Genomic DNA, 144,179 nt, shown 5'->3' with positions numbered 1-144,179 from the left:
TGCCACCTGTCAGCATCTAAGTGGGCATTCAGATTCTGCAGGCCTGGATACCAGATTTCTATTACACAAAAATAAGATTCAAAGTGCTGTAGGAATATGTTTAAGAAAGAGTTAAGTTTTCCATATAAGCTGTCTGATGTATAAATTTTCCTCCAGCGTTTTTCTTGCAATTTTTATCTAGAGACTGTGTTCAAGCCATTGTTTATGCTTCTGTGAATGAATACTATTCGTCTATGACACATACCAGAGAGGCTAGTAAATTTGATTGTTAACATTTGACCATCATGCTCAGATAAGTCGTGAGCTACTTTTATTACAGATTAATCACTTCAGGTTGTTGGATCTGAAAACCAATTGGCAATGTCCTTCACTTGAAACAGGGGATTTTGCTCTAGCAAATAATCCATTGTTGGACAACAACTCCTCCTATCTAACACAAAATCAACAAATATTCTCCAGTTAAACCTGCATAACCTTATCAAAACTCCTCTAGCTGTTTTATGAAACTTAAGACACTTCCTGCTGGTAATCTGTAAATTCTAACTACTGCAAGCTTTGTGTTTTCCAATGTACTATTGTGGAGCAGCATTCAAAGAGCTGTTCAAGGTGTTCATTAAATGGCAGGGCCTGAGACTGAACTCCACTTTTGGCATATACAGCCCCATTTCTTGTTCCATGTGCTACAGTGGTATGACATTAGCTTGTATCAATTAAGATGAATCCATACAATTCAGTGGTTTTCATATAATATTCTGATTTGCATATCAAATTTGATTTTACATCTATCCTTCCATTTTTTGAACACTGGGAAGAAAGATAAAAAAATCTATTCACCAAGCAGCAGTAGCAGAAGAATACACATATAAAAATATTTAAATTTGAAAGCTTTCAGAGCATGTGGCTCCTTCTGGTATAAGAGTTTTAGAAAGAAACAGTTGTGAAGGAAAAGGACTGGTGAGGTTTGGAAAACAAGGAGAGTTCAGAAAAGTCATCCAAAGCCCCAGGTCAGGGGAGACTTACTGGATCGCATGAGATGGAAGTCTGGTAAGTCTCCTCTGACCTGGCATTCTCGGTGACTTTTCCAAACTCTCCCCAGCCCTTTTCCTTCACTCTCTTTCTTCCCCTTCAGTCTCCTGCCAGAAGAATGAGCCTCTGGCTCTGACAGCTTGCAGATTTAAATACCTTTATATGTATATTCTTCTGCCAGATTTTTATCTTCCAATTACATTATAGTCTCAAAAACTGATTCTTTTTGTTGAAATATTATGAAAGGATGGATTACTAGCTACTTGTCACACACAGGAGGTGCTGAGTTGCTGAAAGGCTTGATAAAAAGATTGCTAAGCATTTAAGCTTTCAGACAAAAAGTTATTCTTCCAAAATATACTGAGTCAGGCCCCAGAACCCAGAGACAGTATACAAGGTGTAAAAAAGATGTACAGTGCAAATTGCAGGAGACATTCCTCACACATGGACAAAGAAATTAAGTTATACAAACATGGGTCTGTAAACGATTTGTTTCTGTGGTGAAGGTACTCATGACTCCAAAGTGTACCACACCACAATTGATAAGCCACATTTGAAACATCTTTAATGCAGCAGCTGTATGGGTTGGCAGTAGAAGCTATACTGAAGTCCGCCAGGAGCTGCAGCTGTCAACCCATGGGCATCACGCTCGTTAAAATACTGGAGCACTGAGCTATGGCGGACAGTTCTCTTCAGTGCATCGAGTAATATACAGTCTCCAGTTATCGCTGAGTCTACAAGCTACTGTGCTCTGTAGGCATCGTAGGCCAGCTCTGGCCTCTACGTAGGCATCACTCAGAGGTACAGAGACAGGACTTTAATATTTTGGGGGATTTGCAATAATTTCAAACATCTAACTGTGCTGGACATTTTGCAAGAAGCAGTATCATAAGTTGCATATTTCTTCATATTCAATAAATATCATTTTATTACTAATTGTTGGGAATATTTTGGACTGAAGTTAACCTACATCATCATCCTGCATTCCCAACAGCTCCCATGTTAAAACTCATTTTCTCCAACTCATTAATCATGAGAAACACAAACAAAGAGAGCACACCAGCGTACCACATGCAACTCTTTCTCACAGGAAATGTTCAATATGCCCTCCGCGGGCATTGATATAAGCATCAACCTGTCATCGTACTGAATACCGGATGCGCTGATGTATCCATGGAGTACTGCCTATGGTTTCACAGCCTACCATAATAATGGCACAGAGACTAACATCTTGTACTGGGGTTCCATACATAAGAGCTTTCAAATACCCCCACAAATAAAAGGTCAGTGGGTTTAGGTCCTCGGAGCATGGAGGGCAGGCAACTGGTCCATCTCTATCTAGCCACCTGTTACCTAATTGTTATTTGTAGAAGCCAATGGATATGAACACTAAAATGAGGAGGTGTTCCATAATGCATTAGTACATTTTGTCGAACAGCTAAAGGCACATCTGCAAATTGGTAGAGCATTATACATGAAATTATGATTACTTTGTCCATTGAGCCTGGGTGGAATTCTGGCACAAACATTGACTGCTAATCTTTGTTGTTGACTTGCTTCAACAGTTGCTTGTGGATTGACAGCTGCCCATACATCCCGTTTTTCGTTGAAATGATGCCTCATCTGTGGACAGCACTGTTGCACTAAAATTAGGCTTGACACTTTGTTGAATAAACCATTCACAGAAGAGTACCTGTGTGGGAAAATCAGTTGCTGATAGTGTCTGCTGATGCTTTAAATCGTACAGATACAGCTGGTCCTTGTGTAACACTTGCCAGACAGTTATGTCATCAACATTCAGTGTTGCAGCTACATGTTTTGTACTGAAACTAGGCTCAATGTCAACTGCATGAAGAATTGCCACTTCCCCTTGACAGTGTCCTTGTCCTTCTAGACCTTCCATTGTTGTGAGTATCAGGCTTCAATGCCCCATGTTCCCGAAGGCTACGATCAGTGGCTTCAGATGTTTTACTGCCAGGGACCTTCATCCTGGAAATCTCTCCTGGTGAAAATGTTGAGCATGAGTGCTACTGACGTCACCTAATACCTACATCAGATGGCCACCTGCCATCTCTGTATTTGGGTACACTGCCACTGCACAAGCCATGTCTGTGATTGACTGTATGTAGTGACCCGTGTGCTTGCAACAGTCATACTAATGACTGTAGCAGTTGATGTTACCTGTAAATGTTCAATGATGTATATTGCATGGCAACAGGGACATGAAAAACAAACACAAAACACAAAACACACACACACACACACACACACACACACACACACACACACACACACACACACTAAAAACAGGGCCAAGGGAACAAACAGGGGATAACTAGGATAGAATCGCTACTATGATGGTCAGACTGGACTCTTTGGCAATTAGTTGTGCAAATAGCTACTTGTCAGAAGCATCCAGATGTTAACCCTTCTATATGCTGTGAAAAGAATGGTGATGCACAGGTCAAATCAATGTGTGAACATCTCTGTCCTCTCGCTGATTTTTCAAGCTCTGTAGCATTAACACAATCCATAGAACACTTTGTCCAGGACCTGTCATACAGCTCAAAGCATGACACAATTTATACATTAGTGTGAAGTGCATTCTCAGCAAGTGCCTGATGTCCTCCTCAATTTTGTAATTCAGGTAGGTCACCTTACTTGCCCTTCCTTCCCCCACTACTATTATTATATAATTTTCTTTTTGAAGATCCTTCACCATAGAGTTTAAATCACATGTGATTTGCTGAGACATGCACTAGACCTAAAAATAATAGTTACCTAGTAAGCACTTCTTAAAGAGCTCTATTCTAGGTGTCTGTCATTGTCCTCCTGTCTCTCCTGTGCAGCAATAGGATCTTTCTGGTCTTTTTAAAACTTTTCTTAGCAGACTTAACTTATGCCTTGTCCCTTGTGTTGTCACACTGCTTCTGAACTTCTTGAAGGATCTACAGTCTCCAAATAACTGAAGCTATAGGAGACAGCCAGACAGAAGCTGTAAGACTTGTATTATCTCCTGAATCTTTTCACTGTTCTGGAATGCATGACTGCAATCTAATCATCTGGTCTAGCCCTAGCATTTTAACTGCAAACTGCAGCTCTCAAAGCTGTCAATTCTTTTTGCATTACATCCAAATTAGATCAAAGTTTAAACATTAGCTGGCAGTACTGCATGTGGCATAGTCAACCACTGCATCTCCAGGCAACATATCACTGAACTTAGTACCTTAGAGTGTGTGTGAGAGAGAGAGAGAGAGAGAGAGAGAGAGAGAGAGAGAAAGAGTGTGTGTGTGTGTGTGTGTGTGTGTGTGTGTTGATTTCACCTTATATAATTCTGATCGAGGACACCTAGAGTTCCTGATGTCTAGCTTTGGTTTGATCCCAGTAGTGATATTCCTAACTAGAATAGGATTACATGACGCAAAAGTGATTAATAATTTGTTTCTCAATCCATCTGTCTTTCATGAAATGATGTGGACCCCATAATAAATGACTTACCTGCCACTGATGGGGAATCGACAGCATTAAAGCATCTCCACCATTAAGGATCAGCTAAGAAGAGAATAGAATAATATAACAGAATTACAAATTCCAATTCAGTAACACAATAAGGATAGAATTTACTAGATTAACAACTGGAAGAAGTTTACCAACAGCACACAGTAGATGACAAATTTATTTTCTTCCTTAAACCAGGTCACTAAAAAAAAAGTAGCTCTTCAGGTTATGATAGTATTTCAATCAAGAACTAAAATCTTTTGATGACTTGTTAGCACATCCCTTGATTTATCTTAGCAATGAGTTCATGAGTCAAGATATATTTTCTGATAAGCTGAAGATTGCATTAGTAACACCTTTGTATAAAAGCAGAATCAAGAAAGTGACCTCTAATTATAGAGTAATTTTCCTATTTTCTAAGTTAAAAAAATTTTTCAAGTCAGTATTGTAGTTCACAAAAGAATACTGAACCACCTTTTTGAGAATTACCTTTTAACAACAGTTCTGTAAAGGCTTCCCTACTGAGAAACCAATTTACGATCTCATGATCACAGAGCTGGTAGAATTAAACAAGAAAAGTTACTGTATCTTGCCAAGCTTTTCAGCTGTAGATCAAAAAATTACACTAAGGAAACCAAAATGGTATGGCATTAAAGGTATCTTTCCATACAAATTGAGTCTTTTTCCTAGGAACAGTGAACTAAGGGTCACTTTAACAAATGACCTCATAGGAATATGACTATATTTTGAAAAAGAAAAAATTAAATATGATGTACTGCATGGCTCAGTGTTTAGCCAATATCTATTTTTGACATACATAAATGACTTACCCAGGTCACTGGAGGCATCTACAAAAAGGGTGACATCTGTTGATGATGCAAGTTTACTGATGTTGTTGTTGTTGTTGTTGTTGTTGTTGTGGTCTTCAGTCCTGAGACTGTTTTGATGCAGCTCTCCATGCTACTCTATCCTGTGCAAGCTTCTTCATCTCCCAGTACCTACTGCAACCTACATCCTTCTGAATCTGTGTAGTGTATTCATCTCTTGGTCTCCCTCTATGATTTTTACCCTCCACGCTGCCCTCCAATATTAAATTGGTGATCCCTTGATGCCTTAGAACATGTCCTACCAACCAATTCCTTCTTCCAGTCAAGTTGTGCTACAAGTTGCTCCTCTTCTCAATTCTATTCGGTACCTCCTCATTAGTTACACGATATACCCATATAATATTTAACATTCTTCTGTAGCACCACATTTCAAAAGCTTCCATTCTCTTCTTGTCTAAACTGTTTATCATGCGTGTTTCACTTCCATACATGGCTACACTCCATACAAATGCTTTCAGAAAAGACTTCCTGACACTTAAATCAATACTCGATGTTAACAAATTTCTCTTCTTCAGAAACGCTTTCCTTGCCATTGACAGTCTACATTTTATATCCTCTCTACTTTGACCATCATCAGTTATTTTGCTCCCCAAATAGCAAATCTCCTTTTTACTACTTTAAGTGTCTCATTTCCTAATCTAATTCCCTCAGCATCACCCGACTCAATTTGACTACATTCCATTATCCTCATTTTGCTTCTGTTGATGTTCATCTTGTATCCTCCTTTCAAGAGACTGTCCATTCCATTCAGCTGCTCTTCCAGGTCCTTTGCTGCCTCTGACAGAATTACAATGTCATAGGCGAACCTCAAAGTTTTTATTTCTTCTCCATGAATTGTAATTCCTAATTCGAATTTTTCTTTTGTTTCCTTTACTGCTTGTTCAATACTGTTTACTGATAAGAGGCCCAAATAGATAATAATACGTCATCATCACCATCATCATCATCGTCATTGTTGTTGTTGTTGTTTGTCCATAATAAGTTTACAATCTTGGACATTGACAGTGTTTGTACATTTACAAAGATATTATGCCATAGATATAATTAGTATATACAAGTAGCACATTATATACTGCTTTATAAATATTTACCACCATCAATGGTGTTGCAGAAGGTGTAATGAATATGGCCTAGACAAAGCACTACAGAAGAGCGACTGCTAAGTCAAAATTATTACTATGCTGTTAGAAGAGGTACACGCCTTGAAATACAAATATATCAATAACAATCAATGTGAGCATAAAACAAACAGTGCTCTTGTAATTGATCATGATACTAGAACCAGCAGTAACAAATATGTTACCAACTGTAAAAAATGCAGGAAAACCGCTAAAAGTGGTATAGCATGTGTAAAATGTGAAACAAAATTTCACTTTCGATGCGCAAAGGTGGACTGCTCATTGAAAGGAATTGAGAAATTTACAAAAACTTGGAAGGCCTAACAATATACTAAGAAGGGTCACAAATAGCCCTCTAACATATAGATTTGAAGTTCTCGATTTAGATAGTAACGATGATGCTCTTGAAGATCATACAGAACATTCTCAATCATCAAATGCTACAATAACTCTTCCTGAAAGCACTACCGCTTCTAAACTTCACCAAGGAGATCCAATTCCATGTGATACTGCTGTTCCTGTTCCGAAAACCATTAAATAAATTTCCCAAGAAGGGGTTAGCGACCTGTACACAGAACCAAGCAATCAATGTAGGCCAGTAGACCACCTACAAAGACAATGGCAGGCTGTTCCTGTCACAAAATGCGGTAGAGACACTGTAAACTTTCCAGCCTTGGAAAACAGATTTAGTGTCCTTGAGCATGCTGATGCTACAGGAAAAAACATTAAAGTAGACTCAAAAGTCAAGATGCTTAACACAAGTAAGGTTAATAAAAGTGAAGTGAGTAATAGGTGTAGCAACAATATTACATCAACTGTCAATAGAAGTGAAGTGAATAATGGCTGCAGTAAAAATATTATGTCAACTGTCAAAAGAAGTAATAAAACCAAAAACCCCAAGCAGCAAGCCACAATTGCAGACCTAGGCCTGTGAAAATACATTTATATGCAGACAGTCAAGGAAGGAAATTAAGATATATAGTTGAGAACAAGTCAAGCCACCATATCTCAGCCACAATAAAACCTAGAGCAAAAATTTAAAGATGTTGTAGCAGGTTCTTCATCAGCAGAAGCTATGGAACTGGCAGTTTTTCTGGCTGGATCAAATGATGTAGTGAGAAATGAAGGAAAAGACTTCTTGTTATCATTAAAGAAGAAACTGCAGGAACTACAAAATACGAAAATCCTCATCTTTTCAATACCATGTCAGCATGATCTTCCATCCTGGTCTTGTGTGACTGTTGAAGTGAGAAGAGTAAATGAAGAAATGAAGAAAATTTGTAAATACTTTAAAAATGTCTGTTTTGTAAACATAACTAATTTAGGTACAAGATTCCACACTGCTCATGGTCTCCATCTGAATCAACTCAGAAAGAAGTATGTGAGTAGTGAAATCATAAAAGTAGCCAATGAGTTATGCATAACAAAAATCGATAGTTCTGATTCAATACCACTTAGATTAAGGGAAAACTCTTTTGTAGAGGTAGCAAAGAAGGGCTGAGACTAACAGGTTTGCCCAGATTCACACTGAATGGCCAGATTAAAGATAAGAATAATATAATAAATGTTGGCAACATTAGAGAGAAATATAGAAGTAATGACGATTGCCCCATAAAAAAAAAAAAAAATTACTCACCAACTTTGTCTCTCAAGATAGGTTATCTCAATATTGAAACAGTAAGTGGAAAACACATACTTTTAAACGAATTTGCAAATGAGAACTTATTTGATGCATTATGCTTAAGTGAGCACTGGTGTAAAGGAAATGAAAAATCTTTTCATGTACTAGAGGATTTCCACTTAGCAAACAGCTTTTGCAGAGAGCAGCATATTCATGGTTCAAAATGGCTCTGAGCACTATGGGACTCAACTGCTGAGGTCATTAGTCCCCTAGAACTTAGAACTAGTTAAACCTAACTAACCTAAGGACATCACAAACATCCATGCCCGAGGCAGGATTCGAACCTGTGACCGTAGCGGTCTTGTGGTTCCAGACTGCAGAGCCTTTAACCGCACGGCCGATTCAGCCGGCCAGCATATTCATGGGGTGTATCAATTTACATTAAGAAAGAATTAATAAATTGTAGTAATGAACTAGATCTAGGATTTCTGTGCAGTGAGATATATTTTGAAGCCACAGGTGTATATCTGTATCATTTAAAAATTGCTGTTGTATCTCTTTATAGATCACCAGACGGAAGTCCACTAATATTTTTAGAAAAACTTGAGACTTTACTATATTTCTTTCTTAGTCCTCAGTGGAAGAAATACAGTATAGTGATTGGTGGTGACATCAATGCCACATTTGATGTAAACAAAGATGTGCACACCGTAAATGAATTTAAAAACCTGTTACGACAATTCAACTTCATTTTTACGAACTGCAAACCCACAAGACAGTCTGCTTGTCTCGACAACATACTTACAAATGTCAATAGAGTGTTACTGCCCTCAGATGTAGCTGTCTTCAATTTCTCAGACCATGACTCAATTTGGGTAAAGATAGGTACAGATAGGCCTAATATGGACTATAAGGAGTTTAAAGAACCTAAAATAGTCATCACAAGACCAATAACGCAAGAAAAATTGTGTAATTTCATGGTCTCACTCAGCAATTATGACTGGTCACAAATGTTTAACAATAATGCCCAGGGCTCTACCAATACTTTGTCCGATAGATTTTTTTCATTCTTTCTTAAATATATTTGAGACCAACTGCCCTCAATACAAATGTATAGTTAACCCTAAAAGTAACAGTAATAGACATAGGGATAAGAATCCATGGTATACCACTCAACTAGCCAATATGAAAAGGAGGTGGTTGTTGTATAGAGATTCTTACAGACTTCAGAAAACTGATGTGGCTAAACAAAGGTACTCAAGAGCACAAACCCGTGCAGGATTAGCCTAGCGGTCTAAGGCGCTACACTCACGGACTGTGCGGCTGGTCCTGGCGAAGGTTTGAGTCCTCCCTCAGGCATGGGTGTGTGTGTTAGTCCTTAGGATAATTTAGGTTAAGTAGTGTGTAAGCTTAGGGACTGATGACCTTATCAGTTAAGTCCCATAAGATTTCACACACACACAAGAGCACAAAAGGAATATAAGTATGCTTTAAATGAGGCCAAAAAACAACATAACCTAATAAGCATTGAGTCATCAAAAAATGAATGCAAAAAAGCACGGACTATAATAAATTCAGTGGCCAAAAGCAAGCAGAAAGCTGAGGTAGAAATTTCAGCAGATGAATTGAATAATTACGGTATAAAATCTGTTAACCAAATTAGGGAAAGCATAGGGAGGCAGCAAGAAACTGTAGCTGATCTCATTAAATATCATAATGTAGACTATTCCTTGAAAGATAAATTCCTTTTAACAGAGGTCACACCAGATGCTGTTTTAACTATTGTAAATAATTTTAGGCCCTCTGATAGTGAAGATATATATGGTATTTCTTGTAATATGTTAAAAAAGATAATTGGGCACCTAGTATATCCTTTTACTAAATGTATAAAGAGATATCTAATTGAAGGAGTATTCCCAGATGTATTAAAATTATCCAGGGTAGTGTCCATTTACAAGAAAGGAGAGAAAAATTGCCCATCTAGCTATCGCCCAATATCTCTGACACCTATTTTATCTAAAAATTTGAAATCCATCATCAACTTCCAGTTGTGTGATTATCTGACGTGTAATAACATTATTCCTGCTGTAAAATTTGGCTTTAGAAAGGGCAAATCCATAGCCCATGCCATTGACTCCCTGATTAAAAAAGTGCTTAATGCTTATGAAGGAAAAAATTTTGCTCAGGCTACCTTTTGTGATCTTACAAGGGAACTCCCCATCACACCCCCCTCAGATTTAGTTATAAGTTGGCACAGTGGATAAGCCTTGAAAAACTGAACACAGATCAATCGAGAAAACAGGAAGAAGTTGGTTGGAACTATGAAAAAAATAAGCAAAATATACAAACTGAGTAGTCCATGGGAAAGATAGGCAACATCAAGGACATCTTGAGCTCAGAAGCGCCGTGGTCCCGTAGTTAGCGTGAGCAGCTGCGAAACGAAAGGTCCTTGGTTCAAGTAGTCCCTCGAATGAAAAATTTACTTTCTGTATTTTCACAAAGTAATGATCTGTTCACTTTAATAAGTTCTGTGTCTGTGTTTTGCCACCACACCGCAAAACTGTGCGATTAGTAGATGAAAGGACATGCCTCTCCAATGGGAACCAAAAACATTTGATCACAAGGTCATAGGTCAACCGATTCCTCCACAGGAAAACACGTCTGATATATTATATACCACACTGGTGACGGCATGTGCGTCACATGACAAGAATATGTTGTCGACCCACCTAACTTATACACTTGGCGAATGGGTTAAAAGATTCTTCTACCTTGCCCGATGCAGGTTTTCTTGCGGATGTGACAATCACTCCCAAAAAAGTGATGAAAACATAAAAGTTTGCCACATAAACTGAAAATAAAAAAATAAACTTTTCACTAGAGGGAAGACTTGAACTAAGGACCTCTCGTTCCGCAGCCGCTCACGCTAACCACAGGACCACAGCTCTCCTGGGCTCTCATAGTCGCATATGTTGCGCATGGACTACTCAGTTTGTATATTTTGCTTATTTTTTCATAGTTTCACACAACTTGATCTGTGTTCAGTTTTTCAAGGCCTATCCACTGTGCCAACTTATAACTAAATCTGAGGGGGGTGTGATGGGGAGGTTCCCCTGTTAGCAAAGCCTTCGATTGTGTGGAGCATATTTCACTCCTCAAAAAACTAGTTTATTATGGAATCACAAACAGTGAAGTTGACAACATTTTCGAATCTTTCCTCAGCAAAGTAAACAAATTGTTTGTATTGGTAAACAGAGATCACAGCTAGCTGAAGTTAAGTGCAGTGTACCATAAGGCTCAGTATTAGGACCTCTGCTATCTATCCTAATGACAAACGATCTACCATCTTAGATAAATACTCGCTCCATTCTCTATGCAGATGATACCACTTTTTTCAGTGTCAGCTCAGACATGGATATGCTCCAACCTGTGGCAGATGACACAATATCACAAGCATCAGTCTGGTTTCGAGCTAATGGGTTCCTGCTTAATGAGAGTAAAACTCAAAAGATTGTATTTAGTTGAAGAGATCTGCCAGTAGCAGACTTCATGTATAGTGTTAAGTTCTTAGGTATTGTTATACATAGTAAATTGACTTGGGAGCCACATATTAAATACATTAGTGCAAGGCTGTCTAGAGAGGTGTATTTGTTAAGGAATTTAAAAAACCATGTACCTGTGGCCTATGTAAGATTGGCCTACTTTCCTTTTTTTCAGATCATTATATCTTATGGCCTTTTAATATGGGGCAATAGCTCACACCTTCAGGACATTTTGGTACTTCAGAAGAAAGTAATTCGAATTATCACAAACAGTGATAAACTGGCCCACTGCAAACCACTGTTTATCAACTTAAAAATATTAACTGTTATAAACATGTATATTTACACTGTATTACTGCATATAAAGAGAAACTTATCAGAATGCCAGCATAGAAGAGATGTACACTCTCATGGAACCAGAAATAGTAGCCACCTTGACATACCTTACTACAGATTATCCAAGTCACTGAACAGCCACAAAGTGGTGGGTATGAAGATGTTTATCAAACTGCCACTAGAATGGGTAGAAGCTCCATTTGATTTATTTAAAGACAAATTATTCAGTTGGTTAGCTGCAAATCCTTGCTACCCACTTCAGGAATTTTATGACTGTAAAATATCATAGTGGTATCGGTTTGGAGAGTACAGCATAATTTCTTTAACTGAGTAATTTATGATGCAATGTTTTCATATTATTTAATTTTAAATATTGTATTTTATGTAAAACCAATAGTAATATATTGATCTTCAACCCATGTATATATGCTGTATAACTTGTATATATGTAACTTGACTTTGTCAATTGCTGTAATAGCTAAATGATAATAAAATTTCATTCAATTATACTTGTTGATAATAGAGCTCAGAAATCTTTGAAGAGAATAAACATTTTTCAGTCATCAAATGGTTCAGTTTCCTTTAATAAGTTTTCCATGAAACTGCTTCTTATTATTTGGCAACTTATTACAGAACTGACTTCAGGCTTCAAGTGGATTGCAATCTATTAGTCAGTACCCTGTGATAATCACATCTGGATAGAAAAGATATCTGTATTGGCAATTGATCCTAAATAATGAAAAGTATGACGTCATCCACATGAGTGCTAAAAGCAATCTGTAAACTTCGGTTACACGATAAACCATAAATGCAACTAAATACATAGGAATTACAGTTATGAACAATTTAAACTGGAAAGAACATACACAAAATGTTGTGGGGAAGGTGAACAAAAGACCGAGTTTTACTGGCAGAATGCTTTGAAGATGCAACAGATCTACTAAAGAGACTGGCTACACTATGTTTGTCTGTCCTCTTTTGGAATACTGTGATGCGGTATGGGATGGTTACCAGATAGGATTAACAGAGTACATCAAGAAAGTGCAAAGAACAGCAGCACATTTTGTACTATCAAGAAATAGGGAAGAGATTGTCACTGCCACGATACAGGATTTGGAGTGCACATAATTAAAACAGGCATTTTTCACTGTGGCAGATTGTTCTCACCAAATTTCAATCACCAGCTTTCCCCTTCGAATCTGAAAACATTTTGTTGACACTAACCTACATAGGGAGAAATGATCATCATCATAAAATAAGGGAAATCAGAGCTCTGAAAGACATAGGTGTTAGTTTTTTCCGCACACTGTTCGAGATTGGAATAATAGACAATTATTGTGAAGGTGGTTCGATGAACCCTCTGCCAGGCACTTGGGTGTGATTTGCAGACTATCCATGTAGATGTATTGTAATTATGACTGCCTCATCATTATACTTAGTTCATCATTCTCTTTTACAAACATGAAAGTCTTTAAGGGCATACAGTGTACAGAGAGTTAGTAAATTATAATTTTTGAAGTAGTTCCTACAGGACTGGCATTTATTTATGTTGACAATTATCCTAACTGCTCTCTTCTGAAGCCTGAATATCCCATCCATGTAGACTATAGGGGGCTCATGCCAAACTTCAATCCCATTTTGCAAATGCATCTGAATTAACCCATAATAGACTTGTTTAAGAACACGAGAATTTATTAAACTTGAGTGACTTTTCGTTAAGTAAAGACTGCATCTAATCTTTTTACAGGTTTAGCTGATATGCTCTTTTCATGTAAGATGTTTGCCAATAACAATGCCTAAAAATTTATGTTTATCGGAGGTTTCAACTGCAGTCAGTCAGTCAGTCAGTCAGTATGAGACTGGTTAAAATTCGACAATAACTTCATTACAACAGCCTTGTCCTTATTCAGTGTAAGTTTATTCACTGTTAGATAATCTGTGATCAGTTCAGAGTTCTCTGTGTTGCTTTGTAATGTTAATTGGTCAGCATAGCGACAACTAATAAATGATGTATCATCATCATAGTTCAGTAGCTTTAAGTTTTGTGGCTGTGTTGTGTCATTAATATATTCAATAAATAAAAATGAACAAAGAACTCTAGGGTTGAGAGTTTTTTGCTGATCTTACTATAAACATTTTACTTTCATTCTTATAAAACACTTTAATACTCTGAACTCTATCTCAAATATAAGAACTCAAGATGTTAGTGCTTCTCCTCCAATTTTTCTAACAGTACTGCACAATTCACATAATCAGAGGCATAATAAGTTCCAGTACTTTGTTTCCTTTATCCATTTCACTTATCAGTTCATGTATAGGAGTTATTACTGCTACAACTGTTGATCTCCCTTCTTGGAACATATGCTGTGCGTTGTTCAATAGGTTGTATTTACAGAGAAAGATTCCAGTTGGTCTAGGACTATTCTTTCAAGCAACTTACCAAGTGTTGAAGTCAATCATATTAGCCCATAATTATTTACATCAGTGGTTACTCCCTTTTTATACAAAGATCGTACATCAGTGATTTGTAAGAGTACAGGAGAGGTTGACTTAACAGGTACCACATGTAGAGATCAAAGGGCTTATACTGGATGATACTCCTTAAATTCATGGTATCCAGATAGACAAAACATTGAAGTTATGTACAAACATAAGAGAAATGTACATTAGGAATAATCAAATGAAGTTAAGACACTGACCACAGATTCAGGAGGATGGAGGTGCATGCTCTGTCTAGCCCTGGCAATTTAGAAGAAGTAAAAGTAACTTCAACACTAATTACATACTCCTGTGTAGGTGTCAGAATGGAGTTTTATATTCTACTGCAAAAGCCTTTATCAGTTTACTGATAGCAATCGGACAGCAAATTAAAGATCTTCAGATATTGAAAAGCAAAGTACAAGAGTATCTTACTAGCTAATGTTACAATTTATCAGAATATTTGGACTTGAGGAATGTAAATTAAGTGAATTTAAATTAAGTGACACATTAATGGTCATACATTGAAGAGCCAAAGAAACACTTACACCTGCCTAATATTGTGTAGGGCCCCCACGAGCATGCAGAAGTTCTGCAACACAATGTGGGATATACTTGACTAATGTCTGAAGTAGTGCTGGAGCGAATTGACACCATGAATCCTGCAGGGCTGTTCATAAATCAGTAAGAGTATAAGGGGGTGGACATCCCTTCTGAATGGCACATTGCACGGCATCCCTGATATGATCAATAATGTTCATGGCTGGGGAGTTTGGTGGCCAGCAGAAGCATTTAAACTCAGAAGAGTGTTCCTGGAGCCACCCTGAAGCAATTCTGGACATGTGGGGTGTCATATTGTCTTGCTGAAATTGCCCAAGTCTGTCGGAATGCACAATGGACATGAATGAACGCAGGTGATCAGACATGATGCTTACTTACGTCACCTGTCAGAGTCTTATCTAGACGTCTCTGAGGTCCTGTATCAGTTCAACTGCACACACCCCACACCATTACAGAGCCTCCACCAGCTTGAACAGCCCCCTGCTGGCATGCAGGGTCTATGGATTCATGAGGTTGTCTCCATACCCTTTACACGTCCATCTGCTTGATACATTTCCGGTCATCAACAGTCCAATGTCAGTGTTGACAGGCTTGGGCGAGGTGTTATGCTTTGTGTTGTGTAGTACACAAGTGTGTCTTCAGCTCCAAAAGCACATATTGATGATGTTTCATTGAATGATTCACACACTGACACTTGTTGATGGCCTAGCATTGAAATCTGCAGCAATTTCCGGAAGGGTTGCACTTATGTCTCTTGAACGATTCTCTCCAGTCATCATCAGTCTCATTCTTGCAGGATCTTTTTCCACCCACAGTGATGTTGGAGATTTGATGTTTTACTGGACTGCTGATATTCACAGTACACTCATGAAATGGTCATACAGGAAAATCCCCACTTCATCACTATCTCGGAAGGGCTGTGTCCATTGCTCATGCACCAACTATAATAACACATTCAAATTCATTTAAATCTTGATAACCTGCCATTGTAGCAGCAGTAATTGATCTAACAACTCTGCCAGACATTTGCCTTATGTAAACGTTGCCAACCTCAGTGCCATATACTACTTGTTTACATATCACTGTACTTGAATGTGTGTGCCTGTACCACTTTCTTTGGCACTTCAGTGTTTGCAAATGTTTTTAACTTTTGACCACATATACAGCTGATTGAATACTCTGAAATCAGCTAAGTTATGTAAATGCTAAGTATGAAGTACTATATATAAATAGCAGACGAGTTGTCCAAGAGGAAGAGGTAGGTGCAGAGGACAATGGATGGTTGCAGTCCCCGTACTCAGCTGGTTAATGTTAATGTAATTTTAGTTCAGTGTGTACTTTCTGTTGGACAGGTTATAAGTGAGGTTTCTGTGTTACTTGCCATCTGAGAATTAGTCAAAGACATTTTAATGTCATGAGCATTTATTACAAATATCACAGTTGCAGTACATATATTCTAGCAACTAATTTCAAACTGACTGACTCCATTCTCAAGCCTGACCTACTGAGGCTACACTGAAGTGCCTGATCTTAATGACAATCATATAAAATTTGGAATATATGCACCACAAAGTGTGGGTAGATAAATGTAACAATATACATGTGCTCACTACATAAGTCAGAAACAAACTGATAGGGGTGGATGTTGGAAAGGGGGGAGAAGGTGAGTAGGCTGGGTAGGTGGTCACTTCCAACTGGATACAACACTTCTGCACTGACACATCCCAAGAGGTTAGGAGATGCTAGGATGATGTATGGGGCTGTATTACTTACATAATGAGAGTGTTATTGGTTCAGGTCTATATCACTTTGGGGGGGATTCCATCATAAGATCTACTGTGGACGTTTAGGTCAGCAAGAATCATGTAGATAGAAAAGGCACTGTTTATGTGGATGAGGAAGTCATAGGGAATGGTGTGGGATATATATGGTGGCTCGGCTAACAGTTAAGGGGCTCCGGAAAGGCTCAAAATCATGAAAAGTTCAATTTTTACTTTTTTGCGTTTTCTGAACCTGCAGACTATTACCTTTTAATAGATATATAATTTATTCAATTCTGAAGACTACAACTATTTTTAAATTTTTTTTGAAATGTGTTCTACATGGGCGTGACCCACTGTGGCGCTGTTAAACTGCTGTCAAATGGTGTTATTATTAACGTCCATGTTCATCAGGTACATTTTAGTGATGTGAGATAAAGTATGTGTTGTGGCTAACCTGTGATGGTTCAATATATATCGCTGGTGTGATTGTCGATTGTTTCATGTTTATTTACTCTGTCGTTATCTCGAAAATATTCGTAATTAATTCTGTTTCTTGAGTCTCTGTTTTGTTGAAGTATAATAATGAGTAAAAGTAAAGTTATTAGAAATCCTCTGAAGGCTTTTAAGAAAAGGAGAAATGTTGGAAAGCCAAAGGTATGTGTTATTACTGTAAACAATAAAGACGATAACCAAGTGAGTGAACCTAACCTCTCAAGTACACCTGCCTATAGCAGTCAAAGTGGGAAAGAAAATACTTCACAGAAGAAGCTTGGTTCAATGAGTGAAAACTATGAATGTTTTATGGGTGAATTGGATGTGAATGAAATATTTGATATGTCGGTTCTCAAAGGAATTTTTTCAAACTGTGTAAGATGTATTCATTGTAGTGAAGTTGGTCTGGAACTCTCCATAATAAAGCATGTAGGACTTGATAGTGAAATACAACTGAAATGTGATAAGTGTTCATACATGACCACCTTTTGGAACAGTGTTGCAGTAACTGCAACTGAAGAAAATGGTAGCAAAATCTACGAACACAACAACGAGCGATGCTTGCTTTAGACAAGGAATGCCTTCGGGCTGCAGACAGGGCTGTGAAGAGTCTAGAAATACAAGCAAGAGTAAACAGGAGGAGGAACAAGAGGAAGCTGGAGGAGGAGTTTGCAGAAGATGAAGATAATCCATCCTATGGACCTGGAATGCACTAAAAAGTTAATCCAATCTTTGTCACTCGATTCCCAAAACTTTTATTTTCTCATACTAATTACATGTTTTCTAAGGATCTTCCAAACATATTTGTTTCAAACTTTCAGTAAATGTTACACAGTACCTTCTGCATAATTTAACACAGCTTTTTTCCATAAAACTGTACATTTTTGAATATATAAATAAAAAATTGCAAAAAATGTTGTGAATTTTCATTACAATTGAAAAAAAATCATCTTTAATAACTGAACTAAAATTTTGTAAAATCCCTGTGTTAAGTTGTAGCCCATATTCCAATAAATAATCTGTAAAAAGTTCAACTTCCTACCTGAAATACTTTGTGAGGAAAGATGTAATTTATAAGCGTTATTTTAACATTGCAAGTATAGGGCGTTCCGGAGCCACTTAAAGTACTGAAGAAGAGGCAAGGCTAAGGTGTACAATGGAAGTATTGTACAAGGGCTGTACCTGAATGAGGATGTTCTTTTGGTGGCTGATTGTAACTCTGCGTTTTGCCAGGTAAAGGGGAGTATCTTTACAGGGAGATTTGGTGGTGTGATAGGGTTGGAGGAAGACTTCACTTCAAATGATGGTATGGACTTTGTTTTGGGCCTGATTATGCATAAATAGAGGTTTATTTGTTTGGACAGAAAGTATGTCACGGAACAGGACGCTGTATTACTGTCATACCATGGTAAGATTTTGGGAGTGGTCTGTGAGGGCAAGGACAAGAGAGGGTTTAAAGTAGTATGTCGAGGCAGTTAATGACAAAGTTGACTGGGTTGTGGGAATAGATGCGTTGGGTGCTTAAGTAGAGCATGGAATGAACAGTGATGGGGATTTGTTTGCGGTAGCGTGGTCATTGGACCAGATGGGTGTTTTGGAGTACAAGTGTCATGAACCTTATAATATCTTGAACAATGGGAGGTGGGTGGAGAGAGTTCTTGGGATGAATAGGATTATCGATGGGTCAGATTGGCGCAATTACTTTTGATCTGGTAGGAGGGAGTTTGCCTTATCATTTGGGGACCTGCAGTGTTATCCACTGACTATACAGAAATGAGAAAGACAGTGTGGCCACCACTGAGGAAAACAAGCTTCCTGAGCACCACTCTCATGTTACGGCATAAATGATAAAAATAAAACTACATAGTTAAAAGTTGTTTGCGTATGTACGCATACATTTTTATTTTCATGTCAGTTTTTAATGTAAGTGCCTGTTTTCTTTTCTTTTTTTTTAAAAAAAAAAAACAAGAAAAGCATTGCTTGTTTTAAATGTGCATTATTCAATATAACAGCCATCAGGGAACACACCATTTATTTGTCGACTGATGACTTCAGGTGCTAAGTCCCATAGTGCTCAGAGCCATTTGAACCATTTATTTGTCTATATACAAATACATACATACTTACATACAAACATTAATCCTTGTTCCATAGATCATGAATACGACATATCATAATGATTTGGAATGTGTCACTTTAACATAGGTTTCCTTTACACAAAAGAATATTTTTTTTTTTTCAGTTACTACTTTATATCTAAGAATTCATCCATTGAGTAGAATGAGTTGTTATTTAGAGATTCTTTTAATTTGCTTTTAAATGTTGGTTGGCTGTCAGTCAGACTTTTCATACTATTTGGCAAATGACCAAAGATTTTTGTGGCAGCATAATTCACCCCTATTTGTGCCAAACTGAGATTTAATCCAGAATAGTGAATATCATCCTTTCTTCTAGTGTTGTAGCTATGCACTTTGCTGTTATTTTTGAATTGGAATGGGTTATTAATGACAAATTTCATAAGTGAATATATGTATTGCGGTGGTACTGTGAATATCCCGAGTTCCTTAAATAAATGTCTGCAAGGTGATCTTAGGTGGGCTCCAGCTATTATTCTGATTACACACTTTTTTGCAATGAATACTTTCTCTCTTAATGGCGAATTGCCCCAAAATATGGTGCCATATGAAAGCAGTGAATGAAAATAGGCATAGTAGGCTAATTTACTGATATGTTAATCACCAAAATTTGCAATAACCCTAATAGCATAAGTAGCTGAACCTAACCATTTCAGCAGATCATCGATGTGTTTCTTCCATTTCAGTTTCTCATCAATGCACACACCCAGAAATTTTGAGTATTCTACCTTAGCAACAGACTTCCATTCACAGTCTATATTTATCGACAGTGTTGTGCCATTTACTGTACAGAATTGTATAAACTGTGTTTTCTCAAAATTTAGTGAGAGTCCATTTTCAGACAACCACTCAACAATTTTCTGAAAGACATTATTTGCAATTTCCTCAGCTGATGCTTGCTTCTTGGGTATGATTACTATACTTGTATCATCAGCAAAATGAACTAACTTTTCATCTTCATGAATACAGAGTGGCAAGTCATTAATATATATATTAAGAACAATAAGGTACCCAAGACTGAACCCTGTGAGACACCATTCTTGATGCCTCCCCAGTTAGAGGATTCTGCTGGCTTTTATAGACTATCTGTACTGTTAATTTCAACCTTTTGCATTCTTCCAGTTAAGTATGAATTAAACCATTTGTGCACTGTCCCACTCATACCACAATACTTAAGCTTATCTAGAAGAATTTCATGATTCACACAATCCAAAGCCTTTGAGAGATCACAAAATATCCCAGTGGGTGATTTTTTGTTATTCATTGTATTTAATATTTGATCAGTGAAAGCATATATAGCATTTTCTGTTGAAAAGCCTTTCTGAAAACCAAAATGACATTTTGTTAGTACTTCATTTTTACAAATGTGATGCTACTCTTGAATATATAAGAATTTTGGATAATGCTGTCACAAGTGAGGTTGGGCGGTAGTTGTTACCGTCAGATCTACCCCCTTTTTTATGCAATGGTTTAACAGTAACATATTTCAGTCTATCTGGAAAAATTCCCTGTTTCAGTGAGCTACTACATATGTGGCTGAGAATCCTACTTATTTGTTGGGGACAAGTTTTTAGTACTCTGTTGGAAATGCCATCAATTCCATGTGAGCTTTTACTTTTGAGTGAATTTATTGTTTTCCTAATTTCAGTAGGAGAGATGGGTTGAAATTCAGTTTTATCAAATTGCATAGGTACTGCCTCTTCCATATACTGCCCTACATTTTCTAATGAATAGCTGGAACCTATTTTCTCTACAACACTTAAAAATGATTATTAAAAATGTTTTATACTTCTGACTTCTTGTTAACAAACTTTTCATTGTGTTTGATAGAAATACGGTCTTCCTGTGATCTTGGTTGCCCTGTTTCCCTTTTCACAATATTCCAAATTGTTTTAATTTTATTATCAGATGTGCTAATCTCAGACATAATGCACTTCCTTCTGGACTTTTTAATAACTTTTCTTAACACAGTGGAGTAGTTTTTATAATGTTTCATTGTTTAGGGATCATTACTCCTCCTAGCTATAAGATACATTTCCCTTTTCTGTTTACAAGATATTTTTATCCCTTTAGTAAGCCATGGCTTTTTACATGGTTTCTTAGAATTATGTTTCACTGTCTTCTTAGGGAAACTGTTTTCAAATATACTCACAAAGGTATCATGAAATAGGTTAAATTTTAAAATAGCATCATATTCCCTGTGCACCTCATCCCAGTCTAACTGTTGCAAGCTTTCCCTAAAATTTTGAAGTGTTAAATCATTAATGGAATGCACTATTTTGGAGGACTGTTTTGCATTACTGTATGGAGCTATATCATATACTGTAACTTGCTGTGCATCGTGATCAGACAGACCATTCTTAACAGGAAAAGTTTTTACTTGATTGAATTTATCTTGGTCTATGAAAATGTTATCTAGCAGTGTGCTGCTTTCCTGTACCGCCCGAGTAGGAAAATCAATAACTGATGTCAATATAATAGAGGGAAACATTCCACACAGGAAAAATATATCTAAAAACAAAGATGATGTGACTTACCATACGAAAGCGCTGGCAGGTCGATAGACACACAAACAAACACAATCATACACACAAAATTCAAGCTTTCGCAACCAACGGTTGCTTCGTCAGGAAAGAGGGAAAGACGAAAGGATGTGGGTTTTAAGGGAGAGGGTAAGGAGCGGAAGGGGGAAGGGGAGGGGGTGGGAGTCATTCCAGTCCTGGGAGCGGGGGGGCTCGCCTGGGGGGGGGAGGGGGGGGGAGGGATGGGTATACGCTCGCACACACGCACACATGTCTGTCCGCACATGTACGGACACAAGAAGACATATTCTGTCTGCTTGTGTCTGTATATCTGTGTGTGTGTGTGCGTGTGTGTGTGTGTGTGTGTGTGTGTGTGTGTGTGTGTGTGTGTGTGTGTGTGTGGGGGGGGGGGGGGGGGGGGGGGGCGCGCGCGCGCGCGCGCGCGCGAGTGTATACCCATCCTTTTTTTCCCCCTAAGGTGAGTCTTTCCGCTCCCGGGATTGGAATGACTCCTTACCCTCTCCCTTAAAACCCACATCCTTTCGTCTTTCCCTCTTTCCTCACAAAGCAACCGTTGGTTGCGAAAGCTTGAATTTTGTGTGTATGATTGTGTTTGTTTGTGTGTCTATCGACCTGCCAGTGCTTTCGTATGGTAAGTCACATCATCTTTGTTTTTAGATATAATAACTGATGTCAAATTGAAAGAACCAAGTAATACTTCAAGGTCAAGCTTTCTATCTGACTGTTTCAGAAAATCTAAGTTGAAATCCCCACAAACAATAATTTGCTTTCATTTGTTAATTTGCTTTCCTTTGTCTGACAGGTAGCACAACAATGAATCCAAGTTTTTCAAAAATAGTTGAAAATATCCCAATGGGGACCTGTACACAGCTACTATTATAAAAGTGCCTTTATTTAGTTTAAGCTCACATGCACATGCTTCTATGTGTTGCTCTACGCAAAATTTTTTAGTTTCCAAATTTTTCACACTATGACTGATTTTAACATATATGGCAACTCCTCCTCTCTCCATAGAGTCTCTGCTTACATGTGCTGAAAGCTTATATCCACCTACATTTACCATTTCCACACATCTGCAGCACTTATAATTTGTGACATGGACATGTACAGAAAAACTTACAGCAAGATACATTTAGTATCAAGTAATGTGAAGAATTAGCATGTTTACACATATTTCCTATGTTATATGTGGAGGCTACAGAAATGCAAATTATTGTGTTTATTCAAGAGTGGCTGCTAACTGTAGTTTTTCTTTTGTATGTGCTGCAGCAGATCTGAAGATAGCTAACTCTGAAACTTCATAGTGATACAGTGCATATCTAATCAATTACTGCAAATAATTGTAGTGGAAGTGCCACCATGACAGCAGCCTCTCAATGTGACTTTATCTCTGAAACAGTTTTTGTTTATGACAAAACACATTTCGCAAGGAGTGTTAACACCACATACCACATATATATAGGATGGCCATTTTAGCCCAAGGAAAATTCTGCTGGTACCATCAGAGTTGCCCCACACTGTAACACTGTAGCTCACACTTGTGGGAGTAGATATTGTGCCCTACATAAGAAGTAGCAGTTTCCTACTAATGGTGGTCTTTAATTTTGTGTTAAGTACAACAAACGGGATAGTTCATTGCATACGTTATTTGTGCAAGTACTGTAGTTCAGATTGGTGACAAGGTGGAAATCAAATAATGTGTGACAGAATCTTTGCTCTGATAGTAATTATCTACTGCTTTTACGGTATTATACTTTCAGTAACATACCACTATTGCTGTTGTTTAATATTAACTCATTTCTCTGAAAAAGAGAAGATTCTTTCTCCATCGATTTCATTCTTTTGCTGCATAACCTCTGTCTCATTAAGGGAAGTAATAAATAATATACCAGTATGGTACTTTCAGAGTTACAAAAACGTTCAAAATATTATGTTTTCAAAGTGCAGAACAATACATAATTAATTGGGGGCCTATTTGAATCATCCACCACCACTACAATAAATACCAAACGCAATTTTAAACAGGCCATACATTAAAAGGGAAGGGGGAAATAATCTTAAATTTATATTAGTAGATTTTCTGAACTTGAACGGAGCTCAAATGCTGTTAATTTCCTTGGAATCTCAATTGATTCAAAATTATCCTCCTAGGGTAGCCATATAGAAAAAGTGGGAAGCAGCATTAGCAAATGAATATTTGCTCTAAGGAAGCTGCGTCTTTGTCTAAGCGTGCCGTACTTAAAGTGGTTTATTTTGCTTTAATACACAGTCACATTTCCTATGGTACAATACTGTGAGGACATCAAAGTAAGGCAGCTAATGTCTTCAAACTACAAAAGAAGGCAATAAGACTGGTATGTAGCTTGGCACCCAGAGCTCACTGTAGGCCAAGCTTTAAAAAATTACAGATTATGACCCTGCCGTCAATATTTATACTACAGTGTGTAATGCATATTAAGGAAAACTATCTGCGTTATCAACAGTATGGCATGTGACATAATTATAACACAAGAAATAAGCAGGACCTAGTTTCTTTCATATGTAACTATAAAAAAACACAAAAGTGCTTCTCATACAAGTCCATAAATTTTTTAATGCCATACCCCAACATATCAGGGATCTTCCAATTCAACAATCAAAAAAAAAAGTAAAAGAATTTCTTCTTGAGCTCAGCATTTATTAAACTGATGAATTTTTAAGGGAGGCAAAGAATATGGTATGACTACACTTTGTGATCAGTTTTTATATGCTTCTATATATGAGTAAGTCTGTAAATGGCTAAATTTACTATGCAATATCAATTTGTACCAGAAGTTTCCCTGTTTTGTTTTTGTGTGAAGGTACCATAATTATTTGTGTAATATTTATATTGTGTAATATTTATATTGTGTAATATTTATATTGTGTAATATTTATATTGTGTAATATTTATATTGTGTAATATTTATATTGTGTAATATTTATATTGTGTAATATTTATATTGTGTAATATTTTTCTTCAGCTGAAAGCAAGGGGAAACTACAGCCATAATTTTTCCCGAGGGCATGCAGCTTTACTGTATGGTTAAGTAATGATGGCGTCCTCTTGGGTAAAATATTCCGGAGGTAAAATAGTCCCCCATTCGGATCTCCGGGTGGGGACTACTCAAGAGGGTGTCATTATCAGGAGAAAGAAAACTGGCGTTCTACGGATCGGAGTGTGGAATGTCAGATCCCTTAATCGGGCAGGTAGGTTAGAAAATTTAAAAAGGGAAATGGATAGATTAAAGTTAGATATAGTGGGAATTAGTGAAGTTTGGTGGCAGGAGGAACAAGACTTTTGGTCAGGTGAATACAGGGTTATAAATACAAAATCAAATAGGGGTAATGCAGGAGTAGGTTTAATAATGAATAAATAAATAGGAGTGCGGGCAAGCTACTACAAACACCATAGTGAACGCATTATCGTGGCCAAGCCTACTACGGTAGTTCAAGTTTATATGCCAACTGGCTCTGCAGATGATGAAGAAATTGATTAAATGTATGATGAGATAAAAGAAATTATTCAGGTAATGAAGGGAGACGAAAATTTAATAGTCATGGGTGACTGGAATTTGAGAGTAGGAAAAGGGAGAGAAGGAAACGTAGTAGGTGAATATGGATTGGGGGAAAGAAATGAAAAAGGAAGAGCTGCCTGGTAGAATTTTGCACAGAGCACAACTTAATCATAGCTAACACTTGGTTCAAGAATCATAAAAGAAGGTTGTATACATGGAAGAAGCCTGGAGATACTGACAGGTTTCAGATAGATTACATAATGGTAAGACAGAGATTTAGGAACCAGGTTTTAAATTGTAAGACATTTCCAGGGGCAGATGTGAACTCCGACCATAATTTATTGGTTATGAACTGTAGATTTAAATTGAAGCAACTGCAAAAAGGTGGAAATTTAAGGGGATGGGACCTGGATAAACTGAAAGAACCAGAGATTGTACAGAGTTTCAAGGAGAGCATAAGGGAACAATTGACAGGAATGGGGGAAAGAAATACAGTAGAAGAAGAATGGGTAGCTTTGAGGGATGAAGTAGTGAAGGCAGCAGAGGATAAAGTAGGTAAAAACACGAGGGCTAGTAGAAATCCTTGGGGAACAGAAGAAATATTGAATTTAATTGATGAAAGGAGAAAATATAAAAACGCAGTAAATGAAGCAGGCAAAAAGAAATACAAACATCTCAAAAATGAGATCAATAGGAAGTGTAAAATGGCTAAGCAGGGATGGCTAGATGACAAATGTAAGGATGTCGAGGATTGTCTCACCAGGGGTAAGACAGATACTGCCTACAGGAAAATTAAAGAGACCTTTGGAGAAAAGAGAACCACTTGTATGAATATCAAGAGCCCAAATGTGGAAATCCAGTTCTAAGCAAAGAAGGGAAAGCAGAAAGGTGGAAGGAGTATATAGAGGGTCTATACAAGGGCAGTGTACTTGAGGACAATATTATGGAAATGGAAGAGGATGTAGATGAAGATGAAATGGGTGATCTGATACTGTGTGAAGAGTTCGACAGAGCACTGAAAGACCTGAGCCAAAACAAGGCCTCAGGAGTAGACAACATTCCATTAGAACTACTGACAGCCTTGGGAGAGCCAGTCCTGACAAAACTCTACCATCTGGTGAGCAAGATGTATGAGACAGGCGAAATACCCTCAGACTTCAAGAAGAATATAATAATTCCAATCCCAAAAAAAGCAGGTGTTGACAGTAACAGATGCAAAATACTAACGCGAATTCTTTACAGACGAATGGAAAAACTGGTAGAAGCCGACCTCGGGGAAGATCAGTTTGGATTCCGCAGAGATGTTGGAACACGTGAGGCAATACTGACCCTATGACTTATCTTCGAAAATAGATTAAGGTAAGGCAAACCTACGTTTCCAGCATTTGTAGACTTAGAGAAAGCTTTCGACAATGTTGACTGGAATACTCTCTTTCAAATTCTAAAGATGGCACGGGTAAAATACAGGGAGCGAAAGGCTATTTACAATTTGTACAGAAACCAGATGGCAGTTGTAAGAGTTGAGGGGCATGAAGGGGAAGCAGCGGTTGGGAAGGGAGTGAGACAGGATTGTAGCCTATCCCCGATGTTATTCAATCTGTATATTGAGCAAGCAGTAAAGGAAACAAAACAAAAGTTTGGAATAGGTATTAAAATCCATGGAGAAGAAATAAAAACATTGAGGTTCACCGATGACATTGTAATTCTGTCAGAGACAGCAAAGTACTTGGAAGGGCAGTTGAACAGAATGGACAGTGTCTTGAAAGGAGGATATAAGATGAACATCAACAAAAGCAAAACGAGGATAATGGAATGTAGTCGAATTAAGTCAGGTGATGCTGAGGGAATTAGATTAGGAAATGAGACCCATAAAGTAGTAAAGAAGTTTTGCTATTTGGGGAGCAAAATAACTGATGATGGTCGAAGTAGAGAGGATATAAAATGTAGACTAGCAATGGCAAGGAAAGTGTTTCTGAAGAAGAGAAATTTGTTAACATCGAGTATAGATTTAAGTGTCTGGAAGTCTTTCTGAAAGTATTTGTATGGAAGTGAAACATGGACGATAAATAGTTTGGACAAGAAGAGAATAAAAGCTTTCGAAATGTGGTGCTACAGAAGAATGCTGAAGATTAGATGGGTAGATCACATAACTAATGAGGAGGTATTGAACAGAATTGGGGAGAAGAGGAGTTTGTGGCACAACTTGACAAGAAGAAGGGACCGGTTGGTACGACATGTTCTGAGGCATCAAGGGATCACATATTAAGCATTGGAGGGCAGCGTGGAGGGTAAAAATCGTAGAAGGAGACCAAGAGATGAATACACTAAGCAGATTCAGAAGGATGTAGGTTGCAGTAAGTCCTGGGAGATGAAGAAGCTTGCACATGATGGAGAGAATGGAGAGCTGCATCAAACCAGTCTCAGGACTGAAAACAACAACAACAACAACATTTTTCTTGTCTTTGTAATTATTTGTGTAACATTTATACTATGTAATATTGACTTTTGTAATGCTGACTTTTGTAATGCCTCAGATGGTCTATGAGGTCTCTACAACAATAAAAATCAATCAATCAATCAATCAATCTTTCACTTAAAGTACCGCAGCATCTGTCTTGTCTTCATAATTTTCTGTGCGTATTTAACCACCTCAAGGATGTACGTCACAGCAATGACAGAATGGCAACAGTATTTTAAATACAGGTTTGTAAATGTTTTGTGCTATGAAGAAGCCAAGCTGCCCTAAAAATTTATCCAATAACGCAGAAGTGATTCTACTTGTGGACATAGCTTAATGCACATTTAAAATACCGATAATTCGTCCTGTGATTGGCGCAGTGACATCTTCCTAGGATGGGATATTTTAATTCAAATTTATTGCTTTACTTTTTTACTCGCATGTATCTGCTTTACTACGAATTACGAACATCGTTAGTTACCGTACAAGGCCCTATAAACAATACTGTACAACATACTTTATATCCCGATACCTCAGCCCACGTTTTTCTTCGCCATACGTCGAAAATAAATTGTACTAGCCTAATCACTTATTTGCTGGAAAATGTCACAAATGACGTTAAGCGCAAAGCACCTGCAGTTTATACAGCACATCTGCCGGTGCAGAAATGTAGGTGACCTCGTGTTACATTGTCATCCTCTAAAACTAATGCTACGTTACCGACAACTCCCCCCTTCTCTCCTCAGCCTTTGTTCCTTTTGCAATGCCACAGCCAGCAATTGTTTCAGTTTATGCATCAGTTTCCATGACGTCTATTGAGGGCAGTGTTTAACATTATTACTGTGCGTGATTACATCTCTAAAGGTACGCTAGGCCGTATACGATTCTTAATGTACATCCTTTTCACACGAAATGCCGTTTCAAGGAAGTGCATAAGCAAACACGCTGGATGTTTTCCGTGACAGCAAGTGTGGAGATGCCACATGTGACTGCAATACCTGAATTAAATGGATGATTACAACTGTATTGATTGCCGACTGTTCGCTGTGCAGTACCTGTTCTCGATATATCCTTATCGTTAATTCATGTCATCCTACGAGTGTGGTGTATTAAATGCTTCCCACCTATAACACAACCACATTTACACCTTCCACGATTCTTGTTCTCGTCTTTTACGTGGGCTGCTTCGCTGTCAACATGTTCAGCTGGCTGGTAAGTGGGCATTGCTCCGTGGTATTACGTCACGTGACTGTCAAGGACGTGCTCCTTAAGCACAAAGCAAGCACTGACGCACCGGTGTCGAGAGATCCGTCTGAGGGTACGAGAGGAAACAGCGAGTTTAGTTCTGGGCTCGCTGTCATTTGAGACGGCACTGAGGACGAAGAGGTAAGGCGCGCAGCTTCTTAGTCATTACAAATAGGAAAAGAATTTTTCAGTTACTTGGTTTAGTGTTTTTCACCCAAGACGTGTAGAGTTTTGAATCCTTTTAAAGCGTACCTTGCGTGCTGTATCTTTGTTTAAATTTATTTGCAGCAAATTCTTCGGTTGTAGAATGCAGTTATTTACCAAAGGGACAAAATGCTTAGTGCAGTCTTCAGATGTGTGATTACTTCGAACTGAAGCCGTGTGAGAAATAATGCTTTTGAAATGCTAACACCCATGTTATTCTCTTACGAAAAATAGAAATTAAGCAACGGGAAATACGTGAGCAACAAGCCTTTCCCAAATTATGTCCTGTCTTAAAACTTTGCAGATGTTTTAGACTGTATGAATAGAATGAAAGACTGTTAGACTCTTAACTTCTCGACAGGGTCGTTAAAGACGAAGTACAGTACTGGTCCATGAAAAGGATTACGACAAGGGATTAGTGTGACGTTTTCAAAGATTTATTCTGGCATTTACCAGAAGTAATTTAAATTTGCACTGTATTTGACAGGATGTGTAGGGATATGACATCCCCTCCTCCCGAATATGAGTATGGTGTCCTGCTGACTTCAGAGGTGGAAATCTAAGCGGTGTCTTATTTTTCGTGTCTTTTTTTTTTTTTTCCTCTTCCAACTGTTCTCTATACATAGCTTCAGTCTGCGGTCCAACGCCCTTCATGAGACAGCGAACGATGTTAGATCAAATCGCCATACGTTCGTGTCTATATCGTTTCTTGTGATTTGCCAAAATCGTATAAGGGATGCGTTTCATGTTGCAATCTGACTCGTGAGAGGCCGGAAGAGGTAAGATCTTCCCACGGTGAAAAATATCGCGTCATTCTTCGAATGCCTGCCAGCTCAGACTTTCGGCGTTTCAGTTAAGTTCTTCCGAACAGTCAAACAAGCATGTGACCATTCGCATTGCCCTTCTTCGTCTACGTTCGACGTTTACTGCTAACCCAGTCTGTTTCACACACCAGAGACGCATTGCACTATTGGCCGTAAAGGTCTTGAGGAAGCTATCCCCTTCGTAACGAAACTCCCGATTTCCATTTTCTACCATCTTCTTCTGTACTCCAGAAGCCACCTTAGGTGTACGGTGCTTCAGGCACCATTGTCACTGTCCCGTCCCAGACGTGAATGGTGCACGGGTATGACAACCATTGGTAAGCCTCCATAAGATCTCAGCTGTGTCTGATTTGACCTTCATGGTCATTACGCAAGATGAATTTTGAAAGAAGCAATATTGTTTGATTCTTTAAGGAGTATTAGCTCTCGTAATTTTAACAGTAAATCACAACCTGATGAATAATGCGTCTGTATAAAATTTCTCTATATTAAAGGCTATTTACCTGTCTTTTAACCACACTGAAGTATATGAAAGTCCTCCAGAATGGGATTTTCACTCTGCGGCGGAGTGTGCGCTAATATGAAACTTCCTGGCAGATTGTGTGCCGGACCGAGACTCGAACTCGAGACCTTTGCCTTTCGCGGGCAAGTGCTCTAGGAGGCGAGATACTGGCAGAAGTATTGCTGCGAGGATGGGGCGTGAGTCGTGCTTGGGTATCTCAGATGGTGCCAGCACGGTAGCTCAGCGTGTTCGGTCAGAGAGCTCTGGTTGGTCTCTGTAATAAAAAAACTGACTGAAAGGCTCAACAACGAACTTCAACGGATGTCATGTGATGTCCGCTACGACAAAATACAACGAACAAAACACAAAAAAAAGATGGTAGAGCGCGCGCAAGGCAAAGGTCCCGAGTTCGAGTCTCGGTCCGGCACACAGTTTTAATCTGCCAGGAAGTTTCGTGAAAGTACTGTCATCAAAGTTATGTTAATAAGATTAATAGTAAATGGTAGTATCACAATCCCTTGGTACACAGCAGCTATTAGTTGTGTGCCTGTAGGTAGCTCTACGTATCATAACGTGCTCTGCACTCTTACTCTCAACAAATTTTCAGTTGGATAATAACCGCATTTCCTAGGCTTGATCGCGAAATAGAATAAGAAGGCAAGAAAAAGATCAAAGTGAACTGCAGTAGACATACTGACAATCTGGAAACGGGTTAGCTTCATATAAATGGAGGTAACTCTGACACACATACAGAAATTCCCTACAAACGGCTTCGAGGAAGAATAGCAGATCCTGAAAGAAACAAAATCTAGAACTAGGCATACCGGTATTTCATTGTTCGTGAAAGAACTTAAGGGATTCGATCAATTCTGTGGATTGTGGCAGATGGCAAATAGACTAAAAACCGCTGCCCAAGTGGAACAAGCAGTTAGTACTGAAACATGAGTGGGAAACCAAGTCAAATGGTCACACACAAGATTATCGCTACGAGGTGCTGGGCAGACCGTGTCTGTTATTTTACGCTTCGGAAATCAGTAACCTATGTAAGTTTTAATTCACAAGTTTTACTATTGTTGTAATGACTGCGATAGTGTCGGTCAGTGAAATGAACATTCGCCGCCAGCTACTCGCTTTTGGGCCACACTATGCTTTTAGCTTTAGTACAATTCTGTTATTAATCGTTCTTTTAACTGAAATCATCTGTAAATTGCCAGCGTGCAAACATATTTAAACACACCTTATCAGTTATTAAATTGTCTTGTTGTTAATGACACATGGAACACGTGACTTAATAAACAAAACTAAAATATTCGTGACTTTCAGGCAATCGCGTGCATGATCTTGGCCTCGAACATAGAACAGGGTGTAGTGTTACCACAAGGTGAGTAGCTAAATGCTGGCGGCGAATGTGTACTTACTGACGGAAACTACTGCAGTCATTACACCGGCAACAATAATACGCCTAATGGACTGAAACTATACAGAGCTTCTCCCGAGGCCAAAATCATGCACACGCAAGTCTACAGGTCAGGAATATTTTCTTACCTTTTAATAAGCTACAGGCCCTTATTGCACGATACATCACAGTGATGGAGAAGGAGTCAGTTTACTTACTGGTTATTTCCGTATAAATGTGGTTGCGTGCTGACCATTTGTAGAAGAGTCACGTAACAGAAAAGAAAGTTTAGCTTAATAACAGAATTGTCAAACAAGCTAGAAGTTCAGGCAAATATTCTACTGTGAAATAGGAGTTGCACAGAAGGAATTATTCTAACTTATTTTCAGTTTAGCTCTGCTATTTGTCAGGCATTTAATATCCTAGGATAAGTCATCAAAGATGTTGGTAGCACTATGATTCGCCCGTTTCTGAGCCGAAGTTAGTTTTCATAAAGCGTAATATAAATTTTTGTATTGTAGTTAAGCACTTCCTTTTTCCTTCTGAACTCTACTATCTCATTTACAATAAATCTCACGGGAGAAAATATTTACTTTGACGTTGTAACTGAAACACCTAAATCCTTAAACATTTCTCTACTAGACGATCTATAGTAAACACCACATACTATTCTTGTAGCACGCTTTTTGCATTGAAATTCTTATTTCTAAAGCAAAGTTTGTACCAAAACACGATATCACATGGCATTACGGAATGACAATGAGCAAAGAATGTTAAACTGGTATATTTTTCTCCAACATTTGCAATGAGAGCAAGCGTAAAATTTGCTGAACTGGCTGCTTACGACGTTGTAGCATTGTATGATTTACCTTCTCCCAGTGTATTTGTTGACCGGACAGTCTACACATGAACTCTTAAGTGTTCAACAGGCACAATATTTCGGCTAGCAACCCTGTCGCCACCATCAGTCAGCGCTTCTTTTCTCCAATTTTCTCATAACTGTGCTGTACTGTTGCGATCGTCACTTGGACCTGCTTATCACAACACACACAACTTTACTCCATATGTAACCTATGGACTATTCCTTCTTTTAGTCAAGTTGTGCAACAAAAATACTTTTCTTTCTGCCCATTTAATCTTCAGCATTCTTCTGCAGTACGATATTTCAAAAGCTTATTTTCTTGTCGATGCCACTGAGCATCCACATTTCATTTACATGATAGTATAAACTCAAGACACTTTCTGAAAAGACTTCCGAACACTTCCGTTTTATTTCGATGGTATTTCTCCCCCCCCCCCCCCCCCCACCCTTTTTTCAGAAACACGTTTCTTTAAGGACTCGCTTCGAGTTGGGAAAAAATGGTAGTCATCTCATTTGTGTAGCATCTAACTTACTCAAAGTATGTTGTTATAAAATACAATTGGTTTTCGCTTTTGGGTCCAAAGAGGAATAGTATTGAGGTTGACCCACACGCGAACATAGGCCGCCTACTACATATAGTTTCTTGTACGAGGAACATGAATCTTTTAAATTCACTCTGCAGCATTGAAATGGTTTGCATTTTGATATATTGCTAATTACAGTGTACCTTAATCTTACTGGAAATTGCAGCCTTTTAAAGCTGAAGAGTAAGTTACTTGAACTGAGTAGAATTCGTGCCATGAACGCTCGCTTGCCTTTTAATTTTACGGTTAATATTTCCGCTTTTATTATATTTAGAAGCTCTCTTTCAAGATGACATACCGGGAACACTGTGCAAATTTAAGATCTGTTGGCAAGTTTATGCCTCCGTCTTGGTTCATAATAATGATAATGGATGTAAATATTTTTTTCTTGCTGTGGTATCGTATTCCGTATTAGCTAATATGCTTGTTGAACTGTCATGTCTTCTCTTAAGTTGTTGGCAACGAAACGTCAGGAGGAAGAATTTCTACTGTTCGATCACGGCCTCATAGACCCGAAGTTTTAATTAACGTCATGTTTTGTTGCTAAAATTTTTCGCACACGTAACAACTCTATTTATGCAGTCTCTCTCTATATCTACGTCTGTGGCCGGAATGTTCACTGAAAACTGCTCCCTTTCATGATCTAGTGGGGAATGACCTGTGGGAGGAACGATTATTAGTAAGCAGCCCTGTGAGCTTGAATTTCTCTAATTTTACCTTCAGTGTGTTTTCTTGAGATTTAGCCTGCCTAAGAGGAAGCAATATATTTGTTGACTATTCTAAGAACTTACCCCCTCGGAATGTTAACAGTGAACCACACAGTGACACAGAACGACTCTCTTGTAGCGTATGCTACTGGAATTGGCTGATTTTCAGGGATGCTTTCGTTCTTAGTAAACGCACCTGCAACGAAACGCGCTACTCTTCTTTGGATTTTCTCTTCTTTCTCTATCAGTTCTCTCTGATACGGATCTCAGAACGACGAGCAAATTTTAAGTATCTATCGAACGGGGTTTTTGTAAGTTATCTCCGTCGTTGGTAGAGTACACTTAACGAGAATTCTTCTAATGAATCTGTCTAGCGTCTGCCTTACCTACGATTAGTTTCATGTGGTTGCACGCATATTCATAGGCATTTTATGGATGTGGCTGCTTCCAGTGATTGTTCTGCAGTCTTGTAATCGTACAGTAATGGATCTTTCTTCCAATTTAAGCGCAATAAGTTATATTTGTTCATGCTGAAGCTCAGCTGCCGATCCCTGCGCTAGGCGCAGATTCTCTCCAGGTTTCCCTGCATTTCGCTACAGTTTGATAGCGCTATGATTTCTCTGGTCACACCACCACCAGGCATTATCACCGCCACGATCCCCACCATCTGCAGAAACATCGTGGTATATCTTAAGCTAACTACTAGGTTATTTATATGATTTGTGAAAGCTAATTCTCCTATAACATTTCCTTGAGGTAAACCCGAAGTTACTTTTACGTCTGAAGATACCTCTCCGTTAAAAGTGACTTGCTGTTCTGTTCGTTAGGAATTCTTCAACCCAATCACACAGTTCGGTTTGGTTTCCCGTATGCTCGTATATTAATAGGCGGCAGTGCGGAACTTTTATCGAACGCCGCGAGGAAGCTTCTACGTCTACATCATACTTCGCAAGACACTTAATGGTACATGGTGGAGGTACACTGATACCCCTTACCCTGTTCCACTCGCGGATGGCACTTAAGAATGATGATTGTCGGTAAGCCTCTGTATTGGCTATAATTTCTCGTCGTGGCCAATGCGCGAGATGTATCTGGGAGGACGTAATGTATGGTCAGATTTGTTGGATTCCCGTGACGAAACGCGCTGCTCTTCATTGGATCTTTTGTCAGTCCTACTAGACAAGGATCACGTACTGACGAACTATACTCAACGATTGGTCGACCAAACGCCCTGTAAGCCACAAAAATTTCCTTAAGATTTTTCGTCTGAATCTGTCTGGGATCTGCTTTCGCTACTACTTTCAACTTAAGGTTGCTCTGGATCTATTACGGTAGATACAGTTTACAGCAGTTTCTCATCAATAGTGTAGAGGAAGCCGCCTGGTAGAATTTTGCGCAGAGCATAACTTAATCATAGCTAATATTGACTGGAATACTCTCTTCGAAATTCTGAAGGTGGCAGGGGTAAAACACAGGGAGCGAAAGGCTATTCACAATTTGTACAGAAACCACATGGTAGTTATGAGTCGAGGGGCATGAAAGGGAAGCAATGGTTGGCAAGGGAGTTAGGCAGGGTTGTAGCCCCTCCCCGATGTTATTCAGTCTGTATATTGAGCAAGCAGTAAAGGAAACAAAAGAAAAATTCGGAGTAGGAATTAAAATCCATGGAGAAGAAATAAAAACTTTGAGGTTCGCCGATGATATTGTAATTCTGTCAGAGACAGCAAAGGACCTGGAAGAGCGGTTGAACGGAATGGACAGTGTCTTGAAAGGATGATATAAGATGAACATCAACAAAAGCAAAACGAGGGTAATGGAATGTAGTCGAATTCAATCGGGTGATGCTGAGGGAATTAAATTAGGAAATGAGACGCTTAAATTGGTAAAGGAGTTTTGCTATTTGGGGAGCAAAATAACTGATGATGGTCGAAGTAGAGGGGATATAAAATGTAGACTAGCAGTGGCAAGGAAAGCGTTTCTGAAGAAGAGAAATTTGTTAACATCGAGTATAGATTTAAGTGTCAGGAAGTTGTTTCTGAAAGCATTTGTATGGACTGTAGCCATGTGTGGAAGTGAAACATGGACGATAAATAGTTTGGACAAGAAGAGAACAGAAGATTTCGAAATGTGGTGCTACAGAAGAATGCTGAAGATTAGATGAGTATATCACGTAACTAATGAGGAGGTATTGAATAGAATTAGGGACAAGAGAAATCTGTGCCACACCTTGACTAGAAGAAGGGATGGGTTTGTACGACATGTTCTGAGGCATCAAGGGATCACCGATTTAGTATTGGAGGGTAGCGTGGAGGGTAAAAATCGTAGAGGGAGACCAAGAGATGATAAATACACCAAGCAGATTCAGAAGGATGTAGGTTGCAGTAGGAACTGGGAGATGAAGCAGGTTGCACAGGATAGAGTAGCATGGAGAGCTGCATCAAACCAGTCTCAGACTGAAGACAAAAACAACAACAGTGTAGTTGTACAGTGGTGACTTTCTTTTCCTGTGTGTGTGTGTGTGTGTGTGTGTGTGTGTGTGTGTGTGTGCAGTCTTACATACATTTACTTTCTGTTTCAATTGCCAGAGTCTGCACCATTCACCAATCCTCTGCAGGTCATTCTGCAAATCGGTATTGTCTTCTAGCATTGCTACTGTGTTATAGACAACCGTATTATCTGTGAACAGTCTTTAAGAGCTTCCGACGCTCTCTACTAGATTACTTATATACACTTTAAACAGTAGCGATCATATCACATTTCTTTGGGGTATTCCGCAAATTACCTTTACAACTGTTGATTTTGTTCCGTTAACGGCGACGTATTGAGTTCCATCAGCAACCAAGTCTTGAATCCACTCGCAAATCTGGTCCGATAATCGATAAGCACATTTGCTTCACTAAACGGCAGTGCGGGACAGTGTCAAATGCCTTCCTGAAGTCAAGGTGCACGGATGCTTGAGCGCCGTTTTCTGCAGCGCTATGGGTCTCATGGGGGAACAGAGCGAGCTGAGTTTCTCAAGATATCTGTTTGCGGAACCCATGTTCATTTTTATAGAGACGACTTTCTTCCTCTAAAAACGTAATAATTTTAGAGCATAAAACGTGTTCCATAATTCAACAGATCAACATCAACAATATCGGTCTAATCGTGTCCTGCGTTCCTTCTTGAAAAGGGGAATGACCTGCACATTTTTCCAGTCGCTAGGTACCCTTCGTTGCTCCAGCTGTCTACGATAAACTGCTGCTAGAAGGGGAGTAAGCTCTTTCGCTTAATCTTTGTAGAATCTGGTCTTGATACCTTTCCGCTACTAAGCGGTTATAGTTACTTTTCTGTTCTGCAATCGATTACCCCAGTATCTGCCATTTCCAAGTTCGTAGAACTTAGGCCTCGGTATGATTCCCAGAGAGATTAGTGAAGTGTCATTATACGCGAGCATAAAACGTGTTCCAAAATTCTAAAACATACTAATGTCAAGGTCTACAGTTTTGTGCGCCTGTTCGAAGATATTTCTCGACAACGTGACTATCCTGCACTTTTTTCCACTCTCTTGGACCGCTTCGCTCCTCTATCGATTTACGGTACACTACTGCTAGAAGAGTGGAAAGTTCTTTCGCGTACTCAATGTAGAATCGTATGGGTGTCTCACTAGATCCAGTAGCCTTTCCTCTGTGAAGTGATTCCAGTTGAATTTATGTCCTTTGGACACTTGTTTAGTTATGTCATTTTGACGTTCGTGCGACGATTTAAGAGAGGAACAGCTGTAATATCTTCCTTAGTGAAACAAGTTTTAGGAACAGAACTTTCGTACTTCTGCCTTCTGTCGTCCTCCGTTTTGGTGCCATCATGAACAGAGACGGACAGATGGCTTTGATCCGTTAACTGATACAACAAAGAGTAAAACTTCTTAGGGTTTTTGTCAGATCGCATACAGAATTTTACTTTCTAATTAGTTGAACGCATCATGCGTGGTCTCCTTACGCGTAATTTGGCTTAGTTTGGTTTTTGTCTAGGAAGCTTTTAGCTACACTGATATCTGTAGTGAAAATAATTTTGCCTTCGGGACAGATTTCCAACCCAGCTCTCGAACGACGTCGCGCCTTCCCAACCCCTCACAAAACTTGGCACGTACCTGTCTAAGGCGTATTGTACAATATTCATAAACTTGCGCATTTCCGCTCATCGTTTTTCCCTGGAGACGAACGTTTCATGTTGACCGCACAGGTAATTTGTAATATATTTGTTCCAGTTACTAACAAGAAATATCTACCTACATTTCTTTACATGCCTATTTAAGCCGTATTCAACCATGCTGTAAAGGCCTTATGATCAATGATTGGGTGCTATACGGTAACAGAGTCGAAAAGTTCGTGTCTGTCCGTGTGTAAGAGATCCAAGATGTTAGCTTTACGAAGTGGGTGTGTGATTAAGTGCTCGGGTAATTTTCAGAAAAGGCAATTGGAACACACACAGTTCCTTGTCCCTACTGCACGACCTATTCACTTGAGTTTCCCGACTGCGTTAGCAGGTTCAAATTCTGCACTATAACATGACTGCAAAATTCACGCGCGACCTTCTCCAAGTTTTTCCTCTGAAATGGTGTGCTCCTTCTCGTCCTGAGGCGGGGGTTTCATAAAAAACATCAGATAAACCTGTTTGATATTTATCCTCGCCCAAATTATTTCACATTCAGAATCCAGACAAACCTCACTTGATAACATCGTATTATTTACGACTATGAGTAAACTGTAAGTCGTTTTACAGGGTGACCGTTATTGAACTATATGAAATAAAATGGTCATACCTTCTGAACGGTTTGCGTTCGGACGTTCAGACTGCACGGTTGGCCGCGGGGCGTGATGGAAATTAGTAAGCACATGCGCCTTGTTGTCGGCCATTCGCATGTGAAAAGTTAACGGTACACTGTGCCTGAGCGTATAGCGTTTGTGATGTCCTACTATGCGAGCAATAACAGCCCAGCTGCGGCTCAAAGGAAGTTTGCGACTAAGTTCAAGCTGAAGACACCAGTCCAAGTGTGCTAACAATCAAGAATTTTATTCGTAAGTAGAATGGGTAGTGTTCGTGATGACATTGTTGGTAATGTCGGTCGTCCAAAAACGTCTGAAAACATCGAGAAGATACGTGGTGTGTTTAAAACTAGCAGACGGGCTGCACAAGCAGTGGGAATCAACGGGGAGACACTGTGACCAATTGTTGTTGAAGACTTGCACCTCTTCTCACAAAACCCATTAACTATTAAGCCCCAGTGCCATGGAACAGCGGTTGTTTCGCTAACACTGTTGTCTCTAGAACTGACGAACAGGGCTTTGTTATGAATCGGTTTGGTTGCGCATTTGGGGGACTGAGAATCAGCTTTTCGCGATCGAGGAATCCCATCGACCTCAACAGGCGACTGTGTACTGTGCAGTGTCCAGTCACGGAATAATCAGTGCGATATTCCTTGACGGCAAGGTGACTACTGAATGGTACATGAAGGTTTTGGAAGATTAATTCATCCCAGTTATCCAAAGTAACCCTGATTTCGACAGAATGTTGTTCATGCAAGACTGAGCTCGACCTCATCGAAACACGAGAGTATTTGTACTGGAGGAGCACTTTGGGGACGGCATTCTGGCTCTGGGGTACCCAGAGGCCAATAGCATGGGCCTCGATTGGCCCCCATATTCTCTGTATCCGAACATAAGCGACTCCTTTTAGTGCACTATATTAAAGACGATGTGTACAGCAAAACCATTGCTCAGCTATTCAGGAGGTGATAGACAGCATCGATGTTTCGACACTTCAGCGGGTCATGCAGAATTTCGCTAATCGTCTGCGCCACATCATCGCCAATGATGGCAGGCATACCGAACATGTCACAACCTAAATCCGAATATCTGTAGTGACGTTTACATGTTGAATAAGTGTGTGGACGCCGTAGAATGTAACTATTTTAGGTTTCTCTCGTATAGTTCAATAATTTGAGAGGCACCCACGTGCCTTGCTCGTACTGTGGCATCAAGCAGTCAGGCCTGCAAGATGAGTGGTCTGCCAAGCGAGTGGATTCATTCTTATTTATCGAGTAACATGAACTCTCCTACTCACAATTAAGTCACTAATCAACCTCCTGTATGAATAATACGCAACGGAAACGCACATCTATCAGTAATTTACAGAACTCTGACTGTTCACTACGCACTGGCAATACCACATTTTCTTTTTTCTTTTATTTAACGGCTTTTATCAACACGTGGCCACCGCACTGAATATGAATGGCGCACACATTATAAATTCGGGACATCATGACAACATACAATTCGAAGGAAAAGTCCACCAATCTTTTTCTTTTCACTATCTTATTTATTCAGATAAATTCTATAACCTAAACACACAAATTCTATAACCTACAACAATAACACATGAGAAATTCCGCCCAGTGGGCATGGCTTCACATTGGTGATTCTCTACCTTATGGTCTCGTAATTATTTAACGCTACAGTGCACTTTCTGGATAGGATGGTGGATCTTTTATTATACCTCACACTTCGACTCTCACAATCATCATCACGAAACTTTCCTCCAGACCGAGCGGTACCGAAGGAACAAGCATAACCCACTAATCTTTTGAAACTACCTTGCTACTCTCCCATGCAAACCACACATATCCAAATTACATGACATACACCACACTACAACATGGAATACAATACAATAAGTAGTCACAACACTATCACTTTCAGCTTTCCCACTTCAATTAGTATTTATCCCAGTTTCACACGACACTGCCCCACTTTGTAATTCTACTTTCCTACTATGAACTCTGGAGATATATGCACGTCTTCCTGTGCAATGCAAGCCAAGTGGCGTTGCTGGATAGACGGCCGACTCATCTTGCTTCTCTCTCAGAGTTTGAATCTAGCGTCACACGGAATCATATAACGCAAAGTAATATTAAGAACATATTCATCACACACGCGAGGCCTCAACTGATACCATGGACGAGTACTTCTCTTTATCCTTTGTCTCATACACAGATTGAGACTCACACAGTACTCACCACGTGGAAGTACTCGCCTCTAATTTCAAATTCTGCACACGCTATTTCTTAAATATTTCAACTTATAGTACACACGCTAGTAATTCAGCTTAACTTAAGCACACGGAAATATTTCAACTTATTGCTACACGTGGTTTCATTATGACCGTTGGTCACTTCCGAAGATTACTATGATCCGATTAATATTACCTGCCTGACATTTAATTTTCCCCACAAAAGTTCCTGAAATAGAGAAATTATTATTTCAAACTACTCTTAAATATTCCACATGCATACCATGTCTCCACTCTTTTGTCTTTACGGAGCACAACTAAGACAGGTCTTAACAGCACAATATCCAGCGGCAGAGTGCTGAAACATGGCCGTTCTTCAGGTCATCTCGCACCTCTGTCGAGGTGGGGGAAGACCGTGCTACGTATTGGTCAGCCACATTTCAGGCGCTCAAAGCTCCGGTAAGTTTCATCTCTTTGGTTCCACCAAAGGTGGCCAAAGGATCGTCTCAAAGATGATCATATATTCACATTCACTATCTGCAGTTAGCAGACGACCATACACTCATTCATTTCACAGATCTCACCAAACTGGATGTAGGGATTTATTTTGTGGGAGTGCACATGTGATCAATTAAATAAATAAATTGTCATTCTTTCCCACACTGGTATCCGGCTTCGCTGTATTAATTGAAATTGAGTTATTTTACAAAAAAATGTGTTGTTCTGACAAAAATAATGAAGTATGTCGTACCTATTTTCAATGTTAGGCGGTACTGTACCCTTTCAAATTGTCACGCTGTATATATGGCTTACTTTAATTCTGATTACTTTACGAATGAGATAATGGGCTAAATATTTGATGTTAAACATGTAAGCGAGAAAAGACTTAGAAAAGATCACACACTGGATCAGTATAGTCTGGGAATTTGCGCTCCGTTTTGTATTATCGCGAAATATGGGAGAAAGTGTGTCACAGAAATGACACAGGATTTGGGCTGGAAATCATTAAAAGAAAGGCGTTTTTCGTTGCGACGAAATCTTCTCACGAAATTCCAGTTACCAACTTCCTCCTCCGTAAAATATTTTGTTGACACCGACCTACATAGGGAGGAACGATCACCACGATAAAGTAAGGGAAATCAGAGCTCGTACGGAAAGACATAGGTTTTCATTCCGCGCGCCATACGAGATTGGAATAATAGAGAATTGTGAAGGTGGTTCGATGAACCCCCTACCGGGCACTTGAATGTGATTTGCAGAGTAACCATGAAGGTGTAGAAGAAAAGCTAGTTTCCCATGCATGTCAAAGTTTACAAAGTCATGTATCCTGAACTACATGCCGTACAATGATATAATGTTGCAGGTACATTCAATGGTGTAGAAGGATGCTATCTGCAAAATATGTTGCGAACAGGGTTTGTAGTAAAGACCTAACAAATTAAAATATAATGCTCGTTGTGGCAGTTTTACTGCATGAAATGCGAAAGAGTAGTATGCGATTTTTCTTCTTTTCGTGTGTGTGTGTGTGTGTGTGTGTGTGTGTGTGTGTGTGTGTGTGTGTGTGTGTTGGATGAATATAGTCCTTGTATTCCTGGGCGGTGAATTACGCTGGCTCAAGACACCCACAGCTTGTGTCATGCTTATCCTGTTGTTTTAAACCTTTGACGTAGGATTATCTCTCTTCATGGGCAGGTTATGAGAGCATTTTAAATTTCAGTTGCGCCAGTAATTATTTGAAATACTGAATAAAAATTCTCTTTGTCCTTTAAGCCGTTAGGCAGTTTGTAAATAGGATTGTGCATAGTGAATCTCGTTAACCGGTTAGAAATACAAATAAGCACATCTTCGGCGCCCGCATTAAATGTATCTTTGCAATATACATTCCAGTCGGAATGTATAATTTCATTGCTGTCAATATTTGATTGCAGCCAGCTTTCTGGCCCTACTACGTGGGCATTATTACCTCTCAAGAGCGAGTCAAGCTCTGGGACCCTTCCATGGGTGTTCCTGCAGGTGTGTAATATATGAAAATATTCCATCTCCGCTCTGCCATGACGAATGCAGACTTTTTACGTATTTTGACGATCCTAGACTTGTCTAAATATTTTACAAAACATATTCGCTGAGCTATGAATTTCTTCAGCATCAGATGTATTGGGTACAGCTGTACTACCTATCACTGACATATGAAAATTTGTGCCAGACCGGGACTCGAAATCGAATTTCCCGCTTATCGTGAGCAAATTAGACTGTGACATAAAGATGTAGACAGTGTGACATATAGTCGGCCCAGGGAGCGTGCTCGGATAGTCCAATGGCAAGGCGACCGCTCGCGATAACCGGGAAATCTGCGTTCGAGTCCTGGTCCGGCACAAATTTTCGTATCATTGATAGGTAGTACAGCTGTACCCAATACAGCTGATGCAATTTAGCGAATATATTTCGAAAAAGCAAATGTTTTAATTAATGGCTCTGGCACTCATACCTATCTGAAATCTGAACGTATTTTATTGGTCCTAATTTCTCTATCCTATACAGCACACGTACTCAGCTCCGCTAGTAGCCGATTCCTATGTCCAGTGCGCATGACCTTTTAAGAGAGTTCCTATAATTCTGTATCCGATATTGGAGGTCCAGAAATCCGTCACAAAATCGTCAGGATGTCTGGTTTAAGCCTTCCCCTCGTCTCCGAAGTAGAGGACTGCGATGGGTTCTGGGAACAATGCTGTACAACGCTAGCTCTGCTTCCACTCCCTGTGCGAGACTAGCTGTCTTCATCACAGTAAACAGCAACCTGCAGGAAACAAAGGTGGCCTTCGAACCCAAGGCGGCAGGCGTCACGCATGCCGAGATGAACCACGATTTGAAGCTGGGTGTACCTAGTGCTCTCATTTACTATCTGTGTAGCCTCCTTCACGTCTATAATGTGATAGCCCTCCAAGTGGAGTGGACACGGGCCGTTTTTAGCGAACTGCCTGCTATTTCCCTAAGGAGCTCCATTACCTGCCCTGCACTGGAGCTCCAGATGACCAGTAATCTCACCCTCTGCGCGAATTTGGAACTTTAGGGGTGATGTGCCGCAGCTGCTACGTTGCTTCTGGTTATTACTGACAAGGGAAACTCCCTAACACTCCCCCGCCCCCCCCCCCCTAGATTTAGTGGTAAATTGGCCCAGTGGACAGCCTGTCAACAACTGAACACAGATCAAGAATGAAAACAGGAAGGTGTACTGAAATGCGAAAAAAGAAGTGACTGCGAGAATCACGGCGTAGTGGTTGTGTCGTCTCGGTGTTGGACTGGAAAGTGGGAGATCGGTGTTCAAATCTGCCTCGTGACCCAATTTTTTTTTTTTTTTCCAAAAAGTTATGAACTTTCCGTCCGGTCATTGAGGTGCCCGTTCTCCTTCCGTTGTCTCGGAAATTGTCACACTATACATTGGTTACAGAATATGAATCATGTGGCAAGAATATATTAATGTCAGGGGTAAAGCTGACTGTCGTGGACCGTTTCTTTTTCTTTATTGTTATTTTAACAGCTGAACAATCAGGTAGGCTGGCAGCGGCATGCTACGCCGCTCTTCAGCCATAGTGTTGACAATAACAGCACAATAATGCCGCATAGACCTCTCACAGAAATGTAAAAAACAAAGAAACGGTGTGAACTATGCATAAACAATTCTCAGTTTTCGTGCCACGTCAAATTTGGATAAAATCCCAAGCTTTCGATGACTACCTCCGTCATCTTCGTCAGGGGTAAAACTGACTGTCGTGGACCGTTTTTTTTCTTTCTTTATTGTTATTTTAACAGCTGAACAATCAGGTAGGCTGGCAGCGGCATGCTACACCGCTCTTCAGCCATAGTGTTGACAATAACAGTACAATAATGGAGAATTAAAATGAGCATAGTGACGGGCAAAAAAATAGTGGTCACAGATACACAAAAAACACGGAGCCGTTCACACTCGACGATAACGACACTGAAAACACGTTGACACGGCGCACATAACACTGATGAATCCGGCGGCACAAGTGAACATAGAAGCGTGACGGCAGACAGTAAAACACAAAATGACGTCACACACACGAGACACTGACGGCGATGATATCCGGCGCGCGAAAGTCCACATGGCATGTGCGAGTCCGGGGACCTGCCAAGAGGGGAAGAAGGGTGAGGGGGGCTGGAGAGGGGAGAACAAAGATGCCAATGGCTGAGGAGATGGGAGGAGGAGTAGAGGGACAGGGGAGGGGAGGCCCGGGGGAGGAGTGGGGAGAAGGGGAGGAGGGACGGAGGGTGCCCAAAGGAACAGACACAGGAAGAGGGAGGGAGGATCAAAGTTGGTAGGAGGGGTAGATGGAGGGGAGGAGGACATCATCAGGGAGGGGGAGCTGGCGGAAGCCACCTTGGGAGAGGGTAAGGAGGGTGGAGAGATGGAGACCGGGTGGGACGTGGGAATACAGGCGCGGCAACGGGCGGGGGTGGGAGAGGACGGGTGAGACAAGCGGATGAGGAGGATCGAGTTTGGGGGAGGTGTACAGGATCTGTATCCTTTCAAGGAAAAGGAGGAGGTGGGGGAAGGGGATGAGATCAGACAGGATCCGCGTGGGGGAGGGGAGACGGATGCGATAGGCGAGGCGGAGAGCATGGCGCTTAAGGATTTGTAGGGATTTATAAAAGGTAGGGGGGGCGGAGATCCAGGCCGGATGGGCGTAACAAAGGATAGGGCGGATGAGGGATTTATAGGTGTGGAGGATGGTGGAGGGGTCCAGACTCCACGCACGGCCGGGAAGGAGCTTGAGGAGATGGAGTCGGGAGCGTGCCTTGGCTTGGATTGTCCGGAGATGGGGAGTCCAGGAGGGGCGACGGTCGAGGGTGACGCCAAGGTACTTAAGGGTGGGAGTGAGGGCGATAGGACGGCCATAGATGGTGAGATAGAAATCAAGGAGGCGGAAGGAAGGGGCGGTTTTGCCTACAATGATTGCCTGGGTTTTGGAGGGATTGACCTTGAGCAACCACTGGTTGCACCAAGTGGTGAACCGGTCAAGATGGGATTGGAGAAGGTGTTGGGAGCGCTGCAGGGTGGGGGCAAGAGCAAGGACCGGTGAGGCTTCCGCTTTTATAAGCAGTGGACGGCTTTTCATTGGCTGGATGACGTCACGGTGAAACAGGCGCGTACTGAGGTGGCGGCCTCTATATCCATAGATTTTGTTTGCGCGCTTTATCCAGCGTCGCTTGCAGCGCCATCCATCGCAACAGGCGGAGAACTGCGAGGAATGTAAGAAGTCTCCCTCTGCGCTCTTTCTTTATCAATTGCGCGCGTCCGTGCATTGCTGAGTGCATAACCGGAGTCTCTGTTGAAATTATTTTCACAGAGTCTAATTTCAACTGCTTCCCTGATGACAGTCCCAGTAGTTTGAAGCGTGAAAAGTAGTCCTGTTTCATCGAATGAAATCTTATGTTTATTTAACAAACTGTGCTCAGCCACCGCTGATTCTTCTAGATACCTGTTTTTCAGGTGACGCTGATGTTCCACACAGCGATCGGCAACAGTTCTTATAGACTGGCCCACATAATTTTTCCCACACTCGCAAGGAATGCTGTAAATTCCCGGTACTCTCAAGCCGAGACTATCTTTCACGGGTCGCAGCATTTCCTTAATCTTACTGGGTGGCCGGAAGACTGGTCTGATTCCCTGCCGGGTCAGGACTTTGCCGATCTTGCTGGTCGTTGCACCGCAGAATGGTAGCCGCGCGATGTGTTGGTCGTTTTGATCTGTTCGAACAGCGTCCTTCCTTGGTTTCTTCGCCAGAGTAGATTTGGTATCACGGTCGGAATATCCATTTTTTGTGAATACCGTCGTCAGATGGTTAATCTCGGAGCCGAGATTATCCTTGTCCAAAATAGTCCTTGCTCTGTGTACCAAGGTATTCAGCATAGCTCTCTTCTGAGCTGGGTGGTGAAAACTACGCGCGTTTAGATATAAATCTGTATGTGTCGGTTTTCTGTACACAATGTCAGATACGTCCATCTGATTTCCGCTCCACCAGCACATCTAAGAAGGGTAACTTTCCATCCTTCTCCACCTCCACTGTAAATCTTATGTTCTGATGTATACCATTCAAATGATTAACAAACTGCTGCAGTGCCTCATTGCCAAGTGGGCATATTAAAAATGCATCGTCAACATACTATGTTACAACAAATGAATTCAAGAGTCAAAACTTCCTTAACGGGACGAAAGTCATAACATGTGATACTTGCGTAGAAAGAATAGGAAGTCTGTACGTCTGGAAGTCACTTCCTTCAACATCGCTGTTGCAAACGAACACACGACACAGACATAAATTTCAATGTAGCGCACAGACACGTCAATGACCGGACGGATAGTTCATAATTTTGTGAAAAAAATACGGGCACGAGGCAGGTATGAACATGGATCTCCCACTTTGCAGTCAAACACCGTGACCATATAACTACGACACCATGGCTATTTAAATTAGCTCGATGTTGCACATTTGAGCTTGGACTGCTTACGGTTTCGATTTTGCTTCTTTTTTCACAGTTTAGTATACCTTCTTCTGTTTCCATTGTTGAACTGTGTTCAGTTTTTGATCCAATTAAGCTAACAAGTAACTTCTAATACAGTGTACCTCAGGTCGTTGTACAGCATTATGTAGTGTTCTTCTACCAGTAATTCGCTGTTTAAGCCTTCGACGGTGCAGAATTTTTCTTGCGATTTTTTTCGCTCATCTATGATAATCGCTAACAATTAACGCAGCTATTTTACGCATGCCCATGTTTGTAAAGAAACTGATTTGAGAGCCAAATAAAGCCGACCACGGCCGTTGGAGAGCGCTGGGAGCGCAAATCACATTACCCAGCTTGTCGCGCGTGCCATCGGTGCTTTCGTGAGTTCGGATGTCCCGTACGCGTCCATGTCAACGTTAGTTGCATCGTCCCGTTGAGGACGGCTTTACCACTGAGCACTTGCACGTTCACGAACCCGCAACACCAGCCGAGAAAACAGGTAGAATACGCAAATGCACAAGTCCGCGAATCCTTTAGTACCACCGGAAACAACTCTGATTGTTGAAGATCACTCACTAGCGACTTCATATACTCAACACCTAAAACATCACTCCGCCCCACCGAGCGTACTACTCACTTCTTACCCTTGCAAAGACTACCTTTGTTAGTAGGCTGTTCATGTTTTCTTATTGGCAACGTTACGTAGTGCTCTGTATGAAAATCACTGGCTGTGCTGTGTGCAGTCTGTGGCTGGTTGGCATTGTTGTAATACTCGCCATTGTAGCGTTGGGCAGCTGCATGTAAACAGCGCATAGCGTTGCGCAGTTGGAGGTGAGCCGCCAGCAGTGGTGGATGTGGGGAGAGAAATGGCGGAGTTTTGAAATTTGTAAGACTGGATGTCATGAACTGCTATATATATTATGACTATTAAGGTAAATACATTGTTCGTTCTCTATCAAAATCTTTCATTTGCTAACTATGCCTATTAGTAGTTAGTGCCTTCAGTAGTTTGAATCTTTTATTTAGCTGGCAGTAGTGGCGCTCGCTGTATTGCAGTAGTTAGAGTAACGAAGATTTTTGGTGAGGTAAGTGATTTGTGAAAGTTATAGGTTAATGTTAGTAAGGGCCATTCTTTTGTAGCGATTTTTGAAAGTCAGATTGCGTTGCGCTAAAAATACTGTGTGTCAGTTTAGGCACAGTCATGTATAATTGTTCAAAGGGGACGTTTCACCTTCCGACGCCTAGTTTCCTAAATTCCAAGCAGCTTCACAAAATTACGGTAATTTACATTGAGTATTTTCTGCGAGTTAATTTCAGGAGCCGAATGCAGGTGTTTACGCTGAAAGTTTCTTGCTCCCTATAATAGCACTAAACGTCGGAATCTTCTTTCCAGCGGGTGCTAAACATCACTGCTGTCACGGGGAAAGTCACAAGCACTTAGGACATCCTTGTAGGCCTCGGTCACAGTCCATTTAGAAGGATTACGGAAAGATCGGCCCGTATCTCCAGGCCGAACAAAAGCTCCCGTCCCATGGGACCGAAACCCGGCTATGGCATCCACACTGGCGAACAAGAAGAGTACAAGGACAGGGCTACAAATAATATGTTACAAGCGCATTTACTTAATCTTGCTTTAGTTTCAATCGGCACCTATACATACGCTGAATAAACTGGGGAAATAATGACTGGATGTTTGCTTTTGCAGCTCTGCAGCCGGCTACCTGAACGGTGGAGTTAAGTCATGCCGCAGCTGAGCCTGTACCACGCCGAGGCGAGCCCGCCGTGTCGGACCGTCCGTATGCTGGCACACACTATCGGTCTTGATCTGCAATTGGTTGATGTGGACATGCTGCAGGAAGAGCACCGTAAGCCAGAATTCGTCAAGGTACAGTTACCCTGCCGTAACATTCGCTTGCTGGTGTTTATAGAGGGCCTCTAATTTTAAATGTAGTCATCATTCCTTGAGTTAGTTTGTAGCTCTGCAACACTGTCTTCATATTTACATACCCAGAAAATCTAACTTCTTCAGTAATCTCTACTCTTAACAGTGCTCATTTGACTGATGTGGATGTCTTGAAAGATAATTAGGAATCATCCCGTAGCTGGGAGTTGATCACTACTAATTTGTTACAGGGTTCAAGATTAGGTACGTTACATTAACAACAGATAGAGATGAAATACCGAAGTTAACAAAGCTAAAACACAGGCAGCAAAAAGTTATCTACTACTTTTACATAAGCGAGACTGTAGTTAAAAGTCGAAGTACGTGAAAGGGAAGTAGCAGTAGAGGAAGGAGTCGACTGGGTGGCTGCCTATGCTCCAAATTTTTCAGTTTCTACAATGAGCGAGCAATAAACAAAAGAAAAAGGAAACGATTTCAAGTCCAAGGCGGGATGATACAACAACCAGTGACTAATGTTTTGAAGGGATAGTCTTTTCCGCAAAACAGGCTATTATTTCATATTTTGGCAATAACGTATTTCGCCTTTAAGTCCTCTTCAAATTGAATGGCACAACTGGTGTTGAGAACACAGGCTGCCGACCATGCAAATGTCTTAGCAAGTAAACACCGTTGTCAATATTTTAAGAACATTGCGTGGTGTCTTAATACAAAACAGTGTTGAGTACACGACAAGTCATGTTTAAAATACACTGCTGACCACCGTAAATGCAACACCAAGAAAGACAGGAGGTAGCACAACAAAATTTATTTTGTAGATAACACGTTGACCAAGTATCAAATGATTACGTTTACAGACGTCTGTGACATGTGGTTCCTGCCAGAATCAGTAGCCAGAGTAGCCGCCATTGTTGGAGATCTCCGCTGCCACACGTCTCGGCATTGAGTCAAAGAGACGTTGGATGTGTTCCTGGGGTACAGCAGCCCAAGCAGCTTCCACACGTTGCCAAAGATCATCTGGTGTGGCAGCTGGGGATGTAATCTGGGTCACTCGTTGAGCAACCATGGACCACATGTTTTCTATCGGCGAAAGATCCGGAGAGCGAGCCGGCCAGGGAAGCACTTCAATCTGGTTATTGACGAAGAACCTTTGGACAATGCGTGCCACGTGTGGTCGCGCATTATCCTGTTGAAATATGGCTGTGGCCGAGCCCTGAAGGTAAGGAAGGACAACTGGCTCCAGCACCTCGGATATGTAGCACCGGCTATTTAAAGTACCGGCAATGCGTACTAGAGGCGTGCGAGAGTAATATCCAATACCGCCCCATACCATAATACCCGGTGCAAGACCAGTGTGGCGGTGCATAATGCAGCTGTCCAGCATCCTCTCTCCACGGTGTCTCCACACTCGAATCCGACCATCGTGGTGCTGCAGACAGAAGCGTGCCTCGTCAGTAAAGACAACGTCATTCCATTCTGCCGTCCACATCCGTCTGTCATCACATCATTGGTGACGGAGACGTCTGTGGTTCTGCGTCAATGGTAGACGAAGCAATGGACGTCTTGCGGACAGGCCACTCTGCTGTAAACGGCGTCGAATGGTACGCGCAGACACTGGATGATGCGTTACAGACGCAATGTGCTGTGCTATGGTTCGGGATGTCACTGAGCGATCCGTCACTGCCATGCGCACAATTTGCCTATCAGCACGTGCAGTTGTGCACCGAGGTGAATGCGATCGACCACATCGGTCCGTCGTACCCTCCTGCATCCAACGGTCACATATCCGCATTACAGTTGTTTGGTTTCGTCCAACACGACTAGCGATTTCCCTGTATGATGATCCACAATCTCGGTAAGCCACTATCCATCCTCTGTCGAACTCGGATACTTGATCAAACGATGTTCGCTGTTGTCTACGAGGCATAACTGATCGTCTTGGGAAACAACCACAAGGTAAACACATGTGCTGAACGTACACTCGTCGAAATCGCCAAGCCTTAAATGGCGCTATGAGGTGGCGCCACAGGCGCGCGTGATGTGCGTCTGCGCTGAAATTCTAATCAGTTGGATATCTCATCGCTGCAAACCCATGGTGTGAATTTTACTTGATTCGGAAACATCAAGAAATGTAAGAGAAGAATGAAGGAATGGAAACGAATTAAATTGGTTGATGCTAAAGAAATTAGATTAGCAAATGAGATAGTGGCAATGTTAGAGTTTTGATACTTGGTCAAATAAATGATACGTTATGGCAAAAGTAAGGATAAATATGAAAACGAAACGTGAACGATAATCAGTACAAACAAAAGGAGAAAAGAAACTTTTGAAATGCGAAGTTATGAAAGAATATTGAAGATTAGATGAGCAAAAAGAGTATCTAACGAAGAGGTACTAAATCTAATTGGGGAGGAAAGATCAAAATGGTATTATTCGACTAGAAGAAATGGCAGACTGATAGGACACAACCTGAAACATCAAGAAATATTTAAATTGGTAATGGACGGAACTGTTTGGAGTAAAAACTGTAGAGGCAGACCAAAGCTTGACTCCAGTAGGTAGATTCAAATATGTAGGTTGTAGATTCCTATAGGACGCTCAGTGGAGAACTTTATCAAATGTCTTTGGACTGAAGACGGCTATAATAAGACGACGACTTACTACTACTACTACTACTACTACTACTACTACTACTACTACCATTACCACCACTACTACTACTTCTACTAGTACCACCACCACCGCTACCATCTTACACAGATGAAAACGACGTAAATCCGCCAGAGAGAGACCAATATAGATTAAATTAAGCTACTTTTTCATTAAGGAACTTATTTTTTCTCACTATCTGCATCTGGCGACGTTTTGCTGTGGCTCAATCCGCTTCAATGGAAAAGGAAGATAGAAAGCTCAAGTTTCTAATATGTACGGCAACTGGATATACCTCCTATCTCCTTCTCTCCCCTGTCTGTCCATCTACCGCTTCCCCTTTCTTTGTCGATCTCCTTTTCCGTCCCCCTCTCTCTGTCCATCAACTCCTTTCTGTCCATCTTCTACTCCCTCCCTCCCTCCCTCCCTCCCTCCCTCCCTCCCTCCCTCCCTCCCTCCCTCCCTCCCTCCCTCCCTGCCCCTCTCTGTTCATCTCCTCTCCCCCCCCCCCCCCGTCTGACCTTGAGAATTGTTTATTGTTACTAGAAATTGAGAATCTGTAGTAGTGGTATTCTAATCAAAAACCAATAAACCATAAATTTAACTTCCCTGTTGGCTAACAAAGTTTCACTATTACATAATTTATAACGTTCTGCTATTATTAAATTTATATATTACATATATATTTTAAAAAGTAGGTAAATAAAAACTTGCATGCGTTCATAGGGAACGTTGTCAAATTTCAAAGCAATCGATGAGGAACTTAGAGAGATCGAGTGATTTTGAAGAAACGAGCATCCATATCTGTACTTATATAGAAAATGTCGATTTGCTAATCGCAAATCTCCGAAAGTTTTTGACCAAAAGCTTTGAAATTTTCACACAAAGTTGCACTGGAATACGCATGTGTTTTGTGTCGTATGTACCTGTCTTTTAATTTTTGTAATATATAATTTTTACAAACTTAATAATAGGGAAACGTTTCCTATCGTTATTTACAAGTGGGTTAAAACTTCGGCAATAACAGTCGAATTCCTGACAAAGGTAATAAATATAAAATATAACATCTTCGTGAATAAGAAATTGAATTGGTAATTACTTTTTACAGATTATCTTATCCGATAAAATTCGGCAACATGTGTTCTATGTTTGATGGTTGATTTTGGAGGTACTTCATTTGCTTTCACATATTTCCGCTAATAGTCCGCCTGCGCAGCTGAGTGATTTGCGCGTCTGACTCCCATGTGGAAATCTTGGGTTCAATTCTGGGTAGTTCCAGGAAATTTTCCCAGCAGGGAGGATTGGAACGGGGCAAATGAACATTGTGACGCAACTTCAGGAGTTGCTCAACGAGACGTAGCGGCTCCAAGTTCTGGAAAGCTGACGGTGGCTGACGTAGCAGTGTGCTGACTCATTGCTTCCTCCGCACATTCTCAAGTGACGCTGTAAGGTGGAGGAGGATGACAGGCGGTCTGTAGGTATCGCATCGTTCTCAGGGCATGATCGCCGAGTTACTTTACTATCACATTTCCACTCATTAATACTGTTTAGCGTAATATTATGAGCGACGCAAAAAACATGAAGAAAGCTACGTACACTGGCAAGCCTTTCAGCATTTTTTCGAAAACTACGTATATTAACAACAGATTGACAATATTCTCTCTCTTCTGTGAATCATTTCATTAGTAATTCTTCTGAACTGGAAAACAAAAGTAGTTTTTACAAATGTAACAAGCAATGAAAGTGACCTCAACTGTTCAGGTCTTAACCTGACTTACATAGAAAAGGCCAAATTTTTATATACTCTGAGAAAAAAAGACTCACCACGAAGGAATCATCCACATGGGACGGAAATCGGTAGATGCGATGTACATGCAGACAAATGATTACAGTTTCAGAAAAACTGGAAGACTTATTCAAGAGAAAGAGCTTCACAGACTGAGCAAGTCAATAACGCGTTGGTCCACTCTAGCCCTTACGCAAGCAGTTATTCGGCTTGGCACTGATAGTTGTTGGACGTCCTGAGAGATATTGTGCCAATTTATTTCCAATTGGAGTGTCAGATTGTCGAAATAAAAGGCTAGTTGGAGGGCCTTGCCCACAAAGCTCCAAACTTTCTCAATGGAGACCTTGCTGGCCAAGATAGTTTGGCAAGCACGAAGACAAGCGTTACACACTCTCGCTGTCTGCAGGCGAGTATTGTCTTACTGAAATGTAACCCAGGACGGCTTGCCATAAAGACGAACGAATTGGATCGTAGAATATCGTCAGTGTGCACTATAGCGTAAGGGTGTCGCGGATGACAGCTAAAGGGAACCTGCTATGAAAAGAAAGGTCACACCACACCGTCACTCCTGGTTGTCAAATCATATGGTGGACGACAGCCAAGTTGGTATTCCATTGCTGTTAGGGACATCTCCAGAACGTCATTCCTAGTCATTGGAACTCAGAAGCGGGGCTCATGGCCGAAAATCCTACTCCAGTCAACGAGATTCCAGGCCGAAGACACGTCTGGAGAAGCCCTGAACAGTGCTGGGATTTTAACCTGCCTGTCGCCCGCCATACGACCCGACAACCAGAACTGGTGGTCGAGGGTGCTATTTCTTTGCATCTTCGGTGGTCATCCGCGGCAACCTTCCAGCACATCAGTACGTAGACAAAACTCTACGGCCCCTTCTGTTGCCCTTCAATTTCAGCAAGATAATTCCCGCCCTCACACGAAGAGTGTTTCTCCTGCTTGTCCTCGTGCTTGTCTGACCCTGCCTTGGCCAACAATGTCGCCGGATCTCTCCCCAGTTGAGAACGTGTGGAGCATTATGTGTAGGACCCGTCATTATCTCGAGATTTTGACGGTCTACCGCCATATCCCCCAGGAAGACATACAACAACTGTCAGTACCAAGCCTAATAACTACTTGTGTAAGGGCCAGAGGTGGACCAATGCATTATTGACTTGCTCAGTGTGTAAAGCTTTTTCTCTAGAATAAATCGTCCAGTTTTTCTGAAACGGTAATCATTTGTCTGTACATGTAAATCACGTCTATAGATTTCCGTCCCATTTGGATAATTCCTTCGTGGTGCGACTTTTATTGTGTTAAAGTGTGTATTACCAGTTCACTAGCGAATTAAGTTTCCATTAAGACCTTCTCCCTCATTCTAGTTAAATATTTGATTCTAGCAAATATGTTTGCATACATTGCAAAGCTCTTTAACTAAATACACCATAACTTGTAGGAACCATTTACTATGAAGTTTTACCTTATCACTTACTAGTTTATCTTACAGCAGTATATTTGTGTTATATCAAAATACAATATAAACGATTTGTGTTCAGTAAACTGTATGACGCTCTTGTTCTGTGATGTAATAGTTGCATCACATATAGAAACGTCTCACTACACTTCGCTTGCTTTCTTTTATAATCGCATGGCGCTTTTCAGCCTTAGCAATACGCACAGCTATTTCAAGGCTCGCAATGTATGGATAAACTGAAGGAGACAGATGGTGGTGAAAGTTTGAGGGAACGTTAAACTGAAACTGGGGAAATGAACATCAAGATGACGTACACATAGCTGTAAGAGACTAAATAGTGAAGGCAGCAGAGGATCACAAATGTAAAACTACACGGCCTAGTATAAATCCTTCGATGAAACAGGAGGAAATAACCGAACAGACGAAAGGAGAAAATATAAAAACGAGGAAAATAAAGCCGACGGGAGGGATTGTAGATGTCCAAAAAATGACAGAAAATTCAAAATGGCTAAGTGGGAATGCTGTAGAAGTAGGCATCGCTAGGGGAAAAATGTGGCGCACAGGAGGAGTTGAAGCTACCTTTGGAGAAAGGACTCAGCTACACAGACGGCAAGTTAGTAAGACCAGTGGGCACGGAGGGAAAGCTGAAAGATGAAAGGAACATACTGTACAACAGAACTATACAACTGAAATGAGCTTGGAGGCAATGCTATAAAAAGAGGAAAGGAAGTAGGTGAAGATGAGATGGAGAATATGAGAGTGCGAGAATAATTCGAAAAAGCACTGAAAGACGTGAGTCTAAACAAAGCGCCCGGAGTAGACGACATTCCCCCAGAATTATTAAGATCATTGGGATAGCCTGCCATGACAAAACTGTTGCACCTGGTGTGAAAGACATGAGACAGACGAAATACCCTCAGACTTAAATAATATTGTTACATCAATTCCAAAAAATGGGTACTGACAGGATGTGTACAACGGATCTATCAGTTTAACAAGTCGCGGTTGAAAAATACTGACACGAATTATTTACAGAAGAATGGAAAACTGGTAGAAGTCGACCTCGGGGAAGATCAGTTGGGGTTCCAGAAAAATGTAAGAACAAGCGAGGCAATATAAACCATGAGACTTAGCAGAAGATAGGTTGAAGTAAGGCAAGTTTACATTCATAGTATTTGTAAATTTATGAGAGAGCTTTTTACAGTGTTGACGGGACTACACTCTTTGAGAACGGGAAAGTAGCAGGGATAAAGTACAACCTGTACTGAAACCAGATAGCACTTATGAATCACGTACATGAAAGGTAACCATTGGTTGAGGAGGGAGTGAGACAGGGTATCTCTACAGTTATTCAGTCTGTACACTGAGCAAGCCGTAAAGGAAATGATGGGAAAATCCGGAAAGGGAACTAAAGTTGACAGAGAAGAATAAAAAACTGAGGTCTGCTGACATTGTCAGTCTATCAGGGGTAGTAGAGAGTTCGGAGCAGCAATTGAAGGGAATGAATCGTGTGTTGAAAAGAGGTGGTAGATTACTTAGTGAGACACTAAGAGTAGTAGATGTATTTTGCCATGTGCGCAGTTTATGGCCCGTGTAAAGTGGGTGTAAAATGAAGAATGGCAATAGCAAGAAACCCATTTCTGGTACACAGGAATTTATTAGCATCTAATATAAGAGTTAGGAAGTCTTTTCTGCAGGTATTTGTCCGTGCGCGAAGTGAAACGTGGTTGATAAGTAGTTCACATCAGAAATGAGCAACAGCTTTTGAAACGTAGTGTTGCAGACGGATGCTGTATATTATATGGGCGGGTGTCCGCCCCCGGTAGCTGAGTGGTCAGCGCGACAGACTGTCAATCCTAAGGGCCCGGGTTCGAATCCCAGCTGGGTCGGAGATTTTCTCTGCTCAGGGACTGGGTGTTGTGTTGTCCTAATCGTCATCATTTCATCCCCATCGACGCGCAAGTCGCCGAAGTGGCGTCAAATCGAAAGACTTGCACCAGGTGACGGGAGGCCCTCGTCACACGCCATTATTATTATTATTATTATTATTATTATTATTATAATTATTATATGGGCGGGTAGAATAACTGGAGGTACTGAATCGAATTGAGGGGAAAAAATTTATGGCACTCCTCGACTAAAGGGAGGACACTTCCTATGACATCAAGGAATAATAAATTTGGCAGTGGAGGGAAGAATAAAGAATAAAGGAGATGCAGGCATGAGTAAGCAGGTTCAAATGGGTGTAGGTTGCAGCAGTTACGTAAATACCAAAGGCCTGCACAGAACAGACTACAGTCGAGATTACGTAAGAAAATCCCTGACAGCTCGCAGCACTACTGCCAGCTTTCAACTGCGAAGCGCTAACGGCTTAGACGGAAACAATAGTCATCTATAGAGCTGTGACAACATTGAGGCGTTGCCACGGAGACTTTCACAAACACTGTCTTTACATGGCGTCTCCAAAACAGAGTTTCATAAACAGATTTCCCAATACGTTTTCTGGTTGGTCCTAGAAGTATTCTAAAATAGATTATGGAAATATTTTTCTAGTTGCCGATCTTCCACTTCCGCAGTCGGCTTTCGCTGTCGTGTAAACCCATAACCGCTTTTGAATTGTGCATGGGCTGTCAAGTTAGGTCTTGTTTTTTAAAAAAAGTCAGCTAATAAGGACGGAGTGACATTTTGCACAGTGGAGAAGTGGAAATATTAGACTGAGCATGAAGCTGTCTACTTCTAATATTTAAATGAAGAGAGATACCGATTGTGCTGACTAAATCATATACCGGAACAGCTGTTTTCCTGACGCCATTCTTGACTGGGCTCGCAAATCCACTTCAAGCCTTAAAATGTAAACATGACAGCGAAAAACGGGTTCCGAAATCCAGTTTTCGTCTTCCGAAAGATGTGTCGCATGTAAACGTAGAAAAGTCTCGTTACGTTGTTGGTTGAGTTAGACACGCGAAGGAGTCGCGCCCATCCCATTGCAACTGTCGGGGATCAATTTCAGACGAGTCAACTATAGCGTGGAGAGCTGCATCAAACCATTCTTCGGCCTGGAAACCACAACAAGATCAACAACAATCATTGAAACTGTGGCACAATTTTTTTCTTTGTTGAGGTAAATTGTGATTTGAGGGGTATTAAAGCTTTCACCATGGTGTAACCACTCTTAATATTTCCAGTCTTTCATTACAGATTCGGTATTCATATTCTGTTTGCACCTTTGTTTTCCCTGCCCCCTTTTTGGTTATAATATATGCAAGCAAACTAAACTGTACGCTCAAGCGTAATACGACAAGTTAAAAAAACACTGTAAATCCAGTTACGGAGTACCCCTGGTAATTATTGTCCATTAATGGTTGGTGGTGGAAATTTCGACGAGAACTGTGACTTCCTGGTTAATGAAACACAGTTGTACACTCTCTCATGATCGACAAAATTTTATAGTCACTACCACTGTCAAAGTAATGATGTAACAACGAAGTAATACAGTTTCTACAACCCACTGATATATTCGGTAGCCATCAGTACATTATCACGTATGGTGGTGCTGGCAGAAAGTTCCAGCTCACCACAAAAGCAGGCGAATCGCCAGCTATTGTTACTTTTCTGTTCTGCGACATAAAACCAACTGCTGAATTTTCGTAGTGTATGTACAACTTCCGCAGTTACGTACTGCCATAACTAAACTAATTCCACAGAACTAGTAATTATTACACACTACCAATAATCATTACTTTTAAGTTTCCGCTAGGCTTTGTCACTCCTTCGTATTTATTGCACTGTTTTGTTGTTCAGAATTTTTTATGCTCTTCATGACGTTATGTTTTAGATTTTTTCCCACTCGGACAGATAAGGGATTGTCTTTGCAGTCTCTGCAAGAACAAAAAGAAATAATATAAAAGAATAAATCTCAAACTGATATTCCATTCAACTCTTCAGCTGTACGTAATTCAGCCAGTGAATAGCTTAGTAGGGTTGACGAAAAAAATATAAGCTGAGATGCATAGTGAACATTGCGACTCTAAGATATGTATGGTTATTTTAAGAGGCTGGGGCAGCTTGCAACATTGTAGGGTTACAATAAGTGGTACAAAGGAGACAACACCGGCTACAAGCAAGATAGTGAAGTAGTTAATATTTGAGTTCATAAGTAAATGTTGAAGTAACAGTCCGTACATTTTTGATGACATCTCTGCGACAACTGCACTGAAGAGCCAAAGAAACTAGTACACCTGCCTAACATCGTGTAGGGCCGCCGCGAGCACACGTAAGTTCCGCAACACGACGGGGCATGGACTCGATTAATGTCTGAAGTAGTGCTGGAGGGAACGCACACAATGAGTCCGGCAGGGCTGTCCATAAATCCGCAAGAGTACGAGGGGATGGAGATCTCTTCTAAATAGCACGTTGCTCAATAATGTTAATGTTTGGGGAGTTTGGTGGCCAGCGGAAGTGCTTAAACTGAAGAAAGTGTTCCTGGAGCCACCCTGTAGCAATTCTGGACGTGTGAAGTGTCGCTTTGTCCTGCAGGAATTGCTAAAGTCCGTCGGAGTGCACAATGGACATCAATGTATACGGGTAATCAGGTAGGATGCTTGCGTACTTGTCACCTGTCAGACGTGCCTAGACGTATCACGGTTCCCATATTACTCCAACTGCACACGCCCCACACCATTAGAGCCTCCACCAGCTCGAACAGCTTCCTGCTGACATGCAGGGCCCATGGATTCATGAGATTGTCTCCATAGCCGTACACGTCCCTGCGCTCGATACAATTTGAAACGAGACTCGTCCGACCAGGCAACATGTTTCCAGTCATCAACAGTCCAATATCGGTGTTGACGGGCCAGGGCGAGGCGAAAAGCTTTGTGCCACGCTGTCATCAACGGTACACGAGTGGGCTTCGGCTCCGAAAGCCCATATAGATGTTTCGTTGAATGGTTCGCTCGCTGACAGTTGATGGCCCAGCACTGAAATCTGCAGGAATTTGCGGAAGGGTTGCACTTCTGTCACGTTGAACGATTGTCTTCAGTCATCGTTGGCCCCGTTCTTTCAGGATTTTTTTTTCTGGCCGCAGCGATGTCTGAGATTTGATGTTTTACGGCATTCCTAATATTCACGTTACTTTCGCGAAATGGTCGTACGGGAAAATCATCACTCCATCGCTACCTTGGAGACGCTGTGTCCCATCGCTCGCGCGCCGACTACAATACCACGTTCAAACTCACTTAAATCTTAATAACCCGCCATTGTAGCAGCAGTAACCGATCTAACAACTGCGCCAGACACTTGTCTTATATAAGCGTTGCCGACCGCAGCGCCGTATTCTGCGTCTTTACATCTCTCTGTATTTGAATATGCATGCTGATACCAGTTTCTTTGGCGCTTCCGCGTAAAGTGTGCGTACGAGCAGATATTTTGTTTCACCACATGCCAGGATTTTTTGTAGCTAGTTCCACATTGGAGCGTAGGAATGAATGATTTTCTCTGAGTGATCTGTATTTCGTCACTCCTATCTTCTCAAATGCTTCGCGAACTGTATACAGGCCATTCGACTTTCATAGCTATAAACCGTTTAGTGAAAATTTTTTTGGTGGTTTCCATTGGCTCTCTGCCTGGCTAGTTTTCCAGTGCGGTAATTCCTGTAAGTCAGGCGACTGCATATGCTAACGCATACGATGTAACTTGGCTCGTTTCTAGGAGCGAAGAAAACGATTATAGATGACTCCGAATCGGTAGGGAATGTTTCCACCCGTTGCCAGTCGTGGCTACAAAACAATACGAAACGCCATAGTGATGTAGTAGGGAGTATGACTGCAATGTCGAGTTCAGTACGCTGCCTGCTATCTGAGAAAAGAAGCGAGATTGTTTCTCGTACACCTCTCCCCTCCCCCCTCCACAGCATCACCAAGCTATTTATTGTGCATATAGTAATGTGGTACCGCATTATTGTTAATATCAGTAACGTTTAATGCCAATGGGCAATCACGAATATACAATCTCGATTTAGGAAGAATTATAAAAGAATGTAGACTATCACTAAAATAAGAAAATTTGCACCAGATAACGCAAGGAAGGTTGGAACCAGAGAGTAAGATGCCTTGCTGGAGTGGAATATGGCAACTCTGCCTTCTACACCCTCGGGACTGAAATCTACACCCTCGGGACTGAAAGCGTTGGCTAACAGTCTCATGGCGTTTCTCAAGGCTGAATAACGAGATTTTAATGGTATTTTAGAATCTTCCTGGATTGTATCTGATGGTGAAAAACATCAAGAAATTAAAGGACGTTAAAAATCAGATTCCTAAAAAGATCTGTCAGTCTCAAAATTGACAAGAAATAGCTACACCCATATAACAGCGAAGGAATCTTTCTCCGTAGAAGATACTAGACAATACTTCGACCTTCCACAGACGCAAACACACACAACCGTCATCGAGGAGTGACAGAAGAAAGCCAGGGACGTACCGAAAGGAATCATAGAAATGGAAGCGATGAATAAAGATGCTGCGAAGGACCGAACTTCAAAGTCCGCCACCTGTTCACAGGTTTTGCCACCCTTGCTTTCCCTGGGAAACGTGCCAGAAGGGGTCACATCACGAGCCTAAGGAGGACTGCATCTGTGAACTACGGAACAAACCATGCTCCAAATATCATTTAGTGAGGTGTGTAAACAGAATTCAACCACTAAGCACATTAACAAAAGACTGGTGAAAGCGTTTCCCAAATGTAACCATGTGTACATATTGTTTAATAACGTTAGTATTATAGTATAGTGAACGAGAAAATATTGCTTTTCTGCATTTGTGTCCGTTAGTCCCATCGAGAAAGAAAATAAAGGAAAAATTCGTGTAGACGCAAACTTTTGTAGCATGGTAGTGGGGGTAGGGGAGGTGGGGGTTGTAATGAATAACATACTAAAAATACTGATCAATTGGGCGTTACCTTGGGGTTGGTGGGGGCATTTAAAGGTCACATTTTAATGTTTACTTTGACTATCTCGAAAACTTCGGCTTCCAGCGAAAATGTTCTCCAGTACAAAATTAATCAGCATTAAATTTTGTACAAAAATAGGTCTTGCTCATTTTTTCCTTTAGGACTAATTGTTTCCGTGTTGCATTGGATGGAAAACCGAGAGATTATTAAAAGTAGTGTTTAATGGAATAAAACTGATGTTCTTTGTTAAATTTTGTTAAGACCAAAAATATATGTACCACAAATAGGTGCAGTCGAGCCATATTAAGAGAGAAATTATGTTCTGGCTGTGTAACAGGGTGGAAAGGTTAGTCGCTGAACTGAGGTCATAAACTTCCCTCCTCCATGATAAGTGAGCAGGCAATTTTCCATTCTCTTCACCGGAATAAGACACATAGCAACTACAGACTGTTTCAGAAAGTTTTACCGACGCTCGTGCAGCTCGCCTTGTGAAAAATTGAAGACACTTCCTGGGATCCGTAGGGTGTTTATTTTCCATGAAGTGTGTGACCTGAGTTTCTCCAGCGTAGAGGCCTATACAGTGTTCAAATAACTTACAGGAATGCAAATGGGTGACGTAGACAGCCGCCGATAATTCGGAGGTGCACACCCCGTCATGTAAAAGGCAAAACTGCAGCACGTAAGCGCAGTGTAAAGGAATTTAAAACCCCGATTTGCAGAGCACGCGCACGCTGTGAACACTAGTGCTGCCACACAACCAAAGATGATCGAAATGATAATTAAATCAAGACCCTAAGCTGTCGACAGGCGTTGATGTACATCAACGGGGACAGTTGAAAATGTGTGCCCAGACCGGGACTCGAACCCGGGACCTCTTGCTTATCTCGCTGACGCTCTATCCATCTGAGCCACCGAGGGCACAGAGGATAGTGCGACTGCAGGGATTTATCCCCTGCACGCTCCCTGTTAGGCCCACATTCCCAACTTAATGTCCACATACTACATTACCCGCGGCAGACAAGTAAGATTGTTCCGTAAGAGTTCGGGCTATACGTGTGCATGTCCGAAAGAACAGATACCATCTTCATACAAAGACGACTGACGTTTGAAGTTATCGATTGTGAAAATTAGTATGCTACCGTTGAGGCAGCATTACACCGTCGCTTTGGTTTTTGACCATGGAGAGAATTTAAGCACCCCCCCCCCCCCCCCTTCCACCTCCATCTCTATTGATAAGGTTACTTGCTAATTTAATTTCAACTGCTTCCTTAATAACACCACTCAACTGCTGGAAGTGCATGCCAAAACGCCTTCGTTTTGTTGTATTCCATGGGACGAGCGGTGCCCAAGAATGTTCTGCAATAGCAGATTTGCTCGGTTGTTGTAAGCGTGTGTGCCGCGTATGCTCAACACACCGGTCCTCTACAGTCCTGATAGTCTGACAACTAAGAGTATATGACGCACCATTACTGCAAGGAATACGATAGACAAACGCCTTACACAAACAAAAATCATCCTTTACGGGATCCAAAAGAACCCTTATCTTAGATGGTGGTCGAAAAAAGCGTTTCACATCATATTTCCGCAAAATACGACCAATCATGTTGGAAATGCTTCCACTGTAAAACAAGAAGGCCGTATATTTTCGTGCCACCTCGGTATTAATATTACTCAAAGCACATTTGGTCGGTAGTGCAACCCACATCTGATCTACGTTTCACTATAACCATTCGGCCGAAAGCTGACCTCAGGAAGGGCTAACACAGCTGACAAACTCTCAGGGTCTGAGAATATGTGGACCCTGTGAACCAGGGTATAAAGTCCGCTCCTAACACTGAGCCGGATGACAATTACCAGCCAGTAGGTAAGTCAGCGTAGCGTGAGAAGGCTTTCCATTTACGGCGTGTCCCAACATACCATCAAACTTCCTCCTGACCAACATAAGAAGCGAAGGCAGCCATCCTTTTGCACCTCCGTCGTTAAACGGATATTCGAGTGGACTGAATCCAGGCGTCTAAATAATCTTTCAAATTCTCACTGCCACGAGGCTAAACAACAAAAGCATCTACATAGCTGAAAAACACACAGGTTTCAAAGGCGCCGCCTCTAAGGTTCGTTACTTGATGTCTTCCACAGACAAATTTTCGAGAACAAGTGACAATGCGCTTCCCATCACAACTGCATATGTCTGCTCACAAGATTGATGACTGAATAAAAAGTGAGTGGAAGTCAACACATGTCGAAAAAGGTTCGTAAACTCGACACCAAACCTAACCTCAATTGCCTTAGCATTACACTGAACTCAGATAAGAGTATTTGATAACGCAAAGGCAAGAAAAGCATATGGGCAGATGCTACGCAAACCTCTACACTCAGTTCTACGCTACTGCAGGTGAAATTGATTATTAGCCATTCTGTACGGCCGTTGTAGCGTTCTTCCGGGAAAGGAGACTTCTTCCATTATGGGCGCGGCACGCTCATACACATTATTTTTTCCTGTCCAGTTCTCTCGTGTGAATAGACAAAATAACTTTAACGATATCGTATTTACATAATGGAGTTTCTTCTAGTTTGAGTATTTATTTGCAGTTGTTAAATGAGTTACTACGTAAAAAAGCTAAGTAGCTGGAGCTGTCAACTGTCTGTGACGCTCAACAGCCTGCCTCCAAGTATAACAGACATGTATTCGACAATGTCGATTCCATTGTCTCAACTATCAATGGCTGGAATATCTTCTCCAACTTGAGAGTATCAAATGCATTACCTCAGCATCAGCTATCCCAGTATCTGAAGAGACCCAGGGGCTTAAAATTGCCCCCCTCTAACACAAGTAGATGACTTAGTGTTGTAGAACTTCACATATTTCAACACTAGTCGGCAGTTCGCGAATGGAAGAGATTCGCGAATGGAAGAGATTTATGCAGTCTACCGGCAACACAGTTAATGCCGGGAATGTCAACGACAGACAGAAGCAAGATACCACATTTACCAGTCCAATCCTTTCTCCATGAACATTCCATAGGTCACTAGCAACGTCACCACACACAAGTTGAGCCCTCCTCAGCTATGTATATAGGGACATATTTTATATGAAAGCTCACTTAAAAACTGCAAATAAGTATTCAGGACACGGAAAATAGCTCCACTATGTGGACGACCTCAGTTAAGTAATTTTGTCTACTTCCGTAAGAGAACTGGACAAGAAATGCTGGGGAGACATTGTCTGTAAACTGAAAAGCAAGCAGCGCTCATGGTGGGAAGTCACCTTTCCCAGATGAACGCAGCAACTGTCGCACATGATGACTAAGAATCAATTTCTCCTCTAGTTGTGTAGAAAAGTGTGCAGAGATTTGCATAGTATCTGTTCATATGCTTTCCTTCCGTTTGTATTATTAGCAACTCGTACCTGGATTCAACAAAGCGTTCACACTTCGTGGAAAATACACTCCCTCGGGCTGCCGGGAGCACTTGTACACTTGTCGCCAGTGATCGATAAGGCGAGTTGTGTAAGAGTCGTTACGGCTTTGTGAAATACCATGTAGCTGCTTTTTGTGACGTAGTATGTTAGAGAGTACGGGGAAGTATCTGCTCGTTCTTCATTTTGCAGATTTACGAAAAAGGGGAAGTGCATGACAATAAACGACATATGTTCCATCACGCTTCTAACCTGCACCACCGCTTTTCCAACCTGTTACACCCCAAGAACGCAATTAATTTTGTAATGCGGTTATTTTGCGCTTAGATATGGTGCACACATTTAGGACTTGTTGTTAAACCATTTAATAATGAACATCTATTTGATACCTCTAAAAACAATATAATTTGCAATTTTCTACGTCCCCTGTAACGTGGAAACTATTAGTCATATAGAAAAAGAATGAATTGGAACTTCTTGTAAGAAATCTAATATTGTTTAATTTTCAGCGAGAAACATTTTCGCTAGATGCCGCGGGCTTGAGACATTAAAGAAAAAACTAAAAAAGTGACATTTAAACGCCACCCCAACACCCCCGCTCACACCCTCACGGTCAGGATTTTTGGTATGTTGTTCACGACACTCCCGACACTCCTCCCTCCCTCCCTCCCTCCCTCCCTACCTGGTCCAACACTGTACAAAAAATTGCAACTACATGAATTTTTCCCCCAGTCGACATTTTTTGGCCTTCGCTGACTGTGCTACGTGACAGAGACCGACCTTGCTGTTTTCATATGATAAGTGGAGTGACATTGCTTAGCACCTGAAGCTACTGAACAGTTGTAGGTAGATACGTATAAATTATGCAGATTTTTGACTGAAATCTGCATATTTGCTGTTCGTATAGAATGCTGCTTGTTGTGCCTCAGTGGGCTTGGTTTCAGCTTCCACCGTTTGTAATACTTATCCAACACATGCAGGCTCTCTGTCAGAATTTCTTCTATCTTAGCAGGCGCCATTCGCAGAAGTGACTGGGAAAGGGCGAAATGGTGGTGGTACGAGAAGTGTCCTACGCAACATACTGTTAGGTGACACGCGTTATGTAGATGTAGAGTTTGGAATGTTGAGCCTCTACAAAGACCTCATCGATATATACAAATCTGCGAGACAACGTCTCGTAGATCGTGAGCCAAATGGTTGAACACAGGAGAAAGAACAGATGCAGGCCACCATACTGTCCGTAAAACTATGTATGTGGTCGGAGTGAACATTGAGCAGGCAGTTATTAGAAACATTGTCCAACAAGGTAATGATCTTCATCCAGGTAACACCCGTGATAAAGTTCATTAAGTCCCTGTTACCAGATTTGGTTGTATGATGTTCACAGATCTAGGAACACAGCAGTACTTTTTTCTTTTCAAACGCAGTTTCCAAAAGGATGGTTAAGGTGCGTTTTTAATCCACCTCGTTTCGCCAGGAATAGGGCTTCAATGGCCGGCGCTATTTTATTTAGGATTATTCATTCAAGGAATGCAACAGGGAGAAGTGCAGCTGGTCTGAAGATTCGTTGAAGGCATGGTTGTTTTCCCAGTTCCTCGAGTGCAGTTATACTAGTCTTCTTAAAGACTGTTGTTAGTCCAGCTGACTCCAATATGAAACTGAAAAAGGAAGTAACTCAACATTTAATGGCAGATCCGCAGTATCTGAGTAGTTACTGGTACAATTCGTCGAAGACGGCAGCCTTTACGTTTCGGACATTGTTTAAGCCGTTTCGTACTTTTAAAGATAATTGGTTCGGATGAAGTCTTCAGTTCTATCTGTTACTCATATAACAATGGTTATTTGTGCTTTAATAACAAAACAATGGTGGTATAGTGAGGCTTCACTTCCTTTAACATCTGGTCATTGTTAGGGCTATTGCAGTTTATTTTGTTTATCAAATAGTGTTAACTAACATTCAGGTGGACAATACCTACTATGTCACTTTGAGGCCTTTCCAAGATCATCGGAAATTTCAAATTTAGTGGGTGCACTATGTTTCTTAAAAAGAATTATGTCTTCATTTTCCTTTACATTTTTAGTGTCATTTTTTTTTTAGAGCTGTTCATACATGTGTTCTTATTCTCAAAATGGCTATTCATATACTGGTGTACATACAACCCCTCTTGGTTTTTTCTATGAATATCATCTTTCATTTTTACATTGATCACCTTTAAATATACCTAATTTATTTGATAGGCAAATGTTTCTTCAGTTTTACTTAAGCATTTTGATAAAAATGTTGTTTTGTGGGATTATTTTAATTAGAAATTTTTAATGTTAAAACATTTATTTCCTATTTTTGATCAATTTTTCTTTACTTTTCTCAAGAACTTTAATCTTCATTTAGATATTTACTATTTCCTGGTGGTTATAGTCCTTTTGCTGTGTAAGAACTATCGAATTTAAAAGGTTTCATAGTGGTAGTAACTTTGAGGTTGAATATCTTTTATTATACATCTTTTGTTATTTGTTATTTGTTCTTTAGTTATTTATTATAGAGATGATTATGTATCTGGTGAAAAGTATAAAATATCTTAGTTTATTGTTTCAAGGGTTTTTTTACAAGGCCAAACTGAATTAGATTTTTATTAGGTGGAAATGGTTTAGTATTAGTTTCTTATTGTTTAGTTATTTATGTAAAGACTTAATGGGCAAATGTATTAACTGCTTTATGAGATTACATTGGTAATGTTTCCCATTTTAATTTCTGTTACTTCGGTATTAAATTTTTGTGGGTTAAATTATATTACTAAGATTGTGCTTCTAATTCTTCTGAAAAACAAGCATATTAGTGTATTCATTGTTTGGGAGGTGTAACTAAGAGTGCACAGGTTCCATTTTCTCTTCACTTCCTGCAGCCATGACTGTTCTACTCCTGCATCTCCTTCAGTTCATTCACTCTTCTTGTTACTGTTTGTGTTTATTTGTTCTCATCTAGTACTTGATACGTACAATTGTGGTTGGTTTTTATTATTAATTAGTTGTTTATATTCATAAGTGCTCTTGGGGCAGTTACGAATGTGACTTGAAGATTGTTGCTGTTTCTACTTTGTCAGCTTCAGTTAATAAGTATTTAGGCAATAGGTTATCCAAAATATGCCTCTTCTCATTTAATGGCTCACTCATTATTTATGGCACTATTATTTACATGTGCAGTTTAAATAACTAATAATTGAAACGATTCTCAAGATATATGTTTCGTGATTTCCATTATGAATTTTTTACTGTTAACACCTGTTTTGATGTCTCTAGATTGTCTTTACGTGGGATGCATTTGTTTGGTTGTATTTATGCAGGGGTTTAATTAATTAGATTGTTTAGAGTGAATTAATTGTTTAAACTGTTTTCCATATTTCTTATCTAGTGGTTTAATGGCTTCTTATTCTTTTAGTTTATTTTATTACTTAACATTGAGTGGTGATAATTTCTATTCAAGTTTCCTTTGGATGATAAGGGTTATTACATTTTGTATGGTGTAAATACTTTATTCTTTGTGGCTCTTTCTGGTGGTAGACTCCCATCTTTATTAATTTTTAGTATTCCACATATAATTGCTGCATATCATTATTTAAAACTTTTAACGACTGCTGTGATTATTTTACGTTTTAACTTGGATTATCTAAATTTTTCTCATAATTTTTTGGTTTTAATAATACTGTTTGTTTGGTTTACTGGTTCTTTATTTTTTATACCTTTTCTTTCAACTAAGTTCATTAGATACTAGGTTAGCATCCACTGCTTTGCTTGTGTAGACTGTACAGTTTGCACTGATTTTTTTTCTTTAATGGGATTTTTATGTTGTTCACGAATTGCAACACCTTCTAAACTTTTCCAACTAATTAAGACCAAGGTCTTTTCCAAATGTGGTACTGATGTAAAGGTGATTATTGTAATGAGAGTCAATGGTTTTGCATTGTTGTGGAGATACTTCGTCAGAAACATGCATCCTCTAACAAATATTTCTTTATCTGAGAGTTAAAATAGAAATTTTCATAGATGGAGCTTCAAAAATTTGTAGTACGACGAAATATTTTCTTAGAAATTTTCACCCCTTATTTCACTGTCTTAGGAGGTTCAATTTCCAAAAACACTGAGGTACATTCTTTTATTGCTAACCAAAAGTCAAATACCAATTTTCTTATACGTTTAGTAGTTCTTTAATAATGATTTTTCAAAAAATTTAATGCACTATTTTTCTCCTTAATGGATGAATTTTACAACTGCTGAAACACATTTATTTCTGACTGAGAAACCAAATATCAGGCTGTTTAGGTCTCCTTAATAGTGACATATTTTGACAAAGCTTTCAGACTGCTGTCTCACACCCTTAGGGATGGAAGATAGGAAAATCCCTTCTTAAGTGTTGCCTAAGCAGATCAACACCCTCTGCAAATTTCAAGTTTGTCCTTAGTTGCTAGGGCTGGGTGAGGGTGGTTGGGTGGGTGGGTGGTTGGGTAGTGGAGGTGTCAGTGATGAGCCAGTCAGGCAGGGTTATTATACATCAGAGTCTTCTGATCATGGCTGAGGTGAAGTATTAAGTAGTCGATATATATAACTTCTTTATTTATATGATCTGTTATGGTCAAGAATGACACAACTCAAATTTTAAGGTTTTGTTGTTTATTTTTTAATACCTTTTTGTTAAACTATTTTTCTTGTAATACTTTAACAACTTGAAAATATTAAGGAGGTATTTTTATTTTCAGATATGTTTAGAAACATACACAATATTTTTACAGTTAAAATGTAAAATCTTATTCTAACTATGTAGATGTTACAAATGTTAATGGAATTAATTGCTATTATAAAAGGTTAACACTTTTCCTTAATTTGGCTTCAATTAATACAGAATAAAGCGATATTTACTGAACCTCTAGGTTGAAACTAACTGCAATAAATCATATATTTCACCCACGAACAGCTCCTTGAATTCATTCATGATATTTCCTCTTAAGAGAACTAGAATAAAAAGTACTACTGATACAGACAGTAGCATTTGTTTGTATAATAATTGCAAATTGTGAAATTAATGACATCTGTACACCAAAACTGAATAGTTAAAAAGAACTGAAGGGGTCTGGTATTTGGACTGAACATTTTGAATCAAATCAGCATTAGAAAAGTGAATTTTTTCCTCAGTCAGTCTTCTTGACAGAATTTTTACAAGTAGTACAACAATAAATGGTAGACTAATATAATAAAAATTCTTGTAGACATAATTAGAACTGTTTTGATTGACAAGTAATTCACATTTTTTAATTGAAGTCAAATGTACTACTTACACTAAAAGTGATTACACATATTATCAGTAAATTAAACACATAGGCATAATCACGCAATATCTACTAAAATGTCAATATAATGCAGCAGCTTCAAATCCAAAGAGATGTCTTGGGGAGAGTTAATAACCAAGTGTTGAAATAAACATGTTGATAGACAGTGTTCTGATAATACTGCGGCAACAAAAAATGTTAATCCACACACTGTGTCAGCGGTTATAAAAGGTGATACTCAGTATTCATTTACTTACAATGTAGGGAAATGTAAACCTATTAACACTGTGAAAAATGGGCCTTGTAAGGCCTGTGAATTAGTCTGTGGTGTACTTATAAGAAACTTCCTGGCAGACGAAAACTGTGTGCTGGACCGAGACTCGAATTCGGGACCTTTGCCTTTCGTGGGCAAGTGCCCTACCATCTGAGCTACCCAAGCACGACTCACGCCCCATCCTCACAGCTTTACTTCTGCCAGTATCTCGTCTCCTACCTTCCAAACCTTACAGAAGCTCTCCTGTGGACCAGTAGAGCATCTGTAAAAAATAATACTCTATTATTTTTCTTGTGTTTCTAATTTGAAAATTTCTATAGCTGTCAGAGTGATTTTTCTTTATTTAACATACATATGTTTTTTCTTATGGTCTTTCATTTTTGAAGTTTTACTAGATTCAGCATTTACATTGTAATAATTGTTGGTTGTTTATCAAATTCAAATTGTACTTCGTTAGATTATTTACATTCTGATGGTCAAATTGTTTCATATGAAGTTAGATTGGCTTTGATTTTATTACCCCCAACTGTTTTAACTGGTATTTTTAATAATTTGCTTTTATAAAATGAACAACTTCAGTGCTGATTTATTGTTATTTCTTTCCCTTCTGCTTTTGTTAGCTTCTCTTCATGTATAGCTGAGACAAATCAAAGTCCTTTTGATTTTACAGGAGCGGATTTTGAATTTTTTCAGTAATTTATATTGAACATGTTTCAGGGGGTTTTACTTTAAATTTCTTTATAAGAATATACTAGAATTTTGTTGAGTGTGATTTTGACTTTATATTATTAAGAGGTTGTTTTGTGTTACTTTCTAGTAAATCTGCTATTACATCTTTTAATTTTATTTCAGCTCGAGGAACCTTGCCTCTAATCTGTTAATGAATCTAGCTTGAAAGAGTTTTGGAGAAGTAGCACTATGCCGAGTTAGTGTATCTGATGTAGCAGTAATAAATTATACACAAAAACCTTCCTCATGGATCAGTCTGTTAGTGAAAACAGTATCAAAATAATTGCAGTAGCTCTTGAGATTCGCTTTCACATAGAGGCAGAAAAAAATGCAGTGTTGGGCTTTAATGGGTAGATGAGATCACTGATATAGTTTCCAAGCTAGATTTTGCCCTTAAATATTTATGGACAGCCTAAAATCACAAGACGTACTATTGCTTTATTCTTTCGAACTTTTTCTTTGCATTAAAGGTTAAAAGATGTTTTTAATAAATTGCAAAATAATGTGAAACTAATGACAAAAATTTCAAATTTGCTTGAAAAATAGCTGATCTTCCATGAATTTAACATATTACAGAAGTGCAAAGGGAATTAAATGCACTGAAGTAACACAATGAATTCCATGAAGATGCAATCACGTTGTCGGTTAAGCATACATTAACTGCTTGTATTGATATCATTTTATGTCATTGCATCTGCATTTATTTCATCCCCAATGATCCAGTCATTTATTTCATGTCAGTGTACATTTCATCTACATCCCTCGTGGTGAGATGAACTACAGTTATCCACTGTCTTGTTTTCCAACGGACGCTAATACCCGCCGGCCGGAGTGGCTGTGCGATTCTAGGCGCTACAGTCTGGAACCGCACGACCGCTACAGTTGCAGGTTCGAATCCTGCCTCGGGCATGGATGTGTGTGATGTCCTTAGGTTAGTTAGGTTTAAGTAGTTCCAAGTTCTAGGGGACTGATGACCACAGCAGTTTAAGTCCCATAGTGCTCAGAGCCGTTTTTTTCTAATACCCACATATATATAATCACACACACACACACACACACACACACACACACACACACACACACAGGGAGAGAGAGAATCTCTTGGTTGTTTTCAGAAGTAATAGTTTGAAACTAGAAACAAGACAACGTCTGAGTCACGGCAGGAGTGTGCTCAGATTGTCTAATAGTTTACCCAGTTGCTCACAGCAAGTGGGGACTTTGGTTTTGATTCCTAGTCTGGCAAAAATTCTCGACTCTCTCTACATACATACTACAGAGCTGTGACATACGAAAGCCTCCTGTTTGTGTACCATAAAAGTTTACTGCAATTGTGTTTCTGATTGGTAATAAGAGAAATAAAGCTCACATGCATTGTTGCAGATGAATCCACAGCATCAGGTGCCAGTTCTCGGTGACAATGGATTTTACTTATCAGAGAGGTTAGTACTTAAGTATTGCCTGTGCTTCTTCCTGTGTGTGTGTGTGTGTGTGGGGGGGGGGGGGAGGGGGGGGGGGTTATGTGTGTCTGTTCAGAAGCTGAAAATGGTATTATGAGGATAGATATATAAATGGAGAGGTAGAGTTTATTTTTTTTTTTATTTACATGTTAAGTTCCGTAGGACCAAATTGAGGATCATATCTTCACTGTCATGGAACGTGTCAGTACATGAACTTATAACATAAAATTAATAACAGATAAAAATAAATGTTCGTGAACCTGAAAGAAAATCAGTCCATAAGTTTAAGCAAACGCTATCAGCAATACAATGAGAATCAGCTTAATTTTTCAAGGAACTCCTCACAGGATAGGAGGAGTGTCCCATGAGGAGATTCTTCAGTTTCGATTTGAAAGCGTGTGGATTACTGCTAAGATTTTTGAAAATGTATGCAGCAGTATACTGCACACCTTTTTGCACAAGAGTTAAGGAAGTCCGATCCAAATGGAGGTTTGATTTTTGTCTAGTATTAACCGAGTCAAAGCTGCTTATTGTTGGAAATAAAGTAATATTGGTCACAAGAAACAACAGTAAGGAATATACATATTGAGAGGCCAATGTCAAAATACCCAGACTCGTGAACAGAGGTCGACAAGAGGTTCGTGAACTCACACCACTTATTGCCAGAACCGCCCGTTTCTGAGCCAAAAATATTTTTTAGAATGGGAAGAGTTACCCCAAAACATAATACCATACGACATAAGTGAATGAAAATAAGCAAAGTAGACTAATTCACTGGTCGAAGTATCACTCACTTTCGATACCGTTCGAATAGTGAAAATGGCAGTACTAAGTCTTTGAACAAGATCCTGAACGTGGACTTTCCACGACAGCTTACTATCTATCTGAAAACCTTGGAATTTGAACTGTTCAGTTTCACTAATCATATGCCCGTTTTGTGAGATTAAAACGTCAGGTTTTGTTGAATTGTGTGTTAGAAACTGTAAAAACTGAGTCTTACTGTGATTTAACGTTAGTTCATTTTCTACAAGCCATGAACTGAGGTGTAAGGAGTAAGGTGGACTACTGATGTCAGATTGGCATCAAATTTCACCATAATTCTGCCCAACGCCACCTTGGACGTGTCATACAATGGGAAGATAGTCGCAGCCCCTCTTACCAGCAAACAACCCTTCTCTTGACGCCTCCGCGATGGAGGTTAGAATTGCGATGCCCTGCGTTGAAATTGTGAGATTTTCTTATGTGTGGCCGAGGAAAACATTTAAGAAAAACGCCACTTACAACCAACACTAGAAGGCCACAGGGTGTGAATGAAACCATCCCTTGACTTGATGATGTGTTGACTGCCACATGTAATGCAGTCGGAAATGAAAGTTCAAAGTGCGATGAGCAAAAGGACAACGTTCTTGACAAACTTCGATACTGCTAACATCCCACAGACGCTTCAAACGATCTCTACAGACATCGTGGACCTATCACAACCCTTTGGAGTGCAGTGTGACAGCGAGTTTTTCTCTGGTGTACCATACAGAACTACAAGGGTCCGTTCAAAGTCGTTCGACGAAATGTTAACACTATTTGAAGCAGCAAAGGGTGTTTTTTTTTTTAACCGTCCTGCTTTGCACCCTTCTGTGGCGTGGTTATGGGGTATGTAACATCGACACATATTTGAATAAAACGGCAGAGGGGTCTCTCTATGACCCCTCAGTTCGGCAACATCCTCAATGCCACCCTCGCGTTTGTTGAGCACTAAAAATGTACCATTACAGAGAGAACGCGTGACGAGGGTCATAGGTGCCTGCAGGTAGGCAACCACTTGACACTTCTATGTTCCGCGATGCCCAGTAGCAGGCTTCCTCTTCTCCTGATGGCAAGGCGATGGTTTACAAGGCTGTTTTCTTGATACTATTTGATCCCACACATGTTACGTTGATCAAATTGTCTTAGAAGCATCTTTCATCTGACACAAAAAAGTAGATAGATTAGAAAAAGAGTCGGTGTCGTAAATCGGCGACAATAAACGATAAAAATTCCTTGCGAACGTCAGGAAATATACTTCATTATTCACTATAACTTGGCAAAAACCGCCCCTTGATATATTTATCCATTCTGGGTACGTGTATCTGGGGTTATCTGTTTTATCTGCTTTAGCTGCTTCACCCTGGACAGCCGGCCAGAGTATCCCAGCGGTTCTAATAGCTACAGTATGGAACCGCGCGACCGCTACGCTCGCAGGTTCGAATCCTGCCTCGGGCATTGATGTGTGTGATGTCCTTAGGATGGTTGGGTTTAAGTAGTTCTAAGTTCTAGGGGACTGATGACCTCAGAAGTTAAGTCCCATAGTGCTCAAAGCCATTTCACCCTGGACATATAAGGATGAGACATTGTATAGCTTTTAGTTTCTTTGTGGCCTACCGAAAGTAGGAAGCTGGAATTGAGGGTTTGCAGCAAATTCTGTTGTTGGGATGATTTGTCTTGGCCAAAAATAGGTAACCCCAGCGTGTGAACATTTATTGTATGTGTGTGAAGATTTCCAAGAGGAACGAGCTGACATCTACATAGCGAACCTAACTGGAGATTTGTCTATCTGTAACGAGTCAATATATCGTGTGCAATAATGAATTAATGTAGTCCGAGATCAACGAAATTTTACTGTATTAAATTTTGATGTCACATTTGCAATCTACAATATTTAATTGCAATAGCAGCATGCATGGCGTAAATCATCTCCTCTGTAAATACTTTAATTTCATGTTGAACACCTGTTAATTATGCTAAAAATTGCGTGTAATAAAGATTTTTATCATTCTATTTGCAGTCGAGCGATTATAGGGTATCTCGTGGACAATTATGCAGAGGATGATTCATTATACCCACGGGATCCTAAGCGAAGGGCAACTGTCAACAGGATGTTGTTTTTCGATGCTGGAACACTCTGGATGAGCTACAGTGATTATCAGGTAAAGTGTAGCTTAGACTCTGCTAGGTGAACTGTGGGCCGTTAAATGTGGTTTTATTGTTAGTTACTAATTTTTTTCAAAATGCTTGTTTGCGGTTAGAGTATGTCTGATACTTGATAACAGAAGCAATTGCAGTAAGTACTGAACTAAGCCACTGCGAAAGTTATGTGTGACAAAAAGGTAGGTCCAACTCCTGATGTTGCTTTTGGATGTAAGTAACATCTCGTGGATTCCGTCCTGCAAATGTAATTCCAGTGATGTCAACCATTACATAAGTGCCAAACTAAAGATATCAACACTCCCATCGTCCAGATGAATGAAGACTTTATTCTTTTTATGGGTGTAAAATGTGTGCCTAAAACGAAATGTGGAGAAATCCCAATTTATTATAACATCAGAAGTTTCTTAGTCCTCCATTCCATGAAAACATGCTCTCCATTCTGCTTGAAATTGAAGTATGTGGGTGTAACTCTAGATGAGCACTGTAAATGAGTAGGTATGTCATTTCAAATAGGTAGATACACTGTCACTAACTGCAGGAAGTCTTGTGCTTGAATCTGTTCTCTCCAATAGCTGCTGAACATGGACGGGGTAGACAAAAATTTCGAAATACCGCGTGAAATGAATGCTTGAACATAAATGTAGAAGCGAGCCAAACGTGCAGGTTACGCTGTTGTATTTGACAACAAACGGCACATACGCAATGTCCTCAATACGTTGCTAGTGTCAGTCATGGTCAGAACAAATTTCTGTGTTGTAAGTGCATTACGTCGGATCTCAGTGCATTCGAACATGGCAAATTGTTGGTGTTGGTATGGTGGGTTCTTCCTTGGTCAAGTTTGCCAAAGCGTTTAATGTTTCAAAAGGCACTGTATAGAAGATTTATACCACATACAAGGAAAGCGGAAAAATATCATCCGCTGTCACAATGTGGACGAAAGTTTGAGTGATCATAACGGACGGTCGTGGAAGAGGATTGTGATCAAAAGTAAGATGGCGACGACGACAGTTGCAAAAGTGGCGAAAGAACTGAACGTTGCACTCCCGAGCAATACGAAGCACCATAGCAATACGAAGGGAACTTCATAAGCAGCGGATTGCAAGGCGACCTGGAATTCCAAAACATCTCCTGTGATGTAAATGCCCATAACAGGAAAACGTTGTGCCACAGTCATAAAACCTGGGCTGTGGGGAAATGGTAGAAAGTCGCTTGGTCGGATGAGTCTTGGTGCACACTTACCAAATTCTGGCAGAGCTTATGCCCCAAGAGCTAGACATGGTAGAGGTTGGGTGATTATTTTGGGCAGCTCTATAGTGGTATGCCATGGGCACCATGGTTTCTCTGTAAGGTCACATTACTGCCAAGGATTTGTGACCATTTTGGCTGATCAGGTGCATCCCATTGTGCGATGCTATTTTCGAAGACTGTAGGGCTCTGTTCACGCAGCTCACATCGTCCAGGACTGGTTTTGTGGGGGAGAGAGTGAATTGTAGCATCTCCTCGGCCACCAAAGCCACAACATCTCAAACATGACTGATTCTTTGTGATCAGCTTCGAAGAGAAGGGTGCCTGATCGCTATCCACATTCCAACATTGTTACCTGACCTCACCACTGTTTTGCAGGAAGAATGTTAGTAGGTTCCCTCGAAGACGAGATAAGATTTGTATTTATGCATTCCAAGACGACTGGAAGCTATTCAGAACGCCAACTGTTTTCCTACATCATATTCGGGGTGGTAAAGTGTTGGGTTTTTGGTGTTTCCATATTTTTGAGCGCACCCGGTCTTTCGATAGGATGTGACAAGTAAAACTGTGGAGTCACTCGTTCGTTTTGCGGAACCTCCACGATTTAACGCGCCATGAGTAGTGGAAACTTTAAGTGATTAGAACTGAATACAAATTTTTGTGCACATTACGTCTGCAACATCTTCCTGTTCAGACATGTTAGTGTTTCATTTACCTGTTTAGGCTGGTTGCAGAAATACAAAATACGTGAGTACAAACACTCTTCCTACTTCATTGGCTTCTTGGTGTGTATGGCGCCGAGTAATGCGAATCACAGATAAAGTATCTCTCATTTAGTCACAACCCCAGCACAAGGTGTTATGTATCAAGTATTCTCTCTCTCTCTCTCTCTCTCTCTCTCTCTCTCTCTCTCTCTGTCGTGCGCGCGCGCACGATGCATATAGTGTCAATGCACGTGCAGTCCGTGAGTAGAATGGGCAAGGCGCGTGGTCTATCTGAATTTGACTGAGGTTAGATGGAGATGGCCCACAGGCTTGGCACGAGCATTTTGAAAACTGCGCGACTTGTCGGGTCTTCAACATGTGACAAAACCACGCCCAGACATCACGGGATTGGGCAGCCACACATCATGACAGATGTCTGACGTCGTAGGCTGGGCAGACTGGTAAACCAGCACAGGCGGAAAACTCTGGTGGAACTGACATCGTACTTCAATGCTGGGCAGAGTAGAAGTGTGTGTGAACACGCAGTGCAACCGGTGGCGGATTTAAAAATTTTGCGCCCCTAGGCACACCATATTATACCCCCCCTCCCCCTTCCCCCCACAAAGCATGTTTTAAGTAATAACTACTACCCGATAACTTCACAATTGCCGTTTTGGGTGGGAGCGCTGTGAACTGTTACCGTACTCTGCCATACGTTGTTCTGAAGGACGCATCAGTGGTCTAGTCGCGGTCAATCAAAATGCAATGTGGTTCCTGAACTGTACTTGTACGGCAGCAGATAAAACAAACTTAAAACTCCATTGTGTTAACACATTCTTCTGTCGAAAGACAACAGAAACGAACACAAGGAAAATAACTTTTCTTCTATGGCCTACAAATTCAGCAGAGCGTGTAGGAGACAACGGATTTTTTATACATTCACTTTTAATATGTTCTTTTACACGAAACCGTTGATAATGAAAATAAAAAAAATTTTATACGATCTAAAAATTGAAGCGAATGTGCCATACATTAGAAAGTAACATGAACTTTTACAGAGATGCGTTCAAAATTAAAATTAAACTGTCGCTTTACGATCTAATAACTTGAATATGTAGCAGATAAAAAAAAACACGTTCGGTATTAATACGTGAGTCTACAGGAAAGTGTAAGAAATGAAAATGAAATAGAGATTTCGATGCACGAACTAATAACTAAATACAGACGAACAAACACAGAACTGGACTTGCTATTACATAATTTTACAGACTAGTGTGGAAAATTCAAATTTGTTTTATAATCTAATAGTTAACGTGTAAAGCATTAGGGTCTGTGTAGCTAGATGCTGCATAATAAGTGTACACAATACGTTTAACCATGTAAGGGCTGACCAGTTTTGTACTGCAGCTACTGCTCTCACTATGCTCTTTCTAACGGTATTAGCAAAACTTTTACGTAATTATCGACAGAACTGGACTACGTTATTAACACTTTTTCATCTGAGCGGCGTACTCTCCGATAACGTATATTTCCGCGAAACTATACATTTCAGCAGACGCCAAGAATACGCATGAGTTGTAATATACTACAGTATCAATCAACATGACTTGACTGTACAGCGCCGAGCGGCCTGGGTCATTCCGGTATTGTTTAGCATTGTCGGGCGGCTTCGGTCACGTACATGAGGTTTAGTTCCGTGTTCTGCCATCGGCAATTGTAAAATAAGCAGGGAATACGTAGTTTGTAAATCAAATGAATGTGCTCTAAGTTATAGTAAAAATCACATTGTAATCTTAAATATTTTAAACTAATATGAATAAATAAACAAACTCACCAGTCAGGAAAGTTTGCGTCTGGCGTTTTCGGCAGAAAACTCGTTGATTATATCTTCATAGTTCAGACGGTTGTCAATTAGGAGGTCGGCTTCGATTTGAAGAAAAGAGAAGGCATTCAATCTCTCCTCAGACAACGTAGAACGTAGGTGCGACTCAGTCTCTTAAGAGGCGAAAACGAGCGTACTGCGGAACAATTTTAAGTGCCATACATAGAAATATTCTAAAGTGCGACGTCAACATTCGGAAACACGGGCTGTAACCTCTTTTCTAAAAAATTTGCTATTGCGACTGGTATATCCCTAATCTCAGAAGATTTCGAAAGTTCTGGAAATGTACACATTCACTAGGGAAGGAAGGCTCTAAATCGGTATCACATGACACTTGGAGTTTTGCTGCACGTTCAGCAATATTGTCAGGTGAACAAACTGTTCTTAAAGTTCCTGAAAACCGAAGGAGTCCAACAGTGTTCTATAGCTTTCCTTCCTCCTCACTAATTCGGGGTACAAGTTGTCCTACTGGGAGAAATATTTCGACTTTAAATTTTTCCCTTCCAGTCAGAAAAACTTAAGAGTCCGCTTCTTCGTCGTCATTAAGTTAGCGTTTTCGTGATCTTTTGTAGGTGCATTCACAGTCTATATCAGTCACAATCTACATGGATTTATTTTCATAATAGTCGAACATGCCACGAATAGCTGTAATAAGTCCTGCAAGTGATTCCTATAATTCATGCACTATTTTGGTATCAATATTTACACATTGCAATTTCAGATTTACACTATAAAGTCTCCGGAGTATGTACTTCCAAACTGTCATCATGTATACTGTTTCTAGTCTGCTGAGTTGCTTCAATAAAGCTGAAGCTTCATTTCGAACAAGTGTTTTTTCAAACGTATTGTTGGCAATATGTGTGAAGAGCATTGATAACGCCCTCCCAGTTTCCATATAGACTTACACACCCTTCCTCTCATGCTGACCAACGTGTTTTTGGTAAACGTTTTACCGTTTTGCTTCCTGGTTTCGCGAAAGATAGTAATTTTTCCCAGCGCTGTGTAGAAGCAGGGAAAAAATTATAAAGGTTTTGCACTACACTGAAAAATGAACTTGCTTCCTGACAACAGCTTGCTGCACTAGTTCCGACTACATTCAAAGAAAGTGCTGCACAAGGCACATAGTGCACTTTCGGATTTCATTCTCTAATGCGTGCCTGCAAACCAGTGTAGGTTCCTGACATTTGCTTGCGTTGTCATATGACTGGCCTCTACAGTCACTAACATCAATAGAATTTGTAGACGGAACTTTTAGTACGGCCTCAGCAAAGTTTTCGGGCTTGGGTCCCAGGTTTGTTAAAAACAGAAGGAAACGTTCAACAGGTTCACCATTCTCGTTCACATATCTTAATATGAAAGATAATTGATCAGTAAGTGAAATGTCCATACTAGAATCTACTATTATAGAGAAATATTTGGCCTGTTTTATTTAACTTACGGTAATTCTTTCTATTCATTCATAAAGAAGCTCTCTTATTTCGTCACAGATGGTTGAAGAAAGATAACTTCTATGTCCCTGCCCTGGATTTCCATATCGTTCAATATGCTCTTGTTAGCTTCTTCACTACTGCAAACACCCTTTTCAGCACACTGCACCAGAGACAGAAAATGTCTCAACATATGACTCTAAATGGTTATCTGTTGTTCCAAGTGACTTTTTCTTGTTAATAGTGATAACTCAGAATTTTGGTGTTAAAGTGAAGTCTCATGATGAGATTAATATTAGAAACATTTTCCCAATTTGTAATACCATTAGTAGCAATCACGGCCTTACCTCCGAGCAATTTACATGGTGCACAAAAAACGGCACAGGTGCCACAAGAGTATACTAGAAAATAACACAGTTGATTCCCCACGATTTATAAGTTTACGGTAAAATACATTTTTGTTCAAATATCTGGTTTTATCATCTATTGATCTTCTTGAATTATAAAAATCACCGTTACAATTTTGATTAATGCCACGTTGTAAGAGAATGTCGATTGTTGATTCATTGACACAGCATTCTGCAGAATCATCACTTTCTTTTTGTAATGTGTTACTCGACACTTAGTTTTTCGTGAAACTCGAAATCAGGAACAATCTGCTTTTCCTCATTGTTAACTTTTGTTTCGTCTGTATTTACTTCTTTTGCAACAGCTGCAGTGCCAGAAATATCATCCGTACTACTTGAACTCGAGGTAGAACCAGCAACATCCTTTGGGAAAAATTTATCTACTCTGCAAGGCGTTTTTAGAACATTGGCTGCGCGTTGTCGCCTTTCCATCGATAATTTCCGAAATGCCACCCCACTTAATTTTACACGTTTGCTTTTTTCACTGTTATTCATGTTAAAGTCACAAAATTGTCAACCAACAGTCGAAACAAAAAAAAATTGTAAAAGGAAAGGAAGTATCCAGTTCCAATCGTACTACACCACACGTGAGCACAAATCTTTTTACTTTAAAGACGGCACACGAGCTCAAAGATTTTTCATTTAGACACGGAGCGATGAACTGACCAAATCGAATTACTCGACGTAACTGTGCTATGAAAGAACGACAATGCAGAATAATTTCATTGTCGCCTGTTTCTCTGTCAGTGAACAGTAGAAGCACACCTGCCGGCTGGAATTCGTCTCGTAAAGAAAACGTGACATTCCCTTATTTGGCTTCTGTTTCCCGAGTCGCCGGAATTTTAGCTGGGACGCAAATATGTTCTGAATATTCTTCACACTGTCTATCTAATTTAAGAAGCAAATAATTTTTGCAATTTCTTGGAGTGAGGTGTGCTGGATCGACTCTTACCCCACTTATTCTTCCAACATTTTAGCGGTTTCTGTGGGCAGAGAAGGCAGACTACAAAGTTAAAGTAGTCTTGTTGGCAGTTGATGTGGTGTGTTGTCATTTGTCTGAACACTGCTGTTATGTCTACAAGGAAATGCACCTTTTGTACCAACATAAAACAATTATTACCTTTCCTCGAAGAAAAAAAAGCTTAGTTAAGAAATTTAATATAAAATTTGCAATGCCACGTACCATTTGATTGCACTGAGTGGGAACTTTGATATCGTGCAGGCTGAAGCACAATAAATGAGGCAAACGAAAATTGGTTTTTCTTCTGTTTTCGGCAAAAAGTAACTAAGTAAATAAATAAATAAATATTTTTTTAAGCTGTTGCGAAGTGTATTTCACACATTGTTAGATATTCTGCTTATTTTCTTTTCGTACAAACATGTGTTTAAAAATGTAAAACATTCCCAGTATCAAAATGTTTTGTTAAATGGGTGTCATTAAATCAAAGCTCAGATATTGAAGACCAAGCAGCTTACACATTAATTGCACTAATGGAGGGTTGACTTGATACTTCCCCTTAATTTCTACAAGAAGTTTAAGTAGAGTCGTGTTTTACATACTGAGGCCCACACATGTTACAGCATTTAAGAAACTGTTGATTAGTTTGACAGCTTTTCAGGGTCCCGGTATTTTCACAGGGAAAATATGGTAGGGTTAAGTAGAAGCCGACAACATTCTCGGAATAATAGCATTCAAATATTGTATTGTAGACTGCCTCCTGACAGCTTACTTCAAAATATTTTGAACAATCATGATGATAATACCAGACAGAAACCCAATGTTAAATTTCGATTCAGTCACCAAGTAAACTATGTATAGTTTCAAGCTTGTATTATCAAATTTCGTTCTTAAAGCATATTTAAACTAGCAAGTTGTTTAACAATATTAAAATTTTTTGTCGTTTGTAAGAGCAGTTATTTTAAAATGTAAAAGATTAAAATGAGTACAGAGCAAAACAAGTCGCCCCCCCGTAAGGGGCCGCCCCAGGCCAGTGCCAAGTCGGCCCATATGTAAATCCGCCACTGAGTGCAACAAACACTCGTAACAATGGGTCTCCGCAGCCAGCAATCCATGCATATGCCAATGTTAAAACAATGCCATGGGCACGTGACTATAGGCACTTGACACTGGGGCAGTGGCAGTGTTGCAGTGTATTATGAATCCTGATACCTTATTCATCATGCCGATGGGTGGGCATGAATCCGTTGTCTTCCAGCAAAACAGTTCCCTCACACCTCTACTACGGGATGGAGACAAACTGGCTTTGGGGAACACTCATATGGGCATCCATGGATCCAGTGGAACTCGTGCATGGTACCGTGACAGTAAACGGGTATTGTGCACTGGTTGCAGACCATGTACACTCCTTCATGACGATCATGTTTCCTGACGGCAGTGGCATTTTTTCAAGATGATGCGCCATGTCATAAGGACAGGAGTGAGATGTTGTTCGAGGAACACAGTGGTGAGTTCCAATTGTTGTGCTGTCTTGCTAACTCGCTATATCTGAATCCAATCAAAAACAACTGGCATGTAATTGAACATGGTATAAGAGCTCATCCCCCCCCCCCTCCCCAGAACTTACGTGAATTACTTGACTTGCGTCTTCAGATATGGTACCACTCCCTCCAGCGACCTACCAGGGCCTCACTGCTCCTATGCCATGACGTGTCGCCGCTGTTATCCGCGCCGGAGATGGACATACCAGACATTAGGTAGGTGGTCATAATATTCTGGATCATCAGTGTAAACCATCTCGCTACTGCTCTTACCTCCAGTGGCTGTTACTGTAAGTACATGGTGACATTATTGTAAACAAGAACCACATCTGCTACACTTGCTAGATGGTAGCCTTTAAATCGGCCGCGGTCCGTTAGTATACGTCGGACCCGCGTGTCGCCACTATCAGTGATTGCAGACCGAGCGCCGCCACACGGAAGGTCTAGTCTAGAGACTCCCTAGCACTCGCCCCAGTTGGAGAGCCGACTTTGTTAGCGATGGTTAACCGTCTACATACGCTCTCATTTGCAGAGACGACAGTTTAGCATAGCCTTCAGCTACGTAATTTGCTACGACCTAGCAAGGCGCCATGTTCAGTTACCATGTCTTCTGAACCGATAATATTGTGAATCATGTACCGTCAAAAGCGACGTTCATCATTAATGGATTAAAGTTAAGTATCAAACTAATTACGTCCGCATCCTGAATTCTAATTCCTTGTCATGTTCCAGACCTCACGTCAGTATAGTTCATCCCTCCTCACGCCAGCCTGCATGAGCTAAAACGCGTGCATTTCTGCCTCCTCTAGTAACACGGTGTTGGCTCTTCTGCCAACACTACCACATCAGTTACCTAGATGGTCACATACACTGTGAAAGTGAAAATAGCGTCAAGGACACGTTGTCTGGCTGTTAAAGCAGCAGAGCACATTCTGGTCAGCTTCAAGCACGCAGGTAAACACACAAGTCAACCGAAGCGTCCTCACTCCTAAGTGCGATAATATTGTGGTCGACTAATATTCTACATACACTGAGGCGATAAGTCATGGGATACCTCCTAATATCGTGCCGGACCTCCATTTGCCCGGCATAGTGCAGCAGCTTGACGTGGCATGGACTCAAGTTGTTCCAAGTCCACTCGATGAATATTGAGCCCCGCTTTCTCAATAGCCACCATAATTGTGAAAGTGTGGCTGGTGGAGGATTGTGTGAACGAACTGACTTCTCGATTATGCCCCGCGAATGTTGGATAGAAGTCATGTTAGGCGATCTGGATGGCCAAATCATTTGCTCGAATCATACAGAATGTTCTTCAAACCAATCGTGAATGATTGTAGCCTGGGGACATGGCGCATCATCATCCATAAAAATTCCGTCATTGTTCAGGAACATGAAGTCCATGAATGGCTGCAAATGATATCCAAGTAGCCGAACATTTCCATTTTCAGTCAATGATTCATGTGAACGCAACCCACACCATGATGGAGTCACCACCAGCTCGCACAGTGCCTTGTTCACAACTTTATTCTATATCTTCGTGGGGTCTGCGCCACACTCGATCCCTGTTGCCAGCTCTTACCAACTGAAATCGGAACTCATCTGACCACAGTTTTCCAGTCGCCTACGATCCATCCAACACTGTCATGAGCCCAGTTGAGGGGCTGCAGGCGATATCGTGCCTGCTAGCAAAGGCACTCGCGTCGGTTGTCTGCTGTCATAGCATATTAACACCACATTTCGCCGCACTGAATAGAATGATGCTCAGGGAATTAGATTAGGAAATGAGATACTTAAAGTAGTAAAAGAGTTTTGCTATTTGGGGAGCAAAATAACTGATGCTGGTCGTTAGTAGAGAGGATATAAAATGTAGACTGGCAATGGCAAGGAAAGCGTTTCTGAAGAAGAGAAATTTATTAACATCGAGTATTGATTTAAGTGTCAGGAAGTCGTTTCTGCAAGTATTTGTATGGAGTGTAGCCATGTATGGAAGTGACATATGGACGATAAGAGAGAGAATAGAAGCTTTCGAAATGTGGTGCTACAGAATGATGCTGAAGGTATTGAATAGGATTGGGGAGAAGAGAAGTTTGTGGCACAACTTGACTAGAAGAAGGGATCGGTTGGTAGGCCACGTTCTGAGGCATCAAGGGATCACCAATTTAGTATTGGAGGACAGCGTGGAGGGTAAAAATCGCAGAGGGAGACCAAGAGATGAATACACTAAGCATATTCAGAAGGATGTAGGCTGTAGTACGTACTGGGAGATGAAGCAGCTTGCACAGGATAGAGTAGCATGGAGAGCTGCATCAAACCAGTCTCAAGACTGAAAACAACAACAACAACAACAACAACAACAACAACAACTGCTTGTCTGTTAACACTGCACTGCACTCTGTGCAAATACCGTTGCTCCCATTCGTTAGTGAAGGCCTTCGGCCACTGCGTTGTCCCTGGTGAGAGATGATGATTGAAAGTTGGTATACTCGCACACTTTTGACACTGTGGATCTCGGAGTATCGAATTCCCTAACGATTTCCGAAATGGAATGTTCCGGGCGTCTAGGTCAAACAACATTCTGCACATACCGAGCGTTGTTTTTTGTGCCCTCCAGAAATACCAAAGGCGAAAGAGTTATAGCTTATTGTACCCCCAGACAATAAGGCATGTGTTGCGGTCAGTGTGCCTTGGACGAAAGCATTCTAAGACAACATTCACCAGCTGTATGTCGTATGTGCAGACGACCTTCACCTGCGAGCAGGCATAATCTGCTTCATTACTGAGGGCCACGGCGCGCTATCCCACGTTCCCAGTGATCCTCTGACGACAATAGTTGAGCTGTGCTTGTCGATATTGTGGTGTGAGTGGAAGCCATGCTAGAGGTGTGCGTGCCCGTAGTCCCTCTGCTAATAACCGGTCCGCAACATTTCGTGTTTACGCCTCCTGCCTGTACTGTGGTTATGGCCGATGTGGCCGAGCGGTTCTAGGCGCTTCAGTCTGGAACCGCGCGACCGCTACGGTCGCAGGTTCGATTCCTGCCTCGGGCATGGATGTGTGTGATGTCCTTAGGTTAGTTAGGTTTAAGTAGTTCTAAGTTGTAGGGGACTGACCACCTCAGATGTTAAGTCCCACAGTGCTCAGAGCCATTTGAACTATTTGTGCTGTGGTAGCTGTAAGATTTGCCACTGCTGCCCTTACAATACGACGATCCAGGAGGGCGTCAGTGCTGCGTGGACGTCCAGAACCTCGGCTATGGGTGTGAGAATGTTAGTGACCACTGGCAGCAGCATTGTTCCACAACTGACGCAGCACGTCCAACTTTGGTGGCAATTCTCTGAAAGGACCATCCCGCCATTGGGAAGGCCACAGTACGACTCCTTTCAAACTCGCTCAGTTCACTACTGGAATCATGAGTGCATCTCCATGGCATAGGTGCCTGCTTGCTTCACATGTTGGCGCCACACCGAGCCTTCTGGCTGTGAGCATTACCTATTGAAGGGAAGACACAGATGACGCTCTGGTAATTTCCCACTACGCTGTTACCGGACGACGTTGACACTATCATCAGTAGTCTACTAGCCCCGCACGTGACATATGCCGCAATCGGATAAAAATCGACGTCGTCTTTCCAGGTGTACTATATTTTTTTTCTGGCACTGTATTTGCGTGGATCTGTGAGCCACACAGGATTTATTATTTATATATGAAGATGATGATGATGAACAATGTTAGTATACATGCAGGATGGATCGCAATGAATAGCAAAAATTTTGACACTTAAAATTCTACGATGATAGAAACAGAATCAGTCCAAAAAATATGGCCTTGAAACGAGTCGTTAGAGGGTAACTGCGAATTGATGGTTACAAGCTGCTTCAGATTTCAGTATGAAATGGTGTCCTAGTAAGTACTTTTATATTTGAAATGTAAACGCGCCAGTTTGGTCCATTACGGATAAATCGAGCACGACCAGTACCTCGGTCTCCGTGGATACGTAACCTCTATATTCTGGGTTTTTCTGTAATGGGCAATTCAAAAGCGAAGGGTACTGCACTGCAGTTGATACGGTTCAAGAACTGGAGCAGTGAATTGTATAGTTTTGTCAAGTTTTGCGAGATGATCCCTGAGCGTTGCAAAGAATTCGTAAGTCAGCGCAGAGACGAGTATAGTATTGCATCAAAATCGGAAGACATGTGGAAAATTTCTTTCTAACAGTACGTGTACAGTACTTTGTAACGTGTAACGTGCTGTAGTAGTACTTAACGAGTATTTCTTGTTAAGGTAGGCCTCAGGTGAAAATTGAGCGCATTAGATGGAGACTTAATTGAAAAATTTACGTGCTGAATACAACAACAATACACTAAGGTGACAAGTCGTCAGTTAGCGTTATGCACGTAAAAGATTGTCGGCAGTATCGCGTGCGTAAGGTGTAAAAGAGCAGTGCATTGGCGGAACTGCCATTGGTAATTAGCACGACATGTGAAACGATTGCCAATGTGATTATGGTTGCACGACGGGAATTAACAGACGAGGAACGTTGAATGGTAATTGGGGTTACATGCATGGGATATTCCATTTCTGGAATCTTTAGGGAATTCCATGTTCTACGGCGTCAAGAGTGTCCCGAGAACACGAAATTTCAGGCGTTACCTCTCACCACGGACAACGCGGTGGCCAACGGCCTTTACTTCATGACCGAGGGCAAATGGACTATGGCAGCAGGCGGCCAGCGTGAGTGCCTTTGCTTACAGCACGACATCGCCTGCGGCGCTTCACCTGGGCTTGTGAAAATATCGGTTGACCCTGGACGACTGGAGAACTGTGTCCCGGTCAGATGAGTCCAGATAAGAGTTGATGATGGTGGGTTTAAAGTGTGGCGCAGACACCACGAAGTCATGGAATCAAGCTGTCAACAAGGCACTGTGCAAGCTGGTGATGGTTCCGTAATGGTGTGAGTTGTGTTTACATGGAATGGACTGCATCCTCTGGTTACGTTCGGCTACTTGGATACCATTCGCAGCCATTCATGGACTTCATGTTCCAAGCTACAATGGAATTTTTATGGAGGGCAATGCGCCATGTGACTGGACCACAGTTGTCTGCGACTGGTTTGAAGAACATTCTGGACAATTTGAGTCAATGATTTGGCCACCCAGATCGCCGGCCATGAATCCCAGCGAACATTTATGGGACGTGATCGAGAGGTCAGTTCGTGCACAAAATCCTGTGCCGGCAACACTTTCGTAGTTACGGTAGGCTGCAGAGGCACCAAGGCTCAGTATTTCTACAGGGACTTCTAACGACTTGCTGAATCCATGCCACGTTGAGTTGCTGCACTATGACGGGCAAAAGGATGTCCGACACGATATTAAGAGGTATCCTATGGCTAGTCACCCCAATGTACACTCCTGGAAATTGAAATAAGAACACCGTGAATTCATTGTCCCAGGAAGGGGAAACTTTATTGACACATTCCTGGGGTCAGATACATCACATGATCACACTGGCAGAACCACAGGCACATAGACACAGGCAACAGAGCATGCACAATGTAGGCACTAGTACAGTGTATATCCACCTTTCGCAGCAATGCAGGCTGCTATTCTCCCATGGAGACGATCGTAGAGATGCTGGATGTAGTCCTGTGGAACGGCTTGCCATACCATTTCCACCTGGCGCCTCAGTTGGACCAGCGTTCGTGCTGGACGTGCAGACCGCGTGAGACGACGCTTCATCCAGTCCCAAACATGCTCAATGGGGGACAGATCCGGAGATCTTGCTGGCCATGGTAGTTGACTCACACCTTCTAGAGGACGTTGGGTGGCACGGGATACATGCGGACGTGCATTGTCCTGTTGGAACAGCAAGTTCCCTTGCCGGTCTAGGAATGGTAGAACGATGAGTTCGATGACGGTTTGGATGTACCGTGCACTATTCAGTGTCCCCTCGACGATCACCAGTGGTGTACGGCCAGTGTAGGAGATCGCTCCCCACACCATGATGCCGGGTGTTGGCCCTGTGTGCCTCGGTCGTATGCAGTCCTGATTGTGGCGCTCACCTGCACGGCGCCAAACACGCATACGACCATCATTGGCACCAAGGCAGAAGCGACTCTCATCGCTGAAGACGACAGATCTCCATTCGTCCCTCCATTCACGCCTGTCGCGACACCACTGGAGGCGGGCTGCACGATGTTGGGGCGTGAGCGGAAGACGGCCTAACGGTGTGCGGGACCGTAGCCCAGCTTCATGGAGACGGTTGCGAATGGTCCTCGCCGATACCCCAGGAGCAACAGTTTCCATAATTTGCTGGGAAGTGGCGGTGCAGTCCCCTACGGCACTGCGTAGGATCCTACGGTCTTGGCGTGCATCCGTGCGTCGCTGCGGTCCGGTCCCAGGTCGACGGGCACGTGCACCTTCCGCCGACCACTGGCGACAACATCGATGTACTGTGGAGACCTCACGCCCCACGTGTTGAGCAATTCGGCGGTACGTCCACCCGGCCTCCCGCATGCCCACTATACGCCCTCGCTCAAAGTCCGTCAACTGCACATACCGTTCACGTCCACACTGTCGCGGCATGCTACCAGTGTTAAAGACTGCGATGGAGCTCCGTATGCCACGGCAAACTGGCTGACACTGACGGCGGCGGTGCACAAATGCTGCGCAGCTAGCGCCATTCGACGGCCAACACCGCGGTTCCTGATGTGTCCGCTGTGCCGTGCGTGTGATCATTGCTTGTACAGCCCTCTCGCAGTGTCCGGAGCAAGTATGGTGGGTCTGACACACCGGTGTCAATGTGTTCTTTTTTCCATTTGCAGGAGTGTATTTGATACTAAAGGCACTGAAGTCAGTGACTGCTCACAACCATACATTCTCAAATGGCTCCTTTGGGAGCCGATGTGTACTTGAACATTTTCGTTTCTGTTATTGTATTCTTTCACTCCAGTCATTTTTCGCTCTAATTACGAGACACTCCATACAAAAATTGTTTTTGGGTCAGTCAGCTTTATCAGTCGAATTACACAAAAGAATAAAATTAATCTTTGCGGCCACATCAGCTACACTTTGTGATAAAAAGTATCCGGACACCTGGATGAAAATGACTTAAAAGTTCGTGGCGCCCTTAATCGGCAATGCTGGAATTCAGTATGGTTTTGGCTTACACTTAGCCTTGATGACTGCTTCCACTCACGCAGGCATACGTTCTGTCAGGTGCTGGAAAGTTTCTTGGGGAATGGCAGCCCATTCTTCACTAAGTGCTGCACTGAGGAGAGGTATCGATGTCAGTCGGTGAGGCCTGGCACGAAGTCGGCGTTCCAAAACATCCCAAAGGTGTTCTATAGAATTCAGGACAGGACTCTGTGCAGGCCAGTCCATTACAGGGATGTTATTGTGGGGTAACCACTCCGCCACAGGCCGTGCATTATGAACAGGTGCTCGATCGTGTTAAAAGATGCAGTCGCCATCCCCGATTTGCTCTTCAACAGTAGGAAGCAAGAAGGTGCTTAAAACATCAATGAAGGCCTGTGCTGCGATAGTGCCACGCAAAACAGCAAGGGGTGCCCTCTCCATGAAAAACACAACCACACCATAACACCACCGCCTCCGAATTGTACTGTTGGCACCACGCACGCTGGCAGATGACGTTCAGCGGGCATTCGCCATACCCACACGCTGCCATCGGATCCCCACATTGTGTACCGTGATTCGTCACTCAAGACAATGTTTTTCCACTGTTAAAGCGTTCAATGTTTACACTCTTTACGCCAAGCGAGGCGTCGTTTGGCATTTACCGGCGTGATGTGTGGCTTATGTGCAGCCGCTCGACCGTGAAATCCATGTTTTCTCACCTACCGCCTAACTGTCATAGTACTTGCAGTGGATCCTGATGCAATTTGGAATTCCTGTGTGATGGTCTGGATAAATGTCTGCCTATTACACATTACGACCCTCTTCAACTGTTGGCGGTCTCTGTAAGTCAATAGACGAGGTCGGCCTGTACGCTTTTGTGCTGTACGTGTCTCTTCACGTTTCCACTTCACTATCACATCGGAAGCAGTGGACCTAGGGATGTTTAGGAGTGTGGAAATCCCACGTACAGACATGTGACACAAGTGGCACCCAATCACCTGACCACGTTCGAAGTCCGTGAGTTCCGCGGAGCGCCCCATTCTGCTCTCTCACGACGTCTAACGACTACTGAGGTCGCTGATATGGAGTACCTGGCAGTAAGTGGCAGCACAATGCACCTATATGGAAAACGTATGTTTTTTGGGGTGTTCGGATACTTCTGATCACATAGTGTACATGAATGTTTTGCACCCAGTGAGTGGCTGCGCTTAATGTAAACCAAACTGTCTGATAAGTCTTTAACGGCTATGTCAGTTACATGAATATTTTTAGTCTGCGGGTTTGAGTGATTTCACTTAAGAACTTTTTCAGTCTGTTCGTCTATACAACGACCATGTCTAGGGTCACTAACTTCTTTGGAGAGAAATAACGAATTATTTTCAAAGAGAGGTGAATAAAAAGTATAGACACTCGCTAATCCCGGCGTTCCTGGCGCACATGGGTGCCGGATTAGTGGAAGTGCCGGATTACTGAGTGTCTGAAATTTCTTATATTCACTTATTTTGTTTTTTATTTATTTTGAAAACATAAGGGATATAGTGTACTGTACTTATTAAACCGAAGGATATAATTTTAAAAAATTGAGGATATACTTTATTAAATCCAAAATACATTAATTTTCAAAGAAAACTTAGTCCTTGAGTGTATAATCTGCATAATTATACAGTCGTATCACTCACTACGAAACATGGCACCTATTTTTAACTGTCGCAATGATACGCGACGGTGGCATGCTTTATTGCGCAACCGCTTTACAAGCATTAATCGGTACTGCATGTATCTGGTTGTTGCATAATGTACTCCAGGAAGCTTCAGCGCCAGCATTGTAAGAAATCTTCATACTCTCCTCCTCCTGTGTCCTCTTCACTTTCATCATTACTTTCCTGCACGCTTTTGATTATTTCTTCATCTGTTAAACTTTGGTCCGTATCACCGTTTTCCTCATTCAGCCACTTAGTAACATCTTCATCGATTTCTCCTCCTAGAGGGTTGTGGAAAAAAGTCAGTGTACAAAGTAATTAATAATTACGAATTGACTGGCTCATCGCTGTCACTCACTACTGGACCAAACTCGGCATCAATGGATGGCCACAATTTTCTCCAGCTCTTCATTATGGTAGCGCTCTCCACTTTAACCCATGCTTCGGCTGCTTGGAAAACATCATCACGTATGTTAATTGCTTTCCACGCCTTCAGCATAGTCTCGATAGAGTCGTTTTCACTTTCGTTCAGCAAGGAGACGAGAAGTGAATGTCGATAATGACGTTTAGTTGATTCCAAAATTCCCTGGTCCATAGGCTGAATTAGGGCCGTCACATTGGGTGGAAGAAAGAGTGCTTGTATACCATCGGACTTCAGAGAAACGTCTGAAGCATTGTCAGCTATAAGGATAGCTTTCAGTGGAAGGATTTTTTTTTCTTTAGCTCTTTTCTCACTGCTGGTACAAACGTTTAATGGAACCACCGAGAGAATACTTGTCTGTCCATCCACGATTTCTTCTGAGCGCAATACTGCATTGGTAGAGTATTCGTCAGTGTGCTGAAAACAGCGTGGATGTTGGGATTTTCCAGTCACCAAAAGCGGTAGTTTATGACTCCCCATTTGCATAACAACACGCCATTGTTACGAGCTGTTTCTGTTGCTTGTAACCACGAGCTTCTTTCTCGTTCTTGGCAGCTAATGTTTTTGAAGTAAGCATCTTGTAAAAGAGTCCTGTTTCATCAGCATTAAACAAGACATCAGTTGTTAAATCTTCTTCCTCTATTATCTTCCATTTATTGTTTACAAACTCATCAGCATCCTTATCGTTAGATGAGCGACTTTCCATGGTGACTATCAGCTGCCGAATACCATGTCGTTTTTTTCCAGTTTCACAGCCAACCTCCGCTTGCTGCAAACAAGTTACTACCGCCAAGTTGTTTGTTGAATGCAGCTGTTTTTTCCTTTATAATCGGGTCACTGACTGGAATTCCTTTACTGCGTTGTTGTATCGATAAACAACTACGTCCAGTTCTTCATTCTCATTCATTCGCAAAACCTTCCGTTTTCTCAGCTCACTGTCCATTTGTCTTGAGTATTGTCGAATAAAATCTTCTTTCTTTCTGATGTTATAAAGAGTTGCTCGTCCAGCATTGAACTCAGCAACAATGGCTTTCTGCGAAGAACTTCGATTTAACTTATCTAACATTTCGAGTTTGTGCTTGAGGTCCAGCGTGAAGTGCTTTCTTTCAGAAGACATGATGCCAAAATGTAAAGAGAGCTACAATTTCAAATAAGCATTGTTACGCACGATAATTTGTGCCCGTGTTTTTGGATGTGGGCTGGATTACTGAGAGGCCAGACTACTGAGGGCTGGATTAGCTAGAGTCTAGCGTATTTCTAAAATTGAAGTACAAAGCAAAATAAAGGATGGAATCTACATCGAAGTGTGATTACTCTACAATTCACAGTTAAGTGCCTGGATGTGTGCTTATCGAACCACATTCAAGCTATTTCTTCACCGTTCCATTCTCGAAAACCACGCGTGAAAAACGAACACTTAAATCTTTCTGTGCGAGCTCTGATTTCTCATTATTCTATTATGACAATTCCTCCCTATGGAGGTGGACACAAAAAAAATATTTTCTCACTCTGCGTAAAAAGAAGTTAGTGATGGAAATTTCATGAAGATCCTGCTGTAAAGGAAAACGCTTTTGTTTTATGTCTGCCACCCCAATTCACGTACCATTTCCGTGGCACTCTTTTCCCTATTTTGCGGTAGTACGAAACGAGCTATCCTTCTTTGAACTTTTTGAACAATAACAATATTATGGAAATGTCAGATTGCTACTCACCATACAGAGACGATGAGTCGCATACAGGCTTGTATTGGCTTTAGGCAAATAGTGTCACTTGTGGGAACTATTTTCTTTCCCACAATAAATATTTGTCATTATTTGTTAATTTTCCTTTAATTTCTTTAATTAACATAGTTGCAGAATACGAATCACCATTGAAGATACTGTATATCATTGAATTTATCTTGATCATTTTTTAATTCAGTCGTAAGATTTCTCCCATTTCTGCGCCACTGAGCGCTGTGATCCAGACTTAAAGTTCCAATATTAAGTAAACACTATTCATAAACATGGACGAAAAACGGAACTGAAAGCTATTTATTGGCATTCGATAAAAAGCAGATGTGGTAACGACCATAACAATGACGACGGACAATAACAGGGTGCAGTCAACAACATCGTTTTAACAATGCCAGAACGATCGAATGTTTCCGCTCAGAACTGAATGTGCTGGGAATCAGGGGCCCTATTCTGTATCTTTTCGCCATTTTGCGGATCGGTTCGTTACGTGAGCGCAACGAACGGTCTTGCTTTCGAAGGAGAGCCCCAACATTATTCTGTAAGCATTTCGGAAACGATGCCGAACAGTCCTGGCGAACCGAAACGCTGTTGTCAGTTCTTGCGCCAACCAATCAAAAGCAGTATGCCTCGGATCCGCGCATGCACACTGCAGCGCCACAGCGGCACGAACCCATAGCGGCTAGCTGGCGACACAGGCACATTATTCTCCATAGTACCGTAAAGTGTGGTTAGAGTACGTAATACTGTTCAAATTTCGCTGACCACCTGCTTCCATGAATGCATGATAACGATAGAATATTGACTGTGTTTGGGAAACTCATAAATGTCACATTGTCATTTTATTCTCATTAACATCGACGCCTTGTTTCGGATTTCACTTTTCGGAATATGAGTTAGGAGTGGAGTGTAGTACCACATTGTACAAATACATGTATAGAATAACCTGAAACATTCGTCATTTTTTTCTGTTTTCCGTCGTTCCTTAGTCACTTCAAAATTCATGGAGGTACGTTCCGTCCATGAAACTAATTGGAGGCAGTTTGTTTATTGCCATACACGTTTCACTTCTTTTATTCATGAAGATGATTCACAAATAAAAGAAACGAAACGCGTATGGCAATAAACAAACTGCCTTCAATTAGGTGGATAGACAGAACACATCACCATGAACTCGAAAAATTGTTTGAGTCTGTCAAGGAATAGGACGATGCATAGAATATGATTGTAACTCACTCCTGTAGATACAAAAGATGAAGTAGCCTACTTCCCTATATGATACGTCAATGATTTGATTCATAAAAACAAAATTAAACAAAAAACTTTTCGAGAGCTTGTGGCGAGTGCACCTATAGAAGTTCGTTGTAGTTTATAAGATGGATCTGATGAATCAAAATGTTTCATATATGGTGGTGTAGTCTAAAAATATTGTGGCAGGAATCTTTCATCTCTGTCTACTGTTAAGGATTCGATCGCAGATAAATACTTGCGACAAACTAGAGTATACAGATCACTGTTGCTAGTTTCATTCGCAGCAATTTGTACTCCGATTCCTGACTGACCACACACTCGGAAATCGCTATGTATTCAGAAAAAAATGGTGAATTATTTGTGACAAGAGAAACTATAAATGTCACTGTCAGTTGTTTCACGCACAACAATTGCCTCTTTCATTTCTTAAACAAATGGAAGTCACGAAATCGAAGATACTCATTAGTGAGAAAGCTCACGCTTACATGGAGACATGTTACTGAACGACACTGAGAATGGACTTTCATCAGGAGGTCAAAGGTGGCTGTACTTAGTCTTACCACTGGCTAAGGAAGCATTGAGAAAATAATTTTCGATCACAAAACACAAATTACGCAAGCCGTGAGGGTAACGCAACATTTTATTTTCAGCAACATATTTAATGTTGTTCTGTCAATGCTCAGTACTATTAATATTAGATCATCAATTTTTTAGATTAGGTCCGTCTGTATGCAACAAAGGCTATATTTTTTGTTTGAACGGACGGACTTCACCTAAGTTTATCAAGGCATTCTCTCTCTCTCTCTCTCTCTCTCTCTCTCTCTCTCTCTCTCTCTCTCTCTCTCTCTCGTGTGTATGTGTTTTTGCTGCACATGTGGTCTTGCTGTAATGTTAGTAAAGCTGTTCGTCTGGCTGTGGTACTAAAAACAATTTTCGTCTCACAAACTACGTGCACACTATGCTACTAAAAACGGGTATCATAGTGGAAAATAGTGCGTGCAGTTTGTGCCCTGTGCTGAAAACTGTTTTTAGGTCTGTTGATAGAACAACGGCTTCACTGGCAGTACATCGCCTCGATGACTCGTGCCGCTTTTTCTTTCAATGCTTCAACGGACTGATATCTTGTTCCAATTGGTACAGTTTTGGCATTGGAGAAAAGGTAAGACACATGGCGCTAGTTCATGCGAATAAGGCGCGTTGTCTAACACTGGGGTGCTATACTTCGCTATAAATCTCTTCACAGACATACTGTATGAGCCGGTGCGTTGTCTTGATGCAGAACCTACGACTTGTTGCTTCACAATTCGGGTCTCTCTTTCTTTTTCTTTTTTTTTTTTTTTTCTTATCGAATTCAGCTAGGGCCTCAAGATAGTAACGCTGATTAATAAATTGACCTTCGTGAACACAGTGAAGATATAAAATCCCATAAACATAAAAAAATCATCGCTTTGCATTTTGATCTGCTCGTTCGAGCTTTTTTCGCTCTCGGTGAAGTTGGGCCCTTCCGGTGCATTGATGGGCGCTTGGGTTCTGGATCGTATCTGAAAATAAAGATTCGTCCACATCACTCTTTCAAGGAAATAGAGATAATTTTCAGCTGTATTCAAAGTGCCAGTACGAACATTTACAAGCGCTTCTTATTCTTCGATGGTGAGAATTTCGGCACAAGTTTCGCACATTTTTCTCATGTTAAACCGGTTATTGTAAAATTTGCCGTAGGCATTCTTAGTCAATTCGTAGTTTCGGCCATCGATCGAATACTCATCCGACGGTCAGAACGAATCAGATTGCCTACTTTTTCGATATTTTCATCAGTTTTTGATTTTGGTGGGCGTTCCGGGCATGACTCATCTTTAACGTGCTCTCGGCCTTCCGGAAACGCAGGAAAGAGAAAGGGGAACTCCTCTGAGTGGAGCATTGGTTCAGGAGAAGGCTGTTTACCTGAACAACTTAATGAATGGTGAAGAGTATTTTAGTGCGAGTACGGGTTGTTTGGACATATTCAAAAAAGGCAAGGAATCCGTCAGTTAACTACTGGAGAGAAGCTTTCTTCCGAACGTGATGCAGCAAAAGAATACTTTGGTGAGTTTGAAAAAATTATAAGAGAGGGGAAGTGTTTTCCCCAACAAATTCATAATGCTGACGAGACTGGGCTTAATTTCAAGGCATTGCCATCAAAAGGCCTGGCATCAAAAGCAGACCACCATGCTCCTGGTTTTAAAATGTGCAAAGATCGTGTGACTTTATTAGTGTGCAGCAACGCTGCTGGTAATCACAAGCGGCTTTAATGCTGTTCAGCAGATCTGCTAGACCCAGAGCTTTTAAAAACTACAGCATGAAGTCCCTGCCCACATATTATTGCAACCAGAAAAAGCATGGATGGATGGTTAAGCTGTTCAAAAAATGGTTTCACGGCCAGTTTGTACCCTCTGTTGGACGGTTATCTCAGGAAAATCGTTTGTCTCCCCGTGCAAACCTTTTGATTGATAACGCGCCATCTCACCCCAGCACTGGCGAATTATGTGATGGAGAAATTGTGGCGAAGTTTTTGCCGCCGAACGTTACACCACTTCTACAGCCGATGGACCAGGGCGTACTGCAAACATTAAAACTGATTTACAGAAAATAATTAAGAATGCTGATCCGAGATGATAGCATTCCTTTAAAATAAAAAGGACCAATGTGAAGGATGTTGTTTACTGGGCCGCTGAGGCATGGCAGAATATTTCAGAAAATACTCTGAGAAAATCGTGGAGAAAACTGTGGACATCTCTTGGATTTCGGGACAACCTAGTTGAAAGTGAAGAGGAAAACCTACATATGGTACAATCCCTGGATGTGAAGAAGCTAGTGAAGGAGACGTAGATGAGTGGATGGCAGCGGATGGGGAAGGTGTGGAGATCATTACTGACGCTGATTTAGTTGCTGCTGTGACTCAAGACCAGAAAGAAGTGGACTGCTGTGACGGAAGTGAAAATGAGCCTGAAAGCGACAAACGAGAGCTGGTGCCACGCAGTGACGCAGCACAAGCTCGTAACCTCGCGCTACGTTATTTGGAGCAACAGCCCGCTGCTACACCTGCTGAATTGATGTTTGAGACAATGGCGCTACTATGCGTCATGTAACAGACTATCTTCATTACGCCAAAAAACGACTGAGTTTTTGTCATCTAAAAAGTAGGGATATAATGTCCGCTGTATTTTAACAATTTTACAGCTTTTCTTTCATTGTTATGCATTGAATGAATGAATGATCGTATGGCATTGTTGGCCGGGAGGCCCCATGCGGGGAAGTTCGGCCGCCGTATTGCAAGTCCTTTTTACTTGACGCCACTTCGGCGACTGGCGAGTCAATGATGATGAAATGAAGATGAAAGACACACAACACCCAGTCATCACGAGGTAGAGAAAATCCCTGACCCCGCCGGGAATCGAACCCGGGACCCCGTGCGCGGGAAGCGAGAACGCTATCGAAAGACCACGGACTGCAGACATTGTTATGTATTGTTTAAACCTAATGTTTTCTTGCCAATTTTTCTAATACATGTTTACTGAATTGTGTAAATTAAAAAAGTGTGTATGTACGGCAGTTTACCGCACAGTTTTCCGTACTTACACTAACATTTTCCATGTACGGATTAACCGAACGTTCGGATTACCGGGGCTCTGCTGTACCGTCTACAAGGAGGATTCTGTAGAAATACAATCAAGGGTGATTCATGGTTACGGACGTAACATCTGTAGAATTCGCACTGAAGTTTTAATATGCAGTCTTCAATACGATCGCTGGCTTTGGCGAATGACGTAAAAAACATGCGACAAACGTCATAAAATGACCAATGTGACGTCATATCAATGTGGATTTCTTTATTGTGACAGAAACACCGAGTAAAAAAAATTAACAAGGTCGCAAAACAACGGATTACGAATATAGTAATGAAAGATATAGTTTTTAGAACGAAAAAGGCATCTAGTAGCAGTGGCGATGAGTCCTTTAGGACTGAACCTACACAAAAAACTCCAAATAATTCGTCAAAACGGAAATTAATTGGATCTGATCACGTATCCTCGTAAATGTTTTCAAATATTTTACGTTTGAACTTCGTACATGCACCCGCCACTATTATAATGCATAACTCCTCTTTCTTTTCAACCAATAGCAGCTAGGAATTCCGTGCTTCTTACGAACATGCGCAGTAAGTCTGTTTTTTCACGTGGCGGACTGGGGCTTCTGCAGCGTGGATAAGGTATTTCAAAACTGGCGTTCGATTTGTTTCCACTTCTCGCCAGCAGGCGGATACACGCCTTGGAATAAAGTCATTCAGCAGTTCCCTAACAGAGAGCCCTACTTAGCATCTTCTAGCACGCTAGTGGCAAGACGGGCAGAATGAGAAAGCATTAACTTTCGATTTAAATCTGTACTTCAAAAATAAAGACCAAGAAGGCATTCATAATTCATAGAAAATAAATGTGAATGCATCATTGAGTGTTGTTACAAGATTATATGAAAGAGCCTATGTATTTTCATTGTTCCTCAGAGTAAAATATAGTAGCCTTACTTATTTCAAATGTTGGTAGTTCCGTAACGTATCTGTAGGTTTTCTTATCAATACTGGACGTGCTTATGATGAAACCTGGAACATGAATTCTGTAGTTAAAAAGTAGTGGTAGTGATTAACTGATTGTGAACTGTATTTCGGTGTGCCCTGTCACGTGTTAGCTGTCATAGACAATTTGTCTTGCCATTGTGTTATCAAGACGAAAACTGTTAAGTCCTGTAATATTTAAATAATCATCTTGTCAAGCATGGTATTGCTGACTACCTCAAACTGCCATGGACGTGTTTATTTCATCACAAGATCCACTGAATTTTTTATATAGAAAATCCTGCATTCTTGTCTCGTCTTTCGTTGGAAAATAAACTCCTGGTGAAAGAACTAAAACCGACGCAAAGTCTGTTGAAAAAATCACGTTTCCATACACAGTGGTACAATTCAAAGCCGTGGTTAAGTGGCAACGTTGTAGGGAACAAACTTTTTCCTCATTACTGTGCTATTTGGAATGGGTAATGACTGTTTTGAATGGCCGTAAGCGGGAAGTAAGCGAAGAGTGTCTTCACTTTTTCTTTCGAAGGCTAAAAAGGATGACTGTACCAATTCACATATCACAGCAGCTGTTAAATACAATTAGCTTGGTGCAGAAAGACTTGACCATGCTCTTTGGAAAGCAACACTCCTGGAGGCTTTGAAATAAACTCAGAAGGTTAATCGAAACGGAAATACTATGAAGAGACTTATTTCGACTATCTGCTTTTCATCACGGCAAGAGTTAGCTCTGAAGTCTTGAGGAATCTGAGGTGTCAATAAATAAAGGAAATTATTTAGAACTTTTTCGATTTCTTAGCAGAAGAAGAACCGCACATGAAAGATCATTTAACATCTGATGGAGTGTTTAAAGACTCTTCCTCTGACACACAGACTGAGTTAATAGCTTGTATTACGGATGTTGTTAAAGAACAAATTTCAAGTGAAATTAAAAATAGTCGTTTTAAATCAGCACAAGCCGACGAAACAATGGTTGTCTGAACTAGAAGTCAAGTGAGTGTAATTTTTCGTTTCGCAAATAACGAATCAGGAGAAATAAGAGATTCATAGGATTTTATGACGTATCCAAAGACTAGAGTGCACAAGGCATAGTCACTGTTTGGTTGCAAGTGCTAAGCAATTAGAACACTGATAAAAACAAATTAGTATCGGAAACATACGACGGCTACAGTGCAATGCCAGGGAAAAATCATGGTGTCCATCCTGTTCTGAAACAAGCATATCCTCATGCTCTCTATATTCACTGCTACGCACATGAGTTGAACATGGTCCCCCTCTATGCTTGTAAAAGAAATTCCGCACATAAATATTTTTGTGCCAAATCAGGATTTCACGGATTTTTAGCCGTTATAAAAAAGTGAACGTCTTAGGGAAAGAGCGTTTAAACTATCAAGTCCTTGTGAAACAAAGTGGAATTTTCATTCACGCGCTGTACAAGCAATTATTCTTCAATATATAGACCTGAGAGCAGCATTTAATTATCTGATAAACAATGAAGGGTGAGATAATAATTCTTTACATCAAGCAATTGGGCTAAATAGTATACTGGATAATCAAACTTTTCTTTTTCTACTGCAGCTGTACAATTCGATTTTCCAGCATACAAGTACCTAATTTGACATCCTGAAAATTAAAATTGTGGACATACGACGCTGTAAGCTCGAAACGGAAAACTGCATTAAAGCTGTTGAAAGACGAAGATATGAGGAAATTATTCCGAAATGCATAGTGGGAGATAAAATCCTCATAAATTCAGCAGGAGTATCTGAAATTAATCTTAACGCAACAGAAGCAAGTATTCAGAAACTGGAAAGCTAGCATTCGAAATAATTGACACAGTATTAGTAAACGTAGAAAACATTCCAGGGCTTTAGTGAAACAGGTTTTAGAGAACTTGTATATAAGATAAAGTTCTCTGGTTATAGCAAATCGTACAATTTTTCGATACGTAAAGTTGAGAAACTACTTAAAATATATCCTTTCTTTGACAGTGAAAAACGGAAAGGAGAGCTTAAGTTTATTTACAGCAAACGTCTACAGCCTCAGGACCTTCTTAAATCCATTATAAACAATGGATCAAAAAATCATCTCTGAATGTATGAAATTACTGTCGTCGGTACTTGCAGTGTAAGCAACCACGGCGTCTTGCTAAAGAAGTATGAGTAAATTAAAACGGGAGAAAACCTACCTTCGCAACACAATGACAAATGATGGTCCAACTTGGCGATTTGGGCTATGGAGAAGAGAACTGTGAAATCTTCAACCAAACGACAGGTCTTCAATATCTAATGTTATCGTTGTTTACGCCTAGAAAAAGGGCAAGACGATAGAACTAATTTATAAAAATGTGTAGCGGTGAGTTACTTGGTGTTATATTTTTATTAATATGCAACTGTTTAATGTTTTATATTTTTATTTATAACAATTTCTGTAATAGTTTCAGTCCTAGTAAAAATATGGAAGTTCCTTTAGCAGTGTTTCTATTTTACAAGTTTAGATTTTTTTCTCTTTTCGAAAGTCATAGTTCTCAGCGTACCCTACAAAAAATGCCACGCTTCGCCACTGTCGGGAAGGCCCTATCGTAAAGACGCACTCTACAGTTATAATGGACGCCAGAACGTAAAATATTTGAAAACACAAATACACATACATTACACGTGAGTCTCTTAACACATGTAGTTTTCTTGACATTAACGGGAAAACTGTGAAATCATAACCTAGCCTAGACCGCAGGCTACGCTACTCATCAGTCCGTCACCACAGAAAGATTTTTCCATTGTCGGATTCATTGCTAACTCACAACCAAACTGTCGTATTCCAACCTAACCTAGACCTCGGGCTACGCTAGAAATCAATGTGTCAACACAGAACCTTTCCCACTGTAAGACTGGTTGGCTTTGCCAACTCACATCCAAATCGTGACGTGACGTTCCATAATAACCTAGACCTCCAGCTAAACCAATCTATTATCGTGACATTAAGCCGTTGTGCTGGCTCACGAGATAACCGCTCTTTAGGAAACCTGGAACTCCAATAATTCCAAGAAGTACATCTCTCTCTTCACACCACCTCCGCCTCCTCGACATGTACTCAATTGCTATCTACAAGTTCGCTAACACCAACTTCAATCAACTGCCAACATCAGCACACAATGCAAGAACAAGTCACTGTTAGACAAAACTTGTACAGAAATGGAAAATTACGGTAATAGGGTACGCACCAGTACTTATCAACAGCAGATCATTATCCCCAATAGCTTAACATCAAGAAATCAAGGCTACCTAGGAAATATTTAAAAAAATCCCAATAGTTCAAAAGCAAACATGAAAAAATTAACGAAGTAAAAGTAATTGTTGTAATTAAAATAAAAACGGAAGATGAACCTCCATTCCAAAATAGAAACTTAACTCTTTCTTTGATACATACACCTTCCAAAAATATATTTTGTGGAACATTCTTCCTCCAGACGTGATCATCTAAATGACTCTGTAGTACTGAAATTTTCTTTTTCTCTCGCTCAATAATACTTTTTATTGTTCCCTAATACCATTGCGTTACTTGTACATGCCCCTACTTTCTTGTCCCTAAATCCGACGGAATGATTCACAGCCACATGCATGCACCGAATTTCATCTAATCACTTATAACTAGCCCACCCATCCGACATTGATTGCCCCAGGTGATTCACCGATCCGCTGTATAACTTTTTACTAACTGAAACATCGTACAAGCTGTGCTATGTTTAATTACCTTAAAATCATATCTGAAGAAGACTGATTCCCTGAATCAACTGCCCATCACACCCATGGTCCAACAACATCATGTCTCACTTTTTAGTTTTTTTATCAAACTACGATTCGTCAATTTCTACAATAACCACCAGCCCACTAGTTTTGCCCTTTCTCATAACAAAATTGGAACAAACTTCCTGGTAAAACAAATACCAGTCTACAACAGTTTTACGGTCTCTCTCTCACATAAACAGCAAGTCAAATAGGAGATCTTAAAAAAAAAGTAACAAAATACTTGTCGTAGGAAGCCTTGATTCCTCAACCCAAGTTCCTCCACGAGTAGACTGCCACACTCGATCTTTCGCACAGTGGCTCATAGACAAATCACTCGTGCGTTTCTTTGAAACCTTGCACAATGTCATCTCGTTGCCACAAACACAACACTTAAAATAGCAAGCAATTAAATTGTACTGTCTGGCAAAACTGATGACATTCATTGATTCCCTCAATTCATGAGAAAATTTCATAATTGTAAAACGAACGTGAGGAATATGTTGTTGCTCGCCATTCCCACTACTTTCCACATCTTCAAAATCAGGAGCAGAACTTGGGCCCGCCCTTCCCTACATATTTCGTGGCGCTAATAATACTTGAAAAAGAACAGGAAGTGTTACAGATGCAACAAAATCTCCACTTTTTATGGAATGACCTTCAACTGTTGCTTTTACGGTAGCTCAAAACATCCACAAATTTAAGGTGAAAACGTGGTTGACTCACACAGTAGATCGAAATATATTATTATTATTATTATTATTATTTATCTGCACCTAATACTTACAAAATGGAATTTTCCCTTTCTCGACATTTACAATCGCACCAAAAAGTATTGGCACACGTGCGTATTTATCGTTGCTGGTTACAAACGCCGCACTTTCCGGTACACAGTACATGTACGTGCTACCTCACATACCAGACATTACAATTCTGCCCATAGTGCCTACCATTAACAAAGAAATGCAGTGTTATGGGCAAACACGTATCTCCTCTGCACACAAAAAGTATTGGCACAGAGCATGGCATCTCGGTATATTGCTGGGTTTTCAGGTACCGGAACGCCATCTGCTGACACATTAGACACTGCGTGTTGTTGACGGCCCGGTCGCCAGTATGTTGCTGTAGTGCGCGATAGTGGTCAGCATGGGGCCGAAGAAGAAGGAACATTCAGTGGCGTTGCGTGAGAGAGTGGTATTGCTCCATTCACAAGGGAGAAGCTATCGACAAATCGGAGCAGAGGTGTCTGTGAGCTACACCACGGTAAGAGCCATCATTCAGAAATATAAAGAGACTGGAACAACAGTGAATAAGTGTCGTCCTGGACGTCCAAAAGTGCTTACAACCCGAGAGCGTCGCCATATCATCGCACTTGCTCGGAAGGAACCTGCTACAAGTGCAGCAACTATTGCTGAGATTGTTCAGACAACGTCCGACAAGACGGTTAGTGTTCAGACTATACGAAATGTGTTGAATGAGGCTGACATGCATGGACGTTCTCCCAGGAAGAAGCCATACATTTCGGAAATTAACCGGCAGAAACGCCTGCAGTTTGCCAAGGACTACATCAGCAAGCCGATGGAGTTTTGGAACACTGTGATATTTAGCGACGAATCGAAGTTCAATGTGTTCGGATTTGATGCAAGAAAGAAAATTTGGCGCAAGCCGAATACGCACCTCGACATCAAACACATGCATCCCACAGTCAAACACGGTGGGGGCGGTATCATGGTCTGGGGCTGTATGGCGGCTTCCGGCGTTGGAAATCTAGCTGTAATTCACGGCACAATGGATCATATGAGATACATTGACGTGTTGCGAGGTAATTTACACGCTAGTGCACAGAAATTGGGCCTTACTGGGGTGTTTCAGTTCCAGCAAGACAACGACCCAAAACATACCGCCATGAAAACCCGGGAGTGGTTACTGTACAATGCCCCCAGAAGGGTTCTAACACCACCTCAGAGCCCTGATTTGAACCCCATTGAGAACCTGTGGGCTCATCTTGACACACAAGTCAGAAAAAGGCGTCCGTCCGGTAAAAACGACTTGGAGAAAGTGCTCCTGGAGGAATGGTCGAAAATTACCCCTGATATCACCCGGAATTTAATACAAAGCATTCCTAGGCGTTTACGTGCTGTTATAGATGCTAAAGGGATGCACACTAGCTATTAGATGGTGAACATCAATGAAGAAAACGAACACACTGTCCGATTCATATGCGTGTGCCAATACTTTTTTGGGTGCAGAAGAGCGATGTTTTTTTTCATGACACTGTATGTTACTTTAAGGACAGGTGATTTTGACATATTTGTAAACTATGTAATGTAAGGTGTCACATGTATGGGTTCTGTTCTGAAATATATGTTTCGTTTAACCTACAACCACTAAAATGTAACTGTGCCAATACTTTTTGGTGCGATTGTACAAAGTAAGCAGGTTTACTTGTGAATCTTCGAAGTCAGAAATCAGGCACCGCTATTTTTGTATTCGCAGGGCGCTGTGTAATCTTGTTTTGAATTAATTTCACAATGTTTCCGAACTGATCTTTACCCGTATTTGCAACATCGAATACCCTGATCTTATTTTCGCTTCCATATCACTAGCGTCAAATAAAATTTCATATAAAAAATGAGAGATTGGTACGCACAACGGCAAACAATATTCTAAATCCTCTTCACTTGTTTCCACAGTGTCTGTTAACAGTCTTTGGCACAGCTCCTGAGTCATTATCATGGAGATCATATTGCTAGATCAAATAAACTTTTAAGACAGGGAAAACTTTTGAAAATGTCTTCATGCCAATGTTATTAGCGAAAGATTTGTAATATTTACTATTTAAAACAACTGTTGCGTGCACACTACAAAAATTACAATGACAACCGTAAACAACCTCCACGTAAACAGTTGGTTTGGGACATTTAACACGTCGGCGTTTGCTGCAAAACCATATTCAAAACAACGTATAGCGCAAAGTCTGTAGCGCTGTCTCCCCTGAGTCTTACCTCCAGGCTCATTATACGCAGCTGTAATTATTCAGAGACAATTTCATGGTGCATTTTAACAAAACTGCTTAGCACGTAATCAACATTTACACAGCGATATGACAATGAAAATCTACTAACTAAACACAAATTTGAAATTCTACGTACGCTGTGAAATTCCGTTATAGCTCTACCAATATTTGTGACAGGTGTGTGTAGCGAAGAGCTCCTTCATGTATTTCTAAGGTACTTACTCAAACTTCTATAAGGTATCCTGGAGTATGTAATAGAAACGGAGCAGTCAGAGGACCACAAATGCAGCTTCGTTGATATATTAATCCGACAAAGCAAACATGGTACCGTACCGCCAGTCCTAGGATGTAACCTCTGTCAGGCCGCATTGTATAGCTGCGTTCAAAACAGTGCGTTGATTCAGCACTTAAAGACTTAACAGAAAAAAACCTTGCGGACAGAACAAACGACTTGTTAACATCATGAAGATCATTGAATACTAGGTGAAAACAACAAAATTCCAAGAAAAAGTGACCGAAACAGTTTTAAAAATGGGATGTTTCATATGACGACTGATAGTCAACGTAGGGAAGGAAGCAGAGTGGGAAAATGAAAGCGGGTGTATGTTCTAGACTCAAGAACAAAGGAAGAAAAGTCTTAATAGTTCTACTGAAAATCTTCGTAGATGTATTATGAGGCAATATTCTCTGTTACTGTGAAGAATGGAACGAAAAATGTCAGTAATCACTTGGTACATTAGCGAGCCTTGAGGGTAGCAAAGAGTATGTCACAGCTTAATTGCTGTGTATTCGTATGATGGCAATGATATCATTACCAGTTTATTTCTGATACAGGGCTCTGAAAGGAAAAAATGTCGGATTAGACTTAGAAATGGAAAACAAACGCTTTAGATAATAGGTGAGGATCAGTTTATCCCAGGATTGCTATATGAAAGCATTTTCGTCTCCTATAAATCGAGTTACAAGAAGGAATTAAAGTTATCTTTTCGTGTATATTACGTGAGCCTTCTTACAAGACCCACATTATACAATTACCAGAAATGGAACTTACAGAAGTTAACGATCAATGCTCTTGCTGTTGTTAAGTTAGATGTGAGGAAACTGGAAGATCATGTTACAAATGTGTAGAATTATTACTCAACAGCGAACGCTTTAATGGACAATGGTATTAAAACTGTCAGACTATGCAGGTACACTCATTACTGTCATTCGCCGCTGTATCGGCGTGAGAGAGATACTGCGATCAAAACGCTCATGTCCTGCTTGCACCCCTGCCGCAAATTAGATGGCGTTTCAAAGCTGGTTATCGAATATAATGCATGACAATGTTTCACTGTAAAACCACAGCGTTTTCTCTCTCTCTCTCTCTCTCTCTCTCTCTCTCTCTCTCTCTCTCTCTCTCTCTCCCCCCCCCTCTCCCCCTCACAATCAAATAATTTGCTATTCTGCTGCATAGTTTTCAAATGCCATTTGATATTCAGATTTTCAGAATAAAATATTCATTTTGCAGCGAAATGTGAGCTGACACGAAACTTCTCGCCAGATTAAAACTGCGTGCCAGACCGGGACTCGAACCCAGTGCTCTACCGACTTATCCTAGAACAAAGGAACCAGGGTACGTGACCCAGTGTGGCACATAGTGTCAACTCGACATAAAAGTTTTGTGAGTATGGTGCCACGTCGTATTGTATAAAACTACTGCTGGAGAAAACCAACGTTTCGGCCACGCTTGCAGCGGCCTCCTCCTGGGTCTACTGTTGCGTTCTAGCTATGCAATGTCCCTGATATTCTGTTATTGCTGTTCACAGCGCATGCCATTACGTCATAATTTTGGAAGACAGCTCATTTCATTGGTCACTTACGGAAGAAGTAGAGGGAACCTTCATTTTAATAAGTTACTGCCGTGGAGGGCGAGCGCAACCTCTGTTGTCCTATTGGCTCTTGTATTGTGTGCCATGATTGGTGGTCACCGGAGAATGAGGAGTTGGCTCCTGTTTACCAAATGCTGGATGTCGGCCGCGCAGTGGCAGTTACTCACCGGTAGTGCTCGCGCCTCGTAGTGGCAGTGCGGTCTGTTGGGCTCTGATTGCTGGCAGGCAAGACGGGGCAAGCCTGATTCCGTCCTCTGTTTACCACAGAGGCCAGCGAAATACTTAAAAACCATAAGAACACGAATAGAGAGAATGGACTCAGGCTTTCCCTGACTTGGCTGCCAGCAATCAGACCCCAACCGACCGAATTGTCACCTCGAGGCGCGAGCACTACCGGCGAGTAACTGCCGCCGCGCGGCTGACGTCCAGCATTTGGTAAACAGGAGCCAACTTCTCATTTACCGGTGACCACTAATCATGGCACATAATACAAGAGCCAATAGACAAGAGGATACGCTCAGCCTCCACCGCAGTAACCTATTAAAATGAAGGTACTCTCTCCTTCTTCTTCAAGTGACCAAAGTAATGAGCTATCTTTCAAAATCATGACGTAATGGCATGCGCTGTGAACAGTAATAAAATATAAGGGACACTGCATAACAAGAACGCAACAGTAGACGCAGAAGGAAGCCGCTGCAACCGTGGTCGAAACGTTGGTTTTCTCCAGCAGCAGTTTTATACAATATGACGCGGCACCATACCCACAAAACTTTTATGTCGAGCTGACTCTGGCCGCGTAAACCTACGCAATTATAATAGTTCCAATTCTTCCGATATACGTCAATTCAGCTCAGAAGGAGACAAAAACTTGTCGCAAGATGCATGGGAGACATTCACCGCTTCGCACACGGTAAGTCTCACAACAGGGTCCGTCCACGGGACCAAACGAAAGAATAAAGGGCCCACCGCGGACAAGTTTCGTCGTTTCTGGGCAGCCGCTTAGTTGATAGCTCCTCCGGCTCTTCACCATCAACAAGTAAAACCAACAAACAAGAAAACCAGAACGACAGAACTAATATCGATATACCAGGAATTGGATAGCGTTGTGACTTACCGGATGATGGTTTCCCGCATTCACTGGATATGGTAGAAAACTCCGAAATGGTGTCTCTTGTAACAGCAAACACTTCGGCTCCCTTGGTTACGGAAGCACGCAGTATACGAGCATTGACAGTTTGCCCACGTTCGGATTCACGTAGTTCCGACATAACGCACTCACAACTGCGCAGGACACTGTTACGACACTTGCAAGGTAGTGAGAACATGCCACAGGTGCCATTGGTGGTCAACTACAACGGCGCAATCTGCAGGCTTGACTAGAACCTACATTTATGTTCTTGCATACATTTCTCGCAGAGTTTACATATTTTTGTCGAATCCCTGTTTACGTAATGCCTCAGAAAGCTCGAATGTTATAATGAATTTTTTGACCAGAGGGTGTGTAGACCGAAAATACTAGAAACTTGAATTTTTGGCAGCAGTTAATACGGCTTTCATGAAAGAAGTAATATTTTATTGCATTTTCCAGCCTCGGAATGCACAAATCGTGTCACACCTGGTTTCTACTTCCAGAAACGTCGTCGTTTAGAATTTAGATCTGGTTAAAAATGAAAGGCGGGGATAGCAAAACACTATGCAGCTAAATTACATGTAGGTAGTTTAAGTTTGATTGTAATTTAGTTTCTTAGCATTTTACTACTTCTTACTTTGTTTTTAAACTTCAGTTGATGACTTTCTAAGAAGTTTAAACTGGTTATGTTACAATTTGTGTGGTCCGAGGTTGTAAAAAGATACCATGAAATTATGTTATTTACAGGACATTCACAGACTTACCGATCCCCTTAGGCATTACGCCTAGCCTTTGTAAGCCGTAATCTTCGGAAGTTTCGACAAAGAGTTGCTAGGATGTGCGCGCATAATGTTCCCTTGTTCTATTATTCTTTCCCTCTCGGTACCGTATTTGGACATTCTACGGAGGTTACTGGTCTGCGCTCGTGACCGAACTGTGTATGTACTCCTGGATTCGCTCTACGGACCCCATTTGTTAGTGTGGGATTGTACATGTGTAATGGCATACTGCCGACGCGATTGGTCCCAGTAGTTGTTTTGCGAATAGGAATCAAAGTTTCGTCGTCAGTGTTTACGTACTACCTGAGTCTCTATCCTTAGCATAGCATTGTTGTTGTTGTGGTCTTCAGTCCTGAGACTGGTTTGATGCAGCTCTCCATGCTACTCTATCCTGTGCAAGCTTCATCATCTCCCAGTACCTACTGCAACCTACATCCTTCTGAATCTGCTTAGTGTATTCATCTCTTGGTCTCCCTCTACGATTTTTACCCTCCACGCAGCCCTCCAATGCTAAATTTGTGATCCCTTGATGCCTCAAAACATGTCCTACCTATGCTATGCATAGCATAGCATTGCTGAAATGTCTTTCTGCGCCCATAAATCTCTTTACCATTCGCATGCAAATCTACGAAGAAGCCGCTTCGCGTGATTTGACTGTACTTTAGATGAGCTGTAGCAATTCCTTCAATAACTATACGAGGTGCGGCTAGAAAAAAACCGGACTGATACTGGAAAAAACATTTATTTACAATTATTTACAATTTCATGTTATCTCCTTCAATGTACTCTCCTCCTCGGTCTCTACACCGCTCCATACGAATTTTCCACTGTTCATAGCAATGCTGCAGATCATTTTGGGTAAGTCCATACATTACTTCCGTCGCTTTTTCTTTTACTGCTTCAACAGTCTCAAATCTAGTTCCTTTCAAAGCTGACTTGACTTTAGGGAAAAGAAAAAAGTCACAGGGGGCCAAATCAGGTGAGTAGGGTGGATGATCTAAGATGGGAATGTTGTGTTTTGCCAAAAACGTCTTCACTGACAACGCACTGTGAGCTGGGGCATTGTCTTGGTGAAGGAACCATGACTTTTTTTCTCCACAAATCGTTCCGTTTTCTCCGTACTCGCTCACGTAGGGTAGCCAGGACACTAATGTAGTAATGCTGATTCACTGTTGGTCCCTCTGGTACCCAATCAATGTGCACAATCCCTTTGATGTAAAAAAAAACAATCATCATTGCCTTGAATTTCGATTTTGACATTTGTGCTTTTTTTTGTCGTGGAGAACCAGGAGTTTTCCAATGCATCGATTGGCGTTTAGTTTCGGGATCGTAAGTAAAAAACCACGATTCATCGCAAGTAATAACATTTTGTAAGAAGGTGGGATCACTTTCAATGTTTTCCAGGATGTCAGAACAAATCATTCTTCGGCGTTCCTTCTGTTTAATTGTGACGCACTTCGGAATCATTTTTGAACACACTTTGTTCATGTTGAAACTTTCATGAAGAATCTGCCTAACACTTTCCTTGTCAACTCCTGTTAACTCAGACACTGCTCTGATTGTTAAACGGCGATCTTTTCGAACAAGTTTACCGATTTTTTTCAATGTTTGCATCAGTTTTTGCTGACAATGGTCTGCCAGTGCGAGTGTCATCACTGGTGTCTTCGCGGCCATCTTTAAATCGTTTAAACCACTCAAACACTTGCGTTCGCGATAAACAATCATCGCCGTACACTTGTTGTAACATTACAAACGTTTCACTTGCAGATTTCCCTAGTTTGAAACAAAATTTGATGTTAACACGCTGTTCTTTCTGTACACTCAACATTTTCCGACGCACAGACAAAATGTCAACTACTTAAAACAGACGCCACGGGCAGACTGAGTGCAGGAGGCAGATGAAACTCGAGCAGTAGGCGGAGCGAAAGTCACGTGACAAGCCACGCGACTTTCAGCCTTATTGCATTCGTTTTATTGTTTCACCAGTACTAGTCCGGTTTTTTTCTAGCCACACCTCGTATGCGAAAAAAATATGCAGTTTTTTCACTGACGTCAGTAACAGTCATAAATAGATTATTTGTAACGACAAAGGGTCTTCATGTTCTTCCTTCATGCTTTCTACCTCCACAATCTCAAATTTTCCCGCCATCCCGAACTGAGGACTCACGAATAACACCTTCGCAGATGCTTTTAATACATTCTATTTTGTCATATGTAATTGACATACAGCTCACATTTTAAGTGGCAGTGCTTTCAGTTATCTTCAACACTTTCATTTCCCATTGAACTTAATCAGCCTCTGAAAGCGGAACATAACCTAGCATTGTGATAACTTATGGAGGTCGAGCTGACTCCCAACAGCAGCTAACCAAGCAACCATACTCCTTATGCGGCACGACTATCTACTAGTCCCTAGAAAGGCTACATAGCTTGGAACATTAAATGCTCTATACTTTGTGAATCAAGTAGAAACGGCGTCTTTGGCAGGAATATCATTCACAGTTTGTGCTGTGCTGTACTGTGCGTAGCAATAAGCACATTGGACAAAAAAAAATAACTCTGTTCCAGGAGATACCACGCTAATATGCTGTGAACACCTTCTGCATCCTTGGTATGAGGGGCATTCAATAAATAACGCAACCCATTTTTTGGCCAATTTCGGTTGGAAAAAATGCTGAATTTGTTGAGGGACATGTGGAATATTCTCGCTTTAGTTCCTATAGTTTCATAAGTTTAGATAGGTGGTGGCACTATACGTAGCCTTCAAAATTCCGTGTGTAACGGGCGAGCGTTCCAAAGAGAGCTGTCATTGAGTCTCTTTTGGCTGAAAACCAGAGCATCGCAGATATTCGTAGGCGTTCGCAGAACCTTTAGGTAGCCCGCGTGCCGGCAGGCCGCGCACAGCCGTGAGTTCTGCATTGTTGGAAGGTTCGGACACACTCATTCGAGGTGATCGACAGATCACAATCAGACACCTCGCTAAAAAAAAAAAAAGACGTCATTTTTTTTGTAGTGCTGGCACATTCATCCATCCAGTTGGGGTACCCAGATGTGAGTTGAGACATGGGACGCACGCTCAAGAATACTTCAACTCAATAAACACAAGGCAATAATTACCAACTAAACACAAACTCAGGCTTGTAATTTCCAACAGATTTTATTTACCAATACGCCAGAATAATATATATAATTCCTCTAGAATCTGAAACATTACTAAACAGACAAAATGTCTACGGGCGTCAAAACCCACCCCAAGCAACGATGTTAAAAGCCTCTTTACATAAATCTTAAGAACCCTACAAACAATAAATTCTTTACCGAGAGAACTCCCATTGAAGCAGAACACCTTTTGAGACATAACAGCAGAAACAACTCACGATTTCTCTCTCAAAATCAAATATTAAAAGCCCAATACAATGAAAGGCCTCTTTCAGGTGTTACAAAATTGCAGTGATAAGTTATCGCACATCAGAGATGCGCGGGAACAACTCGGAGCGAGTCTGAATGAAAGCTGAAAGGGAGTCGCTGAAGAAGGAAAGACGAACGCCTCGACGTCACCAGGAACAAATAATAAAATACTCAAATTCGCCGGAGAACTGGAGTCCACTGGTGATGAATACAGCGACCGCGCTATCGGTTACAATTCAAACTGGCAGCCGCCAAGACGTCGTCCCCCAGTTAAAACGACCAGCTACAACGGTTGACGCGCACCGCTGATTACACCACTGAAACAAAAAAAAACTACAGAGCAACTGTGTAGTATCCAGAGTAATAATCCTTAAAACATTTGAAAAATTTCAAAAACAGGAATACAGACACAAGGGACCCACAAGCTTTCTTATTTTTCTACTTAACCCACACTGAAAGAATATATCAGACGCAAAATATTATCACACAATGAGCCTTTTGAAGGAGTAGACAATCTGTTTCTCACAAACAGCTTATATTAATCCTGCTCCTCTCTCATCACCTCCGTACCATCACCTACTCATCCTGCATCTTTCTGATGCTGGCTATGTTCTCAACATACTCAATGGAAAGAACTTCACATGCTCCAAATTTGATGTCGGCGTGGCACAAGTAGCCAATAGTGATGGGGAGCTCGTGAATGAGTCGTTCAAATGAACGCTTCACTTCCGTGAAGTGTGAAATAACCACTCAATTTCAATTAACTGGTACTTCAAACTCTTCACAGATAGCACACTCCACACTTTTTCTAGTTCACTCACTCTCTTCCCCTCTCCCACTACATCGGCGCTACGTGACTCATCCTCCCTTCAGTCCTCCCTCTGCTGCCTGTCTACGAATCGCGCGGGGTTTGTGGGGAACGATAGGTTTACGAGTGGTTGGTGAGGTGAGGGGCGAGGGGAAGGCAGCGTCAGCTGCTACGTGCAGTGCTGACATTACTTGTGACTATTTGTGCAGTTATACTTCGCGTCTACGGGTAGCCTACCGTTGGCAGCGCTTGCAGACAAATGAATATTAAAGATATAAACGAAGGGGCTGGCTGTGTGAGCACGCATAGCCAACATGAAAATAAAAGGTTTGTTAATAACACTGAAGGAGGGATTTTACCTGAAATCGTACCAATGACTACAGGTGACAGTTTACGTTTGGAATGTGGAGGGTTATTATTCTCAACAAAAATAAAATCTACAGGAAAACTTCTGAATAATTACTTAACGTAGGTATATAGACTGTGACAGTGGTAAACATACTCATCCTATTTTGGATTAAATTTTACAAGGAACATAAAATTGGACTGCATTTCGTTGTTAGCCCTATTTTTCAGTTCATGAATACAACAAATAATATTTCATTTGGCAGATAAAGACTTTTTTGGACGCTTCATGAGAAAATTTCGAGCAAGATTAAATGTAATACCTTCTTTATATGTGACAGGCTTCTCTGTTTATCTTTCCTTTGTCCCTCCGACCATGCTCTATTTAAGTTAACTCAGACGCTGTAAGAGCGTAAAACGTTGCGTGCACGTTACTACATAGTTCGGCCATCTGTTGGTAAAATTATGAAGTATTAAGAAGCTTCATTGTACGAGCGAGGCGAAGCGAGCGTAGCAGCGGCTGAGCGGCGAACTGGGCAACTTCGACAGGCTTCAGTACTTCACGAATGAACTACTTCATTTGAACGCTTCACGGCAAAGAGTGAAATGAATGAAGTAGTTCACTGGAATGAACGAGTTCGACCCATCTCTAGTAGCCAACTGCACGCGCGTCTTCGCCCGCTGCCCCGCTGCCCACGTGACAGAAAGAGGCAGAGCATGCGCAAAAGCGCGACCGCCGACAACCAGCTATCTCCCCACAGCAAAGTGCGCTTAAATAGCCGAAAAGCGACCAAAGAGGAAAACAGCGGCCACGCGATGCAGAGTCGATCGCTGGGATCTTACAATCTTACATCATTACAGAAAAGCGTTTGGCGCCAACGGAGCCCCACGTATCACTATCAGTTTGGCTTTAGGAAAGGTGAAGGTGCGAGAGGCAATTCTGACGTTGCGGTCGATAATGGAGGAAAGACTAAAAAAAAATAGACACGTTCATAGTATTTGTCCACCTGGAAAAAGCGTTCGACAATGTAAAATGGTGCAAGATGTTCGAAATTTGAGAGAAGTAGGGGTAATCTATAGGGAGAGACGGGTCATATGCAATATGTACAACAGCCAAAAGGGAATAATGAGAGTGGACTCCCAAGAACAAAGTGCTCGGATTAAAAAGGGTGTAAGGCAGGGATGTAGTCTTTCGACCCTACTGTTCAATCTGTACATCGAAGATGCAATAATGGAAGTAAAAGAAAGATTCGGGAGTGGAATTAAAATTGAAGGTGAAAGGCTATCAATGACACGATTCGCTGATGCCATTGCTACTCTGAGTGAAAGTGAAGAACAATTACAGACGAACTAAACGGAATGAACCGTCTAATGCCGTGTGGCTAGGGCCTCCCGTCGGGTAGACCGTTCGCCTGGTGCAAGTCTTTCGAGTTGACGCCACTTCGGCGACTTGCGTGTCGATGGGGATGAAATGATGATGATGATGATGATGATGATGATGATGATGATGATGATGATGATGATGATAACACGATACCCAGTCCCTGAGCGGAGAAAACCCTCGACCCAGCCGGGAATCGAACCCGGGCCGTTAGGTACGACATTCCGTCGCGCTGACCACTCAGCTACCAGGGGCGGTACAGAATATAGATTGAGAGTAAATCGAAGAAAGACGAAAGTAACAAGAAGTAGCAGAAATGAAAACAGCGAGAAACTTAACATAAGGGTTGATGGTCACGAAGTTAACGAGCTCTGCTTCCTAGACAGCAAAACAACCAATGACGTACAGAGCAAGGACGACATGAAAAGCAGACTAGCACTGGCAAAAAGTGCATCTCTGGCCAAGAGAAGTCTACTAGTATCAAAGATAGGCCTTAATTTGAGGAAGGAATGAGGAGGATGTGTGCAGAATCGGAGAGGAAAGGAATATGTGGAAAACTGAGAAGGTGAAGGGATAGGATGATAGGACATCTATTAAGACTTCGGGGAACGATTGCCATGGTACCAGAGGGAGCTGTAGAGGGCAAAAACTACAGAGAAAGACAGATATTGGAATAGATAAAGCAAATAGAGTACGCAGGGTGAAAGTGCTACTCTGAGATGAAGTGACTGGCACAGGAGAGGAATTCGTGGCGGGCCGGATCAAACCCATCAGAAGACTGATTACTCGAAAAAAGGTATATCATGGGACGATAACTCCAGCGTCATTCACAAACAGCGTTAACCATTCGTACATTGCCTGACCAAGTGCAACAGGCACGGAATTCCATCCCCGAAACTGACATCTGGCTCCTATACGACAAAGTGCATGCACGTCTACATGATTGAATTGAATGTTGTGTCGGTTAGACTAGTTATTGATGTACCAGCATTTCATATTTGCAGTGGCTTTTCTCGCGCTTTGTGCCCCCCCCCCCCCCCCCCCCCGGCCCCACTGATTCTGCAGATATCAAGTCATTAAGAGTTGTTCCCACGTTCGGCCCAGTATGTCCCTAAGCATTGTTATATCAGCTCGCAGTTCTGGTAACTTTCTTGATAGAAGGGGCGCAAACACTTAATGTTTCACATAACACACGAGAACCTCGCATGGGGTTAGGTCGAGAGAATGAGGAGGCCATGATACGAATTCCTGATAATTCCCACTAGGACCCATCCAACGGTTTCTCAATTTTCTGTGCAAGAATTCACGATCGATTAAAGCGAGATGGAGCACCATTCTTTTTGTAGATGAAGGCCACACTATAGGTCTCCAGTTGTGGGACGAGCCAGTTTTCTAGCATGTCTAGGTAGACGTGGCCTCTAATGGTCTTTTCACAGAAGAAAAACGGACTGTAAACTTTAAACCGTGAGACTGCACGGAATACATTAACTTTCGGCGAATATCGAATGTGCAGAACGATAGCGCGGTGATTATCTGTCCCCAAGATCCACGCATTGTGTCTGTTCACTGTGCCAGTCATTAAAAAAAGTTGCTTAAATGTTGAAGATGAGTTTCTCACAAAACCCTTTCTCCTTCATAAGCAGTTGCAACTGTACCGAAAATTCGAAGCTCCTGACTTTTTTCATCGGGAGTCAGGGCTTGTAGCAACTGCAAGCGGTAAGGCTTCAGCATCAGTTGTTTTCTTAAGGTCTTCCAAATGGTTGGTTATAGTATGTCCAGCGCTCTGCTCGCTCTGTGCGTCGATTTCTGCGGGCTACTCCCGAACCCCGCCCGCACGCTGTCTGTGGTTTCTTCACTCACTGCAGGCCGATCTGTTGATTTCCCCTTGCAGAGGCATCCTGAAGCTGTAAAATGTCCGTATCTTGGCTAAATGGAGTTGGTGGATCTTTGCTGAACTGCAGAACGAAATGCCGTTGCCATGTTACGGTAAACTGGTGTGAATGCATTTCACGCACAATATACACTTTCTCGGCGCCTGACGCCATGTGCCAAACTGCTCACCGCTGTGCTCTCGTGGGAGAACTTTTTGAGTTTTCAATGTGAATGTTGAGTTTTATGACAATATATCAACTAATGTTACTACACCGAATTCATTAAAATCTCATCAGTCATTTATAACAACATTGTATTTGTCTGGTGGTCTTATTTTCTACGTGCACAACTACACATGATTCGGTGTTTGTCTGCAGCGTTCTTTTTCCAGATGCCCATCTTTTACGGTCAGCCTGGTGATCCAGAGAAAGAGAAGAAACTGATGGCAGCTTTTGAGACGTTCGACAAGCTCCTGGACGGTAAAGAGTGGGCTACGGGCAGCCACGTCACCATAGCTGATTACGCCCTCGCTGTCACCACCAGCAGTGCTGAGGTAATTGCGTGCGTGTTCTCCAGAAAATCAGACTAAGCAGAGCAATTTCCAGATAAAGGAATTTTAAAAACTGCCTTGTTGAATTTTAAAAATTGCCTTGCTAGCCTCTGCGATTAGTGACGAGAATCTGTTTAATCACACTGAATACAGCTTAGGTGTTTGCGGCTTAAAAGACTCCATTCAGAACAAGAAAGTAGCACAAATATACAGACGAGATGGACGAATCTGACGTATTCGTAATGACAGTCATGTAGAAAATACAGTAACGTATTCGTTTCATTTTAATCGTTTTACTAACGCATGGATGGGTTCTGGACATTGGAGGACACGTAGCGTTCTCACAAACCTGTACACTGATCAGTCAGTGCAACAGGGAAAATATTTGGTCCATCAGTGTGACTTTATGTACCAAGATCGCAGCATGTTTGTTTCAAAGTTTTGGTCACGCAGTAAGTATGCACTGCGCAGGCTTGAGAGCTTGTCTACAGATTTTCATTTGTTCCTCAACCTGAAATAGTATGCAGGACTTAAGCACTTCAGTGATAATACTGAGCAGGATAAAACTGTCAAAAAATTATTTACAAAGGAAGTGCAGTTAAATACAATTAAGTTAACTGTTTCGAATTTTTTGTGTAACAGAAAATTTAGTCTCTGGAAGTCATCGTACAAAAGAGGAAGGGTGGACTTTCTAAGCTTCGCCCTATCCTATTGACTTGGCCCATCATTAATGAGTATTAAGTATCTAATTTTCTTTTATCAACAACTGAGGAATCTTTTGTTTTGAAGCGTGTATCAGAATACCTTTCAGAATTGCCTGCATACCGGAATCATCAATAGCTAATTAATCAGTAATAATTTTGTGTTGCAGTGGTCAGGAGTGGATCTCAAGGCGTACAGCAACGTTTGCAGATGGCTAGATCGTGTGAAGAAAGCTATTCCCTGCTTCGACGAGATAAACAATTCATCGTTCGCTGCTTTAAAGGAACTGTTACAGAAGCTGACAGAGAAACTCGCACAGATGTCGCTCAACAAACAATAAATGGATTATATATTAAATATTTAGGTTGCTCTAAGAGCAGTAATTACATCGTCAGTAGCTGATAAGAATGCTTCAATAAAAAAAGATATTTTTGTATGACGAGATCTCGTACAATGTGTACTAGTTACGGATGACAACAAAAAGTAATATTGATCGGGCACTATATCGTGACAGTTTTAGGTGGCGGTGTTTTGATATTTGGTTGCTGAAGTTAACGGTAGGCCTATCCCACAGCTTTTACAACTCTGGCAACCATTACAGAATACCTCGTGTGTTCTCAGATTTGTTTTGCTTTGTGTTGTGCGTAGTTTGTCACTCGTTTCGTATTGTGAAATGAGTGAAGACACTGCCACAGGTTTATCACGGGGTCCGAGTACGACTCCCGCGACCCCTAAAAGGAAAGGGAGATTCGTAATACGAAGTGGTGCTCGCAAAATGATGCATGATGTACTGGAGTGCTGCGGGATGGAAAAGGAAAGCATAAAGCTGCTACACCGTATCACTCAAGCCTCTAAAAGAGCTGACACTTACCCAAACTGACAAAGGTATACCAAACGTAGATAGGATTAGAAAGTTTGCAAGCTCTCATCCACTCGAATCGCCTGGTACTCCAGAAAAGAATGGTCAGTTTTAGTCTTAATTTGTACTGCACACGTGTAAAGCTTCCAACTAGGCAGCTGCTAGGTTCAAATTACTTTATTTTTATTTTATTTCACTTACAAAGAGACCCTGTGAGATCCAGTCGAAGACTTCAGTAAATTAGTTATAAGGAATACGAACGCGGAGTTCTATACACAACAGACAGGACTTGCAAGCGTGGCAAAACTACTTCTAGTGCTGCATGAGAAGGTAAAATTGGAGATGGGGCAGCACCTCATTAAAAGCTTTGCTTAAGACGATGTTATTCGAAACTTTCTGGCAGATTAAAACTGTGTGCCGGACCGAGACTCGAACTCGGTACCTTTGCCTTTCGCGGGCAAGTTCTCTACCATCTGAGCTACACAAGCACGACTCACGCCCCGTCCTCACAGCTTTACTTCAGCTAGTACCTCATCTCCTATGAGGACGAGGCGTGAGTCGTGCTTGGGTAGCTCAGATGGTAGAGCACTTGCCCCCGAAAGGCAAAGGTCCCGAGCTCGAGTCTCGGTCCGGCACACAGTTTTAATCTGCCAGGAAGTTTCACATCAGCGCACACTCCGCTGCGGAGTGAAAATCTCATTCTGGTAACATTCTCGATGTGATTCCTTTGGAAATCCGTACGAAACAAACGAAATCCCCTGCTAGAGCTTGGTGGCATTGTTATTTGGCGGTCTCGTTTCCTTGTACACATGAGGAACATTAGGGAAGCTCAGCAAAATATTTTTTATCTTGATGAGTCGCGGACTGACAGCAATATGACATGTGACAAAAGCTGGCAGAGGTTGCAAGAGGCAGTGGGTGTTAGCGTGTGGGGAAGTTCCTCCAAAAGGACGAGAGTGGCAAGTGTTGGCTCGAAAAGACTGGTTTGTGAAGCAAGCTGAGCTAAAGTATGGGCGAAAACGACGCAAGGAGATTATCATGGCCAAACGAAATCTGAGAATTTCGAGAAGTGGTTTCCGAAGACGGTGCTCCCAAATCTTCCGCCAAATTCTGTCATTGCTATCACTTTAGGCAGGTGGACAAAACAGCATCAATATACTCTCCAAGGGTGGCGATGATAAAATGGCTGCGAAAATGAAAGTTAAGTGCAATGACAGCATCTTAAAGCTGAGCTGTATTCTATTGTGCAGGCGAATAAACAAAGTGAAAAGATGTAAGTTAGTAGACAAACTGTCAAAGAGTGCAGACCACACTGTGGTTCGCCTACCGCCGTGCAATTGCGACCTGAACTCGGATGTGCGAAATTAAGCGGTATATGAGGGAGCACAAAGGCTCTGGCGACATGTCTGTAGCCAAACTCAAGAAACTGACAGACGATGCCTTCAATTCTGTCAATTCAAGCTTTTTGGAAGGGTACTGCAGAAAAGTGCAAGAGGCAGAGCATCATGACAAGAGGCGCGATGTCGTAATGGACATTGGAATTGACGATATTATAACACGTGCTAATGACTCCAACGAGGACTCATCTAACAGATACACAGTGGAACATGAGAGCTCGTCCCGCACGGACAAAGCATACGGACACGGCCGAAAGTGGCCGTGAGTGTGACTAAGATAAATCGTCGAAGTGTTTCATGCAGTATGTAAATGTTATATGTTTAATTATAGTGGTTTTCTATCAGAAATGTTTATCTCTAATTTTATATCATTTCTGATAACTGTTAGGCACTCTGTAACAATAGGTGTCTTCACTGGTTTTTGCATTCACTATCAGCCTGCTTCAGATCTGCTTTTGCTGAAGCGCGAAACATGGGTGCGAGAGGGGGGGGGGCTGCCCCCCCCCCCTTTTCTTGTGGCCCCTACCTGCCGTAGTCCTGTCTTGTTTACGCTCACGTCCGACTGCCACGATATAGTGTCAGAGTACTAATACCCATACCGCTACTGGTACATTTTAATACATGTAAAGTGTACGCACTGTATTTTTCGTCTTGTGCACGTGGCATGCAATTTGTCCTAACTTAGGATATCATCGAAAGCATGCTTCACGAGTGAGAGCAATGCTCGTTGCACATCAGATAACAACTAATCACAATATCTGCGCATAATCTCGAGTGATCAAAAGGCTTGGCCACTGTCTGCAACGAAACATTGTCACAATGATACAAACGAATTAGATATGCGTGTAAACTGGTTATATTCATATTTAGAAGCTCAAGAATGTCCCACTAACGATGTGGGGAGGTAACTCACTTATGTGGAAGCCTGCCTGCGAAACACTAAAAGCTTTCCTAATTTGTGCACATCGTAAGTCCAAAGAAGACGAGTCCAAGACCCACGAAACTATACAATTAATCAAGTAACACAAGACGCATAGCGAATCGCACAATCGCGAGCTGCTCAGAAAGTGGGTAACGCTGATGCGAAATGCGAAACAACTCCAAACTCGGCAAAAGCCAGCCAGACCTCGCCGAATGCTACCGGATGAAGATAGCTTCAGTCGGCCTACTGCCCACTCGGTGTCAGGGCCAGAACCCTGTCTCCCTCCGCGGCAGGATCGCCAGTGACCGAAATTATCTTCCTTTAAACCTGACTCCCCACCTTACAGAAAACATCGGGTGGAAGGGGTAAGTCAATGGTACTACCAAAGTGACCACCAAAATAATTGCCGTCTTTACTTGAATACAGAGGGTAACGATGCAAAAATTTCCCATTCTTGACTTACAGAAGACATCTTAACGTGCCAGAGGTAGGTATCGGCTGCTAGCCGTGTTCCACTCATTGGTCGATCCGTTCGCGCTGAGGCACGGTGGCGGGTAGGAGACATTTGGTTGAATAAAAATGGAGGGAAAGGTAAATAATTTTCTACTGTCCAAGCAGAGTTGCGGCGGCCTGTTCTTAGATGTGCATGTAGGAAGGTGAATTCGTGACGCTCAGTAATACACTCGGGGCTTGCAGTGGCTTAGCGGGATACTGCCTTCCAAGGAGAAAACCGCATTTGCCAACAAAGCGTGGAGCAGGGGTTTAGCGCAGCCAACCTTCGCAGACTCCAGTGCCCTGGGAAACCATGCACCTTCTTTAAGGCCTCTGTGACTAACCAGTGGTCTCAACACACCGTAGAACAACCAGTGGACCCTCTCGTTTATAACAAAATTATTCGAGCCCTCTTCCTAAGTTAGCAAGTCCTGTATTCCTCTCAAAAAGCCAAGAAATGAGCAGAAAAATAATCAAATGTCGCACAGCGATATGTGACTGTCATGTCCGTTATATTAATTTCCAAAATTAAGGAGTATTATTGTAAAATAGACAAATATGGTTGACATTGGGATTTCACATACGTCAGGAACAAATTGCTGTGACGTTGATAACTCTCCTTCAAGACGGAAAGATCTCAAAGGGTGGGATTTATTATTAGTATTCGTAACCTACATAAAATTATACACGTGGTATGTGTTCTTTCAGACACGTCGGAAAGAACGGACACCACATATATAATTAAGGCGAGGACAGCTAATGACCACTTCAATGCGGGTGTACACCACGTTCGAACTCTTACGGAATCGGCGAATTGCTGTGAGCAATGAGGATAAAGGGCAAAGGGCCTAGATGGCGCAGTGGTCAGTGCATCTGCCTAGTTAGCAGGAGAGACAGGTTTGAATCACTGTCTGGCACAAATTTTCAGCTTTCCTCATTGATTTAAATCATTGTCAACTGGCAGCTTATGTCATTCATTCCTTTGCGTCTTGATACCTAAAATAGACTAGCGATAGTAAGGATGCAATAAGTTGCCGCAGGATCCTAAATGCCGATAATTAAAAGTTGGTCGCAGGGAACGCTTCACGTGAACTATTCTGTTTCAGAGACCTCAAAGTTGTGACGCTGTAATTGCCTGACGAAGTGGTGTTGTTGTTGTTGTCTGTGTGGGTGAATGATAAATTGGGTAACACAGTAGCACTATATTTAAATGCATGATGTAATAGGAGACATGATCACAAATGTTTACTAAACCTTTCAGATGTCGTTTTTTGTATTGCGTTGTGTTACAGCAGCCTTAACTTAATTTCATATTCATTGCTACAAATATGCACAGGAAAATGATTTTCTTTGTAATGAAAATTCACGAATCCATCTTATTTCCATGTCAAAATTTATACCGTAGGAGCTGATCGCTATGAGGCGTTCACGTCCATGAGTTGACAGTACTGGAAGACAAACAGTAAAACATTCCCTCTCTCACATATCCTCTCACCTCAATGGCTGCACTACTCACACCTCTGCCCCTGAGGTACGCGGCCAACTTTACTTACCTCCTGGACTGTCTCTGTAATTTTGTTTGTAACTGAACAGGAAAACTACACTCTTAAGAAACTCTCAATGTAAGTTGACGTTTTTGGATTCGCTTTTTGGTTGCAAGTTGCGTATTATTGTGAAATACGGCTGAGAACCACGAGTCATAAGAATACTTGGTTCAGTTCGACGACCACTGCACTAGAGCCATAGAAATAATACCAGATTTTGATATGATACTGTAGGCTAGCAAATAAGATGTTACGCTGGTACGCTGAATTGTGGGTTGGATTCCTGGTGGCTTCCGTCCATTTTTATCTTTATCAAACTAATTAACTAATTAATTAATTTAAATGTAATTCATTTCTGTCTTTTTACCGCACCACTTTAACAGTTGTATTAACTTTTCTTTTTTTAGTTTTTCATCCTTTTTTAACTATTACATCAGTATTTTTTAAGATTTAAATATTACGATGGATAAATGAAAAATACTTGAAAGTACATGGAGAATGATTCCAAATGGAAAAAAGAAGAAAAAGAAGTAAACAAATAAGAACAAACAAAAAAGTAAATATGGTAAATATAACACTGAGAAAACTTATATATTGAAACTAATTAACAACTATTTTTGTGAAGATGAAACCATCATGATTCGAACCTACAACTTTCAGCACATATACCAGACTAATATCTTACGCTCTAGACTGCATTGCTATTTCAACAGCTGATTTTACATTCTAACTGTAAGAAACAACAACAACAAAAAAACGTACCACGAAGGAATTATACGAATGGGGCGGAAATCGGTAGATGAGATGTTCATTTACAAACAAGTGATTACAATTTCGGAGAAATTGGATGATCCATTAAAGAGAAAGAGCTTCACAAATTGAACAAGTCATCAGCGCGTTCATACACCTCTGGCCCTTAAGTAAGCAGTTTCCCGCGAGGCATTGATTGATAGAGTAGCGGTATATCACCGGAGGGTATCGTGCCAAATTTGATCCAATTCGTTATATCTTCAAAATCCCAAGCTGGTTAAGAGTTGTTACCCATAATACTCTAGGTTTCGGCGACTGATGGCTAAGATAGTGTTCGGCAAGCACACAGAAAGGCAGTAGAAACTCTCGATGTGGTGCGAGCGGGCATTATTGTAAGCCCGGGATGGGTTGTCATGAAAGGCAGCAAAACGGCCCGTAGAATGTCGTCGGCGAAGCGCTGTGCTGTAAGGTAGCGGCAGATGACAACCAAAGGGGTCCTGCTATGAAATGGAATCAGGGCCCAGACTGTCACTGCTGCGGGCAACAAGCAGATTGGTATCCCACTACTGTCTGCAGCGTTTTCACTGGTCATCGGGGCTCATTTCGAAGCCAGACTCAAGACTGTCGCCCGCTATACGGCCCGACAACCCGGAGCGATGGTGTGGGGTGCCATTTCTTTCCACTGCAGGACCTCCTTTAGTTGTCACCCACGGCATCCTTGTAGCGCAGCGGTACTTCGACTGTATTCTACTCCCACTTTTGTTGTTCTTCACGGGAAGCCATCCAGGGTTTACATTTCAGCAAGAGAATGCCTGCCCTTAAGCGGCGAAAGTTTCTATTGTTAGTCTTCGTGCTTGCCGTACCTTCCCCAATTGAAAACGTTTGGAGCTGTATGGGCAGAGCTTGCATGGGGGCTTAATTATAAAGAATGCAAATAATTTTAATTTTTTGATTTAGTAGCTGTCTGTTCGGTTACGCAGTCTCGTAAACGGTTGGCCCTGACTAGTTTTAGTACGCAATCTGACTGCATAGAATAGCAACAAGAATGAAAGAAAATTTCCGTTAACACAATTAATTAATTAAGTCCCCAGCAACTATAAAACGTACGAAACCAAAGCACAAGTGTAACTGTTCTGTGTGTGGAAGTGTGATTCAACGTACACATCTGGCACGGTTCTTCTTCAATAAGACAAGAAATTTTAAATACCATTTATACTGAAGTAATTAAAAAAAATAGAAATACTACAATCGCGCAAGAAAACCAGAATTACACTCTAATACAAGAACACAAGCCAGATGCTTTGTTGACTGAACCTGTAATGACGCATTATTTAAGACACTGAAATAATAAAAAAAAAGGAATTTTTTTTACCTTCATATATATTGACGAAAAGCACTCTGATCATTACAATATCTCCATTCGAACATCATCTGCTGTCTAGCCCATCAAACAACTGCATAAAACATGGAACAAGCACTCCCTACTACAACATCTCAACACCGACTCACTACTACTACTCCACAAGCACTGACTACTGCCACATCTCGACAAGCACTGCCAGTGGAGGCAGCGGAATAAAACTCTGGCGCAATCTCTGGTGCTGTGGCTCAGTGTAGCCACCTTTCATATGCCCTTCCTCCATGGGCCAGAATTTGATAGTATTTTTGCCAGCATTGGTGGTGAAAATACCACCAAATTCGTCCACAAAAATACAGACAAAAATAAAAGATAATATTAATACGTAAAGATCACATAATTAGATAAAATTTTGGCTTTGCACTGACCTTTCAATAACCTAATATATAAAATACAGTAAGCAATACAAATTCTTTCATACATGTGACTTTACATAATTGTTTACGCAATACACAAAAAATCAGTTTATACAAATGTTCACATAAAATGCTTTCAATGATTCAAAAACAAGTAGTTGATAGTTCCAGCAGTAGCACCCAGCAATGGTCAACAGGTGCATACACCAACAAGTGACCTTATGTCAGTAGAAGCAGTCCATCATTGGCACCCAGCAATGTTGAGCAAGTGCAGACACCAACAGGTGACATGTCAGTAGAAACAGTTTCATCAGTGGCACCCAGCAATGTTGAGCAGGTGCAGCCAGCAGTCCATAATATTCACTATCACTAATCACACTGTTCATCAGCAGAAATTAAACATTTCTAAGTGTCATACATCAATGTTGAACAGGTGCAGGTGTGAACAACAGTTTGAATGCACACACAATTGCTTTTACAAAATTATTATCAATGCTCTTACACTAAACATACAAATTATAATAAACACACAGATGATATCAGATAATTGTCATATTAACTATTACAAATACACAAATATAAGTAAATCTATAATATTTATGGGTGTCAGTGTAAGTCACAACAAACAAGTAAAATAATATTTAGGAGATAGGTCGGTACCAATTATTTGGGATTAGGAAAGGAAAACACACAAAACGCGCTCACTCATCCTTCATCTACATTAAGTACTACTGTGTAATTGAATAGTGTTAACTGTGTAAATGCAATTCTGTCCAAAATTTTATGTTCAACTTGTGTATCAAGTAGTAGTGGCAGCAATGTATAGCAGTCAATAATAGTTAGTCAACGTCATAGTCATCATGTCAAGACCAATGTTTGCCAAGCCAAATCAAATGTACGGTTGCTGAACAACTGTCAGTGAGCCAAGATATGCAAATACTTCCTCTCTCCAAAAAAAAAAGTATATACTGCTTAGTGATTTAACAAAGTGTGTGTGTGTGTAGACAATCTTCCTTCTACTAGAGTGTTCTAGTCTGCCATCTTTATCCTCCTTGTTCCATATAAACCAACAAAAAAAAAAAAAATGCTCCTCACTTACTTCACCTCTTATCCACCAAAACTCCAATAATGATCAGCATCACATAATCTCAATACTTCAATAATACCTCTTACGTCGATACATATAAACCTTATCATCAATATCATATACCTTACCTCTTGTTCACTAAAACTCCAATAATCATCAACTTCACACAATCTCAATACCTCAATAATACCTCTTCAATACGTCGATACATATAAACCTTATCACCAATATCATTTCACTTCCATAACAACTCTTTCTTCTAGTCAGTCTCCTCAAACAAGTACAGATAAAATCCTAATGCAAACTTCACATCCCATACAATCCGTAGACACAATGTCCACACACAACCTCTGTGTAATCCATCTGACCGATATCTTCTACTCATTATGAATTATAAAATACATTTTGGTTACCTTGTCCATCATTAAATAAGAGAAATGCATACATGACCTATAATAGCCTTTAGTTCGAAGAACTTTCAGTAAGTAAGTACGATTACGAAGTGTGAATAATCGTGATATTTCAGTGTGTACACCACTTCAAGAACTATGGCGAACAGAAGCAAACATGTGGAGTATTTCTTGTGTCAAGTGTCACTTGCTATTTCAATTGCTCATGAAGAATGCAGTGTAATAACTGTCAATGGTCTAAACCTAGTGTTGGTATGTCATGTCGTTAGCTTCCTTCCTATTACATTTATACAGCTTCCATAAAACCTCCAGCTCGTGTGACTTCTATGACGTTTCTTGTACTAATGTCGTTCGTCGAATTATAGCAATTCATTTTCTTATCTTAAAAAAATAAGGCATTGAGCGTAAACCAAACATGCAATAGCGAGTAAATATACCAGTGGAGAACAGAATGTCAACAAGTGGATGCAGCACAATTCTTACCACGAGGGTCTGCCAAGCAAACAATCTATAATGAATACCATAGTGTGACCTAAACTCTATGTTCGTACACAGTATATAAGCAATTCTATATACCAAATTAGAGTAGTTATGACAACAAAACAGAAATGTGTAAATATGCAATCCATACGCAAAGCTGCAAATATATTTCTTACATAATAAACAGGTCATTAGCATCATATCAGCATTAGCAAATAAATGTTCATATGTAATCTTAATAAGTAAACATGAAGGCGCAAGCAGATACATCACAAAGTATAACCTAAATACATAACCATAGTCAGCACAATTAATCAGGTGACAATTATAATTTAAATAAATAAACACAGCAGACACATAATAAAAAAAATGACATTAGTGAAAAAGCAGTGCAGCCAAGCGATGCATAATATACACAAGTAACAACCCTGTTCATTAATCAATCATTGTCAAAAGCAGTTAATGTACGCAAGCATGTCGCTTCACAAATTCAAAGAACATGAAATTTAGCATAAAGTATGACTCACGTAATCGCGAGCAGCAAATTACGTCTAAAGTACGTACCTAAGTGGAAGTATGTTACCTGAAAAATAAACTCAATTAATAGTTAACCTTTTTAGTTTATTACTTTTTTCTTCGAAATTACATTCTTCCTGAAATTTTCTCCATAGCAAGTTCTCTTAACGTCGGAGACACACAGAATTTACCTGAAGTTCTTAAATATTTTATACAACCGTATCCTGAAAAATACTGAACGTTAATAACATAATTTGTCAAATCACTATAGCTTTATACTGAATTTAATCGGAGAAATTAGACTGTGTTTTTGTTTACGGCTGTCAGTGCATTCCCACTGAACGCTCGATCAGCTGTAGGTACGCGTTACGTAGGAAGTAATTGTTTGCGGTCAACGACTGCCTTGTGCGCCGCGCAGACTTGACTGTTGCTTTGAGTATGTGCCGCCGCCGGAACACGGCGCGGTATCCTTGTATTCTCTGCGTGTTTACATGTAACTGTTAGTCTCTCAAAAGTATGTCATTCCACAAAAATTTTAACTTTTGATATACACGGTGATTCAAAAAGAATACCACAACTTTAAAAATGTGTATTTAATGAAAGAAACATAATACAACCTTCTGTTATACATCATTACAAAGAGTATTTAAAAAGGTTTTTTTTTCACTCAAAAACAAGTTCAGAGATGTTCAATATGGCCCCCTCCAGAGACACGAGCAATAACAACTCGATACTCCAACTCGTTCCACACTCTCTGTAGCATATCAGGCGTAACAGTTTGGATAGCTGCTGTTATTTCTAGTTTCAAATCATCAATGGTGGTTGGGAGAGGTGGCCGAAACACCATATCCTTAATATACCCCCATAAAAAAAATCGCAGGGGGTAAGATCAGGGCTTCTTGGAGGCCAGTGATGAAGTGCTCTGTCACGGGCCGCCTGGCGGCCGATCCATCGCCTCGGGTAGTTGACGTTCAGGTAGTTACGGACAGATAAGTGCCAATGTGGTGGCGCTCCATCCTGCTGAAATATGAATTGTTGTGCTTCTTGTTCGAACTGAGGGAACAGCCAATTCTCTAACATCTCCAGATACTGTAGTCCAGTTACAGTAGCACCTTCCAAGAAAAAGGGACCAAAAACTTTATTGGCTGAAATGGCACAGAAAACGTTCACCTTAGGCGAGTCACGTTCATACTGAGTTGTTTCCCGCGGATTCTCAGTGCCCCATATACAGACATTGTGACGGTTGACTTTCCCGTTAGTGTGGCAAGTTGCTTCATCACTAAACACAATCTTTGAAATGAAAGATTCATCTGTTTCCATTTGAGCAAGGATAAAATCACAGAAATCGATTCTTTTAATCTTATCAGCTGCAGACAGTGCTTGAACCAATTTCAGACGATAAGGTTTCATAACTAACCTTTTTCGTAGGACTCTCCATACAGTTGATTGTGGAATTTGCAGCCCTCTGCTAGCTCTGCAAGTCGATTTTCCTGGGCTGCGAACAAATGCTTGCTGGATGCGTGCTACATTTTCAGCACTCGTTCTCGGCCGTCCAGAACTTTTCCCTTTGCACAAACACCCATTCTCTGTAAACTGTTTATACCAACGTTTAATACATCACCTATCAGGAGGTTTAACACCATACTTCGTTCGAAATGCACGCTGAACAACTGTCGTCGATTCACTTCTGCCGTACTCAATAACACAAAAAGCTTTCTGTTGAGCGGTCGCCATCTTAGCATCAACTGACGCTGACACCTAGTCAACAGCGCCTCAAGCGAACAAATGTACAACTAAATGAAACTTTATAGCTCCCTTAATTCGCCGACAGATAGTGCTTAGCTCTGCCTTTTGTCGTTGCAGAGTTTTAAATTCCTAAAGTTGTGGTATTCTTTTTGAATCACCCTGTATGATGTATTCCCTTAGAGCGTCGAGATTTAAGAGTTTCTACTTCGACAGTGTTATCATGAATAATTTTGCGAATTCTATATGGACCGTTATAAAGCAGAAAAAATTTGCGACACAAGCCCTTTCCTTTGTGAGACAAACGGTGAGACTTAATTAATACCTTTTGACCAACTGACAAGGTTTTTAAACGACCAGGACGTTTAGCTGATTTCTCTCTTCTAGCAGCCGCAGATGCAATATTCTGTAGAGCCAGGTTGACAACTTCAGAATGCCGCAGTTTTCGTGAAGGCGGAAAAGGAACGATTTCCGAAATGCGATTTGTCGGTGCTTTATTTTTTAATATCAATATAGGCGGTAAAGAAGTTGAATCATTAGGGAGTTCATTCAGAATATTTTGAAAAATATGAAGATACTGATCCCATGTTCTATGATTCTGATGACAATAAAGTCGACACAATTTATTGATTTCCTTCATCCATCTCTCTGAAGCGTTAGATTGAGGGTGAAAAAGTGAAATGAAAATTGGTTTAATCTTATGACGCCGTAGAGTACGAAGCCAAATTTTAGAGCTAAACTGTGATCCATTATCTGATATAACCTTATCAACATGAGCCACTTCTTTAAGAAAATGTTTGATGAAAGCATTAGATACTGAACGAGCTGTTGCTTTGCGTAACAGTGTAAAACACACATATTTTGATGTCAATTCCACTGCTACGAAAATGTACGCAAAACCATTAGTAGAACGAACCACTGGACCGAACAAATCGACTGCAGCCATGTCCTTTAATTTCACTGGAATGATAGGAAACAATGGTGCTCTGTAAGAAATAGTTGGCGGTTTAGCCTTTTGACATAATTTGCATTTGGCAAGAACAAATCGAATACGTTTTTCCATATTACTGAAGTAGCAATTTTCTCGTAATTTATGGAAGCATTTTCTGGGACCAAAGTGTGCATAACTGAAATGTGTGTACCAAATCAATTTATTGACCCACTCATCAGGAATACAAACTAACCAAACAGAGTTGTCGACCGATTTTCGTTTAAAAAGAATATCATTGCGAACTGAATAATGCTGTCTAACAAAAATCTTTAGATAAATCCGGATGTGAAAGAAGTGGAGCAGCAACTAAAGCATCACGAAGTTGTTCAAATTCTGACTGAGCTTCCTCATCCCAACACCAATTAGAATTCTTTCCAGATAGTTCACATAAACGAGGTGTGGCCAAATCGTCCAATCTAACAAAGCGTCTAAGAAAACTACAGACACCAAGGAAACTACGAACATTACGTTTTGTGTTAGGTACAGCATAATTCCGAATAGCGTCTAGTTTCTCTGGATCAGGAAGAATAACTTCTGTAGAAATAATATGACCAAGAAATTTCGCCTGAGAACGACCAAATTCGGATTTTTCCAAGTTCACTGTAATGCCAACTCTTGCAAAGATACGTAATAATGAATCCAAAATTTTGTTATGTTCACTCCAAGAATGTTTAGCAATAAGAATATCGTCAACATATGAAGTGATATTGTCACGAAGATAAACAGGTAAAATTTCGTTTAAACTACAAATGAATGCTGCTGAAGGTACAGTAAGTCCAAACGGTAATTTCCGAAATCTCTTTTGGGTAAAATCGTCATATCCGGTTAATCTTTACCGACTCTCTAGATATATTGATAGTCGAAGAGTTGTTTTGACAGATGCAAAGAATAGTAAAAGAGTAGGCAGCGGTGCAGAAAACTAAAAGGGAAATAGCACCACTACAGCTCGGGGCCCTATGCACTCTACGGCACATATTCACTTAGTGTAGTGAATCCCCTGAGGACTTTAATAGCCGCACATATATTCCAGTTTGTGACTTAGTGGCCAATTTGGTGGTAGTGCATACATAAATTGATTTAACCATGAACATGAATGTATGTCGTTCTTAGAATTGCGAAAGATCTTAAATTTACGAACAGTTAAGAAGTGTTTATAGTCAAAGTTTTCTCCTCGTGGCGACAAAGACCTACCGCGACTGTTCCAGTCCGAATGTCGATTATTGTCAAGTTCACGCGCCTGGCGCTCTCTTGTTGCATCCCGTAAATGAAACAAATTATTTTCTTCAACGCCCTCTGCTATCTGTGATCCTAAATTTCGTCTGCTGTCTTTTCCTACGATTTCGCCTTCAATTTGTTTGACTTGCTTTTGTAATGCCTCAAATTCCCTTTTAACGCGTTCATTAAATTTTCCCTGATTTTCAACATGCTTATTTATGTTCTGGTACTCTTCGGTTTCTGCAAATGGTAATGGAGCTGTATCATCCGAATCTCTGTCCCCATTTAAACTAAGACTTGTCAATTTATCTGAAATCTCCTCAACTCTTTCCGATAAGTCACCTATTTTTTCTTTCTGTTTATTTACGTTTTCCGTAAGTGTCGCGACTCGGGTTTCGGTATTGTCACATTTAGTAGTTAACTGTTCATACTGTTGCGTTAAGTTATTTGTCCTCTCATTTGGTACTGATTCCTCGATTCTTTCAAATATTTCTTCCTTATCGTGTGCACGTAAATTTAACTCTGAAAATTTTTGTACTATCACGCGATCTCTTTCTTCCTGTTCTGTATCTTGTTCCCTTTGTCTAATCTCTACTGCAATTAATCTATTATTGTGAGAATTCAAAATCGGTTGTACTTCTTCTCTAATTTCTTTCTTTAATTCATCTTTCATGTTTTTGAAACATGTCCCTATTCGCGAGTCTAACCGTGTTTCCATCTCTGTTTTAATTGTTCCTATTTGTGATCCCAGTAGGTCTAACCGTGTTTCCATTGTTCCCATATCAGTTTTAATTTCAGATCGTAACTGTGATCCCACTGTTTTTAATTCAGATCTTAACTGTGTTTCCATTGTTCCCATATCAGTTTTTAATTCAGATCCCAACGTCCCCATCTCTGTTTTAATTGTTCCTATTTGTGAGTCTAACCGCGTTTTTAATTCAGATCCCAAATTTAATATTACGCCCATCAACTGCTCCATATTAACTGGTTCAAAATTCTTTTCGCCCCTAACATTTCCCGCAAAACCAACTTCCTTCGGCATAGCCATAAAGCTATCTGTGTTCGATACTATTCCAGAGTCTTCTGTCGTTAATCTCGTATACTGAAAATGTTTTGATTGTGAAAAATTTTGAATTGATTCCGGCCTATTTTCCCGACTTATTAAATTGTTTTCAACTTCATTATTCATCATACTGTTATCCTGTGCTGGCGAGTTCGCCATGTCAACAATTTCGTCATTCTGACTATCCATCATTTTTGCCTTTTCCATCGATTGCGTAATCATTTACAAAATATACAAAACTCGTCACTATATGAAAATTACACACAATGACACTTTATCATCAACAATATCATTTACACGAAATGCTTCCCTCAAACACGATTAACGAACAACTGAAATCTTCATAATTGCACAAAATTGTCAAACCTGTATAAAAGACAACAAAAATTAAATTCTGCAAAAAATACCATTAGAAGAATGACAATTACCAAATCTACACATGCAATATAGACTACAAATACTAAACTACAAGCCCGCATCTCGTGGTCGTGCGGTAGCGTTCTTGCTTCCCACGCCCGGGTTCCCGGGTTCGATTCCCGGCGGGGTCAGGGATTTTCTCTGCCTCGTGATGGCTGGGTGTTGTGTGCTGTCCTTAGGTTAGTTAGGTTTAAGTAGTTCTAAGTTCTAGGGGACTTATGACCACAGTAGTTGAGTCCCATAGTGCTCAGAGCCATTTGAACCACTAAACTACAAATTACTACAACAATACTACTGTCTGCTGTTTTTACAATCAGAAGAATTCCAAGGGACGATCCGAAGCAGCGGTCGCCACGTGCATGGGGGCTTAATTATAAAGAACGCAAATAATCTTAATTTTTTGATTTAGTAGCTGTCTGTTCGGTTACGCAGTCTCGTAAACGGTTGGCCCTGACTGGTTATAGTACGCAATCTGACTGCATAGAATAGCAATAAGAATGAAAGAAAATTTCCGTTAACACAATTAATTAATGAAGTCCCCAGCAACTATAAAACGTACGAAACCAAAGCACAAGTGTAACTGTTCTGTGTGTGGAAGTGTGATTCAACGTACACATCTGGCACGGTTCTTCTTCAATAAGACAAGAAATTTTAAATACCATTTATACTGAAGTAATTAAAAAAAATAGAAATACTACAATCGCGCAAGAAAACCAGAATTACACTCTAATACAAGAACACAAGCCAGATGCTTTGTTGACTGAACCTGTAATGACGCATTATTTAAGACATTGAAATGATAAAAAAAAGGAATTTTTTTACCTTCATATATATTGACGAAAAGCACTCTGATCATTACAATATCTCCATTCGAACAACATCTGCTGTCTAGCCCATCAAACAACTGCATAAAACATGGAACAAGCACTCCCTACTACAACATCTCAACACCGACTCACTACTACTACTCCACAAGCACCGACTACTGCCACATCTCGACAAGCACTGCCAGTGGAGTCGGCGGAATAAATCTCTTTGGCGCAATCTCTGGCGCTGTGGCTCAGTGTAGCCACCTTTCAAGCTTTCCAACCATTTCGAGATTTTAACAATGTGACGAACGAACCAACTGAAAATAATTTAGCACGACATCCCTCAGGAGGTCATCCATCAACTTTCTCAATCAGTGTCAAGCCGAATAACGATTTGCCAGGGCCAGAGGTGGAACAACGCTTTTATTGACTCGCTGAATATGTGGAGCTGTTTCTGTTGAATAATTCATCCAATTTTTCTGAAATTGTATCGTTTGACTGTCTGTACGTCTAAATCACATCTACCGATCTCCACGAGCGAGGTGGTGCAAGGGTTAGCACACTGGACTGGCATTAGAGAGGACGACGGTTCACTCCCGCGTCCGGCCATCCTGATTTAGGTTTTCCGTGATTTCCCTGAATTGCTCCAGGCAAATGCCGGGTTGGTTCCTTTGAAATGCCACGGTCGACTTCCCTTCCTAATCTGATGAGACCGATAACCTCGCTGTCTGTTCTCCTCCCTCAAAACAACTCAAGCCAACCGATTTCCGTCCCATTCGAATACTTCCTTGGTGGTGCGTTGTTTCTTCTGTCTCAGACTTTATTTTCAGTGGTCTAGAGGATCTCCAGGAATGCGGTGAATGGCAGCGTATAAACCCTGACACCCTAACCTAAACGACTGTACAGGTGGTTTCGAAAAGCTAATTCCATTCCTGGGGACCTATCCTTATAATATTCAAATACTATGTGAAATAGATCAGGCTACTGGATCTTCTATAACCTCTTTAGAAAACAGATGTGGTGTGTTGTAAAATAGGTCTGCTTTTCTCTTCCCTAACATTTATCCTGTCTAGTAAGGTCCACTTTTCAAGATTTGATGAAATTTATTCACAGAAAGGATACCCTTTCTGTTGGCACAGTCGTCTGTTTTATCGTATTTTAACTGCTTAAGTATCGTATTCTTTGAGGCAGAATTAGGGGAGCCGCCCAACATTTACCTAAACGAGGTTGGGAAAATGCCTGAACACCACAAACGGGCCTGCAGACAAACCAGCCGCGTGGATTCACCCCCCAGGTCTGACTCGCCTTCATATCTCGCAAGGTACCATATTGCGCCGTATGCTATGGGAGCAGGTCATGCACTAGGTCTTTCTACTCTTACTAAATTTTGATTGCAGTTAAGCTGTCTCTGCACAGTATATTTCAGTGATAGTAATGAGTGGAAGACTAATATTGTTTCTCATTTTATTTTCGAGTTTTCCATTTTCTTCTTCCTAATGAATCCAGTTAATCCCATTTTATGTTTCTAAAGTTCATGACGCACATGACAATCACACAAGCTACTTCGAATGTGATACTGAACTTCCGACTGACTTTGGGTTAGCATTGGGAAGCAGTATAATGTCGAAAATCTCGATGGAAACAGGAGCCATTGTGAGATAAGGTATGGGCCACAAGTTGCGGAAATGCTGGAAAAAAGAAAGAAGCAAGTTTAAAGTGTCTCATTGAGTAGTTTGGAATTTAAAACAGATTAATTTGACAAAGATGGCGAGGGAAACGTCTACAGTGGTTTATTTAAAGACTATTGCATTAACTTGAAGTGATTTAGGTAAAAAGTGGAATATTAGTTCGATATCTGGACATTTGCACTGCCTGATCTCGCGTCCGTCGGCCGTCGTAATTTAATTACAGTAATTGATTGGTAATGTTGATTGTTGCCGACTTACGTGGTGGGTCTTAATCAAAATGATATTTCATTCAATTTTGATTTACGATTACATGATTTTGTGAAGTTCTCTTTTTTAAACAATATTAAACATGAGTGGAAATTATTTTTTACGTTAATGAACGTTAGACTCCCTGAATCTTAAAGCATGAACATATAAGTTGAACAATGGAATAAACTTTTCATATTAATTTCCTTGGCTAGTCAGTTCACTTTAAAGCAAAAAAATCTTTAGTTATTAATTACAATTGCGGCCCACTCACGCGCGAGAGTATTTCTTCTTACCTCCGTTAACCATTGCATTGTAGTCGGCTCTCGGCTCTCGGCTATGGTACTGAAAATAAGAATCTTAACGCTACGTATTTTCTTCAACGTCGGGCGGCTGTGGAGAAAAATGTATATTATGTTAATAGCGGGCGAGTTTTTCGCTTCCTCTAATTTTTATAAGTTAATATCTACACGTAATGGCGTCGTTGGCTGCATCGGCCGCTGCGATTGTTGCACTGTAAATCACTCGTATGCAGGTTAATTCAAGGAAGGCAGACATGAAATCGGGATCACCTCTTACAAATTAAAAGCGCACAATAATATTAAATCAATATATTATTTACTTAATTAGTACAAATATGCTTACATTTGCCAGCACTCGCAAGATGTTCGTCTACACGCAACCAAGACAAGCGAAGAAGTGAAGACGACCAAAAAATTAACAAAAGAGCGTATCTTGCCCTCTTTAGATAATTTTGTTATATTTCTTTGCCCTCGAAACTTACACAGAGAAATTATTATAATGATAAATGAGAAAAATGTATATTATTAAATTTTTAAATGTCTCTGCTCTATAAATACTGTTTTTTTTAAGTCTCTTCTTATTATTTCACTGGAGACGCTATACTGGCTCAGTGAAACTTTAAGAATTGCGCCCAATCAGGAGGTGAGATGTCAGTAGAGACCGAATCGCCTGACGTTAGTCTGACAGTCTCGAAGAAGTTCCACTAGTACGGTATGTGACAGACACTACAGAACTTGTAGTGATGATCCCACAACTACCTTGCTCTCAAGAACCTCAAGATTACGAGTGAGATAAGCGTTTCACAAGAGTAGCAATTAATACTAGCGGTGGTGGCAAGCAGTGGCGTCTCTACTGGGCAGACCATTTGTCCAAAGTGATGAGCAGAAACAGTCGCGGGACTGCAGCAGGCCTATTACACCGCCGCCTGTGGCTCTTGTCATAGTTAATAAGGAAGAGCCGAAGAAGTAGTGAAGGTGAGATGTCAGGTCAATGATTAAGGACATGAGGCTATGAGAGTAGATTCCAAGCTCTCTGCTGACAAGCATGCCGTCCAGGTGACGTCTCCTTTAGGCAGAAGCCCACGACAGAGGTAAGTCTGGGCCTTTACTGAGTTTGAGTGCTACTATTTAAAAAGGAAGTCTTTCCCAGACTTTGTCCCTAAAATTACGCTTGTTACTAAAAGTCAGGTTATGGCTTGACAATCTATGTCAGTGCCAAAACTACCAGCAGTGGCATAAGGATTTCAAGAGGAGCCTCGTCTGCTTGGATGCGAAGATTGGCATGCCAAAGAAATGTGCATTGATGGTCAAGGGCGGCAATAAAGTATTTCAGTGTAATAGCTCAACATGAAAGGAAGTTGGTACAGTTATCTGATCGTATCACAATTCAACAGCACGGAAGCCCCTTCGGGCAGACTAGAGTTTAGATTAAATCCACCCCACCGCAGCTCAGGTACCACCATCAAAGCAAAAATGAGCCTACCTACGAATGTAGCTAAGGATCAAAGAAGCACAGAAAGTAGCTCAGCTTCTCAGTGGAAACAGGAGAGAAATATGCGTATCTGCGTTTGCACTGATGACACAGGGCTAGCTGACGTAAAAGCTAGTTGTGATTTCAGCAGCAGAGTGCTAAATGTAATTTGGCTGGTTGGATCACTCGTCCTGAATCGGTAGAAGGCGGTATAAGTCGGAAGTCTTCGGCTCAGAATTATTAGGGAGTCGCTGCAGATAATCATACAAACCACTACAAAAATATCTCTCTTTCTTTCTTTCTTTCTTTCTTTCGCTTACGCCATAGTCCCGCAGCGATCGCAGGGTCGGCGTGGTTACAACGGATTTCACAGTGTTAGTGTTAGGGATGGCCGGATGCCCTTCCTGCCGCCACTCCGTACCCCCAGGACGGAATCAGTGTACCGCAACTGTCTGTGTCTAGTGTAAATCGTGAAAAAGTGCGGACGTGTTGCAAATGTCTGCGACCCGTGTAACTGAGGCGGAACGTGGGGACCAGGCCAGTATTCACCTAGCGAGATGAGGAAAACCGCCTAAAAACCACATCCACTGGGCGGATTCGATCCGGGGCCGGCGCGCTTGCCCGAGTCCAGGAAGCATCTCGTTAGCGCGCTCGGCTACCTTGGCGGGTTTCTACAAAAATATCATACTACCACTGAAAATATAATACATTTTTATTTTTAAATCTCGATCCACGTACTACCATCTTGGTCTACGCTAAAAATATTAATTGACCTGTGTTCCATAGTTACATATAAACATTAAAACTGTTTAACAAAATAAGATCATTGTTCTGAGAAGACTCAATAGCATTTATTTTACTAGCTTGCTTTTGTTCCTTTTCATAACATTTTGTGCTATTTAGAATCAGGAAACGCTCTTTTCTAACACAGGTATCAAATAGTAAGATATATTATAAAGAATATCATGAGCTGCTAGGAACGGTGAAAGTTTAAGCACGGCTTCCGTAATTCGTTCACCGAGCGTTGTCGTGCCTTTAGACAAAACCTCTGCAAAAGTTGCGCATGATTTTTCAGTAATATCACTCATTCTATTAATATGCTTTTTTGAGTGCTACTGTTTCTTTACTACAGTTACAGTAGCTATTATAGAATCATTACAGTATTTGCATTTTGCATTATAGCTGTAACAGTTCTGACACTATATGTAACTGGCTTTTCTCTTTTGATGCTAGTCAGTTGTCAGGATGAGCATTACTGCAAAGGGCGTTTGATTCTAAAGCATTATGTCAGGGTGTAAAACACTAAATAAATTACTTTTTCTCTCTTAACAACATGTGGGAAGGGTGTGTTCTTCCTTGGCTCGGGTATGAGGTAGAATGAAACAGCATTTTACATAAGATAACTTTTATTGAAAGTTTTGTACAACTGTTCCCTTACTGGATGTTCTGGCTCGGAGAGCGGCAGCTGTGTCGTTTTCGAATTCTTCTGCGGCGGCGTCTGGTTACGCCTGGCGGTGTGTATCTAGTGTCGCCGTCTCGCCGACTGGAGACGCGCATCGTGCTGTGGCCCGTTGAATTATTGAGAGCGAAGTCGTGCATCGGACGGTGATACCTTGGGTGTGGCGTCCCAGTGTTTCTCTTCTCTAAACGGCCGCGTGTGTTGTGCGTCGGCCAGCGGAGCGGCGCGGCGGGTAAAGGCCAGTGTCCCGGACTCGAACAACGGACTCCCGCTTGCCAGTCTTCGGCTGTCAGATCTTCATCCCAGCTCACAGGTGACTGCTGATGTGAGGCCGTGTCCTTCCCGTCCTCACGAGTCACTCGGGTACGTAAAAATCAGACTTTAAATACCTTTTAACTTCTGTCTTCTGGCGCCGAGGCTGCTGCTTGCTATTCCATTACAGCGGCGGACTTGGTGCGTCTGTGTAGGATGTAGTTCTCTTCTTGCATGACGGTCTTCAGCACCGAAACTGAACTGAAAACTATTACTACTCTTCTCGTTGGGTCCACTGCATCTCGCGTATTGATTCACTTCAGTTCACTGGAGGTGAACGACTTCACGGTCATTGCCACTTCTGTCACGTTGAAAAGCTTCTCGAAGAATCTTCTTAACGTCGGTCATTGGCTCTTGGAATGTAGGCGAGGGCCTTTGATCACATGTGACAACTGAGAAACACGTGAGCCGGTCGGGCGATGCCCTGACGGCTGAATCGACAGCGTCCGCTTATGTGGGGAGGACGATGTCTTCTCCTGAACTTGCTGACTTCACGGTCATTGTCTCTTCTGCTCTGCCCGCTGTTTGCCAGTATGTAACTCTCTAAACTAAACCAAGTTTTTAATTTATTTTCTAATTTCTACTTCACTTTGATTTCACTAATTTATTTACTTATCTTAAGTACCACTCAACATAGCAATTATTAGGGCCCTTTGCTATCCATGAACGAAATGTTGGATCCTCCTCCCATGCAGTACGAGATTGCTGAAGTCTGTGATGAGTTTTTGTCATCTCACCTATTTGCATCTTCTTTTTGACTGGCATACATACACCAGACACATCTTCATCACTAGTTGACATTACA

General features: G+C 41.0%; 1 protein-coding gene across 1 annotated transcript; it reads left to right on the top strand.

Annotated features, from left to right (window-relative positions):
* The first annotated feature begins 29,235 nt into the window (after window positions 1-29,235).
* Window positions 29,236-121,870, top strand: LOC124595454 (glutathione S-transferase 1-1-like). The gene is made up of 6 exons (XM_047134201.1): window positions 29,236-29,380; window positions 49,596-49,775; window positions 73,746-73,804; window positions 76,641-76,782; window positions 120,568-120,729; window positions 121,598-121,870. The coding sequence occupies exons 2-6, from the start codon at window positions 49,632-49,634 to the stop codon at window positions 121,766-121,768; spliced, it is 678 nt and encodes a 225-aa protein (XP_046990157.1). The 5' UTR covers window positions 29,236-29,380; window positions 49,596-49,631; the 3' UTR covers window positions 121,769-121,870.
* Window positions 121,871-144,179: the final 22,309 nt, after the last annotated feature.

Source organism: Schistocerca americana, chromosome 2, assembly GCF_021461395.2.
Source record: "Schistocerca americana isolate TAMUIC-IGC-003095 chromosome 2, iqSchAmer2.1, whole genome shotgun sequence".
NCBI lineage: Eukaryota > Metazoa > Arthropoda > Insecta > Orthoptera > Acrididae > Schistocerca > Schistocerca americana.
Note: the sequence above shows the minus strand (reverse complement) of the source record. Positions and strands in the feature narration are given on the sequence as shown.

Coding starts and splice junctions, on each gene's coding strand:
- LOC124595454 (XM_047134201.1), top strand. CDS start 49,632: ATGCCGCAGCTGAGCCTGTACCACGCCGAGGCGAGCCCGCCGTGTCGG. Junction 49,776..73,745: donor GTAAGCCAGAATTCGTCAAG/GTACAGTTACCC, acceptor GCATTGTTGCAG/ATGAATCCACAGCATCAGGT. Junction 120,730..121,597: donor TCACCACCAGCAGTGCTGAG/GTAATTGCGTGC, acceptor TTTGTGTTGCAG/TGGTCAGGAGTGGATCTCAA.